Source organism: Pseudopodoces humilis, chromosome 5, assembly GCF_049639895.1.
Source record: "Pseudopodoces humilis isolate 2021_Gansu_Grassland_sample_001 chromosome 5, ASM4963989v1, whole genome shotgun sequence".
NCBI classification, from domain to species: Eukaryota; Metazoa; Chordata; class Aves; order Passeriformes; family Paridae; genus Pseudopodoces; species Pseudopodoces humilis.
Genome location: NC_142204.1, coordinates 25,522,571 through 25,624,783, shown reverse-complemented (window position 1 = coordinate 25,624,783; position 102,213 = coordinate 25,522,571). Strand labels below are relative to the sequence as shown.

Genomic DNA, 102,213 nt, shown 5'->3' with positions numbered 1-102,213 from the left:
ATTTTGTTTCCCTACCCTCTTTAAACTTTCCTCAGAGATCCTGAAGTGCTGGGAAGCATTTTGGTGGAAAATCTTAAGCTTGCCAAGATGGCTTTATGCTGTTACACTATTTTTTTCCCTTTTGTAAAGAAAAAAACAAAACCAAGTGTGTAATGTGTGTAACTTCATAGCTGCTGTACTGTGGCATTGGTTCTGTGTGCTTGTGCATTCTCTCTGACACGCACACACGTGCACACACACACAAGCAATATTCCTGAAACCTGTTCATCCTTCTCCATTCTCCTGGCTCTGTTCAATGCTACTTCAAGGCTGAACGTTTGTGCAAAGATGGCAGTACAATAAAAGAGTGTGTGCATGAGTGTGCATAAAGGTGCATGAGAGAAAGGAAGTGGCTAATGGGAATGAAACTTCTTGCATTTTTCTCTGAAGGTTTTGAATTTGTTTCTTAATTAGGTCATGAGTAAAACATTATGGGCCCTGTTTGGCAACCTTATCAATTACTGGACTGCTTCACACAATCACCGAGTCTGAGGCAGAGATGTGTGGCTGACAGCCCAAGGAGCGAGCTGGGGCTTAAATAAAGTTAAAATAGCAGCTTGCAACGTATTTGAATTGAGATTGACCGCAAGAATCTTGTGTGCAGCTGGTCACATCTGCTTGATACCAGTTACTGCAAGGATTCTCATACTTACCAAAGCTGACACTTTCCACCATACATCCTATGTAAGAAGGAATTTAGTAAAACCTGCCAAGAGTGCAGCTGCTAATTGAGTTTAAAGCTAGCTATGCTTCACATGCTGCCTAAGTCACTCACCATGACATACTTTTCTAGTTGTACTTCTCAATTTGAGATTTCATTAGTGGTTTCTTCTCTTACTATAGTGAACAGTAAGTTCATGTGTTCTTAGCTGCAGATAAACCCTCATAATAGTATCTGTGCTTGTTTCCTTGTTCTCAGACAGAATTAGATATCTGCAATAGATGATCTAGTGATTTTAACAGCTTTGTGCCAGGATCTAACTTATGATTATTATAAACATGAATACCTGAAATTAGCAATTCACTTGTGCACCAAGTGCTAAACTTAAGGTAACATGCATATGCATCACCAGACTGTTCTAGTTCTGTGATCTGCTTCCCCAAGGGAAGATCTAATTTTGAGTTGCAATATGAAAAGGAAGCATTTATTTTACAGAGTTGGAATGGAACGAGGAGTGTTTCATGGGTGGAGAACCAGTGTGAAAAACAGAAAATACAGTACCAAATATGTTCCTGTGGCAGAGAATAACCTAACTCAGTTCTTGGCTTGTCATTGCATGTTTGGGTTAATCTGTTACGTGAATTAGGCCATAATAGGATTTCTCCTACCAATCTTATGGTGCCAGTCAAAGACAGGACTAGTGCTGGTAGCTCAGCCAGTTGGAGTGGTAGTTGAGGGGGCTTCTTAATCTGTCTTAAGTGCATCAATGAAGTTACTTCAGTGAAGTTTACCACATTCACCAATTACATTGTTTAATTCCTTTTGAACATACATGCTCTTCATCCTAGGCTGATCTGTGGGATGAGGAATCTACAGCTGGTGATGATGGCTGACTGTTGCAGTCTTTAACAAATGCAACTGGTGTAAACTCTGTCTACTGTTTAAGAAATCACTGCCAAAATAAGCAGCCAGAAGTATGCTTACCAGGCCACTGGAAAGATAACTGTTGTGTAGGGGAATGCTTTGTTTATAGAAATTTCTGGTGAGGCTTCATCATCCTTTTTCTACGATGCAGTGATCCCTTGCTGCTGTAATAGCCTTTTGGGGCTCTAGAAAGCCCTGGTGCTGCTTTGAGTTATGCTGAGAGATCAACCTGGCCTGGAACTGGCCCAAAACTGGGGAAGTACAAAGATTCCCTGCAACTGTACTTGCACACTGTTAAGTAAAACTGTGCTAATCTTGTCAGTAGTCAAGGATATAGGCCTGTATTTTGTAGCCATTTTTGACAGCTGTAGTTCTACCCCAACCACACAATCATGTTTTGTATCTAGAAGCGTATTTCGGTCTCTTCCATTGTTGTCTTCTCCTGCTTAAACAATAACCATTAGCTGCTAAGGTTTTCATTATGGTGAACTAATCCCAGCCAAGCAGTGTACATTACATTTGGCTCCTGTCATGCACAATGCTAAAAGGATTTTTTTTGTTACTTCCTAGCAATGTGCAGATGCATTTTATCAGTAGTTGTATTTGCTACTGTGTATTACCAAGAGAAAAAGAGTGGGAGAGAATCCACCAAAACCAGTCAGGAGATGCCACTATCATAGGCCAAACTGAGCAGTTGCTGAGGCAGTCAGAGCTTCAATGAGACCTAGCAGATTTCACCAGAGTGAGGGAAGAAACTTTCTTGTGTTCTCAGCTTTTTCCAGATAAGGCCTTAGTTTGATTAATAGTCACTAATATCAACTATGCAGATAAGTATTTATGTGTTTCAGTGTTACATGCATTCCTTTCCCCAGCTACCCCTAACACATTGAAATTTTACCCAAAGAAAATGGAGTATTTTTGAATGTCTGTAGTGCAGAACTTTTTGCTAAGATGAAAAAAAAAAATTGTATTTTAAAAAAGAAATCCTTTCACTGGTGCAACATGTAGTGTCAAGTGTCATGAAGTTGCTTGAGAGGGAAGTTAAAATCACTTCTTGTGACAGGTTTTAGTCTGAGAGTTTTTTAGAATATTCAGCTCTCACAATTGGATTAAGAAGCTGCAGAAATATTTTTTAATGTACAGATTGGATTTGGGAAGGAACTCCTGAGACATCCCAGGTTTCTTTCCAGCATCAGAAGTGAATTAAGTTAATTTCTCACTGAAATGAAGTTGCTTCTAGACAAGGGGAGTTACCAGCTAAATAAAAACTAAATCACAGTCCCCAGGTATTTCTCACTGGTCTTTTAGTCTTGTTGTATGTAACTACAAATAACAATTTAGCTCAGAGATGAGAACTGTAGTGTGTGTTTTATTGCCGGTGATTCCATCATGTAGCAATTAGTACCATGTTCTTGCATAGTTATCAAGATCTGTACTGGAAGTAGATGGAGAAATTTTATTTTTGGACTACTGTTAAAAAAAGAAAAAAGCAACAAAATTAACTACTGCTTTTTACCCCCTAAAAGTCTACTGAGGAGTGCTATATTTTAGCAGTTAAACTAGTATCCTTGTTAATGTGGTTTGTCTCTTGTAGTCTTTTACTGAGAGTTAGAAGCATTTAATGAGTAATCCTTAAAAAGTTCCCATTCTCTAGTTTAAGGTCAGGTGTTTGTAATAAAAGGGCATCTGTGATGATAACTTCTGATGATACAAAATCTCTATGTTCAGAATACTTCATTGGGGAAAAAAAAACCAAGTGTGGGTACAAGTCCCTTTAGGCCAGCCTGATAAAAGAGGGTCAGTGAAGAGTGCCCTGCACAGCTAAAGGCAGTGGGGATCATCCCCTCAACAGCACTTTGGCCTCCATGTCCTTTGTTTGGTGTCACTTTTAATATATATATATATTTTAGCAAGTTTGGATATAGCCAGTTTAATTCTACCTAACTTGTTGTGATTCCTCAGACGATGAAGGGCTGAGAAACTGCTTTGCTGCCTTTCAGTGGGGAGCTCAGAACAAAGTTGGAGGATTTTTTTTTGTTTCTAATTCGTAACTAATTCGTGTTAAATCACAGCTAGAATTCTTTGCATTCCTTGGCTTCAAACAGAGGAGAGCACAGTTACTATGAGATGGCTAACCTGTTCAAGTTGGTGATTCCTGTGATGCTTTACTCAGCCCAGCATGAATTTGTACAAGGTCACCTTCCTCCTTTTAACACTCGCGCGTTCCGGATCATAGGGGCTTAGTGATGGAGAGAGGATCCCAACAGCCTTGTGCTTACCTGATGAGCTCTCCAGGGAAACTGCCCCGAGAAATGCTCCCTTCTTGTGACTACAAGCCTGAACAACCAAATGCAGCTACATTTGGGTGGCAAGCACCACTTTCATTTGGATTTTTTAGGGAGGTGTGTTCCTGTAACTTCAAGGGATACTGTGTTTTAAATGTGTGGTTTCTTTCCTCTCTCCTTTTAAAACTGGACCTGAACACAAGTTTTGAGTTGTTGGGGTATGTTTTTGTTTTGTTTTGGGGTTTGTTTTTTTGTTTGTTTGTTTGTTGGTTTCTTTTTTTGTAATAATCTCAGGACCTGAAAGATTGTAGCATTTAGTGTGTCTTAAAAATGATGTACTGTACCAGCCATGGATTTTGTAAATACACCTGTCTCCCTTTTTTGTATTTTAATTTTTTAAAAGTGTGTAAGGCTCTTTGCCAGAGGAACTGGTGCCTGCTTTATCTCCATCCTGAACTGAAGCAGGAAAAGGAAGAAGCTGCTGCCTCAAAAGCCTGCGTCAGTTCCAAATGCATATATTGTCCTGGTCAGTTTAATGGCTGTTAGTCTTTTGTTAGGTGGGAAGCCGGTTAGTTCCCTCCCTGCACACTCCCAGTTGTGGCTAGCAGAGCCCGGTCAGGGAGGCTAATTTTAATTCTCTTCTGGGGGACTACTTTACATTTTCACTCCTTCCAGGTACTCAGGTTTCCTATCCCTGAGCAATCCAATGCTTTCAGAGGTCAGGACTATTGGCCCTCTGTGACAATAACTGGAGAGCATTTCATTTTATCAGTGCTCTGATCCACACACGGTTATGGGGTTCGTATCCTGTGAACCTTGCAGGTAACGCTGCCTTCACCTGTTCCTGAAGGGACTTGCCCTTTTCTGCTTTCCTGAAAGGAGCGCAAGCTTTTTTTGGCAGCAGACTTTGCTCTGGGATCCACCCTTGCCAGCAGACCCCTGTTCTGCAGTAGGAGCCTTACTCAATTTGGCGTAGCTGTTCCCTGTCCCTGACTGCGACAGGCTTTTTCATGAGTGTACTTTTCTGTTTTTTTATGTGTCGCGTGTCTGTGCTGTATTAAATAAAGAGGAATGTACATATTAGCCCTGTGTCTGTGATTTCTCACAAAAATAAAAATGGGAAAAGGTTTCACTTGAAGAGTTGGCCCTCTTGGGGTATTTTGTCGGATTTTTCTGCTTTGAGGGTGGGGGCCTCCAACCACCTGGGCAAGGGTAACACTGCGTGCAAGGACCAGCGTTTCGAAACCGCCAAAGGGTCGGTATAGAAGGGAGCGCTTCCCTCTGGGCAGACCGGGCTGTTGTGCCGAGGCGCAGTCTCGCAACGCCATGGAGGAACCGCACCCCCGCCCGGCCCCGGCTCCCAGGGGGCCGCGCGGCAGCCGCGCCGGGCGGTGCTGCCCAATCACCAGCCTCTGACACACGCCATAAAAGGAAAGGGGGCGGGGCAGGAGATAAGTAAGCACAGAGACACCTCCTTCTCGCGGCAGCCCCAGTGGCCTAATGGATAAGGCATTGGCCTCCTAAGCCAGGGATTGTGGGTTCGAGTCCCATCTGGGGTGGGCGACTTTTTTTGCACTCGAGCCGCACCGCCTCTCCAGGTGCCTGTGAGTCGCCAGTTGCTTCGGGTCTGTGGCTTCTAAGCTGCTTCTTGGGTGTCCCCTTCTGGCTCCCCGGGATCCGAAACCCGTTTTATACAAAGAGACCCCAGAAACTCGCGGGCACGCGCCCGCGGCCCAGCTCGGTTTCCCGCCGTATGATGCGCCTCTCGGAGGGCTCCCGGTGCTCCGCCTCCGTTACCACAGGCCGGCGACAAAGCATAGAGCCCAGCGCGAGGCGTAGGGCGGGCCCGGCGCCGATGGCAATGGCGGGGGAAGGCGGCAGAGAGTAGGACGAGGCGATCGTTCGCTCGGCGCTCGACTGCCCGCACTGCCGGGGCGCGAGGGCGAGGCCCGGCGGCGGCGCTCGATTGGCTGGCGGGCCCGCGCGCGGGTGGGAAGATGGCGGCGCTGGGAGCCCCGCTGCGCACCCTGCGCGCGCTCCTGCGCGAGCTGCGCCACGCCGCCGGCCGCTCCTATCGCGACAGTCCCGCCTATCGCCACGTGCTCGCGGCCTTCCGCGCGCACCGGGTACGCGCGGGCTCCCCCTACCCACCCCTGACCGGGCAGCCGCCGGGGCTTGGCGAGGCCTCGGGGCCGCCCTGACCGCCGCTCCCCGCAGGTGACCAGCGAGAAGCTGTGCCGGGCCCAGCAGGAGCTGCACTTCCAGGCCGCCACCTACCTGTGCCTGCTCCGCAGCGTCCGGGAGCACGAGGCCCTGCACCGCGAGTACCACGGCAGGGGCGAGCGCTCGCCCCAGGAGGTCGCCGGACTGGTGGGCTTCAGACTGCCTCAGCAGCCGGGAGGGAAGGGCTGAGACGGGACTGCCGTGTTCAGTGTTTATTCCTCAATAAATAAATATTCTAGAGCTACTGAAATTGGCTGGGCTCTTTAGCAGGTGCCGTTTGTCAGCTTTAGGTTATGGTGGGAAAGGCATAACTGGAAACAACCAACCCCCTCTCCCTTTATCAGGCCTCCCAGATGCCCATCTCGTCCTTGTGAATGTGTGTGACGGCGGGCACCCTTCCGCGGGTTGACGGACAGATTGCTTGTGGTGGAAAAACATGTCAGTCTTCACTGCTGAGCTGCTTGTCTAAGAGGTTGCAGGGGTTCGTGGTTCCCCCATGTGATTCTAAAGTGGTAGGTGAGAGAATTTGTCCCGTGTTTACTGAAGCATTTTCCAGCCATATTCCGTGTATGTGGAATTTCCTACTCTCCCAAGAACAAAGGTCTCTTCTGTGGAGCATCTGTAGATTCTGGCAAGCACTGCAGTAGCACAAACTTCTTCCATCTTAAAAGATATTTTTTATTTTTTCCCATGGCGGTGAGTGAGCAGTAACGATTCAGAGAGATGAATTCTTAATGAGTTACATATTTCTAAGTGTCCCTGAGAAGTCGACTGTGCCACTGCCGGCTTCCTGTGCTGCCCTCACTCACTGAATCTCAGAAAAGCTGAGGGGAACTGACTGTAGCCAGTCACACGAGGCACACAAACAGGACTTTTTTTCCTCGCTCATCTCACAAATCTGGAATGGCAAGTTTCTTTTTATAAAATAAGGTCTTGAGTTGTTCACAGAATGTTGAATTGTATGCAAGACACATAAGAAATCTATAAGAATGACTTTCAATGGCTAAAAATGTGAGGTTTCCCTGGGGAGAAGCTTGAAGCAACTCTAAGAAAAGAGTGTGTTTGTTGGGGTTTTTTTACTGCTGGGGGAAAAAAGTGTTCTGTCAGAAAAGTGTTGCAAATAGAATTAGTTTGTCTAAGTCTACTTCTTCCTTCCCCTGTATTTAAAACTTGGGGATGGTTTAATCCCCTGCTTAGGTAAGAGAATATGTGAACTACAAGTTTTAGGGTTCTGTTGACCAAAATTCCAATTTGCAAGTCTTACAGTGTCTCACTAATTAAACAGTGATTTATTTTTTTTTAAAAAAAAAGTGTTGCTATAGCAGGTGGGAAAGTATCAACCTATTTTCAGCTCAGTAGATCAGAGTTGTGGGATGTCACCACACACTGAAAATGGCTGTGACACACTGCTTGTTCTGGGTTATTTAATTAAAGATGCTGCATTCTATAGTATATTGCTTGAGAAGGTGAAAAAAATAAGAGAAGAAAAAAAGAAAAATATGATAATTTGGCCAGACAGATGCTCTTTAAAGAGTAGAAGGAACTAAAGTGTGTACAGTGTTGATGTAAATAGTCACTAAAATTCCTCAATTTCCCCTAAGCTTACCAAGTTACTGAACAGACAGTTCTAATAAATATAATATTGGTGTCTCTTCCATTTACTTCCCCTTCATTCCAAAGTGATGGCTAACAAAAGTAAATTTAAAGAAAAAGCAAAGCCAGGACATGACTGATTAGCTGAAGGTCACTGGGTAGAGAATCTTTCTCTGAGCGTGTTACAGAAGAGTATCTTCTCTGCAAGTCTTTCTTAAATACAGATAATTGGGGTGACAGGGTTATTGTTAGGGGAGGTTGTGTGTTGCCTTTTTTCACTCGTATGGAGCTAACCTTGAACACGACAACGCTTGTGGACGATTAGAACTGATCTTTGTGTGGGTTTTGGGCACTAGATGGCAACACAGCGGTTGACAAAGGGAGAGTCAGAAAATGCAGACATCAGAATGGGTAAAATTCGTGATTTTTTTTTTTTTTTTTAATGGATCTTGGTGCCCTGTAAGTTGAATTATCAGCCATACATGGCGGTAGCCTCAGTTGTAAGGGAGGTTCTCCAATAAGCGGGGTAATACAGTAACTTGTCTCACCACGGCTGCAGCGGGCCCTTGGAGAAGCAGGGCTGCTGCAGCGGTGCCGCACGTCACTCCCAGAGGAACTGTCCCCAGACGGGCGCTGCGCTCCCGGGGCCTGCTCGGCACCCCGGCCCCGCCCGCCGCCGCCGCCGGCCCGGAGACCGTGACGTCACGGCAGCCACGCGGGCCTTCCTGGCCAATCAGCGGACTCCAAGGGACCAGCCCGGCGGCCCAATCGGGAGCCTCGCAGCGCGGTGCATCGCTGGCCGAGCGGCGCAGGCCGTGGCCAATGGGCGAGCGCCGATGCCCGTCCGCGCTGACGTCGCGGAGCGGACGGAGAAGTGCAGGGCGCGTGCGCGCAGGTTTCCGTTCCCGCCGGCGCGCGCGCGTGGCGGGCGAGGGAGGGAGCGGGAGTAAGGGAGCGTGTGGGGGCGCGAGGCGGCGGCACCGGGTCCGGCGCGAGGCGAGTTTCTCGCTCCGCTTCCCACCGGGAAAGCCAGGCGGGGGCAGCGCCCGCTCCCTCCCTCCCCCCGCGGCGGCGGGGGAGCGGCCCCGCCCGTGACGCGAGGGGCAGGGCCGAGCGCCCGCCGCGCCTCGGGCCTTGTAGGCCGCTGTCTGCGTGACTCGGCCGGGCCGCGCCGGCCCTCACGCGCTCAAGATGTCGGCGCAGGCCCAGATGCGCGCCATGCTGGACCAGCTCATGGGCACGTCCGGGGGCGGTAAGTGCCCCCCGGCCGTGGCGGGGCGGGACGGAGGGGGCGGAGCCGCCGCAACCCCGGAGGTCACGGCGGTACCGGGCGGGCCGGGCGGTGTTTGCCGTGATTGGCAGGCCCGAGGCCCGTTTCCCGCACCCCCCGCGGGGCGGGGCTGCCGGGGCCGTCAGCGGCGGGGTGGAGGGAGCCGGGCACCTCCTCCCCCCGCGGAGCTGCCGACGCCGGCTACTGTCCGGGCGGCCGCGCTGGCCGCCCTGCGGCTATTGGAGATCCGCCCCTGGCGGTGTCCGCGGCGCGCAGCCTTCCCGCGCGGTCACCGTAGAGGGGCTCGCAAGCTTGTGAGATTCTCATCATCGAGGGGAGGACACAGCGAATAAAAAAATCTCCCCAAGCCAGCAGCCCCTTACAGTAGAGCAGGGTGGGGTTTTGTGTCTTTATAGATTTGTCTAAATTCTGGCCCCGACCATCGTGTCAGTCAGCACGCGGGTATGGCTGTTGTTTTCTAAAATGCAGTGTGGTATTAACCCAAAAGCCCTAAACAGCCAAGTGAATGCTTAACATCTGGAGGCGATCGTACCCATAGGGAGATACGAGGTGTACGGTCAGGTTTCAGATCGCTCTGCGATCACACAGTGAAGAATATTGCTGCGTAAAGCTTCCCAGTTTTTGTCGGGGTGCATGGCTCCTCATCTTGGAAGATCAGCTTGAAAGTCTGAACTGGCATTCGCCCATAAATCCAGATAGTTGGGGATGCTGCTAGAAAAGAGTAGTTCCAGTTACACTGTGCAGTTCTTGACTTACAAACAGGAGAATACTGCACCCGAGGGTAGGCAGCAATTAGAGATAATTTAGATGCTCTGCATATGGTACTCATGTTTGGTATGTACTCACTCTTGCTGACTTGTTACATTTGTTGAAGCTTCGTGTTAAATTAACGGTTACCTGTGTCCCCATGCACCGAGTAGGATGTGGGAAGTGGGACGTACCTTGTAGGTCCTGATCATCTCTTGGTACTGGGCTAGTGTGATGTGACAGCTTTTTTAGTATAATCTAGAAATTCGAATAGATGTAACTGGTTTATGCATACTCATTGTGTCGTAAATGCTTTCTGCAGAGTTCTAAATTACTGTTCTGCAAAGATTGTCTTCCAGAGTAAGGCTGTTTAGTGAGTTGTCGTCATGCAGGATCTAATTAGGGGTGGGTTTGTCTTGCTCCAGAAGATTTTCCAATACTTCCTGTTGTGGCTGCATATGTCTAAGTGCTTGGCAAAGTAACATTCTGCTTATGAAACTCAAGTCTTCCCAGTGTTGGCACCTAGATCGCTGTCTCAGTGCTACCCTAAGACTACACAGAAGATTTAAGGGGGGTGGAGGAGCTGTTTCAGTTTCTGAAGGTATTTTCTGTTGGATGGTGAGAGAAGAATGTGATTTGCTTGAGATAGCTGCCCAGAAATGTTAAGTGGCTAAAATCTAAACCAGGAAAAGCCATTTCAAGCTATATTTTCACAGGCTTTGTAAGAAGACAGTTACTGTATTGATAATTGTATTCCCCCCTCCCACTCACCCTGTAATTCCTAAACCACATGTGCTGAAATGTTCAGAAACTAACTGACTAGAAAGGAAGCATTTAAACAAAATGGGCAGGATGGGGAAGGATAAGGAGAAAAGACCATTTGTAAAACTGGCTTCCATGACTGGATTGAGGATCTCTGTGTAACACCATTCTAGTTTAAAGGAGAAAAAAAAAAAAAAAGGCTGCTGAAGCATTATTTAAATTGAATTGTACACAGAGATTGAAAATGAACCTTTTTTTTGCAAAGCTGGTACTTAATAAATCCAAGGCCAGGCTCAAGGTCATTAAAATATTGCTAGCCTTGAGAACAGTGGGCTTTGGGGTCATTAGGTTTTTAATATTCCTATTACCTGTGACAAATCATCTATTTCTGTTAACATGCAAATTGCAGCTTTTCATTAGAATGTGCCAATTTTTTAATTTCTTGGTAGATCAGAACTTTAATTTCACCACTTGTCCCCATTGCCTTTGATTGTGCTCTGCCTGGCAACACAGTAGAGCATTTAAAATGGCAACACATTTAAAATGCAATAGAGTTTTTGAAAAAGTAATCTTTCTTGGGCAATAATTTTGTTTTATATTTTTCAATATTACCAAAGTGCTTTTTAATTTTAATACTTTACAAAGGCTGGCAGTCTTTTTTGTCTTATTCGGGTTTTTTTTCTTTTGAGAAGCCTAGAATATGAAGGCTTAAAAAGCTTACCTATTTTAGAAAAGGTAGATCAAACATTTGATCTATTCAGTGGGAATAGAAAAACTCAGAGGTAAATTTAAAACCAGTGGCCATGCCTGAATACATGTAGGGTTTTTTGTTTTTTTTATCCTTTTAGGTTATAGTATCGTTTGTAGAAAATGTGAACATGCTCTGAAAATGGTTTTGAAAATTCCACAGTGAGATGCTCAAACACAGTTTTAGGAGGTGTGAGCTGTAGGCTGTAATTTGTGGGGCATTGTGCACTCTCATTATAACTGGTGTCCCTAGGGCCAGAATGGAAAAGCCTGGAAGGTGCAGTGATTAAGTGGTTTTATGGGTTTGCTGTTAAGCTCCGAGAACACCTAGAAAGCACAGTTCTGTATGGTCACAGTGATGAATACCCGCTAAGCTTTAAGAATATTAATGAAAAATAATCTGTGTTAGAGAGGAGTCTTCTCATGTCAAACAGGGCTGCCCAGCATGCGGCCGTCCAGAAGCGCGTGTGCTGCTCCAAGCCTGCCCCGGGCTGTACCCTTTCCCAGAGGGCCCTGTGCTTGCGGGCAGGGACAGCTGAGAGCTTCCTGACTTCTTTGGCAGCTTCCTTCCTTCCTTGGCTGAGTTTGGGCAGCAGGACAGATGCACTTGCAGTCACACGGCATCGCTGGCTGGCTGGTAGCTGCCGGGATGTGGGGCTCGTCAGCCTCTTGGCAGCCCCCTGCCCCGTGTCCCCCCTGCCCCGTGTCCCCCGTGCCCCCTGCCCTGTGCCCCCTGCCCTGTGCCTGCCTTTGCTCATGTGACAGACACCTGACAGAGAGTGGAACTGAGGGCACTTGGCAGCTCCTTCTCAGGACTTGTCAGTGAGTTGCAGTTCTTAGAATACATCTGGGTTACCTGAAAAGCAGTTGTGTTGGTGATGTCAATATAAATAAATGTCTCAATGGCAGGAGTAGTTCTACATGTCTGGGAAAAAACATTTCTTAATTATTATTTAAAAGCTAGTAGGTTTTTTAAAATATATTGCATATTACCTAGGTTAACCTTCTCTTGCACACTTCTCTGACAAGTGGAATGCTGAATTGGATGTGAACTGTGCCAAAATAAAAAAAAAATAAATAAAAGTGCCTTTGATGCTAGTAAAAAGCTGGTTGTTTTTAATATAGTCGTGACTGCAGGCTGAAAAAAAAAATCTCAGAAATGGCATTTCAAGTACTGATAACCTGCCATACCTAGAGAGTCTTTAAATATAAATTACTGAATATATAATATGGGTTTTCCAAATACTGAGAAATAAGTAGTGCTGAAAACCAGGTGCTAATCTTACGTACTTATATATGAATGTTTTGTTGGTTTTTTTTGTTTTTTTTTTTTACTGTTAACACTTAAACTAAAGGAGTTTTTATTCCATATGTCAATAGTTAAAAGGTTAGTTCAAGTTTAATTTTTTTGTTGTTGACCAGAGCTGCGTTCGTAGCACATAGAAAAGTATGTCTTTTGTATTTTTAAATACTGGTTTTCAGCTGTAAAATTGAGTAAACTTTTTTAATAGAATGCTTGGGTAAACCCTGTTTTTGCCGTCCCTGTTCTCCAGAAAACAGGAGTGAACCATACAGATAGGATCATAACTGTAAATTGAGTCATTTACAAATTGAGTGAAATGTTAACAATTGATACTAGTATCCCCAGGATTGTTTTGGTTTTTTCCCAGGATATAGTTTAAATGGGAAAAGATTGACAAGTTTTCTGTAAAAGGCCTGATGGGAAAGATCCCATTTTATCTTCAATCAGCTTATCTTGCCCATCTGTTTCATTTTCTGCCAGGTCAGTTAAATGCTCTGCCTTGCTGCAGGAGTGAGTGCTGGAGTCAGCCTAGGAGTTGGTTGGAAGTAGAGGGTGAAGCAGGGTCGTTAACTTGTGACAGTAGTGTAGACACAGCAGATCCCAGTGGCCCTGGTGCCACACAACATCTTGAAATGGCTAAGACTTGACTGTTGCAGAGAAATGTGGTGATTCGTGTTTTTAAAATAGTTGCCACCACTTCAAAATTAGACTACAGTCTAGAAATAAGAAAATCTAGCAGAGTTAATTAGATTCTCTTAAGAGACAGGTGAATTTGTACATGCTTCTGAGACTTATATGTGGTCATAAAAAGTTCTCTCAAGCATCCAAACAAATACTGTGCTATGTGACTAGCAGAAAAATCTCTGGAACCTTTAGACAGAAGCCATATTTATGAAGTGCCAGTCAGCACCTCCTTTTGTTTCACTTGCTAGCTTTTTGAGCTGAGCTGCTGTGTTTCAAGTCTTTAACTGAGTTCATCCGCTGCTACTAGCAAACACTTTCCTTGTTGTAGATCGTCTTCTTCTGCCTTTGAAGCTTATAATACCCTTTTTGCATTTGTTCACATTGTAACTGGTTTTCTGGCTTATGCTTAAGTTATCCTTAGTAGTGGTTAGTAATGTGTGTTTTCTGTTCTCATTGTTTGGAAGGAATTGAAGTGACACTCCTGTTCTTATTTTAATCATCCTTTGTCTGGTGGCACACTTCATATGGTAACAGAGGTGTAATCTAGAACTTGTAACCCATTTTTTAAGTTTCTTTGTTTTAGTATAGGATTATTGAAGAATTTCTGTGTACTTATCAGTGAGTGGAGGGTTGATGTTGGTATTTGCAGTGTTAGGTAGATTTTGGTCTAGGTGGTATGTATGTTTAAACTTTGATAGATTGTTGTTGAGGATTTTGTAGCCATTTGGTTAGCTCCAGCCTGAGAGCCAGGCCAGGGAGCCAAGAGCCTCTTCCCAGACCTCTGCTTTCAAATACAGAGCAGCAGCAAAAGCAGAGAAAAATAAGTCATATACAGGAATTTCTGCAAAACCTCCCTAAAATGTTGAACTGAAATCAGCTCAGAAATCTGAGAATAGTCACAACACACAAACTTCATGAAAAGGTGCTTTATTTGTCAGTCAGGAGTGATCAGGTTTTAAGAGCAATGTATTTAGTGAATTGTCTATATTTTCTGACTTGTTACAAAGTTCTGATAGTTCAGACCTTAAAAATGATGGGAACAGTGAGGAACTTGAGGAATGATTCTCCACTTGGGATGCTGTCTAAAATGGCGTTTATGAAGAAGTAAGTGGGCATACCTCAAGAAAAAACATTCCTGTATCTGTTCCACTTGTAATGCATTAGCTAAAGGATTGTTCCATTGTATTCTGTGTTCATAAGTGTTGCTTCAGTCATGGTGTAAAACAGAAGCAGTACTGGTTAGAAATATGTATTATTCTAAAAGTGATAGCATCAGGACATGTTCAGTGTTAGTGACAAGAGTATCAGAATTAGCTGCCCATTCACTGTGCAGCAAGAACAGGATCTGTGCCTGCATAAGCCTCAGTTAAATAATGGTGGTTGATACTGATTAGACAGGGCTTGCTTTGCGGGTGGAATTTGATAGACAGTTTTTAAACACGTACTCCACCCAGTTAGTAGCTCTTTTTGAATAAAAGCTTTCAGAGTTCCTTGCCAACATGTTGGGACTCATACTTCAAAAATTTGAGCGGAAAGTTAATAATTTTTTGTTGGTGTATCTTAATTCATGAAGTCAAGAGCATGAAAATGAAAATAATTCACTTTGTTTCCTTTGCATGGATTGCACCACTGGTTTACAATTAGAGGTTAGAGTTGGATTATAAAGGGTAAATTCTCATCAGTGCTTTGGAATTGTTGATAGTAGAGTATTAGGGTACATCAGAATAGTAAGAGATGCTGGATCAAAGAAGTCATTGTAATAAGCATGTTACTATGCTAAGCATTGTTGATGCGTAAGCGTTCTGCTGGTTTGTGATTAAAATATACTGAACAGGAATGACATTGTGGTGGCTTGTTAATAGTTTATAGACTTGGGAGTTCAAAGTGAATTGTGTAGTACAACTGCACATTGCAAGCTTAACCTCTGGATGTTCCTTAAGCAGCAGTATGCACTGGTCTTGAATATCGATGATAATTTTGTAGTCAGTATGTTTTATACAAAAGAGAAAACTTAGTTTAGAAAGTTTTCATTACTGCCATAATCTCTTGAATATTTTTGTATCTTGTACACAGTTTTCTTATGCCTGTAAAGGATATGAAATGTGCAAGTATAGAAGTTTCTTTGGTATTTTGTGCTTTTTTTATTTCCAGTTCTGTTTCAGAGTTCTCCATTTACTTGGAAAGTAATCACTTAGAGAAATGTGGTTTGGGATGGGTACTTTAAGTGAAATTAAAGATGATGCTTCTTGAGGAAAATTGAATTTATCTTTCCTCCATATAAATTTTATCAACCAATTTGATTCTTCTGTTAGTGGAAAAAATCTAATTGGAAACACAAGGATGGCTTACAGTAATAGATGTTGGCTCCTGTAATGCCCTGGTAAATTACTTTAATTTCTTTAATGAGCATGAGTCTTAAAGATCAAGTATTTGAATATTCTGCTATTCTTCAGAGACAGGGTTAAATAAACTGCTATTCTGAGCTAATTTAATTATTTACCTATTAAAATAGAATTTGTAGTAAGGTCTGAGATATCAGTGGTAGTGTCCTCTTTATAAATGTTCAAGAATACATCTAAAACTTAGATGGCTGCAGTTACTTGTTGCCCGTGTGTATTGCTTTCTTATTACAGAATATATAAAGCTTTTTTTTGACACTCATTATTTAGATTTAGCATTCACTTGTTTGTTTGACCTTATGAAGAGAGTTTCACAAGCAGGAGTAGCATCTTGGTTACCTGCTGTACTACAGAAGTCCTTGGCTTAAGAACACATCTGTTTGTATTTTAGTTCTTAGAAGGCATCTGCATAAATCTCATTACCTGTAGGCAGAATGTCAGGTGCATAGAGGATCCACAGATTTTATTCTTCCCTCACCTCTGGCAACCCACCTAGATCCCAGGCCATCACCCACTCAGGATGATTCATCTGTAGGTCAGCAGCACTATAAATCTGTCTTTGCAGAAGAAGTATGCACTGTTTAGGAATATTTGAGCTCACAAAATTAATGAAAAAATAAAAAAAAGCATTTTCTTCTGAGGCTATCAGACTTGCAAATGAGCTGCCAGAGAGACCAAAAAGTCAATCACTGTTAGAATGTGGTATATGACACCTTTTCTTTTTGATGAACTGTTTCCTTCTGAAACAGCATACATTTTTTTTAAAAATGCAAATGTATAAAATTGCTTTTTGTAGAAAAGAAAATGTAAATACCCCAGTCGTATTTGTAAGGGAACCTTTCTAAAAGTTTTTAGAATGCTTGAATAAAGGCACAGTGCAGAAAGAATAGAGGTTTAAAATACAAATACAAATGTGTAAAGTATTCTTGAGGCTGTTGTTGATCAGTTTCTGCCACTTATTTTTGTTTTTCCTGTGCTGTCTTCCTCGGGTAATTGGGATTCTCATGCTACCCACTTGGATGAAAAAAGACTGTATTTCAACTGTAGTATCAGTACCTAGTTGTGGTAGAGGTGTGAAAAAACTTATTTGGAGGTAATGTCTGTGAAAATAAGATTTGCCAATTTTACCTAAGGAAACTGAGTCTTTCAGCAATTTTCTGGTCTTGGTAACTCCTCGACTCCTGATAGTTAGTGCTATTTGGCCATCAGCTGTGGGTTTTTTTAAAATACTTTTCTTTATTTTGTTGATGTGTTTTTATGTAGAAGAATCTTTACAGTCAACATGTATTTCTAGATGCTGTGTTAAAATTGCTGGCAGAGTCTATTATTCTATACAAACTGAACAATCTGGCCCCTTGTTTTATTTATAAAGGTTCAATGTATCTTTGCCTGCCTACATCAATCTGCAAGGGAGTGTCAGAAAGGCCCCGCATTCGCCGAGCCGTGAGTTATCAATAACTTTTCAGATGTGTTAATGAATGTGGAACAAACGCAGTTATGTGTTTAAAAAAATAAAAGATCCACCTCCTAAAAAGGAAAAAAAAAACCAAAAAAACAACAACAAAAAGAAGAGCAAAACTCTTTACTGCAGTAGCAGGCATGATTATATAGGGATTACTCTAAATTTTTAGTAGTGTAAGTATAACCAAGCAGTAAGGTTGCCCTCTAGAAAACCTATTGTTGAACTGCTTTGAAGCTCTTTGGTGTGTGGGCTACAGGTTTTTCCTGTTGTGTCCCGCAGGCAAATTAAGCATGTGTTGTTTATGAAAGCTTTTGTTTACTTAATAATCTGAAACATGGCCCATCTGAAAATGTTATATATTAGCATCCTGTACATAGAACAGATATTTAAAAATCTGATTACATAATAGTAAGAAAGGTTTGAATAAAAAGATACGGGGTTTTTATTCCTTTCTATTGTAGTTAACCTCATTAATGAATATGGCTTCTTGAAGTTTTGAGTTTCAAATCATGAAGCCATAAACAAACCTTTAATAATTGCAAAATGTATCTATACTCTTCAAAATATTTGATGAAATGGAGGAGGCTGCTATCTGAGCTCATTGTATGTCACTTTTTCTCCCAGCAGCCCTTCTTGCTTCAGTAATTCACCAGTAGGTTTTCAAAGATAAGAGATCATATCAAATTATGTTAAAAAAAAAAAAAAAGGCTGCATCCTTCGAGAGATTAAGGTGTTTTATCATGCCTGTGTCTTAACAAGAAGAGAACCATTGCAGTGATCTCTCTTCTGAATTTCAAACAGTGGCAATTATGTTATGACTCAAAGGAAAACATGTTCTGCCCTCATCCCCAGAATATCAGCTGGTTACTTTGTTCTGAAGACTTCAGGTCTTACTCCGAGAAGGGGTTATTTAACCTTGCAATTGGACCTCAGTGTCTGGCCAGGTTGATGCTTCTGTTGATGCAGGAGCTGCAACCTGCCACAATGAAGATATAATTAAGATGTTCCAGCCCAACAAACAGCATGTAGAAGGAAAAAAGAAAAAAGGTTTATCATATGGAGATATGCAAACACCTCTAAAATATTTTGCATATAGGCTATGCCCGTATGTTTGACTGATTTTTTTTTTCAGGTTTGTAAGCATTTAAATCATTCTTCTGCCAACTCTTTATGCTACTCCCATCAGATGTTAAAGGGTGCATTGCATCCAAGAGCAAAATCATAAAATGAGTATCAGGTGGGATTTGGTGAAGACTCAATGTGTATCATTTTGTGTTTACGAGGCTGCTTTGATATGCTAATTCTTGCATAGAAATACGTCACTATTTCATGCAAAGTCTGAACAGAGCATTATATAGCTCATTTAACAAATGCTATTTTATCAAAGTGTTTTTAAGCTAATACTGTCTTTGTGGTTTCAAGCACTTTTCCTGCTGCATTTTTGAAGGGGAAATGTGAGAGGATTTTTAAATAGCATTATAGAGCATTAAAACCCACATTTGTGGTTCTGGTGTTATTTGACAAAAAAGCATAGAGTGTTTTGAGTTCTAGTTTCCATAGACCTTCAGTATTTGACAGGGCACTGTTAACGCTTTGCATGTAACCTGCAGAACACGTCTGACCACCGCGGATTTCTGACCTGGAATGTGCTGATTTCTATATTGCAGGTGACACGACCCGTCAGCGAATCAAATTCAGTGATGACCGAGTGTGCAAGAGCCACCTTCTCAACTGCTGCCCTCATGATGTGCTCTCTGGAACTGTACGTAGCTAAATCTTGTGTTTTATTTACATAAGTGGAGAAATCTAATTATATTTGTTTCTTGTGGTATTCCTTAAATTTCATGGTTTTCAGCGACTATCTAGCACTCTGGTAGTTCAGAGGAACTTTCATAAACAGCTAATTTATGGGTTCTGAAGTTAGTTTTTACAATTCTTCTGTTTTATATGCTAATTATTAGCTAAATTTCATTGTTTACTATAACATGAAAAGCCACAAAACATTACATACCTGAATTGCACTATAGCAAAGTGGCCTTATAGTGGTAGAGTTGCAAGTAGTAGAAAGAAATAAAATACATTGTATGCATAAGTTACGAAGTTACTTTCTTAAAAAAGTGTGTTGTAGTGAGGAAGTATTCCAGGGATGTATTTGTATAGAGAAGTACAGAGATTTTTCTTTTTCTCTCTTCAGAAGCATTTTAATGAAAATAATTGAAAGTTCAAATAATTAAATTTCTAAAAGTTGAGATACCTTCAATATGATATTGACACTTACTATACAATATCCAGTTACTGTGCCATTGTCATAAATTCTAAAGCAATTTTAAAATATCCATTTATGGCATATTAGTTACTTGTTTGACTTGGACTTTTGAGCACTCTGTAGTAGAAGTTCCACTACCTGAGCATGGGAAACAAGGAGCTTTGACACATGCCAGTAGCTTTGTCAGTGTGCCTGTGCTTTACCTAGTGATCCATGTTTAAGGTATCTTATTTTTTGTGAAAGGCAGGTGAGTAATGTTTCATTGATTATTTAATCTAATTTTTGATGATAATAATTAATAATAGAGAGATACAGTAGATGATACACAGAGTCCCACATGCCTACTATTCTTGATGTTGCTAGGGTAGCTTTTTTCACTGATGTGAAACATCAGTGAAATAACATAACATGTGATAACATTTTGTTACCTTTTGGCACTGGGGAAAATAAATACTGCAGAATCTGTCTGAAGCATTATTTGAAATAGTATTGTGTATCAATGTATATATAGTTTTATTTTGAACTGTTTTGTGCATCACTGTCCAAACAAAATGGGGGAAAAGGGAGAAAAATGTGTTTCTTTTCACCCATCTGTTATGTTGGATAGTACTTTGATTGTGTGGTGAGCAAAAGAACTCCTCCTTGGGGGAGATTTGGGACATGCTGGCATGCTATCAAAACATACAAAGGCATTGGTCATAATCTACAAGAAGAAACTAGTCAAAGATTCGTTTGACAGCTTTTCATTGTGGTCCAGTTTCTGTAAACAAAGATTTCTATAACAGCTGTAAGTAAAGAAATGTTTATCTTTAGAGCTATAAAAATCCTAGGTGTTGTGCAGTAGTGCCTCTCACGCTGCAGGTCAGCCATGTAGGCTGGGGCAGCTGGCACAGTTTAAGTCCTCACTGGAAGTTTGCTTCAGCCTCATACCAGATTCTGCTGTGGCTCTTGTAATACAAAATGAGACTGCTTCTTTAGAGAATATAAGTATTTTCTTTCCTTATGCAATTAGTCACTATACCAGAAAATGTATTCCATGGTGTAAATCTAGGAGCATAAAAGCAGTGACTAGTTTAATCCTTTTAGTGGGATTAGTAGAAAGGGGACTCAAAAGAGACAGGCTTTACCTGGGCTGTGTGATGTTCTGTGCTGTTCACTGATCTGCAGGAATGGACCTTCTCTCTTAACAGCAGTTTTTGAAAGGGCAGGAGGCATGGAGTCTAACTGAACAGTTTGTCACTGATTTAGAAAATGATTCTGAAGTTTTCTCCATAGTTTTGATAGGAAGATCTTGATGCATCTTTGCATTCAAGACCTATAGTAACAAAAGTTGAGTGACTTTTTTTTTTTTTTAATTCAAATCCCTGGATGCTCCTGAAAGAGTAAGTTCTCTGGGGACATTTTATGAGGTTAAGTCTCTACAGTGACTAGATTATCAGTAAAATTCTGGGTATGAATTGTCTTTTTTTGTGTCACAAGATGATCTACAGTTCCTAGGCACTGTTTATTACTGTTCCTGTCTGCAAAATGCAGACTTCTATACATCTGTAGTCCACCCACTCTTTCAAAAGCACTCACGGAGGACATTCACAGATAACACAAGACAAAATTACTCATATGAGTAGGCCCTCTTATTTTAGTGTGTTCTTTCCCTTAATGACCAAATTCCCAAAACTGCAAAGGCTTTGATTTCCCTCAGCAATAAAAAACCATGTTACTCAGGTTGCAGTATGTATAGGCAAAGGTAGTGTGTGCATTCTTTTTGTTCAGGGATTTTATTTATGGATATGTTTTTGTGCTACTAAGTTTCTGGGTTTGTGCACCTGGAAATTTCAAGTCAAGTAGCCTGAAGTGTCTCTGTCTAGTGGAGGTGATTTTGTGTTAATGATCTCTTGGACTCCAGTTCACATATGTAAGTCAGTGGTTTAAGAGTTTGCTCATTCATTTTGAGCTGAAAATTTTACAACAAGAAATTAGTGAGACTTTGTAAACCCTGGCAGATGAGACACTGAATAATTTTCTTACAGCTAATGATTTTTGCTTTACAGGGTTGACACTGTTACTTTGACCTCTAATGATTGCCTATGATAAGGCTTGTGGAGTTTCTGGTTGTTTTGGTTTGGGGTGGCTTTTTGGTTGTGGGTGTTTGGGTTTTTTTCTTTACAAAAATGTTTGTCTATCCGCATTATGAGATTGGGGACTGAAGCTGCCTATGTAGGAGTCAGATTACTTCCCCCATAATGGTACAAACCTGTTTAAGCACTGTTCTCTGGATGTAAGTACCGTCTGCAGGTTTTATAAGATGTGCGTGTTTTCTCTATCGTTGTATGTTTCTGAATGAATAGCCAAGTACGAATGAAAATGACAAGGTGGGAAGATCTAAAACTAATACCTTTAATAAGGCTATTATTAAGTAGCAATGCTCTGAATAGTTGTAACCCAATAGCTGTCTTGGAAAATCCCAGCACTTCTGCATTAATGTGGCTTTCTTACCAACCTGATGGTGCTTCCCTGATGAAAAGTTTCACAAATACTGTACTTGGTTTTGCAAGCAATGGTTCAGAAACTCCTATCTGCTCAGTGAATTAACTTTGTAGTCATGTGTATTTGTTGAGAAAAATTACTTCTTGCATTTTATTTGTTACAGATCTGAAAATAGGCTCTATTGGCTCCCGCTGCAGTTAAGCATATCTTTAGATGCTCCTAAATTTATTGCATGCAGCTCTTCAGGACTCTTACTAAAAACACATATTAATCAAGACCTCAGTTTAGCAATATACTTGAATACGTTATTTATTTTAATCTTATGAGGAGTGGAATTCAGCTCCAGATTAAGAAATCTAAATTTAGATTTCAGCTGAGGAGCTGGGTGTTGAAGCTTACACTGAAGTCAGAAGGTATCTAAGCAGTGGAGCCTAGAAAAATATGGAGTTCACGTGCTCATGGGTATCCCTCTCAGAGTGGGCTGAATCCATTTAGGCTCACTGAATATACAATCTGTATTTAAGATTGTATGTAAGAGAAGTTTAGATAGTTCACACACGTGCAGATAGGTGTTAGTAAGGAGTTTTAATCTGTAGTTGGTTTATTTGTCAGTAGTCCCACTGGCTCTGGAGCTATTTATATGCTTAAAGCTTGTGGTTTGGGGTGCGACTGTGATTTTATGTTGTACTTCTAGAAAAAGCATTAGTAGCTGTTAAAAGGCATTGTGTCTGAGGGTATTAGCTTTTCAGTTCAGGACTGATTTAATCATGTGAACTGCTTCAGCTTAGGAAATCAAATTGAATTAGGCTTGCATAAGCTACCTCAATTTGAAGCCTTCAACCCAGAGGTGATGAATTGTAAAGTGCACTGTTGTCCTTGAGTGATCATGTCAGTCTCCTGAAATGTATTCTTCATTTCTTCGGCCAGCACCAGGAAGGTGAACTGGTTGTACCACATTCCATTTTAATGGATTTAATTTATTGAGGTGAAAGGGGGGACGGAGGAGGGGTTGTTAGTTTCTGCATGGTTATTAGCCTCAGTTTTAATATATTTTATAGCCAGGCTATAACAACTACTATGTAAACACTGAAATGTCTCATTTAATAATAAGAAAGACTGCTGCTAGTTTTCCTAGTGAAGATTTATTCTAAGAAGTTGAAGTCTTTAGAAGTGAGAGTGTGGTTACATGGAGAAAAGTATTTTAAAAAGTATTATACTTTCAGAAGATACCTAGAATTCAGTGGTTACTACAGCTTTAATTTCTGCATCTTTTTTGCTCAGCATTTCTTTCCTACTAGTGAAGTCCTACAAAACTTAACTGTTAGTGGAGTCAGAGAACTTAAATCCCCTTCTAAATATGTGTTGCTTACAAGAAAGGATGGGCTTTATCACAAGCCTAGAAATCTGTTCAAAATATAATTGGTAGTGCAGATGAAGAATGAGTTCCATAAGGAAGATTTCAGCAAAGAGTCTGTCTCCATCTTCTTTTTATCAGTAGGAAGTGTTCTCATACAGACCCTAGTAGTGCCTTGACAATTTGGTAAAGGAAGAGGTCTGGTTCCTCCAATATCAATTCTTCAGTGATGTCAGATTTTTCTGAGCAAACAAACAAAAAAATTCTTCTGTTGCTGGATGTGAGCTGCTTTGTTATCTTTATTTTTGAAAAGGAATATCTACATAAGCACTGCCCAGAGTATCTTCTTTCAAAAACCTGTCAAAGATACCCACTGTTTTTAGAAGTATTTAATAATTTGTGCTACTGTGTCACACTTGGCTCAATGGCAGCCCTTTTTGTTTTAAGGTCCTTTAGATTTTCTGTATTCTTTCTGTAGTCTGTATAGAGTATATTCAGTAATCAAATTTCTGATGTTAGAGGAACTTGTAGCAGTTGTAAAAGTGCCAAAATGAGAATTTTGTAGGTAGGTAGCTCAAGAACTTTAAAAAAAAAGGGGGATAAACCCCACCTTAATTTCATGTTCCAGAAATAGCATTACATCGGAGTTTAGTTTCCTATTCAATTATTTGACGGCTATTCAGAGTGCACATTTATTTTGCATATAAACTCTACGGATTCTCTATTCCCAGATCCTCGGCTACTTCTTCCTTGTCAACTCATACTTAATTCATGTGATTTTTATTTTTTTTTTAACCTGGTTTGATTGAAGCATCACTATGCAAACAAAATGCATGTAATCCATATTTCTTTATTATACCAAAGGCATTCTATCTATTTTTTGGATGGGATGACAAAAATTGTTACTAAATCATTTCAATACAAAGTTTTTTGGGATGAAAGACCAATTTTCTAAACCGCAGCTCTGAGAAATCAAGTAGCTTTAATTGCTTATCTAACACTGAGAATTGAAAAAGTATTGCAGAAAATGGTCAGCAAATACTAGAAGGCACTAGTTTCTTAAGCAGAACTCAACTCCTGATACCCTGCTTTGTTACCTAGACTAATCTTCACCAAATACTTATATTTGCAATAAAGAGTCTCCAAGGTTTTAATCTCGGTAAAAGTGCAGAAAGTAAAAGTGCAAAAAGACCCAAAGCATGGCTTAGCTTACTCAATGAACTTTAGTTCTGTTCAGCTTGGGAACTTGGACATTTTCACCTTTCTTTATTTGTGTTGTTAATCTGCACTGTAAATCACTTTTAAGTAGTGTGAGTCTGTCTGAATGTCAGTGTACTGACAGTAAAAAACAGTGTAAGTTTGTTCCTTTTCAGCCTTCCATTAACTTGGTGTCTGAGCACGAGTCTCTCTCTTAGCCATCTTCTGTTTCACATGGGATGGATCTTTAAATGGCAGACTACCAATACTTGTTCTTTGCGTTTGGGGGGAGGGCATGTCTTGGCACCAAATTGCAAGGTGGACTTGTGGAAAAGGAAAACAATGTGTCTTCATGTATCTTCTGTCTACTTTCATCTGCTGTCCATCTACTTTGCAGCTACCCATACAAGCCAAATTATACTACAAGCTGCTCTGTGCACATTTAGGTTCTTGGCCATCAAGATCCAGCACAGACTTTTGACAGGAATGAATCATGCCCAAGATGAGTTGTCTTTGCCTGATGTTGCATAACTTACACCAGCAGAAGTGCTTTTTAGCCTGTTTTTGCGTTTAATATGCAAACTTATTTAAGAGTTTTAAATGTGGTGTTTTTTTTATATCTATCTACATTAGGGTTTGCTAATGGAACTTTTATCAAAGACATTTCATGGTAATATTTCTGTGAAGGCTTTCGAAGGATTACCCAGGACTAGTATAGGCTGTGTTAAGGGGTGGTTCCAGCAATGGAATTAATGGAATTAATTTCTTCAACAGTCAAAACTAATGATAAAGAATCCTATTCTTTTGTACCTGCTTGTTCTTGCTCCTGTTATGCCACGTGAGTATTTATCGGGCTGCCCTCTTAGGTCAAAGGGGGAAATGGGAGGCAAAATTCTTTCTGTTGTGATTGAGGCATCTAGCAGAAAGGAGTCCTCTACAACATACTCCTTGTCCCCCAAAATTTCCACTGACATTACTGAAGGTTTTCAACAGCTTTTGAATTTGCCATCTTGATATTGGAAGAGACCACAGCTTCTTAAGTCCACTACTCTGTTGTCCCCTATTTTATATTGTCAGCACATTGTTTGTATGGCTGCCCATCAGATTGATCAAAAGTACGCTGCTGGAAAATTTGCCTCTGTGTGTGATTTCCTAAGATACTTTTTAGCCAGTCACTACCCAGACTTTGTTCAACAGCACAGGCAGATGTGCCAGCATGGAGTGGCACAGCACAGGGATAAGGGAAGGACTGAATGTTTCTCAGTAGTAATGCAGGCTCGGACTAATTACCATCCTTTTGGGCTTTGGATTTACAATTCCCAGTAAGAGGCAAAGAAATCAGAAAATGTACTGTTTTCTGGAGGTTAAATCCAACCAAATAGAGAGGAAAAACATAAAACCCATATAAAGTGAATAGCATGTCATGGTAGTGTTACGTGAATTCTAGGGGTTTTTAGTGTGTGATGGAATTTCATTTCATGCATTTATTCAAACTGTATGCAGATTGCATCTTAAAATAGTGGGGGGGTCTTGTGCTGTGGTGGATGTGTTCAGGATTTTTGTCACTGTATTCAGACCTATTGAAGTGTGTCACTGTCCTTATCTATGCATTTATAATGTAAGTGCCTCACTTGAAACAGAATTGGCCTTGAATTCTACAGTTTTAGCCTTAAAGACCTTATTCAATACAAGAGCTGAATCAGCATAAAGTCAATCTTTTCACAGCTTTAGGATAATTTTCAAGTGTCTAAATTTCAGATAATTTTTAAAAGTTCTTTCACAGTGCACTCCCTGTATTGAAGTACTTTCCTGAAAAAATGCTTCAGTTTAACTAATGTCAGCATGGCCTGGAAAGAGACATCTATAAAACATTGCTCAGTTTCAAGGTCCTTGTTGATTTACAAGAGTTAACAAAATTGCCGAGGTCCTGTATAGTTGCAAAAGGAAAAGCTAATCTTTTCCTTTATCATTGCAGTCACATGTTCCCTTTTGCAATCAAATGTTTTCCGGAAAACAGATTTATGGTGGCTGAAGGGTCTTTAAAGAATTGCAGTTTATATAAGACCTTTTCGAGTTCAGAATCCTTTATTTTACTCTTATGGGTTTTTTTCTCTACCTGCAACTTTTGTATAAAATAAACCAAAAGCTTCCATAAAAATTACTTTAATGGTTTCACTGGGAGTCTAAGTAAAAATTTGAAAAGACTAAAATAATTGGGGTTTGTTTATTTTACAATACTTATGAGGCTTGGATTGTTTACTTAAATGCAAGTATTTTATTTGTTAAAAACAAGCAAACAAAAACCCAACAAAACCCTCACTCATTTAGCTTGCAGCCCATTTTGAGTTGACATTCACCTTCTATTTACAAAACTCACAATGCAAGTTATTAAGTATTTTAGGTTTAGGTTTAAAATTGTTATTTAACTACAGCAGTAACAACTTTTTCCATCAGAGTTCAATTTTCATCATGTGCTTTCAGTGTTAAGAAGGGATTAATTCTCCTTAATATTAAGTGAGCAGTGCCAAGAGCAGACTTAACTGAAACTGTGCTGGTTTTACGTGCTGTAAATAACAATCATTTCCAATGATTGTACATCAGCCTGTGCTTTTGCAGAGAGGCTGCTTTGGGTTTATTCAATTTTGTTTCCATGAAAGATTGGTTGGGGGGCGTGGTCTAGGTTTTTTGTTTGGGGGTTTTTGGTGGGATTTATGAGAGGAGTTTTTTAATTTGTTTTTTGTCTAGTGCATGTTGCTCTTGGTCACCAGACTTAACATGAATAAAGTGAATTAGAATTTCTTATGCTGTCTCCTATGCAAAATTCAATTTAAAAAAGGTAATTGTTACCCAAAAAGATTCTGGGCAGTTTCCTCAGTGGCATTGTATGCAAGATAAGTGATGCAGCCTACTTACATTTTATGTTCATTTTTCCTTCCTGACAGTTCTAGAATGGTTTTAGATTACAAGTGAAATATCTGTACTTTTTATTCCCTGGTTCTTGAACATAGTCTAACATTCAGCTCATCTTCCCTCATTTACAAATGTTTCGCAGGGATTTGGTTTTTGATTATCTTACTTTAAATGCTTCAAGAATGTGTTTTAAGCAGCACTTTCTTACAATGGTGCTGTGGTTGTAGCTCTTTCAGGTGATGAATATAACAGAAACACTTTATCATGGAGTGTGCAGACAGGTTCAGGTCAAGAATGTGACCATTTAATTGCTGGTTATTTTCATGGAACTTGGCTCTACTAAACCATTTAAGTTCAATGCATGATGTTCCACTTCAGTCACATTTTTGAACTTCTAGTAAAACAGCATTTTTGCAGGGCATTAATGATACTTTGTTACACAAACTATCATGATATGATAAGCTGTTCATTCTCTCTGCTGTTAGTACATCTTGATTCAGGCATGTCTATCAAAGACCTGGTATCATCTTACAGCTTCGTTAAACTCTAATTATCACAGAGGAGATGACTTGCTTCAGAATATTTGACTGTTAAAGAAAATCATGCTAACCTTATTCCTTGTAGCCCTTCTGAAAATTTAAACCACATTGCTTTTGTCTTTTCAGAGAATGGACCTTGGAGAATGCCTGAAAGTGCATGACCTGGCATTAAGGGCAGACTATGAAATAGCATCCAAAGATCAAGATTTCTTCTTTGAGCTTGATGTATGTATTTTGTCTTAATGGTGGAAAGAAAACATTAGTTTGTGTACTTAGGTGAAGAAATTGAGCAACAGATGTTAAGTTTTGGTACAGACTAAAAGGAAGACTTTTGAAAAGCAATTTTATGAAGAGGCAGAGAAACTCTTGGCACAATTACATGAAAGATAACTTGCCTCTTCATGATTATATGCTAATTTGTGTTGGTAGTCCTCTCTTGGGTAGAACTGTTGACAGCCTCTCAGAGTATGATAAAACCTGAGTGCTGTCTTAGTGTTGTCAAATAGCAAGCTAATGTTAAAGCTGTGTGTGCTTTCAAGAAAGTTTTAAATTCTACACTTAACAAAGGAAGTAATTTGGTATTGGAGAATTGGTAACAAATCATATACTGTACCTCCATACACTGTAGTTTGTTTTGAACTCCCAGTTAGGGAGTTAGTCTTTGCTAGGACAAAAGGGTTTGGGTTTTTTAATTGTTACTTGGAGGGATGGTTCATATAACTACTTAAACCCTGGTGAAAAAAGTTTTACCATTGCATGGACTAGCTGGATGAAGTGATCCTGAATAGCTTTCCAAGAATTTTAATGCTGCTAGAAGTACTCTGCTACTTCTTCATGACTTAAGACAGAACTTTACCTCCAAATTTCTGCAAATACTTGAAGCTAGGACATGTAGACAATAATTCTTTAAATGGTTTGAATGTGTGTGATTAGTCAGCATAAACCAGTAGATTATTGTTTCACTAATGACTAATAAAAACTTGTGAAAGTGAAGCCTTAATAAACTGAGGAAGCCTTACAGCTGATGAAATATTTATATTCTTGACAGCATTCATCCTTGTTCTTACTGTTGTTTTAGGCAATGGACCACCTGCAGTCATTTATTGCAGACTGTGACCGGCGAACAGAAGTGGCTAAGAAAAGACTAGCAGAAACCCAAGAGGAGATCAGTGCTGAAGTTGCAGCTAAAGTAAGCATGTCAGACGAGTTACTGCTGTCTTTTTGGAGGCTGGTTTTTCCAAGGAGCCAGTTTCAAGTTTTGAAAATATATAAAATCTGAGAAGTCATATTGAAGATGGGGGGAAAAGTAATACATGTTCTCTATCCTTCCTAAAAACCTTTAGGGCATAGAAGAGAACAGAGGGAAGAGACCTCCCTGATATTTTTTACCTCAGGAAATTTGACTCTGAATCCGTGCTATAGAAATGTTAGTAGTTCTTACACTTTTTGATCCAAACTTCATCTATAAAGCAAACAAAATAAATGTCCTTTTCTCTGTATGTTTTTTGAATAAAAAAGAAACAAACCTATAATTTTTCTGCCCATATATGCAAATTCTAGGAGGAATGGCTGTACAAATCATTATTTTTCAAGACTGGTGTAGATAACAGTGTGAATTACTTGAAGTTTTCTGAAAAAAATCCTTTTCTGGAATTCTACATTGACTTGGTAACTCAGCGTTTTTCTGTGATTTTTGCAGAGAGGCATTTTCTGTTTCACTTCTAACAGGAGAAGTTCTTGCTGTGTGTTTCTTTTAATTCTGTCCTTCCAATTTTGCATGTCGGAACTCACTCAGTACTACTGATGATGTACTGACTGATGTGCTACTTCAGATGATTCTCCATAATTAAAAGTATTTCCTGTGTTAAGCCTTTCCTTGTCTTTCAAGGCTGAAAGAGTTCACGAATTGAATGAAGAAATTGGGAAACTGTTGGCCAAAGTAGAACAGCTCGGAGCTGATGGGAATGTGGAAGAATCTCAGAAAGTAATGGATGAAGTGGAGAAGGCTCGGGTAAAGAAGAGAGAAGCAGAAGTAAGTTGAGATTGTGTAAGGAGGTGGGCATGGAGAGGTCAGGGTCAAATACTAAATTGTTTGGCCTGTAAGGGAAGACATCTTACCTCTGTGAATTCCTTAGCTAACTGCTACATATAAAACTGAAAAAATTGCTTTGTGGCATCCTGTACAGGTTGAAGTTCCTACCCTAAATAAACTCCTATACCATTAAAATTATACTTCCACAAATGATACATTTATCTTAGTTTGGCTGTATTGGCCAGCTGTATCTGTGGACACTACCTTTGTCGCTGTGATGGTTGCACTGACTTACCTGGTTTGGTCTCACAGCTCTTGCTGTGGCAGCTCTGTTATAACCTCATGCTGTAAAGCTCTGCCATGTTGGATCCATTGTCTTCACTAAAAGAGACTTCATGTCTTGTGTATCAGGAGAGTCAAAATGATCCTTGTAATGTTCAGGTGACAGAACTCACCAAGAACTTTTCCATATGGGATTACATAAAGATACTGAAATTTCTAGAAATCGGTATCTGCAGTTCTTTCAATAGTACCAGAAGGATTGCTGGCAGTCTTGCTGGTCTGTCATCTGAATGTCTTTAGGTAAATTTTGCTCAGATAATGTGTTTAATTAGTATCTAAAATACAGATAGATTTCTCAGAAAACTAACACTGTTTTAAATGGGGTTCAGAATTAAAACTGTTGTCATATTTTCATAATACATCAACACAGTAATTGTAGTGTTAATGTGGATTCATTGTCATACATGAAAAAGTTGATCATCCTTCTGTGTAATATGATTTTAAGGTAGTAATTACCCAAATTATTTTTTTTTCCTAATTTGTAAAACCAGTTATTGAGTTCTTGCTTTTTAAATATGTCCAGTTTTCAAAATAAGGAAACATGCCTTGTATCTTAGTGAGACAGTTGATGTATGAAGAAGGTGAATTAACAAAAGGGTGTTCTGGTGTACATGGCATTTAGTTATTTGTAGTGTATCTTTGGTAAATTGTCATCTTTGTGCTTATGTGCACTTTGAAATAACAGCAAATGTTTTTCTTTTCTAGGAAGTATACAGGAATTCTATGCCTGCATCTAGCTTTCAGCAGCAGAAGTTAAGGGTTTGTGAAGTGTGCTCGGCTTATCTTGGTCTTCATGACAATGACCGACGACTTGCTGATCACTTTGGAGGAAAACTACATTTGGGATTTATTGAAATAAGAGAGAAACTTGAGGAACTCAGGGTAAATCATTCTTATATCTTTTGAGTGTGCTGCTACTTAATTATTTGCCAGGCAGCCTTAATGGAATAATTCTTTCTCTGTGTGTAAATTTTTTTCATATCACTTTAAACTTTTGGATTTAATTAGCCTAAAAACTCTACAAACATTCTAATTTAGCATCAATTACCTCAACAGATTTGTAAGATGACCTCTTTTGCACTGAGGTAGATTAAAACACGCATTCAAAGTAATGCATCTTGGGAACAAAGAACTTGAATTTCCTTGTAAAATGGAGACCTGTATTTTGAATGAACAGCAGCAATATTGAAACACACTTAGCAGTCATAGGAGATAGCCAAATGAACTTTGCTTTTAGCCATATGATTGACTAAAAGTAATAAAGAGACCCTTGAAAATAAAAGAGCAATACGATATATATGTAGTAAGGAGGATGATAACACTTGGAAAAGTTTCCCAAAAAATGTAAAGAAATGCTTGGAACTCAGAACAACCTGCTGTGTGGTGAATGACTAAAATTCAGTTTGTTTATTTTACCTGAGCAAAGATTAGGAAATTACTTTGAATAGAATCCAACAACTCAAGGCTCTAGTTATCCAAAGTGGGAATACCAAATTATGTATATCTTGAAGTCAGAAATAATGGTTATGGGGAGGTTGCATGTTCTCTATAGCTTGAACATTTGAATACAGTTGGAATATTATAACCTATCTTGACCAGAAAATCATATGCTGGAAGAAAGATTTACTGGAATTATATTCTGGGCTTCTAGTTTTCAAGAGGATGGATTTTGAACAGTGATACCATTTATGACATTAATGTACAAATTAGGGAGTTCACAGCTCAATTAAACATTTTAATTGTAGAAATCACTAAAGGTAGTAACTAAATTGGTTGAAGTCCTAAGAGCGGAAATTGCTGCTGCTGGATTTGAATAAATGGACTTGGTTTGTTCTTTAATATTCCAGCTGTCTTGCATGCATACTGTGACTTGCCCTTTGGAGAGCCCAGTTCTTCCTGTTGATGTTGGCAATTTAGGCTCCTAACTATAGCTGGTGTAACTTAAATCTTAGATGCGTAGAACAGATCATGTGTGCTTCCTCTCATCCCTCCATGAAATTATGCAGAGTCACTTGAACAAGAAACCTTGCTTGTAGTTAGATTGCTGATGTTGTACGAGGAAATACAGATATAATTTGACGTAAAGGGTTGAAATAACTAATTATTTACACCATTTGGAACAAAATATGCATGGATAACTATTTCACATTCCCAAAGCATCTATAAATTAATCTTTCAAAGTGCTTTGCTAATAAAGAAAGAAAACAATAACTATCCCCTCCTTCCTCAGAGCTCTCCTCAGAGATCTAATCAAGATGCTGCTGGGGCAATTCCACCTCTCAGAAGAAGGTCTTTACAAAGAGTTGAATTTCTTGCATCATGTCCAGAAGGTGGCAAGACTTGGGTTTGGCCAGATCTCCAGTTGTGAGTTCCACATCTGAGGGCCCTCTACTGAGCGTGCCTTGTCCCCAGTAGTAGTGAGTTCACCGTGGGGGCTATCAGCTGAAGCATCTGCTCTAACTTTGTCCCACAGTCATAATACAGAAACAAGTAGCCTCAAAACTTACGTGTTGGCCCAACCAAGTCCTTTAAGAAACAATTAACTCTCCCAATTCTGATTCCTTTCTGTCTTTTCCCAGGCCAAAATATGATAGGATTGGCATGGAAACTCTCACATTAAAGGCATGACTTACTGTTCTGAAGTCCCCTTTATTAAAAACTTAAATATTTAATTCTGCATATTTCAGGTCTTCGTGTAACACCCACGTGCAGCTCTTCTGCAATAACTTCTGTTTCTTCAAGAAAAAAAATAAACTATATGTACATATACTGAGGAAGAGAGCGGGAATAATATACACAAGGGAAAGGGGATATGCCTGAGGGGAAGAACTGAATGTTAACTATCTAGATTATTTTTATAGCACCTTCATGTGAGATATTTTTTAATACAACTTAATATATTCTTTTGCTTTCAGAGGATTGTGGCTGATAAACAGGAGAAACGAAATCAGGAACGCCTGAAACGTAGAGAGGAGAGGGAAAGAGAAGAAAGGGAGAAACTAAGGAGGTAGGGATCTGTTTGAATTGCATGTACATTATGACCTATTTATGTTGAATAAGAAAACTGATGTAGTTCATACACGTTTCTAAATTTGCAGAATTACAGTAGTTTGCATTCCTTGGAAATCTAGAATGATTGGGATGGAATTTCATTCTAAATCTTAGAACATGGAATTGGTCTCATAGAAAGCCTTTTTAAAAACTACTGATAGTATTGTCTCTACATATTTGAACAAAGGGCCTTTAAGTGACATCATTTTCAGGTGTGTGCCTTGTTTGGAGACCTGACAGATGTGAGCTTAGACACATGTGAGCTCTGTACATCTCTTAGCAATTTTCTTCAGAGATGTTAGAAATTTTCTTTATTTGAAGTAGTTGAGTGTATGATTAAGGAAAGCAGTTCCCTGTTCTTCTGTGAAATAGTAGCTTCCTGGCCTGGTGGGGCTGGAGTGGAATGGAACCTGAGCTGCAGTTCTCTCAATAAATTAAGTTTCTGAGGTTAACAGTGTGAATTTCTGAAATCTGTTGCAGTTTGGTTCTATTTGCCTGTTGGGAAATAAGGCGATACTGACTTTTCAACTGTAAGCTTTTTTTGTGGGGAGGGATGTGAGTTAAAAAGGTGGTTAGATAATCTTCTGGGCTTCTAGTAGATTAGCCTCAAGAATAAATTTTAAAAAATGCAACCAACACGAAACAGTGATGTATTTCCTGATAAATCTGTTACAAAGATGTTGACATCAAATAAAAGGCCTTTAAGTACTTGCTACTAAAAAAAAGAAATGCAAGAACAGGTCAACTAGTCTGGTTTATTATTACTAAATTGCGCTTTATTTGATAGTGAGGTTCTCTTAAGAAAAATTATTATTTTCCATTTATTTCAGGTCCAGATCCCACAGCAAGCATGCCAAAAGGTATATAAATCTGCAGACAAGGAATACCAGCGGTGAAGTTAGCCTTTCACGAGCTGGAACTTTTTAAGTCTGTGTAGCGCTGTTAGTTTAAGATGTCCATCTTTACAAACAAAGCTTTCTGTTACATAGTCATCTCTCTGTGTGTTTGTACACTTATTTATCACCATCCTGCTGAGTTTATACATCTGCATCTATTTTGTGTGGCTGTTACCATGCAGCTTCATGTCCCAAGTAGCACTTAAAACACAGAGAATTGCTTCTTCTTTACAAAAGCTTCTGGCTAATACCTTTCGGTGATAGCCCATGTGTTCTAAATCTCTAAGCACCAGGTTAGCTCATCAGATCACCCATTAATACAATGAGTGTTCTTTCAAATCTGCACAGTTGAAGGTCACCACTGAGGTATGATTGCAAAATGATTTGGGGGGAAAAAATAAAAAAAAAAAACAAATCAGAAAATACCAAATTTGTGTAGTGTTTAGAACCTTCCAGATAAGTTTTGTTGTAGCTATGGGGAACAATATAGTCCGGTTTTTAAAGAACATCATAACACATAGATTCTGGTAGATGATCCCTGTCACTGCATCATTAAGTTCTTCTTTACCTGATAAAGACACTAGTTTAAAATATAAAGTAGATATTTTTTCATATTTTTATTTGCTTTCAGGAGCCTCAGTTGGCTGTGCTGTAACCATACAGTCATGAATAACCTCTAAAATTGTCTGCATTGGTCAAAAAGGAATTTGTAGCCTTTCTAATGTTGCTTTCCCCTGTCTGTTGGCCTGTGAATCAGACACTGCAACGACTTGGAACACTGCAGGCCATTCTCTATACAGATCTGCTTACACATAGCGTGCATCATATTCACAGTATACTGGTGAGAGCAATGTGTGCTGTAAGCCCTCTCTGTTCCTAGATCTAGGTCCCGAGATCGCCGCAGACACCGCTCTCGCTCAGCCTCGCGGGAACGGAAGAGAAGGACTCGCTCCAAATCCCGTGAGAAACGTCACCGCCACAGGTCCCGTTCCACCAGCCGCAGCCGGAGCCGCAGCCATCATAGAAGCAGGCACAGCTCCAGGGAGAGGAGCCGAGAACGCAGCTCCAAAAAGAGGTGAACCCTGCCCTAGAAATAAATGACTTTTCCTAACACACAGTGAGAATTTTCACACTAAATTAAGTTTATGCTTACTTACTTATTTCTTGCTTAGTAATTACTTTGTAATGTCAACACATTTTGAGCCTGTCTCAGATTTCAGTTACAACTTCAGCATATTTATGATTTGACAGACCAGAGTGACTTATTCTCTGTTTTTTTTATTTAATAGTAACAGGGTTATATATGATTTCTGTTTTGGATGAGTGCTACAGAGCATTGTTGTCAAGTTCGTAATACCAGTTTCATGCAGCATAGAAAGTGAAACAGCTGATTTTCATTTGAACCCAGTTATCCTACTGTCAATACATGCAGGTTTTCCTTTGGGCTCTTGTTCACAACACCAGAGCCCATCTGTTGAGAACTGCACCAGATAAATGTAAGTTTAGGTATGCCTGAAAGTAAACTTTTTGCGCTGCATCTGAAGATTGTGCTTTGCAAGGGCCTCTCATGGAATGATTACTGCAGGGGGCAGGCTGGGACTGTTGCTTTTGAATGATTCAGTTGCTTTCTGCTCCTGAGGACTGGCTGGCTTGTTTTACATGAATGAGGTGAGCATAACTTAAAAGAGTTGGGATTGCACAACAAGGTATTTGGTAGGGAGGTCTGCTTCTGTTTCTTGTATAGGTTACTTACTGTGGCATACTTCGAGAGCAGTACAGTGAAAGAGTGCCCACTCTTAAAACATTGAGACTGTTGACCTGCAAGAAAATAAAATGTTTTGAAGTGTCCACACATGCAGGGCTTATAGTTCAAATTATTTCAGGACATAAATCATTGTTACTTCTGCAGGGGACTTGGGCATAAGATACTTGATAAACAGTTGTACTAGCTCCAGGATGAAGCCCTTATTTGGCATGTAGCTTCTCTTCTTCTGGGACATGTAGTTTGTGGAATAGGGTAATGCCTGTAGATCTCTGTTTTTGCAAGTACTAAGTCTTGCAAAACACTACATTTTAGGGAAAGTAATCTTTTCACATGAGCAGCTAACGTGAAAGATCACATCTTTGTGAGCTTACAAAAGGAAATTAGTAGAGGAGCATTTTGCAGACCATAGTTTAGAAGCATGGAGGTGAAGTGGCAGTAACTTTCTGTAAGTAGAGAGAGTACAGTCTCACTGTCCAGAGTACCAAATTTTTCAACTAGGAAATGATTGGCTAGCTGTTAAGATTTTTCTGTAAAAGTCTGTGTTAGAACATTTTGTGACTGCAGTACATGGTAAAATACAGGTGGAATGTTTTTCAAAAACAGACCCAAGTGCATCTGGAAGGGAATATAGAGGAGGATGTCTAATCCATTCTTCTCCCATACGGGTAGCTAATTTAGTTTAAAACTACATAGTTTATTTAGCAAAACAGGTCTTTTCTGTCTCCATCATAAAGGTTTTGAAAATGCCTATTTATCAGAGTAAAATATCTAAAAAGAACATTACCCCAACCTTTCCAAGTCACACAAGGGTTCATTCTTATAACAAAATATGGTTGTAGAACAGATTGCAGTTTTGGTTTGTATCTGTCATACAGAGCCTCCCTTCACGAATTACGCAAGTTAATTTCCCCCTACTTTGAAGCAAACTCATGTTTTAAATGTGTTTTTTTAAGTTTGTAATTTATAGTTGGAGAAAGGCTACACTGTTCTTAAACTAGAGACTACAGATGAGAAACTTCTGCTCAACTCCAATTACTCCAGACTTGGAGGTGGAGGCTGAAAGAGATGTAGTGAAGCACATTGTGCTTAATCTGGGCTCTCTAAGAAATGTAGATTAAATCCTACCTCATAGTACTTGTCTTTTGAAGTGGCAAGTAGGAAAGGGAGAAGAGTAGAATGATTTGATGTCTTCTCATATGCTTCTGTTTATATAAATCTAAAGCTGGGTTGGAAAAGGAAGAAAACTAAAATCTAAGTGCTGTTTGATAGCTACCAATTCATGTCTAACTTGAATTCTCAAATACACTGCACTTTTCAGATCCTCTAAAGAAAGATCTTCCAGAGACAAAGAGCGTTCAAGGGATCGCGATAGAACATCCCGTGATAAAGACAGAAGCTCGAGGGAGAGGTCGCCACGGGATTTCAAAGACAAGAAACGTTCGTACGAAAGCGCTAACGGCCGATCAGAAGAGCCGAGGAGCTCAGAGGAGCGTGAAGCAGGGGAGATATAACTGGCTGTATATTGACCTGATCTCTAGCTTCCTATGGAGTTGCATACTTTGGTTTAGTTTACAGTTGTTCAAAGGGACACCAGTGAGCAGTTCCAACACTGATCCTACTAGGGTAGATGTACAGTATATAAAAGTGGTTATGACAAAGTCAGAATTAAATCCCATGAAGTAATGATGCCTAAAGCTGGGTCCTGGACTTCCATCAAGTTGTAAAACTTTTCTGAAAAATTTCTCTTTATTCAGGACAACAGTTTTATGTACCAAGATGCAGATCTCAATGTTTTTAATCTCCTTTCCAATACAAGTTAGTGAACAAATTATATTGTACTACTTGCCTTGGGTGCTTTTGAACCTTTATAATTTCTCCAATTCTGCTCCAGTCAAAACAGCAGCATTGAAAGGTTGTATTTGGGGGGATTTTTTTTTTTTTTGTTTGCTTTTTTCTAAGAGGGTGGGTGGATGGATATTACCTTTTACTCTGTTCTCAGTGTTGGGTTTTATTTTTGTTTGGGATCCTAGGAGTTGATTACAGTGGGAGCATTTAGACAGGAACATGTGCTGGAGAAAGCGGAAATGTCTTTTTACAGTGCCTATTTAGACTTGGAAATTGAACAGCTGTTGCATTACATCTTTTTTATTTCTACTTAAATTTTGAAATCAAAGCCAGTCCCATATCTGTACCATTTGATTGGTATGTGTTCAATATATTTGTTTTTTTCCATAAGGACTCTTTCTGCTTTTTCTTGTGGAGTACATCTTTAATTGTATTAAAACAAACAAGCAAAAAAACCAGCAACAACAAACAAAAACTAAGAACAAAAGAAATAAAAAAAATTAAAATGAAACCATATTGTCCAATAACTTAACAAGGATATACTGGTCTCTTAAGGTGGTTAACTAGCAGTTCAGTCTTTTAAAAAATACCTGATTATTAGAATTTTAAACATACAGATATGTGTTAGGATAAGCAGTCATTCCGCTTACAATCCTGATTATTCTAAAATCTTCAAAAGCAGAAACATGTAGAGTCAATCATAGAACAGTTTGGGTTGGAAGGGACATTAAAGATCATCCAGCTCCAACTCCCTTACTGCAGTCAAGGACCCCTTTCTCTGGACCAGGTTGCTCACAGCCCCATCCAGCCTGGCTTTGAACATTTCCAAGGATAGGACATCCACAACTTCTGTGGACAACCCTCAGCACTCTCACTGCAAAGAATTGATTCCTGACATCCAATCAAAATCTACCCTCTTGCACTTTAAAGCCATTCCCCCTTGTCCTGTCACTACATACCCTTGTAAAAAGTCCCTCTCCAGTTGTAGGCTCCCTTTAGGTACTACAGCATGCTATAAGATCTCGCCAGAGCCTTTTCTTCAGGCTGAACAACCTGAACTCTGGCAGCCTTTCCTTATAGGAGAGGTGCTCAGTCCCTCTGGTCATTTTTGTAGCCTCTTGTAGGCCCACTCCAATAGGTCCATGTCCTTCCTCTGCTGAGGACCCCAGAGCTGGAAGCAGGTGGGGTCAGTGGGGTCCCACCAGAGCAAAGGAGAGGGGCAGAATCCCTTCTCTCACCCTGCTGCTCACAGTACTTTGGGTGCAGGTTTGGCTTTCTGGGCTGTGAGTGCACATTGCTGGGTCACGTCCAGCCCCTCATTCATCCCAAGTCCTTCTCACCAGGGCCGCTCTCCATCTGTTTGTCCTTCAGCCTGGGTTTGTGCTTGGGATTGCCCTGACCCCGGTGCAGCACCTTGCACTTGGCCTTGTTGAACTTCTTGAGCTTTGCACAGACCCATCCCTCAAACCTGTTGAGATCCCTATGGATGGTATCCCTTTCCTCCAGTGTGTTGACTGCACCAGCTCGCTGAGGGTGCCCTTGATCCAAGTCCATGTTGCTGACAAAACACAAAGGGGTTGCTGTCCAGTCTGTTGGATTGAACGTTCTTTGGGGCATTTAAACTACTCTGATATGCCCTACTCCCACATAGAATTTAGATACTGGTACATTTTCCTGCTTGTGATCACACCACCAAGTTATCTAATAATGATGCTTAAGAGCAGCCTTTGTAATGATTCATTGGCATTTCCAGCAGGACATTTACACTTCTGCAAGGACTTGGATCCAGCATTGCACATTCCACTTCGAATTCATATCATTTTAAGCTCACAAAGTGATGATGACTAACTACTTAACCCTTTCATTCATTCATTTATCCATTTGAATTCTGAGCATGAGTTTCCTTCCTGGGGCTGTTTCTTGATTTCGTGGATGGCTAAGGTTCTTGATGAATGGAAGTTAGGAGTGTTTTGTCCATCTGGTACAGCAGAGTGTAAGTCCTTGGTAACATTGATTGTCACATAGTTGTTAATGGGATTCTAGTGGTGTGACAAAAGGTGAGCAGTCAGTTCTAGATATATCTTACATAGCACCAGTGCCAGTGATTCCTTTGGAATTCTTTTCTGGAATAATGATATTCCAGAAATAATGAGGACCTGTCTCCCCCTGCAGCCAGCAGTGGGAAGTTTTGTATTGTAAAAAGGGGGAGGAAGGGAGGGTGGGTGACATTTGCATACTGTGACTAAAAAGTGCCTAGACTCCACACTAGCAAATTCTGGACAATATGCCATTCATTTTACAAATGGCTTTTAAATTTATTTACAAAAGGGCAATTTGGTTTGGGCCTTCCCTTACATAGAGGAAGTACCAGACTAAATGTTAAGCAAGAAGGTAAGGCTTATATCTGATTCCCTCATAAAATAATCTGAATTACTTGTGGAAATTCAGGACTGAAGTGCAGTTGGGAAGAAAAAATTAAGATGACTGATGAAACACATTTAGGATGCAAAAGATTTGGAGCATCGATATCGGAAGAGGAGAATTGTACCTAAATATGGATCTTCCACACATCAGAACCCAACAACCTTCATTTCCAGGAGTGTAAAACTGAGGTATTCATCACATGTAAATTTCCTGCTGCACAGCTGAAGAGTGGTATGGACTGACCTTAGTCTTCATGGTTAAACAGATAATGAAATGGAGCCCTTGAGGGAACCTAGTGATGTTGTAGCTCAGGATCAGCTTTTGAGATCTTGGAAATTTTGCTGATGCAGTTGTAGCTCCATAGCAATTCTATCAAACTGAAAATGTACAATATGAGCAGAAAAAGTAAATTACTTAACTGATGTAAAGTGTTTGAACTGCAGTGAACCTACAAGCATCATTCCCGTATCTCAGTCCAGATTACTCAGGGGAGTGCAAAGCAGAAAGGTTAAGATGAGAAGGACTTGGAGGGTGGCACATTAGCAGAAATGAGATCCTCTCCTGAACATGGAATCATCAAATTGGTTACCTTGAAAAAGCCCCTCAAGATCATCAAATCCATTCATTAACCCAGCACTGCCCGGCCCACCACAAAACCAGGTCCCTAAGTGCACATCTTCATACCTTATAAATACCCCCAAGGATGGCAACTTGGCCACTTCCCTGGGCAGTCTGGCCTAGTGATGCACAGCCTGTGTTGCTTTTCCCACTGCAGCAGGAGGAACGACACAGTAAAATGGTGACATTTCCAAGCAGAGGTGCTTGGCCTCGTGTCACTGTATCCCATCACCCAAGGTAAGACTTGGCAGTGCAGCTGGCAGAGGAGGCTGTTCCTCTGTCCCCTTGCCTTCCACCTGCTGTTGAATCTGGGAATTACCATCCTGTTGCTACAATGGATAGCCCTGCCCTGGAGCCCTTCTTTCAGTGCATGACCTATCCCCAGGAGCAATGGGAGAAAAGAGGTAAACCAGCTCTCTAAACCAGTGCAAAGGGATGACTGAGCAAGTGTTAAATATTGGAGCAGAGATTATCTATGTAGCTGAAGGGAGAATGGTAGCAAGATTACAGACCCCTGGGGCCAGTGCAAGGCAGCCAAAGGCATGGGTGGGTGTCGAGTTTTGCGTGAGTCTTAGGTCTTCAAAGAGACAAGAGCAGTTGTTGGTTGTTGTAAAGTTGTTTATTGCATGAATACATCAGTCTCAAAGGCAAAGGGTTCAGTGTATTAAAGTCCATGCTAAAAGCTTTCTGGCATAGAGTCCCGATGTTCTGAGCAGAAGCAGCAGCTTCTCCCCCACCTTTTTTTTTCTTTTTTTTTTCATCCCAATACAGGGGGATTTTATTCATAAATCACCCAGTCAGCTAAAAACACGATTCTAAAACATTCTTCTTACACCAAACTGAGCTTAATTCCAATGTGCAAAAGTAGTGTCAGTTCTTGCCCAAAATCTACGTATATAGTTCTCTGTTCTATCTAGAAATGCAAGCTATGTTCTGCTATGTGTTTGTTATGTCTGGAACTAAGTTAATTTTGTAAAAGGGAGCACTACTGAGCTTTAAACTAGGCTTTAGGGCTTTTTGCTAGCTAACACACTCTCTTAAGGCACTTAAGATACATTTCTACTTATTTAAAACTGAAACTTTCACTCCTGCTTCACTTCTGTGCAGCTTAATATGTTTCAGTTTCTCTAAAGGCTCCAACTTAATCCCTGCATTCCTTTCTTTCTCTGAGGGACGCTGAGAGGCTTCTGTTTCATGCATTTCAACAGGTGGATACATCCAAGCAGATGGGTTTACCTGTGGGGACACAGCAGATGGGGGTGGCAGTCAGCATTAAGCTAAGTATAAATGCAGACTGAACCACGCTTCAGAGGTTATGGCAGTGTGCAGTGTTGCGTAGGGGCCTGCAGCACCTGATAACCACTCCAGTTTAGTGTTCTCTGTCCCATATTTCACTGCCACCTTCCTCAACATCGTTGTCTTTTATTCCACAGACAGTAGAGAGTAGTTTCTTCTGATGCTTATAAAAAAAGAGGCTTATAAAAAAATCTTAATGCACTCTTTGTCCAGTCCTGCACGATGGTTCTTTTGTTCTTTGGGTTTTTTGCTTTGATCACTTTTTTCCACTTGCTTAATAAATTCTTGCACTGCTTCTCCTTATGTAATGATTTATTCTTTTCAGTAAGACCTGAAATCTCTCTTTCCCTGCAGTTTGCAAAACTGGGAAGCAGCAGACTGCTGGGCAGGAGTTGTATCAGCAGCTGGAAATAGAAGGAAAGAGGAAAAAATGTTTCCTTCTAGCCCTGGCTCTCCACTTTATCTCTGCTTCCCCCTCTGTGAGCATAGAATGGAGTCAGCAGGCGATTAGAAAGTTCTCTCATGACTTACCTCTCTTGGCTCTGGTTTGTCCCAAATCCCTTCCTCTAGGCTCAGTGATGTTGCCAGAGCACTGCAGGCAAGCAGAGTTCTAGGAGATGCACCATCAGAAAGGCAGCATTAACTAGCAACAAAGCAGGGCTGGACACCAGCAAGGTCACAAAGGGACTGAGAGCAGTAGGAGCTACCGTGGCTGTACAGCCCTTTCTTAGGATGAAATGATCTGACAGATGCTGGCTGTGGCAAAGCATTGATGGTGATGCTCAGTTAAGTGCACAAGGGTTAGGAATCGTTCCAGGTGCTGTCTCAGAGGGGCTGCAAAGAAGGCATTTTTACACCCCTCAGGCACCTTCAGTCGGCTGGAGCCTGTCTCCATCTCTAGAAGGTGGTACGTGGGTGGGGACTTTTCTTTGGAACCACTGTAGCTTTTTAACTGCTGCCTTCAAATATTCCTAAACTCAGCCTGGTTTGCAGCAGAGCAATGGGAGTAAAGAACTGCCAGCACCTCTTTTCAGAGCTTTAACTACTTGTACTCCCTCAGAGGGATTTGAGACTATAAACATTTTTTTACACATCTTGTTCTTTTTTTACAGTCCTTGCCAGTGCTGTGCAATACACTCCCCTTTCTCCCCGAGCTGAACAGAACAGTGAAGCAAATAAAGCAGCCTGCCCCATCTTCCTCTCTGGCTACAGTTCCTCTTCTGGACTTTGGGATTTAGCATCCTTTGCCAAATGCAGTGGGTGAGGAAAACTACATGTTTAATGAAGGAAAACTGCATTTTTACTTGTTTAGAAAACTGTTGCTTCATGGTTAAGTGAAAACCATGAGAAGCCTGACTGCCACAAGTGTGATGGGTGCCTGGGTGGGAGCTTGAGCTGGTTTTGGAAACCCCCCAGAACCACCAATAAAAGTGCACTGTAACCAGCTGCCACTGCTGCACATCACCTTTTCTGTGAAGCAAATGAGAGGGTATATCTGCTTTTTCTGTGTTTATTGCATTACTGAAGCAAACCAGCATGTGGTTATTTGCAGTTATTAGCTGATTATTTCACCAAGTCTAAGGAATACAAAGAAAAATAATTAAGTATTTCAGGACCCAGTTAGCTCTGAAGGGAGGCTCAGGCTGTTTGACTGGACAGGATGAGTTCCATGTCAGGTTAAGCCCCCCCCCCCGTGCTGCCCATGCAGCGAGACAGCAGTCTCCATCAGCTGGGTGCATTTTGAGTGCACAAGAGCCAGTGAACTCGACTCTTGCTTCATGTGGGAATGCAACCCAAGTAGTTTCCTGGGAGTAACACAGTGAAATCCACAGCCTGAAGATGTTCATCCCTGCCCAGAGGTGTCCAGTGGTGACCACACTCAATGTCGTCATCCCTTGTGCTGAAAGCTGCTCTGAGAAACCAAGGTTGGGTGACTCTCCTGGTTCATGCAAGATGGGACTTTGCTCATGTCTCTCAGATGGTCATTCCTGTACACCACTTCCCACTTGTTTAAGTTCAAACACAAAACAATACTCATGCCTTTTAAATAATGACCTCTACCAAGATTCTGGAGATGCTTCAATTTGGTCTCCTTCAGGTCATCCATGAGGATGGAGAGGTGGTAGGTGAGCCAAAGAGCTGCTGGTGCTGCTGGAAGGAGCAAGTCTTTCTTTTAGGAATAGAAATCTTAAAGTCACCATCTTAAAATGTAATCTTCAAGGATGGTGGCCAGAGGAACCCACCTGAAATGCTGAAACTGCAAAGCATATTGGGATTTGTTGGTTGACTTTGATGTATCTGTGGGTTTTGTTTAGCTGTAGAAACTCAGTTTGCTAAGAAAATTATTGACATTGATATCTATATTGTGTAAGCCTTTTTTCTTGCCTGTTTTTATTTTTAAATTTTAATTTTTCCAGCTGTGGCTGGGGGCCCAAAAGCAGCAAATCAGTGCTGGCAAGTTGTTTAAAGAGCCTGGAAGGTGCACATCCTCACCAACCCTCCTCTTTGTAGATATTGTTCAGGTGGGTGCAGATTTCATTGGTCACCTTCTCAAATGAAGCTTTGCTGTCTCCGCCAAATTTCTCCTCCATCAATTGTAAAATAATGTCACAGATAATCTAAACAAGGAGAAGAGAAGAAACAACCAGTGTGAACTTTTCTCCACATTAGAGGCATAAGAAATTACATCTCTTTAGTTGGGATTCTTGGAGGGCAAAAAGGGGTACGAGAACAATTCACAGCGCATGACCTGCAGAGCTTGTAACAGGGCATGGAAAATAAGATGCATTATAGAATTCACAAAAAGCTGCTGTTGGTGTTTTTAACTACCTAGTTGTATCTAGTTAATGTTGACTGCACCTGTCACTTAATGTTGGCTGTATAGGACTGATGTGCTTTGTACATCCACTGCAATCCTCCAGGCAGGAGACTGTCCCAAGTATTTAGAGGCCATGATCAGCCCCTTGTTGGACACCGATGGAATATATGGCTTGGGGGTAAGTTTTTCCCTCATCTTTCCTGCTCATTAGCTATCCAGAGTTCTTGCAGTCACTAGGTAGGTGACTAGGACAACTCCTTTCCTGTGCAGCATTTATTGTTCTGTGTGCATCTTTACTCTGAAAAAGTATTTTCAGCCAGGAATCATCACTTATTTTTCCACTCATTGAAAACTGAGCCCAAATTTAAAAACTGCTTTTGAAATCACCATTTTGAAATAATCTTTGCCAGAAGGTGCCTCTTTTTTGCTATGGAAGGCAGACAAAACAGTTATAGATGCAGTCTGCTGGTGACCTTAGGTAGATCTGGACAAGTAATTTGATCCTGTTTTTATTATTTGTTTCATTATGACAATGCTTGTTTGTTTAATGATGACACTGTTGCTCAATAACAGCTGGTTTAGTTGTTGTAGAAAAGCTCAGCTCCTGTTACAAGATAAAAATACATCAGGGACTGAAGTCCACGGCTGAAATGCTTTTCTGTATCTTGCTATTAAATGGCAGGTGTGGGGATCATATTGCACTAAGAAAACCCTCTACAGCTCATGGGCAGCTGTGCAGCTCCCACCTGAGCACCACATCACCTGCCTGCACCACATCTGCTGCACAGCTGTTTTCCCCACCAGTGCCAGATGTCTCCTGCCATCTTCCACCATCAACCATCTCACCTTCTACCACCTCCATTCTCTGAGGCATATATATGTATTCCTACATACAAAGCCTATGTTCCTCAGTTCTACCTCTCAAAGGGGAAACCATGTCCTCCTCACAATTACACTCTTTGGGAATAGGGCTGCTCACTCACCCTAAAGTTTTTGGGGTCAATCTTCAGCTGGGTGGCATGTTTCTTGCCGAGTGGGGTCACTATCCCAAGAAAAGCCTCAGAGTTGCCCAGGTGTTGCACCATGTCGTTGATGGCACTGAAAACCTTCTTGCCATGGCCCCTGACTTGATCTGACTGTTTCATCTCTTCAGCAGAGTCCATGCCTTTGAAATGTGTGAAGTAGGACTTGGTGTCTGGGTGCTCGGTAAACATCCTGTTGAGGAATGAGAGACATTCTGACTTGTGGACCAAGCTATCAATGAGACATGGCCACACATTCCAGCCTTGCCTTATGCATTTATGTCCCTTTTCCCCGTCTCTTTATTAGAACAGACACTTCTGCATTCCTTGTTTCTCTGTTGCCTTTTGCACTTGTGCATAACCCCCATGCACGTAGCAGCCAATCCTCTCTCCCTTGCCTCTGCCCAGGGTATTTCCTTTGCTCCTTTGATGTTAAAACCTATAATGAACTTATGCCACTGCTTCTAAAGTTAATATTTTGTCAGTGTTAACGCTGTGTTACTTTCACAGAGAAGTGGGAGCAGGTTCACATGGGGTGACTGTGACAGTTCAATATTCCCAAAGATGCTCTGGACAGCAGATATGACCACTGTGATACCGGTGGATGTCTTCATAGAGAAACCCTACTATTGGTTTTGTTAATTAACCCCTTCCTATTGTCCACTGCAAAGCTTTCTTCCTGACTATGATGGATTGTTGCTTGAGTATAGGGTACTGCTCATGTAATTTATTCAAAAGTAACACAATTCAGTGTGTTTGAAATTATCTTTGATCAATTACAGTAATCTTGGTCAAACTCTTAAAAAGAAGCAGTTTACTCTATTGGATAAACTGCTTATCTATCTGAAATATCCATAGCAAATTCTACATTGCATTTCAGAGTCACAAAATGGTTGGGTTTGAAGGAACCTCTGGAGGCCACCTGGGTCAACACCACTGGTCAAGCCAGTTGCCCAGGACCATGGCCAGATGGCTTTTGACTATCTACACGTGTGAAGACTCAACAACTTCTTTGGGCAACTTGTGCCAGTGCTCAGTTGCATTCAGAAGTAAAAGAAGTCTTTCCTGATGTTCAAGGGAACCTTGTTCTGTGTTTCAATTTGAAACACATTGACTCTGGTCCTGTCTTGTGGCACCACTGAGACGAGCATGGCTCTGCCTTCTTTGCACTCTCCCTTCAGGTTTTTATGTACACATTGCTAAGATTCCTCTGAGCTTTCTCTTCTCCAGGCTGAACAGTCATAGCTTTCTCTGCCTTTATTGGAGAGATGCTGCAGTCCCCTCATCATCTTCCTGGTCCTTTGTTGGACTCTTTCCAGTATGGCCATGTCTCTCCCATCCTGGGAAACCCTGAACTTCTCTACAGGCAGGTCTGGGGCTGTAGGACACTAAAGCAAAACCTTCTAGGGTAAATTACCCCGGGGAGACAAGCTACTGGATGCTAGCAACATTTTATGGCTGCACTTTGGACCCTAACTGTGCTCAGGTTGTGTAGCCTGTAGAAGGAAAGAGCAGCATGTAAGGTGAGGGGCTCATGAGGGTAATCCAGGCACAAGGTGTGATATACAAGAAAGCTGGAGAGAGGGCTAAAGGTCTGATAACCAGAAATAGTATTTGAACTGATCCATGCTTATGGAGTGATGGAAGTCCCAGATGAGAGTGGAATATGTGAAAAGTGAACAGAAGATAGGGAAACAGAATGAAAGCTAAGAGAGGAAAGGATATAATACAGTGAAACAGATGGACTGAGGCTGAAGGAGAATCAGAAGTGAAACACTGAGTTTAAAAAGAGCACTAAAAGAGTTTAGAGGTAGAGGTAGATGGAAATAAGGCCCATGTTTTGTTCCTGTTCTCTTTCATACCACACTTTCTTTCCTTTACCTTATGGATGAAGATATTGTTCTTGTCTCTTCTTCTTTTCCCACCCCCTTACCCCTTTCTTTTTCATTTTTCCTTGTGTGGATCGCTCCTCTTCCTAGCAAGGGCTGCATGAAAAACATCAAGACATGCTCCTAAGCAGTAACGCCATCCTTGCTGTTCCTCCTTCACCCCTGCGGGGCAGCAGCTGGATGGGCTCTTTCCTTACCTGACCAGCACAGCTGTCCCATTGTCCTCAGCATCCACATATATCTTCTCCCAGGCACCACGGGCACTTTGCACCTCTGCTTCAGAGAGCGACATGTGGAGGAGATGTTGGCAATGGAGGCTGCAGCAGGAAGGAGAAGGACAGGGAGGTCCTGGCAGGGTCTTTCTGCTCCAGTTCTCCTCAGGGCTCTCTAAATACTGCCCTGGGGATTTAAGAGATCTTGAAGGGTCTCTTTGTCTCTGTTCCCCTCTGTCACATTTCTGCAGGTTTTAGAGCTACCTAATCACTTTTAATCAGGAAAGAAACTAACCACATGAGAAGGAGGACTAGCCCTGTAGTCGTAGGTCAGGTGCCAAAGCAAAGGTCTCACCGTCTGAGGAGAGAAGGGAAAAAAGGCAGTTTTCAGTGGGGAAAAAAAAAGATCAATTCTCTTCACCCCTCACCTCTGCCAAAGCCAGTGCTTGGCTTCTCTTTCCTGAAGGTGATCCTTGCCCAAGCACTAATTTTCCTGGTTTTCTCCCAAGAGTGCTGCTGTGCTGAGGGCACTGTGGTGCCTTGCCATCCCCTCTCCCTGGCATTTTTTGGTCCTTCAGTCAAAGATCCTGTTTCTAGCTCCAGCAACTCTCTCCAGTCCTGCCTTCACACCAGGGTCACTGCTTTCCCCGCAGCCCTCTGGTTTAACAGGGGCTCACCCCACAGCTGCTTCCAGCCTTGGTCCCATGAGGGTGGGAGGCTGAAAATGACAGCATTGCAGGGATGGTGGTGGCAGCGCGGCACAGCATTCCTGGCCACGGTGCCCTGCAAAGCCACTTCATTTTAGCACCGGATATAAACGGTGCAGCACAGTCAGGCCAGGCCATTTCACTTTTCTAACCCTCTTGGCTTGCAGCTGCCATCTCTGTCCTATCTCTGAGCCCTGACTGCCTGGGAGAGAGATAAGGGGCCAAAGAAGGGCCAGGGTGGAGCTGCAGACAGCATCTCTGGACTTGTTATAGTCACAGTCACTTGGAACTGGAGGCAAAAAGTTTTTGTGGATTATCCATGCAATGCCTGGGCTTAACCTCTGGCAGGAATGTTCTGCTTAAGTCCAGGGCACACAGGCTAAATAAGGGCTAAGGGGCTTGAGAAACTGCTGCTGGATGCTGAGGGCAGACAAAACCTCATATTGTTTGGGGTGGTTTAGAGGAGGGAAGGAACAGGTGTGAGGGGAAAATATGCAGCATGTGGAGAAAAACCAGCCTGATACCCCAGGGCAGAAGGAAAGTGCTGGCTGCAAACTTAGAGATAGACTGGTCTTGGTGGGGTTGTGTCCCACTGCTGCTGAGGGAGGCCTCAAATGACTTCACTAAATCTCTGCCCACTTGCCTCTCTCTCCCTTTTTACCACACAGCAAAGAAAGAGCAGTCTGATAGAAACCTGCAAAGCAGATGTGGATATCCCATGCCTGGAAGAATTCAAGGCCAGGCTGGATGGGGCTTTGAGCTACTTGGTCTAGTGGAAGGTGTCCCTGCCCATGGCAGAGGGATTGGAACTAGATGATCTTTAAAGCCCCTTCCAATCCTAAACATTCTAGGATTCCCTAGGAGACTTCTCTGCTCTCCCCCACGCTCCTCTGGGGCATTGCACTATGAACAGGCTCTATCCCTTGATATACAGTCAGACATCCTGTCATTGGACAGAAAATACCTATTTTGAGTTGAGAAATTTCAATTGAATTAATTTATTGCCAAGGAACAAACCAACTAACCAACACTTCGATGCCTCACTTCTCCCTGTCCTATTTCCCCACCCCATGCTGCAGGTTACAGCCAGACCCTTTGGTGAGACCATGGGGGGTGCACAAGCTGGGGTTGGTGTGTGGGTGTCCCTTGCTCTTGCTCCGCCTTGTGCTCAACTGCTCTTGCTGCAGTCCTCATCCTTGTGGATACTGTACCTGCCCGGACTTGTCTCCCCCCTTTTCAGTGTTCCCTGCCCTTTTTTAAACACATTTCCATGCAGGCACCCTAATATTACTTGGTTGGTCCAGTTCTGGGGTGCAATTGGGTCAGTTTTGTCTAGGACCAAGCCAAGTGTCAGCAGCACAGTGCAATCCCTGACCAGACAAAGCAATGATGTCTTCCCTCAAGCATGTCGCTATGCTCTCTCTGTGACATGCTTTTCTATTCGTCCATCCTCTGGTGTTACTTTTACTGTTTTGGAAAGTTATCTTCTATTTTCCCCTTGCATGATTTGTCAAGTCCTTTTATGATGAACACAATAATCCCACATAAAGTTTTGACATCTCTAATATGTATCATATTAGAGACAGATTAGATAGATAGATAGATAGATAGATAGATAGATAGATAGATAGATAGATAGATAGATAGATAGAGTGAGCTCATATCTAATATACCCCTCAGGGCTATACACATCTATGCTACATCTCAGCAATCTCTAGAAACTGAAAACAAAAAGCTCCAGAAACCTGTTTATTTTGGCCTGGAAATGGAAGAGCTATGAAAAATGAGCTGTTTAATGATGAAGTCATTACATCCCCACACGTGGGCAAGAGGATGAGTGCTTGGTTCATTTATTTTTCCTCTCCCATGGTTTGTTTTATTATGCCAAAGGAAGTGAATCCTCTCAATCATAATTTCTATTGTATGAAGAGACCTATTTTCTAATATGGGGAAAAGCTCCTCAGGATGTTAGGTTGTTATCCCTAAAGAAAGGAATCCTGGTGTGCAAAAGCCAATCAATTGAGTTGAGACATTATTTTATTACAAATCCGAAGAACAGGCTGCCAGGCTAGGCCAAGCCTTTTCCAACCTTTTGGAAAACAAGCAGAATCCTTTTTACAAAAAAGTAACCAAAAAAGAATCAGGAGATTGGCCACTCACACTTGTGTAACAAAAATTTTTAATGTGCATGTGCTGATCTCAGTCCAGTTCATTATCCTCTCATTTCCACATACAAATTCCCCTGGGAATGTGTTCTTTAACATTATAATCATCTCAGGTAACTTGAAATTGTCTTTACATCCTGTCACCTGTTGCTAAGTTATTGTTAAACTTTATTTTGTTAAACCTCTGTTGCCATTTCTACTTGAATCTATTTGAATCATTACTTGTCAAGGGCATAAGGATTTACAGCATTCTGTTCCTGGGGTTTCTTCATGGTTCCATTACTCCAGCATCCCACTGTCATGGTTTCAAGGCTTAGAGTTACTGTGAACTTTTTGTGAATCTTTATTTTCCTCCGACATCAAGCAGGCAGGGTGAGGCCAGGGAGCCAGATGGCGCTGGGAAATCTGAAGCAGAAAGGACAGCCACGGTGTTTGGGCTGTGGCCAAGCTGTTCCCATCTCCATCCCAGCCAGGGGAGAGAGGATGTGCCTCCCACTTCGCTGCCAGGAAATGGTGTCTCTACTACTTTCTCTCAGTTTCCGAGAAATCACATGCTTTAGGCAGAAGGCAGTTGGCAAGATCCAGCCACAGAAGTGGGTGGTACCTTCTACTCACCCAGCCATTTAGGATCCAGCAGCCATCACAGCCCTAGAGCTTATCGATGTCCTGGTTACAGCCACTGCAAATCTCACTGCCTTCTCTTATCCTTGAAACTTGGGGATCTGTGATTTTTACCATAAACAACCCACACTATTTATTGTTCAGTGGGGTTAATCCCCAGCTCAGCAGATGCACCTGTTTCAGAGGATGGCTGCCAGGGGCTCAGCAGCTGTAGCTTATTTTCCCACACCCCTGGTAGTGTCAGGCTGAGGGTAGAGCTCCCCATATTGACAGGTTTCAGGGGTGCTTAGCCCGAGACCCTGACACTCAGTGCTGCTTTCACAGAAAGGACAAACACCTGCATCTGCCCATGCTCAGTGTCTGAGGTTATCAACAAAACCAGCTCATCAAAACCAGCAGAACAAGGAGCTGCACTCACGACTGCCATTGGCAATGTTTGAATCCTAAAGCCCACCTACCACATGGGTGGGAAGGGCTTTCCCCGCTGCCACTTTCCCAGACCCTACTTCTCTCTCCCATTCCAGAGCATTGGTGGACTTGGGTGGAGCTGTATTGGGCTTTCCACTGGTGAAAATACCAAATGCAAAGGGTAAGAAAAAAGCAGGACTACGCAGCTTCTTCGGACCTAACCCCCAGAATGGCCCTTACAAAGCATACCACCTGACATGGTAGAAATGCACACAGGTGTCTGCTGTGAATATTTTTATTGCATACATAACATTTTAAATGTGAAAGCAAAGGTAGTAACTTCAAAATCCCACTTTTACATATCATAGGACATAGCATATATGCAGATTAGTCCTCTGAATGCTGCTCTAGTGATTAACAACATTCAGTACCTGGCCAGCAGTAACTCTAACGCAATCATTCAACTAATAAGGATGACAGTGCTGAGCTTTCTTGCATGGTATCCAGCTAACCAAGAATTTGCATTGGTGGAGGCTGGTGTTCAGCAGAGAAACTTTACATCCTTAGTGGAGGGGAAGAAAGCCAACTCCACAAACCCCAGCCCACCACTCACAACCCCTGAACAATCAGTGTGTTATCAGCATCATTCTGGACCCAAACCACACACCAAGATAAGGGTCACTATGAAGAAAGTTAACTCCACCTCAGCCAGAGCCAGCACACTGTAGGACTGCACCCTTTTCTTGGACAAATTTAGGCCCAGGAAGCCTACACTGTGCTGGACTTCTGCACAGATGATGCAAGCAGGAGGAGGTGATGTAGAAAATAATCATGCCCAAATCAGAGATGCAGAGAGCATCAGACAGCAGCAGATGTCTGTCTGAGCTGGACAGAGTCATCAGGCAGCAGCATATGCACTATTCATATCTGTAAAGTTACAATCTAGCATTCATATCTGCCCAATTAATGAGATCAAACCACCCAATCATTTAATGGAAACAACACTCCCACAGGTTTTGGACACAAGTCCCTAGACTGGTTCATTCAGCTCTCTTGTCTGGGACCCTGGAACTTTAATTACACAGAGTTTATAAAAATGATATTCTGAAGAAAAGAGAAATCCACTGAATGTCACCCCCAGCAGAATTAAACCTGGACTTCAGATAAAGTGACCTGATGTCAGAAGATGTAGCTGCAAGAAGACACCAGGCTAAAATAAACAGCTATGGGCTGCTTTATGTGGAAGTTAGAACCCAGTCCAGAGGCTTTGCATCAAACACAGGTAGGTCACAGATGATTGTATTGGTGGTATGAAGTGCTGTGTACAGAGATGCAAGCTAAAAGGACATGAGATAAAGCAGCAAACACGTTATCAGATACAAGAGAAAATGAGGTGTTGGACTGAAAGGGTGGTGGGTGAGGAATGGAAGGAACCAGAGAATCAGACTTGTAGTTATCCTGTGTAAATAGAAAGTTGCATGATGGACTTATTGGTCCAATTGTCTCCTCTATTGTAGAAGTCATAGAATTGTTAGAATCATAATGGCTGGAAAGACATCTAAGATCTGTTCAATATGAGGAGTAATTATAAGATAAAAAATCTATTATAACTGTCTGACTTTGTTGGGAAGTAACATCAGTACATGTGGCTTCAAATTCAGTGAGCCCAAATTTAATCGCCACCTTCAGCTTGCGATCTTTCCCCAGCCTCGTGTCTGGCGATGGCACTACACAGAAGCCAAGCTGTTCCATCCCTTCCTCATCTACATACCGAGCATTCTGTTTTTTTGTACAATAGAAAGCAAAGGCTACCTTTGTTTGATCTGGTTCTGTCGGATAGAAATCATAGTGGGCAACTTCCTGTATGTTCACTGATTCCCCAATTTCCACCAGTTTGCAGAAGAGACCTGTGCAATAAATATAGTCACCAGTTTTTGAGACCCTCCGTTTACGGGCATCATGGATAGCATCATCAAATTTCTGACATATTTCTAAGCCATATGTCCTACAGCTGATTCTTGAGGTAATGATACGGGGATTAATTCCAAATAAAACAGCCCCTTTTGCAATGGCCACCTGGGCCTCCATGGGACAAAGGATGTGATACTTGCTGCTAAAGGCCTGCCTGACTGCATCTCGCAGGATGATGCTGGATGCAAAGCCTCCCACAAGTAAAATGTACTGGACTTTGTCCATCTCAGGTTTGCAAAGAATTTCCCTCAAAGTACAAATTATATTGTTGATACTATACTCAAAAAAGCTTTTCATTTTCTCATATGTAATCTTGATTGTCCCATCACACCACACAGCTCCTGCTGCTTTTTCAAAGAACTGGGAGATGTCCTTCTTGGACTCTGCCACTTTGGTCAAGTTGTAGTAGCAATGCATGTAGACTGCCTCCCTTCTATCAGAGCATTTCTGTAGGCTGAAGTTGTACATCATACTTTGTAATTCAGTAGGGTGCTTCTTTACATATTCATCCCATATGCCATCATTGAATATTTCCTTGAGGAAATTGATGAAGTTTTCATCCACTCTGTTGCCTCCCCATCCACCTCCAGCTGCCTTGTGTAGCTCCTTTAGGTAATGGTTTTCTTGGATCTCATGTACTGTGATGTCTACTGTGCCACCTACACACACACATTCACACAAAGAGACTCAGTTTAATTGCACTGGTTGCTTTAAAGTACATGAGTTTCCACAGAATTCAATCATCTTCTGAACTCCCGATTCACAGATGTGCTTTTCTGCTGCTTTTTTTCCTCATCCTCACTCTTCTGCTATTGTCTGTACTTCTCTAGATTTCTTCAATTTAAAAATTTAAACTTCAATTTAAAATTTAAACTTTTGTTTAAAAGCCTGGTCTCACAAGGCTCCTACAGTTATTTCTGATAAAAGCTGGAAGCTCTGACTTGCTCACTGATGCCAATCTCCTGTCTGATTACATAGGTGGTTGGCTCCTGAGCAGTGGTGAGAAGACTCCCAAGAACTTATGGTCCTCTTGATGCCTTTTTGCTATTTGTTCACAACCACCAGACTGCTCTTGGCAGAAAATTCACATCACACCAAAAAATCTCAGGAAACTAGAGAAATTATTGAGAAGTGCTTCATCAAATATTCTTAATAATTTACTCTCCAGTGCCTGCTAGCTCATCTCTTTGGTCACTTCACTGGGCACTAACTACAGTTGCTTTTGGAGACAAGGCTGTGAGCTCAGGCTACACAGGAGCACGTGGTGCGTGCTGGTGGCTGATGCTGGGACATCGTGCCAGCTGATCTGGTGCGAGGGCAGGACCTCGTGTTGTGACCATCTGGCTGAAGAGCACTGCAGTGTCAGACACACTCCCACTTTCCTCCTATTTTTCTGCCTGCTTACAGGATCTCATTAGGTGAGAAATAAACATAAAAACCCATGATGGGCACACCAGTGGAGTCCAAGCTCTGGGAGCTTTGGCCATATTTTGAAATAGCCATGCACCACGGCCAGCAAAGATGGTACCTGTTAAACGGGGAAAATTTTACCTCCACAGTCAACGACAATGTACTGGATTCCAGGGGAGTCTTCAAACTTCCTCTTGTCACTGCTGTCTGCCATAAACCCTTCCTGTGGAAGCTGCTTGCACCACAGTGATGCAGCTTCTGGCTCTAAGGCAATGATCAGGTTCCTAGAGAGCATGTCAGAGATAATTCCTGCCTAAAATCACAAGAGAGAGGAGTTAGTTCAAGGCAAGGGTGTGAGATTTCCGCTGCATGAACACCACCTGCTAAGGAGACTGTTCTCACCCCAGCAGCTCATAGCTCATGCAGGAGTGCTGGTTCTAGCACTGCTGATCTCTGTGGGTCTCATTTCTACATGGCGGTGGTGGGAGAGGGCAGAGCTGTTGTTACTGCCATTTGGGGACATCCTCTCCCTCATCACCCTCAATAGGGAAGATTTCTCTGCCCAATGGACTGAAATTTGAAATACAGGTTGTTTACATATTGAGGAGTTCCCTTGCCTCAATGGGCAAAGAAACCTCCAAAGGTTATTTGTGGAAATGGAGTAACCCCTGCTTTTACCTCTTTTGCTGCCAGACGCATGAACTGCTTGGCAGCAGCGCTCCATATGGCTGGGACAGTAAGGACCCAGGTGATCTCCTCTGGATCATAGACAGTTTGGAAAGAGGCCTCCTTAATGGTATTCAAAGCATGTTTCTTCAGGTAGCACAGGCTTTCAGAAAAGACTGTCAGAGCAGGAAGTGTCTTTCCATTGGTGGCTTTCAGCTGCATGCCAGCTGTGACACTCTACAAAAGAAAAGGCCCAGGGTCACATGAGACCCGTCCCCTTCACACCAAGCACTGCACAACATAAGGCACCCAGACACCCTTGTCTCCAAACCTGAGTAAACTCCCAGCACTGGCTTTACTACTGTGGCTAAATGAGTCCAAGTGGGACAGGTCAGCTACCAAACTGCTTACCCACCTTGCCTGTGATGCAGCAGGCAAAATGTCAATATGGTTGACAATTCCCCTGTTTCACCTAGGCCAAATTTTGTAAAGACTGTAGATCCTGTGGATTCCTGAAGATACAGTGGGGAGTGATTCTGTAATGAAATTTTTCTTCACCATTTGCTCCTCAGATGCAGAGAAATAGTTCTGATCTAAAACCTCTCTCCAGCCCCTGCTGAAAGCAAATGAGAACCAACTGCTCCAGAGGTGACATTGTGACAGACCACATCATTCCCAGCTGTCCTGGGGAGGAAAATCTTCAAAGAAGCCTCCCATCGACCAAAGAGAGGACCTGGTGCTTTTCCTGGGACTGGCCTTGTGCTCTGGTTTATTCTACACTTGAGAGGCCCTGGGGGACCCTGGAGCACAGAAAGGAAGGCCCTAAGGCAGCCTGGTGTTTGGCTGAGCAAGCAAACACAGATAAAGCTGTGAACTGTTCTGATCCAGCACAGAACCTTCAGAGAGAAATCTGATAAAAGCCACTGCAGGCTTCAAAGACACCCTTACATTAGCTGCAGAGTAACATTTCAAGGGAGGGAGAGCTAGGGGGAGCTGTGTAACACGGGACGGGATTTGAGATAATCCCAAAACTGCCCATCTCCTCTGAATTACAGGAAATTTCACTTGATCCCTGTTTCTTGTTGAGGACTAAGGTAAGGAGTCCCAAAGGGAGACCAGTTTCTCTGTCAAACTCGGGAACAGCGCAGCTTTTTGTTAGGAACAGATAGTTGCCTTCACCCAGGGTATGCAGTCAGGTTGTTATTGTCTTTAGACAAATAAAAAACATCATAAAGGAAGGACCTGTGAAGCTTTCAGCAATTAAAAAAATAAATAATTTTTCGTTTGTTCATCAAAATTCATCCTCATCAACCAGATTTACTCAGCCCTCTTCATGGATTCTCTAAGCCCCACCCCTCATGTAAATGAAGAGCCCCAACCCCCACTAGTGGTAACTCGCCCACCTACCGTGTTGTACAGCTGCATCTTGAAGTTCTCGAAGAAGTACCAGCTGTCAGCTTGGCTGGAGGGCAGGCTCTTGTACCTCATCACAGCATCATAGCCAAAATATTTGAACTCCTGCTTCTGGTTGAACAAAATGCACGTAGGCGTCTTTGGGGTCTTGAGCCCATGCTCTATTCCCCAGTTAACCTGCCGGATTTGGTCTGTACCTGAAGCAAGAGAAAAACAGTAGCCACTGTAGGATGTGCCAAAATCTATAGCAACAACAAAGACTGACTGGCTGGCCATGGCCACTGCAGTGCAGAGGAGCGCAGCTCTGGGAGCAGAGAAAGGGTGAACCGGGATGGGACGGGACTGAAACTGAAAGCACTGATATTGCACAGGGAGGGGCAACCTCCCCTGCTTTTATTGGCCAGAGAGAAATGTGACTCTAGACATACTGTAAACGGTAACTTTTCCTGTAAAGAGGCAGGGCTTCCTTCTGGTTTTTATTTAACAGCAAAGTGCCTTTGTTAGGGAACTTTCTTATCAGTAGCTTTCTGCACTCCCAGCAGCATCGACAGTCCTCAGGGCTGCCCACTCATTTCAACAAACATTTTCGGCTTCTGCTGCTGCTGCTGTAAAGGCATGAATACATCAAATGTTTCTGACTCCAGCAACGGAAACATGTGGAATACAGGCAACGATTTTGGCTCCAAAAGAACAGAAATGTCTGATACACCTGATATTTCTGGCTTCACTCAAGGAGCAATGTGGAGTACATACGACATTTCTGGCTGCAGAGGAATAGAATCACAGCACACACACAATGTTTCTGGCAACAGAAGAACAGAAGTATTGGAAGGTCAGCATGAGGACACTGATCCCAGCAAGATGACTGCACAAAGCAGCAGGTAGGTTACACAGGGGGTGTCTCTGGGTAAACTTTAATTTCCCTAGGTCTGAAAATTTCTAGGAAGCTTCCTGAAGGGTTGCATGAGTGCTGAATTGCAAACATTTTCTGACTGTGAAATCTTCAGTAAGAGCTCTGTTTTCTACTTCCTAACCTTTCCAGCCATCACAGAGATGGCTACTGTCCCCAAATTCAGCTCAAGAACAACTCCAAAGTGTGAGGCAGATCTTAAAGTGGTGCAAGAGGAAGAGACACTAGAAAGAACAGTATAAAGAGTGTGACAAGATCTGAGATTTCATGTCTCTGACTCTGAGCTCATCAATTTTGCAGGGAAAGGCAGACTAAAATGTAAATTTTTTACTGGATTGTTGAGTTTAAAGAAAAAGATGGTGTGTTCAGTGAAAGACTGAAACTGAAATTGTTTAACTGGAAAGGAACCAATCCAAGTAAACAAAACCAAAATGTACTTCAGTGGGAGGGAGTGATGCTGAGGTGGAGGGGCAGCACAGTCCCTTGCAGCAGCAGTGCAGCCTTCTATTGGCATAAAACAAAGGTAAAGCCTCATGCTGAGGCTTTCTCTGACATCTGGTTGCAGGGACAAGCTTGGTCTCTGTTCCACCTGGATCCAAGCTGCAGGAGCACCTTAATCTGGGACTGTCTCTGTACAGTTAATAGTTGACATTTGGGATCCTCGTGAGGAAACAGGACACAGAGCAGTTGTACAAATAAAAAATTTCCTTGAGAACACAGAGTTTTGTACTCCTCTATTAAAATAACCCACACTTGTAAATTGCAAAGTTGGTTTTAGCAGAACAGTTAAAGAACAGTTACCTGCATTTGCTGTTCCCCACTCTCTGCAGGTCTGGGTTGAGTTTGTTTCTCAGAAGCTGTCCTTGTATCTTGCCCACTTTATCCAGAACTAATGATTAGTCAAACTCTCCTGGTTTTGGCATGCCCTGGCCTGTGGAGTCCTCTGAGCTGTATCAGGCATTATCTGGGAGAGTGCTAACTCACTTGTGCCAAGCCTGTGCCCCTGCGCACCCTTTGTCCTGTCTCTGATCTGCTTGCGGGCACGGATGTAGCCACGAAGCCTCTGCACACAGGACTGGCTATTATAAAGTACTTCTTTTGAGGATGTGTTCTTACCACCCTTCATTATAAGAGTTCCCTTTTCTTTTTTCCCTCAGACATACATCTGACACCTCACAGAAGCCATCAGCCTATGGAGACCAGACTTCCAACATGAAGGAAATGCCTGAAATAATGGACGAGATCATCAATAAATACAAAAAGGAAATGTTGCAACTGATGGAAGAGGTGAACAATAAACAAAAAGCGGAAATATTTGAAATGATGAAAGAAATGGACAATAAGAACACAAAGGAAAGAGATGAATTTCTGAAAGCAATGGACAACAAAATAATGTGAGAGTCCAGTGACCAGAAATGACACTGTTTAGTGTGGCCTTTGACAGTGAACTGTAGCTGGTGCACACTAGGGTGGCTGGGACAGAAAATTACAAATCAGCCAGACACAGGGAGGGCTCTGCATTAGCAACAAATTTTGCCCAGGCTGTACTGGGAACCCAGGGCCACTTTACAGAAGCTGTTGGATTTGCACCATGTAACATGCAGATCTTATACTTTGGGAGTATTTTATTTGTACTGTTGGTATTGACTCACAGAATCACAAACCACCCCTCTGGCAAAGAACAGCCTTGACAAGTTTTGGTCTCTATATTTCTTTTCCCCATGGGCTGATCAGAAATTGGAGGGAGGAAGTTTAGCTTGTGCATTTTTTAAAGACTTTATTGCATACTTGCCCACTGATTGCATTGTGGTTTATTATTTCTTTCTTTCTTCCCCTTATAGATGGATACACAATGAGAACAGAAGTTTCTTTGACACTATTTGTACTCACCTTCTGGATAGTCACAACAGGTGGTGTGATTCTTTATATTAATAATCATTGTGAGAGGGGGAAATCATGACAATCCTCACAACCATACCTCTGTTTCTTCTGTTGTAGATAACTTCCCACTTGATTTGAGCATAAATTCTGGGTGGGAGCTTTTAGGGGAGGTGTTCAGCTCCCATGGAGTTTTTCCTGGATGCTCTTGCATTTTCCCACCTCAGAGCTTTTTTCCTTGAATTCAGATTATTCAATGGAGGCATGTCCACTGTTGTGCCAGTGTCCAAGTACAAATAAAGAGATCTCACAAATCTGTTTCAGAGCACTTCCTGGAAGGGCAATCCAAATACAGCATGAGGAGAAAGAGGAAAATAAGATGCTGAAAGAGAAGATCAAAAAGCTAGAGGCAAGGTAAAGTATTTATTCATATTTCAGACGTTGTGTGTGTTTCTACACTGAAAAGCCACATACTTCTTGCTTCCTCCAGTCTTTGGGGACTCTGTTTCTGACCAGACAGCCTAGACACCTTCTCTCCAGACTTTCAACCTGCCAGCATCTCTTTGTAACTGAATTCTGGAAGATGGCATGGGTTGTTCTGCAAAGGGAAGAAGACATTCTCAGGGTAACCAGTTAAATAAAGACTAAAATAAACCAGTCTACAATGACATCATCAACATGCCACTCTGGTCAGATTCTACTGTGATCATGAAAAACTGAGCTGAGCAAGCACTATTTTCCACAGAAAAGCTGCTTGCCAGATTTATAATATAAATGAGAAGTGCATCGTAGAAAACATGGGATTCCTGAAACAGTTTCATAAGTAAAATATTTACATTCACTCATTATTTCATCTTGACTTGGATACATTTTTTAATGTCCTTCTTGACCTAGAATCCAAGAGCTCTTGGCTAAAGCAATAGTCATGCACCAACACTCTGAGGACATCAATGACCCTTCACGTTTGTCTGCTGTGCTGGACAGATATGAGCTGCTCCGGCTACGGGAATGGGAAAAAGTCAGGAGCTCCATGCCCCACCGTTGGACATATAAAGAAGGCAGCCGTGCCATTAAGGTTTGTTCACATCCATTTTCTCCATCTCATTCTTATTAGATCAATATGATGTAGCCATATAGCAGCCTTTGAGCATTTGTATTTTTGTATCAGACAGGGTTGGGGCCTAAGCTTAGGTCTCTGATTTTCCAGCCCATCTAGGCCTGTGGAATGCTGTAGGGATCAAAGTGACAGTGACCTTCTTCCTCCTGCCTTTCAGAAGGGCACACACACTCAAGTACCAGTCCCATCTCTTGCACCTGTTAAGCACAAGTGGGAAAACAATATGCTTTGCTTATGTTAGTGCTTGAACTGATAGTTGGGAGTCCTCATTTTGATGTCTTACTCACTGCTGTGATACTGGAGAGATCTGAAAGAAAATACCAAAGTGGTATTACCTTAAAGGAGATGAGGCCATTATTAGCATTGATTGTGATGATAAGGCCCCACAGATGCTGAAGGATGGGCTCCAAAATGCAAGCAGCTGGATGAAACAGTTTGTTTCCCAGCTATTGAAGACATATTTCAATCAGCAGCCCTACAATTTACTCTAAAGCAGATGTTTTCTCAGCACATGCTTTGCACACTGCACTTCTGTTTTCACTGTGATTGATGCTGTAATCAGTTGTTGTTTTTGCACTGCAGAAGCTGTTTGATGCCTGTGAGAAAGATATACAACAGAGAACAGATGCCATAATTAAAGGTTTTGACATTCCACTTGGGAATAATACTTTGACCAAGGTATTTTATGTTTCTGTGTAAAAGAGCCATCAGCATCTACCATTCATTTAGAGGTTTGTTTCTACTAAGGGCACTGCTCAAAATCTGTCAGCAATGACACTGGATAACTTCTGAGCTGAGAGGGCTGGGGGTGTAGAAAGCCAAGCTCTAGCAACCCTAGGTATGAGAGCAGCACTGGATAAAAAACAGGTCTTTCTAAGAGTTAAGCTATTCCACAAAGAAGCAGGGAGCTGGACTTGAGGATCCTTGTGGGAGCCTTCCAAAATTAAATGGTTCTGTATCCCATGATACACAGCCACACACTGCTTATCTGAATTGTCCAGCTGGATGAGGAACACACGAGTGCAGAAAGCATTTTCAAGCCCTGTGTTGCTTTTATGGGACCTTCCTCCAAAGCCTGAAATGAGTGACTTCTCTGTTACTGATTGACCCAATATGAGAAATAAAACTTCCCAGTGCTTGCCTTACCACATGATAACAGTCTGCTTTGTGCTCTGATTGTTCTGTAGGTGATGATGCAAGACATAATGAAGCTGCTCAGGCAACGCTATCGCGAAAATTCAGCACTTTACAAGATTGTTCAAGTGAGTAAAGACACAGCCCAGGAAACGGGGCAATGGTTCAATTGTCTGTGCAGCTTGTTGTTTAAAAAATGAGAGGTCTCCCTTCTGCATGAGGCTGTTTTCCACTTGTGGCCAGGTCCTTCCAGCCCATATACTCCCAAAATATTCTCAAGTACATGTAACCTTGTAAGGGAAGTACAACAGGACAGGCAGGGTTGTGGCCCTACAAACAAAGGCACAGCCCTACTGGACCCAAGCAAGGAGCAAAGAGCAAAGGGCCAGTGGTGGTGGTCAGGGTCAGCCACAAACCAGTGACCACTGGGCAAGCTCACAGTGACCAGCCAGGTCAAGACCAAGCTGAAGCTGGTCTGTGGGTCAGGACCAGCAAGGCTGGGCACAGGCATCCCAGCACCACAGCTCAGTCAAGCACCTAGCCACCACTCAGCTGCTGGGTCAATTGGTGGGTGAAGATGAGGCTTCTCATAACTCCTTCTCACACCACCCTTTCTGCCAGCGTGGCTGCTGTTGCAGGAGTTGAATACAAGGTCATATGCTCGTGCTTAATCTGAGCTGACCTTGAACACAAGCAGCCAAACCCCTGGGAAGGCAGAGGAAAGCATGCAGAGGCTGTTGATGTGCACAGAGCCCTGACACCTGCTATCCACATGGACTAGTCTCTAGTGGGCTTTTTTTGTGAAGATATGACATATCTATAGCACAGATATATGAAACTTCCAAAGAGGAGCTTCCTCCTTTTGCAGCTTGCTGGGCTTTTCCAAGAGCTTCATCTTACCAAACTCCTTGCAGATCTCTCTAGGAGGAAATAGAGAAAGGTGCTGGACACTTGGCACAATCCAGAAGTCAGGACTTAATAAATAAAAGAACCTTTAAAGTGACACTGGGACCCCTGCATGTCCCATTCAAACAGTACCGGCAGCTTTGACAAGTGAAATTCTTAAGTGCTTAGTTCCTGTGGAGCAGCTGCACAGAATGAGAGCAGGGAGGTAGCGTAACAACACATCAACATAACATTACAAAGCTTTGAAAGCTGTTCTCATTTGATTTTCAGGAAGCTGCCATTCACACAGGAAGTGGAAATGAAACACAGTTCTTGCTGCAGTGCTGCCAAATTTATTGTTTGCTGTTTCTTCAGGACCCACCAGTTATAGCTGACTGGAAGATGGACATACAATATTCAGAGCACGTGGACAAGAAAGATGCTGTGTATTGGAAAAAACCATCACTTCTGTGGCCCATAATGAAATGCGGGGAACAAATTATTGTGAAAGGTGTAGTCTGGGATTAAGGGAGAATGACTTGACAGTCAGGCTAATTACTTGCTTAGACATAAGAAGATGAAACTTTTGCTGTGCAATACTCTGCTTTTCTTTCTCTCATGAATTGCCTACTTTTCAGAGCTAGTAAGTTAGACATCCCCCATACGGGACATTTAGGATAAATCATCATTAACAAACCTGTATTAAAAATTGAAGCTATTCCAATTGTCTCCTCACCACTCCTCACCAGTGCCACCTGCCTGTTACCACTCAGCTGCTTTCCCACATCTGTACAATTTACCTCTCCCACAGTCCTTCAGCTACACATGTGCCACAGCTCTGGGCCAAAGAGCTCTAAAAGTTGTATTCCATGGCATAAGACGGATGCAGTGAGGCAAGTGCATGTTTATGTGATTTTGTGTGACACGGTATTCTGTAAGCAACTTGAGAATGACCAAATAAAAAGAGACTTTAAATTCTACTGTGTGCCTGCCAAGTCCTTTTCTCCAGTTTTTCTTTCTAGTCCTTCAGTTTCCTTGGCTGCCCAAACTCCCTGTGATTTTCTCAATGGGCCTCCAGAAAGAAAAGCAGACTTCTGTGCAGCTCTCTGCAAGCAAGTTGCTTTACTTCTCTCAAGAATTTAGTATTCCCTAAGCATATTGCAGGTCACAGACAACATGAGCTGGGATCCAGGTGCGTGCAAGAAAATTGGCTTTTAGAAAACCAGACTATTCTGAGAAACTGACTGTAAAAGACCTTTATTAGAAATATACATTATGGAATAGAACAGGTGAAGTAAAAGTTACATATGTACCGTATTTCCTACAACTTTCACAGAAAGAAAGAACTAGTTTCTCTTTTTTCATACCTTTTTTAATGTTGCAGATTCAGATGAGCATTGCATTAATATTTCATTTTTCCAGGCTGTAGAAGATAAATGACAGAGGTGTTGTCCAGTACATGTAAGCAGAAGTTTCAGCATGACCCTAAGCCAAATGCCATGTGATTATGCAGGTATAATACTACACATATGGCAAACTGCCATGCTCTATTTGTTACCTGCTTAGAAAAATTTTAGTCTAAGTTTATTTTGTAGATCCCTGGGTCTGCTGGTCCTATGCTGTGCATCAGTTTTATCTCTGAAGCTCATCACTTCTGCATCTCCTCATGTGTGTCCTTTCCTTTATTTTTTCTCCCCTTAGCATCATTTTTGCTAGGCTAAAATACTCATGTTGCAAGACCTTATATTTCAAACACTGATTTTAAAGTCTTCAGAAGACTAAAAGACCTAGGGTGCAGTAGTCCTGAAACAGTGAACAAACTGCTATAATCAGAGGATTTTTAACCTCTTACTACAAACCAGATACTTTCTCCATTAGCAACAAAGATCCACTGACTGCCACTGTGCAGTGTCTCTGTGCATCAAATTCCCCTACTGCCAGACTCTCGCATCTCCTGGTGCAAAGGACAACATCTTGCCCATGGTCCAACACAATTTCTTTTCCCAGTTCTTGATGTTTGAGGTTGAGGCAATATTTTAAAGCAGATACTGTACCACATACCATCCCAAGGCTAATATGATGTCCAGATGCCCTTTGCCTAATTTCCTAAGAAATATTTTAACAGGAAATTGGTGTGAGACGGGGAAATGGTCTCCTCTCCTCCAGCTCCTTCAGACTTCCCTGTCGTGGGGTCTCAGCAGATGGAGGAGACACACTCAAGGAATCTGCCTCTGGAAAAGCAAGAGCAGGCCTGAAAGTTTTGCAGCACACTGGGACAAGGAGCCCTTTGTAGAGACCCCTACACAGGGAGATCTCTGCTGCTGCTTACACCCTTCCCCCTCTCCCAGCCACAAAGAGGGAAGCAGAGGCCCAGGCCCTTCCTGGAAGAAATATTTGTCTTCTCATCCACAGCTCAGAGAAGGTACCATGAAGAACCTGTGAAAATTGAGCTACAGATTGTGTCTAAGAGGAAGAGCAAAACAATCAGAAACACAGAAAGAGGATGATCGTGAGGTTTAAACCCCTCCTTTCCCACAACAGCATGACTCATGCCCCCTAATCAGCCTCCCACAAGGACTTAACATGGGAAGGTGGGAGCCTGTAGAGGGAAGGGAGCTTCACTGAAGGAATGTCTGAGTAGGCCTGGAATTCTTTGCCTGGACTGAAGAGGAATTCAGGGATCACAGGTGGAAGAGAGGATGGATGGCAGCTACACATGCACTCTCCAGCTTCAGTTGCAAGAACTAGGCTGATGGAAGCAAAATGAACAGCAGGATGTGGCTCACCACGAAGCAGAGAGTGGAGGTACTGCCTGAAGATACCATGGCTGCACAACGAGCACTAAGGTTGGTGGGGTGTCTGTAAGTGACCTCCACAGGGGTCCTTGCAGGTTGGAAACAGAATACTGGCTAGGTGGCCCTCTAGTCAGGAACCACTTGGGCTGCTCTTAAAAATCAAATTAATTTGCTCAAATGTTGCCTATTGGTTTTGCAACAGCAAAACAGATGTCACACATTACCCACCCTATCGCCTCAGTTTGATCAAGCTCAGCAGCTGCAGAAAGGCCGCACAAAAAGGGCTGTATTTTGTGTACCTTCATTTATACACCTCAGACATGTGCCACCCTGGAGCTGGAGCAAGCACCAGTGCACAACCAAGCAGGAACCTGGCATCACCGCTGGTATGACTTCAGGCTCACAAAGGCTTCTTGAGAGGAAATCAGCGCTGTGGGAGACTGAGCCTGTGTGGCTGCGAGCAGCCACCTCAGCTGCACAAGTCTCCTCTGCATTCCTCACCCTCCCTGGCAGCTACCAAACTGTTGAAGTCCACCAGGAGCTTTCCCTTGCATTTCACATGGAATGTGCTTGGGCCGCCAGCTCCACAGCAGCACGATGGGTGCTGCAGCTCGCACGGCAATGCCTCAGGGTTACTGCAGGTCAGGATGCCGTGCTGGGGACACGGCAGAAGGGGAACAGCGGGGGTGCAAAGGGGTCACAAACGGACCTTGTCACAGAGCTGCGTGAGGAAGCAGAACTGCATTTTGGAGAGACTGTGGCTGTGATATGCTGCAAAAAGGTTTTTTGACGGAGGCCCAACAGCACCGCAGCCCGCAGTGAGGCCCAGAGCCACAGCCGTGCAGGTCATGCTGCTGCTCGAGCTGCACAAGGCACCATTTCCCTTTCATTCTTAGCTTGATTATAAACGGTGTAATTGCTCCCTCAGAAGAACAGAAAAGGAATTGCTTCCTGCAGACACATGAAGCATTTCTTAGGCAGGTTTGGCGATTTATTTCTAAGCGTCATGAAGACCCTTACGGCCACTCAGCGAACAGAGCCAAAGAGAACACGTCGAAATATTCCTGACCTTTGGAACGGCCGGAATTCCGGTACGCGGCGCTGTCCCGCCCCCACGCGGCTCAGCGGAGCAGCGCGCCGCCTCCCGGCGCCGGCACTTCTGTCCTTGGCACGGGCGGCACGGAGGGACGGGCAGATCACGGCACCCGGGCATCCCGCGAAGTAAGCGGGGCACCCAGGGGCGACCTGTACCCGCGCAAAAATTCCTCTCACATTCGGAGTGAGGACCCGGGCGTCACCCCGGGTCGTTATTTTCCTTACTCATAAGTTTAAGGCATGACGTACAGCTCAGCGCGCCGCAGGGAGATTGCTCTGCACTAACTCTAAAGGTCAGGGCGAGCAACGCCTCACGCCGCCTGACATCGCTTCCAGCTGGCCTGCAGTGTCCCCACCATTGCCCACCGCTTCTGTCCCCTTCCGCGCCGCGGAACCGCTGCCGCGGGCCGAACCGGGCCGCGACGTGCCGCGCAGTATGCAAATGAAAGGTCCGGGGGCCGCGGGGAGTTGTGGGGCGTCCCGTCGCAGCGGGCGGAGCCGGAGGCGGGGCCCGCCGCTCCTCTGGGGCGGGGCGAGGAGCGGAAGTCGTACGGTGTCACCTCCGGGGCTCGCTCGCTGCGTCTCATCGTTGGGACCGCGACAAGATGGCGGACCTGTCTCTGGACGAGCTCATACGGAAGCGCGGTGTGACGGTGAAGGGAAGGTGAGCGGTTGGGACGGCGAAGCAGCGCCTCGAGCCCGGCGGGCCCCGGCCGCTCTTCGTGTGTCCCCTCGGGTGGCTCCGCTCCACGGGCTGCGGGCCGCGGCTGCCTTGGCGCGGCCCGGCCCTGCTCCCGCCCTCGCGTTCCCATTGGCTGAGCCGCGGGGCTGCGGGGCCGCGCTGCGATGCGATTGGCGGCGGCGGCCGTCACTCAGGGCCGGGGCGGGGGTCGGGCCCCCATCTCGGCCCCAGTGCCTGGCGGTGCCCCGGTGGGGCAGGAACGCTCGCCGGCCCATCCCATCTCGGTCTTTACGGGATTCCTGGCGCCGTCTCTTGTCTCACTGAATCCTCCCAGTTGCCCTGTCCCCGCTGCCTCGTGCTTGTCCCCGCCGATTAACCCAGCCCTGCTCCCTGTAATGGGGTCGGCGGCCCTGAACCCCGTGGGTAACCGGGCTGCAGCTGGTCTCCCGGCAGTGCCCCGGGGTGCCCGGTGCCGCCGCGCTCCCGGGAGCGGCTCGGTGCATTGTGGGAGAGCCGCGGGAGCGCTGGTGCTGCTCGGGGAGCCGTAACCGACCGGGGCCGCCGGGCACCCGCGCGGGTGCGGCTGTCGGGGCTTCGGCTGCACCGCTGCCCGGGCTTCGGAAGGTGTCGACCCTCTAGCGTAGTTAGTGGTGCTCTGACAGATTGTTTGAAGTAGTTGAGAAGAAGCGGAGCATGTTGCAGATAAGAGCTGTGAGGTCAGATTATTTCTTTGCATGGCAGATGTTTCCAGTGTAGGCTGGGCCATTTACTGCCACAGTTGGCAGTTCTTACCTGGATTCTCCTTCGGTAGCTTTTCGTTTTCCCTTTTGCCATAGTCTCTTAATGTTTCTGAAGATCTATCTTGTCCCCCATCTCTGTTAGCTCAGTGTGCTCTTGCTTTGTTGGGGATTTGTTGTTGTTGTTGTTATTGCCGGTTTTTTATTAATTTATTGGTTTTTGTTTTTAACTCTGAATGTGTATACACTTACACGTCTAGAGTAATATTCTGAAAGTTATCTGCTAATACATACTACCAAACATTCAAACATATTTAAATCCTAGTCTAGACAAGGCCTTGGCTTTGTGCTTTCATTCATGTTATCCTGCATATTTGGAAGAGTCTTAGGCTGCTTACTATGCCCTAAGTACCTCCTTTATCCCTTTTCAAATCTCTCCTTAACTCTCATTTCTTTCAGAAATTCTTTCTGCTTTTTATTTTGCTGAGCAAAATGAACTGAATCCCTCTGTAGCACTGTAAGAATTGTTGTGCCCTGCACTCCTCTTGTATGTCATGTTTACTTCACTTTATAAATTCCTGAGGTAGCAAACTTGGCTTTGTGAAGGCTGGATAAACTGGATAAACTTAAATCATTATATTGATGCAGTTCAGTAGTCTAGATGAAATAACAGGAAAATTTTCACCTATGTACTAATGTACTAAAATGTACTGATGCATAACATATTCAAGCCAGAGCTTGGAATCCTGGAAAGTGAATTAGATGTTTGAGCTTTTATTTCAGGTGCTGTGGCACAAATACCTAAGCAGTTAATGCTCTTGTAGGGTAAGCAATTGTCTGTGAAAGAGAGTTGCTTATTAGAATAAAGACAAATCTTCACAAATGATGTAATCTTCAGTACAGTTTCTTAACCTATTACATTGGAATTTGTCATCAGCAGCCTTAACTAATCGTAGTTTAAATGCTGGTATGTACATTGCTGGTTTTACTTTGACCTCTCTCAGGAGCCTCTCATCCAGCCCTTTACAGTGCTTCAGCTAAATGCTTTCAACATGGCTAAATAATTTTTTTTTAAAATTGCAAGGAAGGTCTTGCTCTGTGTCTGTTGCTTTATAGGTACTGTTAGTCTTCTGTATTCTGGGTATATTTTCATAGATGGTCATAATAATCCTCCTGTTTCTTCTAGCTGGCTTGCTTTTGCTGTATGAGAGAGCAGCCATAGGACTCTTAGATAGGTAATAAAATGGGACTCAAGTCCCAGCTTTCCTGACATCTGGACACAAGAATGAAAGCGACAGAAGCAGAGGCTAAGTCTTTCATCTCTTGGTTGGGGTTTTTTTTAAAGATCTCTCCACTGAAAACACATGACTGTAAATAATGTGGAGGTTGTGCAGTTAGATCAGGAGATATTGATGTAAAGGTGTATGAAGAATTGAAATTACATCCTCATTTGATACTGTGATACTAACCTTTTGAGTATTACAACAAATTCTAGATATCTACTCTTAGACTTTATAAAACTGGGCAACACATTTCTGAAAGCAGATGAACACTGTAGCCCTCTATTCTGACTTTTAAAAAGTCAACAGCAAGAATTTTTTTTCTTGCTCTTTCTACTTTTTTTCTTTTTTTTTTTTTTTTTTTAATGCAAAGAAACCCAATGAAAAAAAAAACTTTAAAAATACTTATCAAAGGAACTCCATTAAAAAATAGATAAACTGGTTTTCTTCTTAGGGCAGTTTTTGAAAAAGTGTATCAGACCTGTAATAAGAAGGTAGTTCTAGCTTTCACCCTATATTATGCTGCTTTTTAGGAATACTTGTCTACAAGTACAAATACTGTAGTTTTAGAGGGCTGTTGTCTTTCTGTGCTCAGTATTGTGATAATGATGGGCTTAGAAAATAAAGGCCATCAAGTGCAGTAGTTCTTGTAGTAGATTAAAGAAGAGGCAGTTATGTTAAAAAGTAATTTGACCAATGACTGTTCTTGAATCTAATCAACCTTGAAACTGGTGGCTTTGAACTTAGATTGTTACTGGTGCTTGTACATCCTAAAATTCAAGCTGCTGTGCTCCCACAAATCTGAACTTGCTGCCCAAAATTCTTGAAATCATGTGTAGTTCCATGTTTCCTTCGTATCAGGATGTATCACTGTATTACAGATGATGCTTTAGCAGACCTGTTCAGTTGTAAAGCTAGAAAGTCTGTTCTTGTTCCTCTTTGTCTTCAAAGGTTTCCCCAGATTTTGTTTAAATGTACTTAGTACAGCTGAAATCAGACCCTTTAGTTTGTAAATGTGAGCTTAAGGATGGAGTTTGTAAAGTTCCTTAGCTGTTTATACAGAAAGTAAAATCCAGCATAAAACAGCTTAGGAGCTCTACTGTTGTATTTCGACATCCAACCAGAGTGGATTTCTGCACAGTAATAATGAACTTTTGTTTGCAGAAACACAAATACTTCTATTGACACTGTATCACATCTTATAATTCCTGAAACTTTTTTCTTTTTTTTTTTTTTTTTTTTTTTTCCTCCCAGACTTAACACAAGGCCGGTGTTTGGGGGTGTAAGATCTCGCATTGGGATCCAGCAAAACCTTCTGAATAGATCATCACCAGCTGTGAGCTTCCAGCGGACATTTGATGCCCGGCAGAAGATAGGACTCACTGACGCCCGGCACAAACTGGGGGTTAAAGATGCTCGAGAAAAACTGGTTCAAAAGGACGCTCGGTTCAAAATCAAAGGGAAGGTTCAGGATGCTCGAGAGATGTTGAATTCCCGTAAGCAGCAAAGTGTTGCTGCTGAAAAGGTGACCAAAGTGGTGGATGCCAGAGAGAAGATCAGCTTAAAAAGGAGCACTCCAGCTGTTATCAGCCCAGCTATGGGGACAGTAAATCCAGCCATGAAAATCACCAAAACTATCCAAGTAGGTGAAGTGAGTCACCTCTGAGCTTCTCAGTTACTCTACAGCAGTTCAGTAGACATGATAAGACAGTTCATAATATGTTCATATGGTTACAATAGAAGCAACAATGATACAGTTCATTCCAGCCTGTGGGGTAGGATTCTGATTCTTTTGTGTGTCCTTGCAGCTCTTTGGGACTTTCTGTAGAATCACACCTTGCATTTAAATTTTCATTTCAATTTTGGGCCCAAAAAGACTGAGGCAGAGCTCCTGTCAGCATTAAAGGAGACATCTTGAATGGTTAAGTAGTCTCTTTCCTACCTGAATGCAAACAAAATGATGCAGATTTTTTTTTGTTGTACTGCCCCTCTTTGCAAGTCTGATGCAGTGGATTGTCCTGTATAGATAACTGGTTTATCCTAGTGGTGGGATAACAGTTTAGAATATGCAGCTGTGTTTGTATCTAAGAAAATTTAAAATTCAATGAGCCATTCTACAGTTTTCTCTTTTTATACTTGTCTGGTTTTCAGGAAAGCCCTGACTTCCAGGGAGTTGCCTGATCACATGAAGCATTCCCGCTGAGGCTCAAGATTTATTTCAATTGTGTTATAATCACCCTGACCTGCTGGTTTCCTGGGCCAGTTTTCTGCTTTCACTTTGCAGCACAGCAACTTGATTCTTAGCTTCTCTGAGAAACAACTCCTGTTGAACTGTGTCTGTTAAGTACAATGGCTAGAATCAGAAGAGAAGATTGTTGTTCGAGTGGTTTTGCTCCTTACGTCTACAACCACATAACTGAGGTTCCTAACCTACCTCTTCCATTTTCATCCTCCCAAAAATGAGCATTGTGCTTACACATAGCAGTGTTCTATTGTCATCAGATTGAGAGCTTAAATGAGTCTGCTTTCTGTTCAGCTGTGGGTTTTGCTGAAGAACATCAAACATGTTTCTTCTGCAGATTAGCCTAGGAAGTTTCCCACTACTCTGCAGGTTTACTGCCAGGCTGATGTAAGAAAGAGAAAGGACTCCTGCGGCAGTAAGAGGGGCTAATCACAGAGCAGTAGAGCAGTCTGTTCAGCAGCCATTAATTAGGAGGGTGATTAGTACTCTTTGCTGTCCTTCTAAGCCAAATCACCAGCATCAGCCATGAGGAACAGACCATTTTCTACAAAGTTTCTAGGAATAAAAGTAGTTTCCAGAGACTTGGTGCAGTAGCTGTTTGTTCTAACCTGGTGTTTTGGGGGTTTTTTGTTACTTGGTTTGACCACTAGTATTTTCTATTTGTTAGACAACAAAGTGCAAGTGTCTTGGTTTAGGGCAAATTTGGGAGAAAACTTCAGAATGGGATTTTTTTAGAAAGTAAATTTAAACAGCTCTTTTTGCAACTGGTTTGGGAAAATATTTTAGTGGAGAAAAGTGGAAAAACTTTATTTAACAAGCAAAGTATCTACAAGCATAAAAAAAATGTACAGTATTAAACAATGAAACAGCTTGCTGTTTGAAGAGATGGCAAATTTAGAAAAGTCTTTTTTGTGGGGTGTAGCTTGGCTCACTCAGTCTCTTATCAGTCTTTCTAGTGCTGGAAAGTGCCGACACCCAGTTTTTGGTGGGCCACAGGTATGAGCTCTGGGTTTTCAGTCGAGAGTAGGTTTGAACAGATTTAAGAAAAAAGAAACAAAACACAGTCCAGGGAATTTTTCTGCCTCAGCTAGCTAAAAACTAACTAGAAACAAAGGAAAGCTCTGTCTTGCAGTCTGACTGCTGCAGGCAGCACAGTCCGGAGAAGCACGCAGGGGAGTGGGTGCTGTTTCTGAAAACAAACTGTGTGCTTCTTCTTTCCTCCCCTTTGCTCTCAAAACTAGTTTTAAAGGTGCAGAACTTAATATGTAGCGTAAACAGAACAGATGATTTGGGATACAAGCATCATAAAGTCCCCCCAGCACATTCCACCCCTTATCCCCATATCGTCAACTTATTACCAAAACTAATATATATTCTAACTCTACAAACACATGCATTATACATACATATATATGTACATATACACACACGAGGACAGTGACATTTAGCAAACAGTGATATTTATGCATGGAAACATATATATTTATATATAGGATATTATGGCAATTCAGACTGTAGACAGAGCCTTGCACATGAGCAATTATCTAAAAATGTTTTAAAATACTTGTACTGAAATTACAGATTGTCCCTGACCCTCCTATCTTCCCAAATGTGGAAGTAGAATCAAACTAGTATATCTTGATCCAAGGTTCAGCACACGGCTCTAAATGTGCTGTCCTGAAGTCTTGTTTCTTATAGAGAAGGAAATATCTTTGGAGCCAAAAAATGACTGTAGGTCTGCTGCTGTTCCTGTAAGATAGGTATCCTTTTTTCTGAATTGATTAGCAAATTGAAACGTGAGGTGCTATGGTCTAAGTAGCAGTCTAGAGAACATGCAAATCTGAAGATTTTACTACCTGTGTAGACTATTTTTGTAAGAATATCTATTCTTTAGTGGACAGCTTCCAGCTTTTTCAGAAAGCAGAAGGACAACATTTTTAAGGGTGTTGTTGCATGATTTCAGTTATCAATTAGTACAGCTGCATTCCCTAGCTACTTCTGTGGTGGTTTCCCTGTTTCGTGGTATAATGGACTGCAGAAGAGGCAGATACACTACCCTGTGCATTATTTTATTCCAGCTCTAGTGCTAACACTTCTCCTTTTGTTTGATGGAGATATGTATGTTTAGTTACCTGTAGCATGAAGGAAGAGATACTTACCCCATTTCTGACTTAGTCCATTCATGGTTTTGTATTGGCAGAAATGTAGAGCTAGTCGGTCCTGACAGGACTGAATTTATCTTCCCTTCCCAATAATCTTGGACTGAACCCTAAGTAATTTGATTCCTTTTCTTCCTGTGGCCTTAGATTTTAATTTAAGCGAAGCTGTCTCATGCTGACCATATCACAGGAAATACAGGTGTTACCTAAGAGCATATTGTGGTAATATATTTCAAAGCAGGAAGGTGAGTTTCATTTAAGTGATCTCAGGGTATTCAACTAAAGCTTTGATTTTCTGAAATGAGGACCTGATGGACTGTAGCACTTAATGCTTTGGTTCTTTATCTCTAACTGTAGCAGAAGGCCATTCCTGGACACTCTCATCCAGCAGTTCCTGGACACTCTCATCCAGCAGGAATGAGGATTAATGTGGTGAACAATCATACACATAAACAGGTGTGTACCTGCTCTGTACTTTGTTTGTTACCTTTGTCAAGGAAGAAAATCTGTCCATAAACATTGGCAGGTGCAAAGAAAACTCTTAAGTAGATTAGGAGAGTGGATGTGATTGTACATAGTCAAATGTGCTGCAGTGAGGTGGGAGAGGGTGATTTCCTGTGAAATCCCAGCTGTGGGCCACTGCTGGAATCCTGATAGGGAATGATGTTAATTAGCATTCTGATGTACTTCCAAAGTTCCCTTGGGCCTTATCAAGCAGATTTTGAGAAAGACCCTAGAGTACGGTCTTTCTGGAATCAGTTTTAAAGACCTTTGTCGTTGCCCGCATCCATTCAGCCACCTTACTACTTCGGGTGCTTTCAGAGAAAAATTGTAAGTTTTTATTACTTAAATTATTTTGTGCGTATACATGTAAAGTAATGCATGAAATACTGGAAAACTGGCATTCACAATATCATGTCAGGTGACTTTTTTGCCATGATTATAGTAACTTCAGCTATTTGTGTATCTTATCTTTATGCTGGCCTGCTACTCTGCTACCCTTACTTATCCCAGATGCTGTTGTTTAAGGAAGTGTCTTCGTTATTCTGACCTCATCACTGTAAAAGTGGAATCCATTTCATTTTGTCTCAAACTCAAGTCCATTGTCCTGATGCCTAGTGTTTTTCCCAGCTCTTTTATTTTCTCCACAATTCTCCTCTGTTCTCTGTCCATTTTTGGTTTGTTTTTTTTTTTTTTTCCCCTTTATAGCATTTCTGTAACTGGAACAACTTCCCTGTTTGTAAACCAGAATCTTGCTGACTATGACAACCCACTGATTTTGCAAGCTCTTACTGCTAATCCCTCCATTTTTCTTTACCTTTTTACTGAATCAATGGGAAGCTGTTTGCAGTTGTGATTTCTTATGTTCTGGGCACTGCTATATATGTCTAGACATTTTCTTCACGTTATTTAGAGTCAATGAAAAAACTGCTTGTGTAGTTGAGCAATACATGCTCAGTATTTTAAGGCAAGGCTGTGAGTGTTAAGTTGAACAGGAAAATTAATTATTCATTCAGTAATGCTCTTAGTGCAGTGTTTTCTAGGGCCAGATGGATATGTTCTGTATTAAGGAAAACAGGCTATTCAAAAGGAATGTTCAGTTTAGGTGTACTCAGGAGGAATTTGTTTAATTAAAAAAAAAAACAAACCAAACCCCAAACAAACAAAAAAGAATCCACCACACACTCCCAAACTAATTAAAAAATCACATGCACAGGCTTCAGCTGCAAAGGTAGGAGGGTGTTAGAAGACATTGAGGCTTTATTCCATTAATGTAGCTTCAGCAGTCCTAATGAGGTCCAGGAGCAGAAGAATCTGTATGTAATTTCAGTATATCTAGGGAAACAGTTCTAGTGTGGTGTTTTTGGAATGATAGTTTTCATAGTGATGTTTTGACATGGACTTGTATATCTAGAACTAAAATCCAGTGTAATCATGTTCATTAGCTGAAGATGGTTGAAGGCAGGAGAAAACTACCTATTTTTGAAATGTCTCAATGAAATCTACCTGCATGTAAACTATTACCTTCTTCACTTCAGGGTCTGTATGACGCAGAAGATGATGATGAAAGCGTCTCTCCCCTTCCTAGCAAACAGATGAAAATCACCACCACAAACAGTTTCCTGCACAACTCAGTAAGAGATCATCTGAACAGTCCCCACCATGCCATGCTCACATTGCATGGACACAGAGGCTGTGTCTTTACAGGGCTTATGTTCTTTTAAAATCTGTAAATGATGCTTTCTCCTCAAATATTTGCTCTTCACCCCACCCTTCCTTTGTGCCAATGCTTCTACTGGTTTTTTTGGAACAGAGTTCTTTTAGGGTAACAGCCAGAATGTGTGCTTTCTGCCCTGCTGGCAGATTCCTGCATCCTGGCTCTTGACTTTCGTCTTGTTGAGGAAGGGCACTGAACCTGTCTTGTTACTGTTTGAATAAACCAGCAAGAGAAGCTTTCTGCTGCTTCTGGAGACTGGAAATCAAAGCAGGAAATCTCTTGCTGTGCAAAAATCTTAGTAGGCATCTTGTTGGGTAGGACTGTTGCTCTGGAGTAGATGGAATTTCAGTACAGACAAATGTAAGATCCTGCTTTTGGCACGTGATGACCCTCTGCAGCTTAAACTGAGAACTGACTGGCTAGAAAGCAGCGTTCTGGGAAGGAGCCTGGGGGTCCTCCTGTGTGATCTGCTAAGAATGAATGAGTCGTGCATCCTTCCAGCAACAAAGGCCAGCTGTACATGTAGTGAAACCGTAGCCAGCAAATCATGGAAGATAATTATTCCTCTTTGACATTTTGAGAATGCATCTGGAATTCTTTGCCTATCTCGAGGCTCTGCAATACAAGAAAGACATGGCTGGAACCAGTAAGCAGGGTGGTCAGAGGGCTGCACCATGTTATGCATGAGGAGTGGCTGTGAAGTCTGTAGTGAGATCCATCCACACTCACTGCTTGGAAAGGGCAAAGAGAGTGGACAGGACTGCCTGGAAAAGGCAAAGCCCAGATCCTTTTCAGGATAGACCATGGAGAAGACTAATAAAAGTGCTGCAGCAAAATAAATTCTCGTTGGTGAAATTATCACAGTATTGATCAGCATCTGGCACAGCGACCCAAAGAGGTTGTGCAGTCATCATTCTTGAATATTCAGTGCTTAGCTGGATAAGACCCTTGCCAACCTAATGTGTCTTTGAAGTTAGCCCTGGCATAGGTTTAGGCTAAGTTATTCTCTGGTTTCAGAAAAGCAAATTCATGTGGTTTTACCATCACGCAGGCACTGTAGTGCAGTGATTACCCCAGGAATTTATTTCCTCATGTAGGTATTCAGAATAGAGCTTCAGGCTATTTGTGATTCTCAGATAATCTTATGAGGGTTTTTTGAGGAGTAAATTTGTTCTTTGCAGTGTTCACAGCAGCTTCCAAGCACAAGTTTTAGTCTGGCTTTAAACTCACATATTTCAGCCTAAGTTCCATGTCTTTGTGTGCCCTAACTTGGTGATTGTGAGGAATTACTGCTTTTTGTTCTGGGGCTTCTCCATCTTACTGTTAATGAGCAATCTTTGTGAACACTTTGTAAAGTACTTGAAAATCTTCAGATGAAAGGAGCTTTTCAAATTCAGATTACATTGTTAAAGTTTATTTAAGAAAAGTATGAAACTAAAAAGTGCCTATGAGAGAAGCACTCTTTCTGGATAAACATACCTTTTTATGTTAAACTTTTCACTTATTTTTTTCTCAGAGACTTTTGAAAGTCTCCAGCACTGTAGTGGTTTTGACACTGGGAAGGGCATGCTTTTCTTAGTGCATACTAGTAATACTCTGGTGGTGGTGCTTGAAGAAATGTGATGGCTTTTGTAGGCTGCAGCTCTGAGATACTTCCTTTTTTCTTCCTGTAGACTGGTCTGAGCAGCAATAAATTCTCTCTGTCCAAGACTGTTCCCCTGACTAAAGTGGTCCAGAACGATACATACACAGCTCCACCTGCACCTCCCCCTCCTATGCGGACAAAGGCCTTGACAAACATGTCCCGGACCTTAGTGACAAAGGAAGAGCCTCCGAAAGAGCCAGCACCTGTTGAGGTGAGCTCAGGGAAGGGGAAAATGCAGTTTATAGAAGTCTCTGAAACATCTGAAACTTGCTGTTCATTGGACATTTGAGCAGCCTATTTCTGCCTGCCTTGCACCATTTTTTCTGGGACATCATCAAGGTTATTCTGATAACTGCAGTCCATGTCCCAAGAATTTGAAACTAGTCTAAACATCCTTTCCCTGCACATGGTCCTGGAGGAATCTATATTATGGGGAGATGGCAGTTGTTGTTTGGACACTTCTTGGTGCCCTTCATGTCCCCAGGAGTAGTGTTTTAACACTATTTGATAGGTTGTATGTTGACTGCAGGTAGCAAGGAGAAAAATGAGTTCTTCCAAAGGTACACATTCTCATGTACACATGAGACCTCCCAGGCAATTTGTAGACAGCCTACCTGGAATTGCTTTGCCAAACTGCCTGATGTTGGGTACAAGTAGCCCACTATGTGTTCCTAGGTGTGTTGAGTTTAGCATGCTCCTGAGAGGCTGGAGCTGTATTTTGGGGTTTTCTTGCTGGTGTAGAGTACAACAGAGACAGGCTGTTAAAAGTGTGGGCATGACCAGAGAGTACTGGGTATGCAGATTAAGTTAGTGTTGTTCTTGGGAATAAGAGTGGAAAAGTTCCTTCAGAGAGAAACTAGCATGGAAAAGGAGCTCTTTTTTGCCATCAGAAGAGCTGGGCTTCAGTAAACATTGATATTTCCCATTACTAGCTGTAGCTCTCTCCTTTGTGTGTTTGTACAGAAATTTCCAGACATACCCTTAGTGACTTTTTATTGCTTTCTCTGCTGTGCTATATTGTGTGCTGTATTTCTGACCTTTTCCATGTGATGCATTTGTTTGTGTTGGCAGCTGGCATTCAGTCCTTTGGAAGGCACAAAGATGACCGTAAATAATCTGCATCCTCGAGTTACAGAAGAAGATATTGTTGTGAGTATTGCTCGCTGCCAGACTGTGCATGAGTGACACTTCCTTTCCTTATTCTTCCTCTTTTGATAAATCACTTGATCTATGCAGTGAAGAGGGGTGTGATGTGGGTCTACTGTCTGTGCAAAAACTTCCAGGGTTCCTGATTGATTGGGGTTTGTTTACACTTTTTTTTAAAAAAAACACGTACTTAAGAACATGGGACAAAATACCACAGAGTATATTGAGATACCTGACATCACTTAGAAGAAGAGTTCATGCCAAGTGATTCTTCTACCCAAACTTATGCCCCCGTCCAAATTATCTAGGGGCTTCCATTCTCACCGGGCTGAGCATGAATCTGGTCTTCCCGTGTGAAAAACATTATTGGGTACTGGCCCTAAACTTCCTTGCTTGTGTAGTCTCTGCTAATGGTGCCAAGTACTTACACCATAACAAACGCGGTAAGAAAAGTGTCCAGATCCTATCAGGTATTTAATAAGCAGGATGGGTGTTGTGATGAAGTGAATAAACCCTTCTCATGGCCTTTGGTGTGACCATGGACTGACTCTCTGCCCTCAGGAGTTATTCTGTGTGTGTGGCGCTCTGAAGCGAGCCAGGCTGGTGCACCCTGGAGTGGCTGAGGTAGTATTTGTGAAGAAAGAAGATGCTATCACAGCATATAAGAAATACAACAACAGGTGCTTAGATGGTAAGTTTGATGCCAGAGTTGCATGTATGATAAATAAATCAAGAATGACTTGATCACCTGACTGGAAGGTTTAAAAGCATCTTAGATGCTAATATGCTGGCAAGTGAGAAATACCAGAAAATCATTTCAAGAGCTAGATTAAGATACTAATTGCTGTGTAACTAGCTGAATATATGCACAGATTATTTAAATGAAATAAAAAGCCCACCCGCATTTTCCTAGAAAATGAAGGTTCAGAGCTGGAGGCAGGGTCCTGATCGGTCTGAGTCTGGTCTAACTTTCAAATGAAATTTCTTGTGTTTGTAATTTGGTATTAAGAGCTGGGTAGTCCTTAGGAAGGCTTTACCTGCTTACAGAGCTGCTTGCAAAGTACAAGTAAAACTAGTATTTGCAATAGTTCCAGGGTGTACTCAGAGACCTTTTGAACTGGATTTGTAAAACAGTATCAGATTCTCCATAAACTTTCAGTAATGCAATTTTATTTTTTTTAACCATGTTAAACTGAAATTATTGTTGAACTGTTAATTTTTAGCTGGAAATAGGTGTTTTTTCTTTCTTTAGATGAGTGACATGTTATGGAAGTCAGATGAGGAGCAGACAGCTAAGACTGGGAGATCCTCTTGTGTCTCTGCTAAGGGCTTTATACTTCAGTGCAACTTGTTAATTAGTATGATTCTTCATACAGTACTGACTGTTTCAGTGGGTCTTCTGTTGCTCTGATTCTGCAACAAGAGATTTATCAGCTGTTTTTTCTCATGTTTCCCCAGCTTGTAGAACGCTATTGCTTGCACTGTTGTGTGATGTTTCAAGGATCTTGCCTTACACCAATTCTGATAGAATGTTTTGTATTTTGGTTTTATTTAGGTCAACCAATGAAATGCAATCTTCATATGAATGGGAATGTCATCACCTCAGACCAGCCTATATTGCTGTAAGTGTCCTTCAGTGGGGAAAAGGTCCAAACGCTTTTGCAGGTTCTATTTTGAGAATTGTTGTCCCATGAATTTTCTTTCTCTCCCCTTCTGTGGTACAATATGATGAGTGGAGTGCAACATAGCTTGACTACCTAGTGTTCTCAGCCCTGAGGCACAAAAATAGTCTGAAATGAGGACGTTTTCTTGTGAGAAAAGCATATTTAGAACCTTTATCTCTGATATTGGTAAGGGGCAAATACTGGTAATAGTAAATACAGACACAATGTTAAAAGTTATTTATCATAAGGAGAGGTTAAATACTGCCTTTTGTAGTAATTTTTTTTTTAATTCTCCAGCCGACTGAGTGATACCCCTTCAGTGAAGAAGGAAGGGGAACCACGCCGGTCAAGTGCAAGCGCCTCCTCAAATCCCCCAGCTGAAGTGGACCCTGAAACTATCTTGAAGGCACTCTTTAAATCCTCAGGGGTCTCTGCCTCTGTGCAGCCCACAGAATTCAAAATTAAACTCTGAGAGGGGGGAGCAAGCAGTGGACTGGAAAACTCATATAAGTTGGGGGATGAGGAAAGTGCAGGAGTGCAGATGTTATTTGCATTTGCCTATCCTGAAATTTTTTGTTTTCTATGATCGCTACCTTACTGTACAATAGTGTTTTCTCTTGTGTGTGTACTTTCTGTTTTCATAGTTGGAGTTTTCTTCCATGATTTTTTTTCCCAAGAAAATAACCTCCCCCTTCTGCCAGTAATGTATTACCAAGCATATACCATGTAACTCCATCCTTTACTCCAAAGCCCCCGGTGGCCATTAAAAGTGCACATAGACTTCGAGGGAAGGAGTGGTGATCTCCTTCTCTTTTCTTCTGACTGACCTTTAACTAAAAGGTGCATCTCCTTGATTGTCCACAGGCAAGAGCACCACGTTGTTTCTGAAGTTGCTGCGCTGGGTGCACAGGCAGGTTGGGCTCCATCCAGAAAGGACTTGTATGCATTTGGTGGCATAACTCTTCCTTCTGGCTGTTGGACACTTTCCTGCTCAGCAGTTGGGACACTGAGACGAAGCAGGAAAAGCTGAGCTGCCAGCAGTGTGTGCCAACAGAGGCATCAGGCAGAAAGGACATATGCACAAGTGCACCAGACATTGTGCTATGGGCAGGGGTGTTTCAACTCTGGTAGTGCTGGAGGGTTGTTCTGGCACTTGTATAAGGAATATTTGTACTCTGGAGGGTCAGGCTCAGTTGCTCTCCTCTTTCTGGACTGAAAAATTAAGAACCAGTCATGCTCAGAGGTAGAAGAAACCCAGCTGTTTGACTCCCATTAGACTAAATTGCCTCCTGCTGCTGATGCATGGACATGAGTTTCTTTCTTGCCTTCTAACTCAGCCAGTCTCCTATAAAATGGAAGGACCTGGGAGCCTTTTCAGATCCTAATATACACAAAGTTTTGTGTCTGAGAACTCGTTTCTTTGAGAGATGCTATTTGGGCATTGTTTGGCTGCTGTGCAGTTATGCTGCTGGCATGCCTGGATTTGGAGGATGATTCCTGCAGTGTGTGGCTTCAGGGAGAGGTTTAGGAGCAGAGGGCAGTTAGTGCTGTGTAAGGAGCACAGGAGAAGAGCGTCAAGTCCGGTGCAGGGCGGCGAGGATGTGGCGTGGGCCAGCGAGTGTGTGTGACAGGCCACTAGGTGGCACTTCCAGTACTTCTCATTGTTTGTCCTGCATTGGCGCCTTGGATGTTCAAAGTCCCAGTGGGTCCACTCGTTTGTGTTTGTTCAAATCGTATTGGAAGAGACGAAAGCTGAGAGCAACTTCCAGAATCTGGTTGGGGTTTGAACTTGATCCTACTAGGTGGGAGACTAACCTAATCCATTTTGTTCAGCTCGCTGAGTAGCTTCTGTAAGTTCAGACTCCGTTTCTTGGACAACCCCATGTTTCTTTTGCTTTCTTGTTCTGTAAGAACTCTTTCTTCTATCTAGCTTGTGCAGACCATTCCTCTATCTCACTGTATCCCTTTTAGCCATGGAAATAATAAGGACTTGGCAGGACTTGTTTTTCTGGAGTACTCTTTGGTTTGAAGGCCAGTGACGCCATGATTGGTAGGGTGCTTCATGTGAACAGCAGATGTTTGTAGGGGAGAGGACCTAAGACAGCTATTGTTCTCCTTTTTTAGATTGCCCACCAAATACCTGTGTTTTAATAAAAAAAAAAGGGGGGGGGAGGAGGAGGAAACATTAGGGGTTGGAGAAGATAATGTATTACCTGTTTCTGAATAAACGTTTGTTATACAGAGTGGATTCTAAGCCTTTTTAGATGATGTGAAGCAACTAAAATTAAGTGGTAATATTCCAATATTGAGTCAATCGTGCTTTCTAGGTGAACATAGAAATTTCAAAACTGATAATGTGATGAAGAGCAAGAGGAGCTTATGGGTGAGAGAACTGTTACTCCTCCACCTTTTAATCTGGATCATAGAAATTAGCAGCTGACTCTTGCTACTAAATTGAAGCCATTTGTGTCCATGTAATTCAAATTCTCTTTTTACAGGAAAAAAAAAAGCGGCCTTTGTTACTGACAACGTAGTAATTTAAACAGTAATTTTATAGCAAAAACGGCTCTGAAATCAGGGTACCTGTTCTAAGTGAGGTGGGATACTTTCATTACCAGGTAGACAGAAAGCTGTGTAAATGTGAAGACACGTATTGCGAGTGCATCTCTCGCCTCTTCTGAAAGAATGGGGAGACTCAAGGATCTTGTAAATTAATAGATTCATGTCCTTTGGAGAAGCCAAATAGCAAGATGCATTTTAACTTACTGTTAAATTCTGCATTATGTTTAGGTTATCTCAGAGTTTTGATGGCATTGATGTACTTCCTTGGAAGAACTACTTTTTGCTCTGTTCCATAGCTCTGTTGTCTATGGCAGCATATTCTTACTTTTTACAAATTGGTGAATGAAGTGGTTGTCCAAACACCACTCCATGGCTTGTCTTAGAGCAGTGTCTTGGTGTACACTGGTATTCTGGTCTTGGTCAGCTCTTTAATGCACCATTGCATGGCTTCTTAATCAAAAGTGTTTATTGCCAGTCCTTTTCAGGTAGTTCACCTTGGCTCTCCAGTTTCTTATGGACATCCTGCAATTGTCATGCTAATCATGATTTCGAACCTACCACCTTCTGTCTACATTAATCCTCATGCAACATGGTTATATCTTTGTGTTTGGGTTTTGGTTTTTTTTTCCTTCTGGTCTGATAGAATTTACGAACTTCCATATGAAATACTAATGGTCTGCACTCTGAATTAATGTGCATTAATTTAGACATTAAATTGCCTGGCCGGGACAGGTGGTAGGTTATTTGTAACGGTGTTTATTTTGTTTGTTTTGGGTTTCTTTTATTTCAAAAATGTGAGGACTTTTGAAATGCTGCCACAATGTGCAAGTTTGGTGTGTTTTCATGGCTCTTGCATGTACCTTCCAATAATGTTCATTAACTTGATATTTGGTTGGATCAACCCTCCATATCATGTCATATTTTGTCACCTCCTACATTAATCTCGCTTCAGTATTTTTGAAATGGTCCTGTCTTCCATTACGAATTTGTCTGTAAAGGTTTTTTTGTTTTTGTTTTTTTTTTAATTAACAACAGTCTTTAAAAGCAATTGCCTTTGAATGTTTCTACATCTCTTTAAGATCTACTTGCCTCTCTCAGATTAAGGACAGTGCCTGAGTTTTACACTGTTTTTACAAAAACATGAACTCAACCCCGGGGCTGCGGCGAATCCCCTGCTGCCGCCATTATCAGGGCCGCGCGGCGCCCGGGGAACTACAATTCCCGGCAGCCCCCGCGCCGCCGCGCACAGAGAAGATGGCGGCCGCCACGGGGCGTGCGGCGGGCGCAGTGCCGGCGGGATACACGGGTGAGGGGCAGCGCGGGGTACCGGGAGCGGCGCCGGCGGGATACACGGGTGAGGGGCAGCGCGGGGAACGGGGCCGGGGCGGCAGCGGCGTCTCAGAGCGGTGCGTCCCTCGCAGCTCTGGCGGTGAAGTTCGCGGAGCGGCAGCGCTCGCCGCACTGCCTGTTGGTGAAGGAGCACCAGGTGCGGGAAGGGGCCGACACTGCGCACCCGCCTCGCCGGACGCTCTTCGTCCTCAACGTGCCCCCGTACTGCGGCCCGGTGAGTGGGGGCGGCTGGAGGCCGAGGACAGGGCCTTGCGGGCCCGGGAGCCGGCGTGCCTCGGGGCTGATACGGGCGGAGGGCCGGGCTAGGGCCCGGGGAGCTGCCCGGAGAGCTCTGCAGGCTGTTTGAGGGAGGCATCGCTCCTGCTTTACTGTGTGTTTTCGTGTTAAGGACGCTCTGTCTAGGCTGTTCTCTCGCTGCGGGCATGTGCAGTCTGTGGACATGTGTGACAAGCCAGGTCCAGGAGAGAAAAAAGATAAACTGACGTCCAAATTCTTCGATCACAAAACTCCGAAGGTAAAGCTTGGACAGGGGAGTGGAATACTGATGCTTTAGTGGGAAAAGATGGCAAATACTGAATGGTTCTCTTCAGAACATGAGGCATGGGAAACCGTATGGGACATTGGGTGACATGATTACTTACTTAAATTGACACTGTCTTTTTTTTGCTATCCTACTGCCCCTTGTGGTTTGACTTTTATTTTATTTTTTAAGTTATTTGTACTGCAGTTGCTTGCTCTATCACCAGTGTCTCTAACATATCTGACTCACCTGGGTGTTTCTTTTCTTCTAGGGATTTCAAGTAGCATACGTGGTGTTCAGGAAAGCAGCAGCTGTCCAGGCAGCCAAGGCTCTATCAAAGGAAGGTCCCTTGCTAATATCAACAAAGAGCCACCCTGTGAAAACCGGCATTAGCAGTATGTCAGCTCTAGCTATCTTTCCATGGGCCAATGCTAGGGAAGAACTATACTTGTTGTTTGCTGAATTCTACCGTGCATGTCCCATTTTGTCCTAAGCTGAGGAATGTTCAGTGTTTTGTGTGCTTTTATTATTTACATGGTAGCAATTTTATTGAACCAGGTATTGAAGTCTGGACCGGTGACCCTATGGGGTCACCCACCTGAGAGTGGGGACACTTGGAAGGGTCCTTTTTCCTGACATCTTTTCAGTATTGCATAGATTCAGAGATACTGTCTGCATCTTGTCCTCAAAATGGAGACCAGACTCATGCAGCAGGCACCGGATGTCTGTCAAGTTGACAGCACTTCACATATAACCCCTTGACAGAAGCACAGCCCTGAATGTTGTGCCCCTGGCCTTATAAGGCTAGCCCACTTCTGCTTGGGCAAGTTGCAAACTCTTCCCATCGCGTATTGGTTGTTCTCGCAGCCAAGTTGGTTTGAGCTGTGGTGGAGGGAAGCTGAACATAAATGGGAACAACATGTCCTTCCCCCACTCTAGAGTTCACTCTAGAGCTGCCCAAAAGTACCACACTAGCCTGCTTCTAACAGCAGCTACTGCTGACTTGTGCCCTCTCTCTCCCAGAGTGGATCGCCAGCTATGAGGCCTCCATCGTGAATCCGAAGGAGCTGAAGGCTGAGGTGGATGCCTACATGCAAGACTATGATAAAAAGATGGCAGAGGTGAGGCCAGGCTAGGGAGGGAACCAAGCTAAGCAGTTTTCTTGGGGCGGAGGGAAAGAAGAGAGATTTCTCAGGGCTCTGGCCATATTGGGAAGGGCTGAGGATCCCTCTCTTTGGCAGAGGTTTTTTACTCCCAGTTGCTGGTGGTTTGGTCTGCAACACCTGACCCTTCCCCTAGGGCTTACAATGGATATCCCCAAATAAATTGGTTTGTGGCTGACATGCAATGTGACTGAGAGTTATGGAGGACTGAGAATGCCTGTAGTCCTGATCCCATGGCTTCCTTTAAATCTCGTGTGGAAGCAGGAGCTGTAACTTTGCCTTTGTTTAAAGGAGGGCTGCGGGGGAGTTGTGCATTAGGCTGTACATCTGCGCTGGGCTGCCTCACTGTCCTGACATTACAGGAAGAAGCCAAAGCAGCCAAGGAGGAGGGTGTTCCAGATGAGGAGGGCTGGGTGAAAGTGACCCGGAAGGGCCGGAAGCCTGGCCTGCCCCGGACAGAGGCTGCCAACCTGCGCGTGCTGGAGAAGGAGAAACAGAAAAGGGCCCGCAAAGAGCTGCTCAATTTCTATGCCTGGCAGCACCGCGAGACCAAGAGAGAGCGTGAGTGTGCAAGTCTCTTCCTACCCCTGCCCGTGTCTCTTGTGTCACGCTGTGGCCCGAAGAGCATCCTTCTGCCTTCAGGGGAGGCTACGTCCAGCTGCCAGTAAGCAATTGGCTGGCTGGATCTGAACGGCCTCTTGCCACCACCTGTCCTAGCAAGGGCTGATGGAATATTTTGTGGGAGGGTGTGTAGGTTGTGATTTTCCAAGAGGTGCTTATTCAGTCTGCACAAAGGCTGTGATTGAAGGGGGAAACTAGCCAATTCCTCCCCAAGAGGGAGCTGCAGCACCGCCAGAGATGAACGGCTGGAGCCCCAGCTTGGCACTCAGCCGAGGTGTAAAAGGACTCCCTCTGGAAAGTGTGTGTTTGTGGCTGTTGGGACTGAGCCCCTCTGGTATGTGGAAGTGAAGCTCCCAGTAGAGGGAGGTCTGCTGCTCTCATGTGACCTGTTCTTTCTTTGTGTTTTAGACATTGCCCAGTTAAGGAAGAAATTTGAGGAGGACAAGCAGAGGATTGCACTGATGCGAGCCCAGCGCAAGTTTCGGCCATACTAGGTTGTGCTGAGCTGTTCTTCAGGTGCCTGCGCTGGGTAGGAGAGATCCCTACTGACTCCATTTGCCAAAGGATTTTGGGGAATTGAGGCAGCTTTGGATTGCCTTTGCCTTTACCTTTGGATCTGAAATGGGAGATCCCAGCAACTGCTGCTGGAGGAGAGTTCCCTTTATTTGCACCGGTATCCTGCTCTTCTGTCATTCAGCTCCATGGCAGCACTTCTCAGGATGCTCAGGTCAAGGGGCTGAGGCACATCCTGTGACAACCTGTATCTCCCTGCCACCCAAAAACACACCTCCTAAAGCTTGGTGAGAACTGGGATTGACCTAGTGCAGCCTCTGCAGGGGCAGGGAATGGCTGAAGAACTGTAAATAAACTGCTGCTGCTGTTTTCAGAACATGGGAATGCTTCTCTCTTCCCCCCGCTCTCCTGTGGGAAACGGCTTCTTGTGTGCTGGGGTGGTGGTAAAAATTATGGCTTGTAACCTAATGCTCCTTTGCACATTTTATCGAAGGAACGAGGAGGAAAGCAACTTTAGGAAAAAACTAACTTTGACCTGTTGTCACAAGGAAAGATCAGTGGTTTGGTACAGAGCTCTACCCCTTATCTTGGTGATTCCCTCCCTGGCCAAGTATTGTGGTGCCCAGTCATCCAGCTGTGTGCATGGAGTCTGCAGCTATGTCTAGGCCATGGGAAATTCCTGATACCCAGAACTGTTGCAAGAACAAATGCCACTTTGAGCAGCCTGGTTTGGAAAGAAACTTAGACTCTCCACGCCCTGTTTCCACTTAACCTGTCCCCAGCCCACAGAAGGCAGGTAAGGATGGCAGCAGGCATGTTTAGGTGTGGGGCAGTGCTTTTGTACTGCTCCTATAGCATTTGTGCACCTCTGGAAGTAACTGGTAGCTCTGTGATCAAAGTAACCCACCCAGCCCCAGGCTTTTAAACTTTTATTTTACTACCTATAACTTCATTAGAGATGCGACCATCAATGTAAGGTAGAAGTGGTGGTAAATTCCAGAGAGCTGAGATAAAATGGATTTACCCTCTCCTAAAAAACCAACTGCACATACAGTTTGCATCAATGTAACTGGGAGACAGATCCTTGGTAGGGTTTACCTAAGGCACACAGTGTGTAAAAATTGCTGCCTCCCAAGATGCACTTCAGCTGCTTGGGTGAATGGCCTGAACGGAGGTTTGTTCTTCTGTAGTGTCAAGAAGACATACTTAAAATTAGAACATTAATCTTTATTTAGAACAGAAATCATCTCTGCCAACTTTTCCATAATTTGTAGTTCTCACAGCTGCTTCAGCTAGAGGATAGGGACATTCTCTAGCATTGATTAAAATGGCCTTCTCTGCACAGGTGAGCTCTTATTTAAGCTGATTCTTAAAAAAACCAGTAGCTCTCACAGTGGAACAGAGACACTGAGGCCCTCTGAGCTCATGCATCTATGGAAGTAAGAAGAGAAGCAGAACACTTTCCTTGTTTTTCAGCAGGTTAAATCCTAGGAGCAGCCTGTCTGCACCATCCACAGGGAGGAGGCAAGATGAGTCACCTCTCTTGCAGTGCCAAAGCTGCTGCTGCTGTCACAGAGGATGCCTCTGCCTGCGTTTGCTCCATTTCAGGGTGCAAGTTTGGAGTAAGCCAAGGGGAAGGCCACTCCGGGCCTCTATCCCTGTACTCACAGAGCTGGAAGTAGAGCAAGGATTCCTTCTCCCTTTGGCATATGAGGTACTTTGCTCAGCTCTCCTTCAGAGAACCCCTGGCAGACCTGCTTCCACCCTGCAGTGAGCTAAGCATAGGAAAGATTATCACAATCTGATGTTGGATGCGAGGTAGGAATGGTGATAAATCTGGAGCTTGCTTGTTCGCTCCCAATTCTCCTGGACTGCTGCAGTTGTGAGGGCTTCCTAAAGTCTGGCCCTGGTGTTCTGTGATGTCAGGAAGTTGCTGATGATCCCAGATACCATCTTGGGCTCGTTCAGGTGCACAAAATGACTTCCAGGCACTTCTGCTAACTGGATGTGCTGGAGGGAAAGGACACAACATGTGGACCAGGAAAGTGTTCCCTCAGGTACACACTGCTTGCTTTACAACACTCGTGGGAAGGGACAGGGCAAGTGAGGCAGGACAGAGATGGGAGAACCAGGGAAGAGCTGGGTCCAGAGGGCAGTACTTACTTGGGACTTAGGCAGCAAGGACAAAGTTGTTTTCCTCCCCCCATTTCATCCCTCTCCACCCCATGTGAGGGCTGTGATGTTCAAGACAAATCACCCAGTGGATGGTGCCCACCAAGGTCAGCTGCTTCCCAGCTGCTGTTCTCAGGCTGGTGGCAAATCAAGATGCAAGGATGAAGTTTGCTCTCACCTCTTTGAGGGTAGATTCAAATGCCTCCTGCAGAGCTTTCACAAAGTGATTTCTGCTGGGTAGGTTGTGTGGTACCAAGAGTCCGTCTTGTGATCTGAAAAACAACAGTGAGGCTCAGTACAGCACCCAGTGTGCCTCCATTTGTCTTTGTGGCTGTCCTGGGCAGAAGCGGTGTCCACAAGACAGTAGGGTGACAGACCCAACTGCTCTTTCCAGGCTGCTGCTAAAAGGTGGGTGGCAGGGTCATACGTGGTAGTCAGAATGCACCACACAGCTTGGCTAAGCAGCTATTTTCTATCAGACTCTGTAAAACCTTGGGCGAGTGCCTAGTGGTATCAGAGTGGAGACTGGCTAAATATTGTCCTCCCTGGGCTGGCTCTGTAACTGGTCTGAGAACATCATTCCCTGTCCTGTTCTGCTTAGTGCTCTTTACTTTTTCCTTCCTTAGAGTTTCCATATCTCCCTTCAGTCCCTTCTGCCTCTCTTTGCTGCTTATTTAACCAGGTTATGTCCTGCTCGGAGAGGGAGCTACCAGAGCAGTTGCCCTGAAGTCAGCATTAGATCTCCCGCAGAGCTGATGATGCTGTCTCCTACTGTGCTGGTGATGGGACAAGGGGACATCCCAGGCTCAAAGGCATTTCTATGGCCCAGAGGACTTGACCTCATCACAATGTTACATTTCTGGACAAGCAGGAATAACCTGAACCTCTTATGATACTAAAACAGGTCAGAGAAGCCAAAACTGCACCTCATTTCTCAACTCCTAGCACTTCCTCCTGTTTTCTAGACAATCTTTTAACAGCACCCCACCAGCCAAGGCAGCCAAGAGCCCTGCACACCTTGCCCTCCAAGGAGATGGGAAAAGGCAGAGGACAACTCACAGAACAAGCTGTGCACCCAGATAGCTTAACAGCTTGTCGGACTCTGTGCAAGCTACTGGCCATGTCCCCAAAGCTGCTTGCTCCAGGTGCCACACAAAAGAGCTTGCAGGAGCTCAGTCAGACCAGGGGCTTCAAGAGCAGTTGGAGGAGATGGAGACTGCTGTAGTTTCACCTGTTTGCTCAGGCAAGAGATTTTTGGGCCTGGAGAAGGGGGCAGGCTGTGTTGCTGACTTGAGTAGTCAGGTCAGGAGGATAGCAAGTATGGGTGGTGCTGTGGAGGGTCATGTAGTTGCCAGGATGGTCCCTTGCTGTAGTGCCAAGGAATGGGAAGTTGTGAGGTGGAATTGTGAAGCATAGGGAAGATGGGGCAGGACTGTATCCTCAGTCAGCCTTCCACCAGGGAGTCCCAGACTGAAAGCAGAGCGCCAGGCTGGGTGGATGTTCCAGTTGCTCTCTGCCTTCTCCAGGAGTCTGCCCAACTCGGGGCAGTGGTGAGGAACTGGCAAATACTTCTCACATTTGAAGTTGTACTGTTACCCTAGCTGGCCAAAAGTCTGGATGACTGGTGCAGAGGAAGGGGTAGTGGAGGACTCCTTCCTAGCCTTCATTCCTTCCAGTGAGAGACATCAAGGGTTGGTGTGGTTTGTGCCTCACTCACACAATGATGAGAACACGGTCCTGGATCTTCTGCAGGAGCTTCACACACTGCTCCACTGTGAAGAACTCTCGACTCTGCTGCAGGTGCAAAGAGAGGGAAAGTTTCAAAGGTCAGGGACAGCAGTTGGGGGCAGGGGCCTCTCCAAGCCCTCCTGCAAAAGTGGTTCTGAAGGTAGAAGTAGCTGAAGCTTCCATGCTGGGACATGACAAGCATCCAGGCTGCACAAAGAAGTAGCTGGCTCTGCAAAGGCTCCTTCTGTCCAGCTGTGTTTCAGGCTGCCAACAACATTGCCTGCTGAGCTGCAGCACATATGGGAATGATCTCATGGAGAAAAGCTTTAAAAATCCTTTTACTAAAAAGGAGTGAGTACATTACCCTGGCTTCCATATCCTGGCAGTAGCACAGGTAGAGGAAGACCTATTTGCTCAAAAGTGGCACAAAACTATCAAAATACCAAACCTAAGGACTTTGCTCCACTCCCCTTCTTATTCAGGTCACCTGACAAAGAAGCTGACAGAAAGCACCCATCCATCTGCTGCCTGAAGAGTTATAACAGCAGGAAAATGTGTCCAGGAGGCCCTGGGGCAGAGGAACTTCTAAAAAAAACAAATGGTAACATTTTCCAGTGACTCTGTAAGCTGAATCCATGATCAAGTGCAGACTCTTTTAAAAGCATCGTTTAAAGGACACATGGGAATTAAGAAAGCAAAAAGTAAGTGGCTGGGTGGAGGCAGGGCCTAGCTCAGTGAGCAGGCATCCTCTATTTAGATGTTCTGTAAGCTCAGGGCTCCAAAGTAGCAAGGGGGCACATCAGAAAGAGCAGTGCTCACCGTACGGGCTCTCATGTCTCTGTTATACACCAGCCCTGGAAAGAAAAAACAAAATGTTTTCATGTTTCATAGGAGCAGGAGTTGTTCTGTTTTAATTTGCTTCTGGGGTCTGCCCAAGACTTTGAGATGCGAGGAATAGGACTGATACAGATTTCTCCTTTTTTAAATTTCTTTTGTTTAGCTGTTCTAGGATTTGAACACCAAACCCACTTGCTGGGAATGGAGAACTCTGCCTCCAGACTTAATTGATCCCATTCAGGCTGTGTAAATCTGTAGCTAGGGCACCCTGTACCCTGCAGAAGACAATGGCTGTTGGCACCAGTCCCTTCCCACACCCAGCAGTGGCCCAGCATCACACAGCCCCTTACCAGCGGGTGTCTCAGTTGCTCCTCGCTGCAGCAGGATTGCCCCACCCTCTGCTGTCAGATGGCTGTTTGCTTCTAAAAGCCTGAGGGAGACATGGCAGAGAGATTGTGATGCTGGGAAAAGGGAGGACGTGAAGCAAAAATGGCATGACAAGGCGCCAGTGAGCTCTCAAGCTGCTTCAGAAAGAAGCAGGAAGAAGCATCAGCTTCTGGCAGCAGAAGCAAAAGGTCTTGCTGGGATTCCAGAAGAGGACTTGAAAGGTGAAATGCAGGGACAGTTTTCCTTACTCATTTGTGCAGCTGTAACTCTGTTGAGGTGAGGGCAGGCAGTAAATAAAGAGGATGGATGGAAACCCACCTCTGCAGTGCTGCTTCGGGGCTCCGTGCTTGGGGAGTTTGCTGCTTTGCTTCCAGACTCAGTAGTGTGTCAATCACCTTCCGTTTTGATTTCAGCCATTCCTCAGTGTCCTGAAACACAGAGAGGTAGGGAAGAGGAGTAACCCTCTCTTCTGAATGCTTTTCCCCCTTATTGGAGAGTACAAGAGGGAATTTCACCCTTCAACATCCCTCAGAAGTGGTACCAGTTATGGGTATCTTATTAAAAATGTCCATTTCTGGGAGAAAGGGAACATCAATACTGCTGTAATGAACTTAATAATTTTTTATCCTTGCTATCTCTTCTAACCCTTCCTACCTCACTTCCGAGTTGAGGACAACTCTCCTCTGGTATTTTTTGTCTCTAACCTATGGCTTCTGTCCCACTACTGCCAACAAAAGCTCCAGTACCTGGTAGCAATGATGGCGAGTTGGAAATGTAGCTTTACGAGCTGCCAGGAACAGAAAAAGAAATCCACCAATCTTGTACCCAGGTCATCCAACAAGCTGTTGGCAAAAAGATAACCTCAGCTGGCAGTTGCCTGGACAGAGGTTCCAGTTTCCTTTGTACAAGGGCTTGGCACAGACAAGCAAATTTCAGTGCTAAGGGACTACAAGATGTGGATCTCTACCAAGTGTGCCCCAAGGGCCACCCTAAGGACAGACTTCAGTCTGTGCAACAAGGGACTTGTGTGACCTGCCAGGAAGTGGTCACATCAGTGCTTTCTCTGAACAAGTGAGGGAAAGAAAAAAAGCATATATTTTTGTATTTTTAAAAAGTGAAGGGAAGGACACATGAGATCTAACCTCTGGAGCTAGAAGAAAGCCAAGACTTTCCAGCAGGATCAGCTTGTCCACCATCTCAGGATAAAGGAAACAGAACTGAGGAGAGATGAAACAATAACAGAACGAAAAGCTGAGCACCGAGTGATGTCTTTATCCTACTGTATAGGAGAGGGGTCAGGGAAGAGCCTCTCCTCCCCTGAGATCCAGGTCTGTCCCTTCATTCCTATCCCATTTGTTGTTGCAGCTGCAGAAATCACAACCCCATGAAGAAATTATGCTTTACTCACCATTCCTGCCACAGCCCCACCTGCAAAGGAGAAAAGGGTGCTCAGTAATGCACAGAACAGCCCCTGGTAACAGAAATTCACCTTCCCCACAGCAGGAGGTGCCTCAGAAATAAAAACGTGCATTGTATCATGGGATAAAACCCCAGCATAGAGGAGAGCTCTCCCAGCCCGCAACAGGCAGGGAGAGACCAGGGCTGCTGACCTGCTGTATTCCCCAATTTGAGCCATTCCCACATCCCACAAGCAGCAAAGGCCAAGGAGGAGTTCTGTTTAAAATGCCTTGGTGTGCAGGTCCTGTTAGCTGGTGACCAGAGCAGCCCTGGGGAGCAAACTCCAAATTGTGGCAAAATCAAATCATACTCCAGACTCAAAGGGATGGATCCTGGAGTCCAGTTCCCCTCAGCCAGCTTTATAGCCCACCAAATGGGCTGTCTGTTTCCAGGCTTTGTGGGGACCAGGGAGGAAGGCCTACTGTGAATTCTCCCGTGACCACGCCTTTTTGCCAATCTTTGTTCCCTCCCGTGACTGGGGGAAATGCTCACAGCAAGAGTTACCACTGTCCATACTACAGGATCTTGAAAACAGGCATTTCAAACACGGGCACAGATTTTTGAATTGCTCATGCAGGAACCTCGTACTTGGCATAATATAATAAATATTCCAACCCATCTCCTAGCAGCATGCCTTAGAAGTTAATTATCTACTGATTTCTGTTAGTCTCACCACTTGCAAGGACTGGAGACACTTACCCATACTGTGACCCATGAGGGTGAACCGTCTCCACTGCAAGGCTAAATGGCAACAGAGAAAAGCAGATAGTGCTACATTAGAAACCAGAGCAGCAACATCTTACTGCTACTCCACTGACAGGGGCCCTTTCTCCCAGGAGGGCTTTTGCACTGCTACATTCTCTTCTTAATCCAGAAACTAAGCAGCTAAGTAGGCCGGTTTTGAAGAAAAAGAGCATTCACCACCTCATTTCCGTGGTAGTTAAGTCATTCAGCTCTCAAGCTCTCTCTGTATGTCAAACAAACTCCAGCAAAGTTCCATTCACTGCCAGACCTGAGACTGGCAAGAAGCAGAAGAGGCTGACTGGGTAGCATCTGGTGGAAGAGAGAAACCTTGACAGAGCATCCTGCTGCAGGGCATTCTGCAAGACGTGTGAGGACACAGAGCCAGGTCTGCTGCACTGAGGGAAGTATGATTCCAAGTGAAAGCTTTCTGCACCATTTAGCACATCAGGCTCTTCAGTCCATTTTTAGGGCACTCTGGGAGGCTTACAGGAAAATACAGCTTTATCAGTGCTGCCCATCTGAAATATACCTCACTGAAAGATGGGAACATCTGAGAGCTTCTAGATGCTCTTTTGTGTACTGAAGGGGAGATGTAAAACCTCACATGCCAAGTATACAAATGGACAGTTACATCAGGAGTTATTACAAGACACTTTGACTTTCAGATTTCTCAGTATGATACTAAAGCAAGTAGCAAACTGCCATCAGGGAGAACCAGAAGTTTCCAACTTCGTCCTAACACTGGTTAGGGGGTCACTGACTACTTACAAAAAGCCAGTCTGGCAAAACTATTTAGTTACATCTCCCACTTTACCACTACTACTTTTTTTTAGTATAGAAACACTACAGAAACACCCAGGGCTTACAGCTTCTTCCTTTCCCAAAACAGTGAGAAAGGGGGATGCTTATTCAGTCACAAAGCACTGGCTTACATCAAACTGAGAAGCAGGGGGAACCAATTCCTTTCCTGGCAGTAAGTGCTGCTTGCTTGTTGGAAGGAGCAGGACCAATACAGCACCCCCTCGAGGGTTCCTTCAACTACCCACCTGCTGCCACCCGGCGCACATCCGTCACATAATCTAGGAAATGGTAGGGGCAGCCTGCAGGTCGGTGGGATGACAAACCATGGCCAGAAAAATCCATTGCAACATAATAACAACCTGAAAGGGAAAGAGTATCAGATGTGCAGCCTGGTCGCACAACACAAGCCATCTTGATGAGCCAGACCTACCTCTGGGGAGCAATGGAATGAGCTTGTCAAAGGTGTTGGCATTGTCCAACCAGCCATGCAGACACAGCACAGGGTGCCCCTCCGAGGGTCCCCAGGCCTTGGCTGCCACATGTCCCCAGGGCACAGGGAACTTCAGCTCTGAGAACATGCCCAAAACAGGGTGATGTCCTTGGAGAGTCACGTAGTTGGAGCAGGTCCCAGGGGTCTTGTTAATGGTCTAGAGCTCTGAAAAGAGTAATACAGGTCTTTAGTAACTCACCAGTCTCCTGTGGTCTTAATTAGCAGCTTGCTGATTTATAGCTCCCCATTCAACATCCCAAGCTGCCTGTTTGGGGAATCCTCCTCCCAGCACGTACTAGCTATGCTCCTAGGAAGAAATAAGGTTTCCCTATGCAGGAGGAGAAAGCCTTCTCTGTCTCTGCAGCAGCTGCAACTCAACCAGAAGGCGCAGGAGATCTGGCAAGAGGGAACCATGTAAAATTCCCCTAGCTAGCTGCAGTCAGCCATGCACCTGTCCTGTACCAAAAAGACAGTTTGGGGAATAAAGATGCTGCTTCCAGCATTAGACTGTTACCACCTTGTCCCCTTTTACCTTGGTGCTTCTCTTTTGCACAATTGGTTGGCACATTTGTGAGAGCAGCTGGCTCTGTGCTGCACAGCAGGTCACGGCTGCCACCCGCCTGTGCACCCCCCAGGGCCAGGGGTCTTGGCATGGGATACGGAGCCACACCTACCAGGCACTTGCTCGACCTCAAACCATTTCATCCACCTGGCAATCACAGACCCTTGCTCGAGCGCCAGCTCCTGAATGAACCCAGCCTCTGGCAACCCTCCAATGGTGGTTTAAACATTTCCCTTTTATCCCCAAGCCACGGGAAACCCGACTATCCCTATCTCCGTCTCTCATGTCATATCCCCTTCCAAGTGACTTATCCTGTGTATCTGCTCCCTTAAATAGCCCTCTAAGACCACACAGCAATTAAATCACAATACAGCAAGTCCCTCCTGAGCCCATACCTCTCTAGGGAGTGAGGACAGAGGGGGTAGGCTGCTGTCAGGGCCCTGATGGTCCCAATCAGCCAAGCCTGGGGCTCCCCCGAGTGTGTTTAAGCTCGGCCCAGGACCAGCCGCAGCAGGGCTGCCGGAGTGCCGGTCTCCATCAGCAACGCCGTCGCCCCAGGAACCGTGGCCCTGCCTGCTGATCACGGGGCTGTGTCTGATCCCAGCTGCCCTCGCTGGGCCAGATCTTGACAAACAACCGTGGGCTGACTTTCCATGGTGTGACCATGGACCTGCCCTATCCTGAGGGCCTGGGCTCCTGACATAGCCTGATAGGCCTCCCCAGTCAGTCCTTCCTGGGCCCAGCGGGGCTCCGGCCCTGGGGTCCCCCGGGCCTGGGGTGAGGCCTCCCCGGGCGGGCAGGAAGCGCCGCTACACCCGCCCTGAAGCGCCTGCTCCCGGTCCTGCTCCCGGCTCCGGGGAAGGGCTGCCCGGGGACCGACCCCCGCCCGACGCCGAGAGCAGCCCCCGGAGCGCCACGGCCGACCCGGCCCCGTCTCCCCTCACCTCCCTCCCGTAGCGCCCCGGCCCCCTCCTACCGCTCCGTGCGGCCGGGCCGGCTGAGCAGAGGCGGTGGCAGGGCGGGCCGGGCCGGCTGCACCGCCCCGCTGCCCGCCTCCCTGGGGCGCCCGGCCTCCGCCCCCGCCTCTGTCTGCTTCGGGCTCAGTAAGAAGAACGGGAGCTTAACGATGGCTGTGGGGTCTGGAGCTGCGAACAACCTCCTGGGCATGATGGGAATCTCTGAGGGGTCGAAATCAAGGAAGTATGGCTGCATCCTTGACTACCTCCACAAGACACATTACTGATGATGGAAACTGCCTGTACTGTGGTGACACAGTGTGACATGTTTTAACTGTGACCCAGGAGCTTCATATTGACATCAAACAGGCCCAGTGCTTGACACTAACACTGCACTTCTGTCACTCTTTGATAGAGAGACTCTTCTGAACTCCTAACACTTGCTGAAATCATGTTGCTTCAGGGACAAGAGTCACCCTCCCATACTGTGACCCATCACAGTGAACTGACTCTATTACAGGGCCATGCTGCCACAGATACACAGCAGACAGCACTCCCTTAGCCGCTCCACTCCTCTTCTGCGAAAACAAACCCCTCTCATACGGAGAGGTTTCTATACAGTTTGCCTCATTAACTGCCTAAAAAGGTGATGTCCGCACAGACCAAGTTTCAAGGAAGCAAATACCCGAGTATGGGTGCTTGCTGGCGCCTCTCATTCCGTCCAGCAGTCAGTCTGCTAGGCCTAATGCAGACCACAACCATTCCTCTTCAGTCAAGGACTCTGCGCTCAAAGGAGGCAAAGTCAAATCACACTGTGAGCAGGGGGACCCCTTGCTGGAACAGTTGAAGGAAGAAGAATGAATGTATGTTCTTAGGGAATAATTTTTATATTGGTAACTGAAAGCCCTATGCTCAGTTCAGTACATCAGTCTCCTAAATTACACAATATATTTTCAGAACAGCCTAAAAAGCTTGAAAGAAACCAGTGTAGAAGCTTAGGGGTCTATTTCTCTTGCCTAGCTCTGACTCATCCTGGCAAAATGGGCTCTGCACCACGGCAGTTGAAACGTAACCTTGGGGACCCATCACTGAGAGGAAACAGGAGAGCTGTGTAGCTTGCAGCCTCCTCTCCATGTGAGCCATTAGGAAGGAAATCAGAACATGAATTTTTACAAGGTTGCAAAGTGTCCAGAGCCTTGCTTTTTCTTAGGCCTCCATACTGGAGGAGCAGGAAGACAGACTACAAGGACTGAGGAGCCTTGCAGAAGGAGAGAGGCCACAGTAACTTCTACAGCTTCTCTCTTAAACTGTCAGAGGTGGGTGGCTGATTACAAAAGTCAAAAAGCAAGAGACAGCTTGGCAGAACAGATTTGTAAAATGCACTCCATAATAATGATCAGTAATCAAATAGCTGCTGCTTCTAACTGAAGGAAGGGCCCTCTTGTGAATTCCTGGAATTCTTCCTCAACAAGCCACCAGACGGCAGTGTAATTGTTAGGCAGCCTGGCTGCTGCTAGGCTTGTGGTTCTTCAGTCTATGGCATGACTTTTGAGGAAGAGGACCCTGTGCCATGAGAAGTTATGTGGCCTGTTGGCACACACTCCAGTGGTTGGTGGGACAACAGGTCATGGCCAGGAAAATCCATTGCCACTCATGAGCCAGACCCACTTCTATGGAGCAGTGAAATGAGCCCACTGAAGGTGGTGGCATAGTCCAGCCAGCCATGAAAGCCCGCCACAGATTATCCCCAGGCCTTGGCTACCACCTGTGCTTGGGGCACGGGGGACTTCACCTCCAGGAATTTGTACCCACCAGCAACATTCTCTGAGAGCTACATGCTGCAGCTGGTTCCACAGAGCTTGTTGCAAGGCAGAAGCTCTGGACAGACCTTGGAGGTAAGTGGTAGTTACCCAAGTTGTTTACCTGTCAGCCCTGACTTCTACCTAATACCAGTTATTGGGCACAAACCTTGTTTGGGATAATTCTGGGATCTGTAATTAAGCTGTAAATGTTTGCCCTGGTGGTATATGCATCACCACCCCGAGGTCTTGGACCACCATACTGGGCTCTCTCCCCCATTCCAGCAGCCAGTAGGATCTGGGCTCTCGTTGCTTTGGGTCACAGAGATTATTCTGGGACTCAGATGGGAATAATGCATTCTCTAATGATGTTGGACTCCTATGACCTGCATCCTAAATCTCTTCTGGTAAGAGGCTCCATCAGCAGCTGCCTGAAGAGAACAGAAAAATTCCTCACAGAAATGATTTGGAATAGGTGATTTCAGATAGTCCAAGTGGAGAAGATTGCACTGGGCTGTGCTCTGTACCCTCCCCTCAGCAGCAGGACTGTCACCCTGTTAGCCAAAGCCAGATTGTTGAGCTCCTCCAGGTCCCTCATACCTTCTCTAGCAATGCTACTCACCCCTCTAAAAGAGCAGCACAACACTTTATAAGACTGCATATCTCCTCCAGCACAGCTTGGAAAACCCCCCAAGGGGAGGGCCCTATGCAGGATGCACAGCAGAATTCAGATGGCTCACAGAATTTATTTGGCTGCATCTGCTTCTAGTAAGTGCCACAGGCCACTGCAGTGGGATTGCTGCTCATGGAGGACCAAACTAGACTCTGCCTGGAAAGGTGCTGAGGCGTTGGCTGGGCTACACTGGAACTGGTGGTAAGAAAGGCTGGTTTTGAATAAAGAACTGTGAGTTACTGTGATATATCCCATGTGCTTAGTAAAAGGTTAATTTAATCACTGTGTCCTTGCAAAGTAGCAGGAGACCTGCAGGGGTGAACACTGGGACATGCAAACTTGTCATGCTCCGCTGACTTGGAACAGCATTGATCAGTTTGTGCTAGCTGCAGATCTGGTGAGGAAACTTTAAGTACAGCAGATTGATTGCTACCAGGGGACAAATTCCCCATAGCTGGTTGGATTCAAGCACTGAAGTACTGACATATTGATCTATTTATGTTGATTTATTAGTAATAATCCTGTACCCCAATTTCTTTTCTGCAGTTATACAAATAAAAATAATTAAAAAAAGCATGCTATTTCTAGCTTAACTGATTTCTTTCAGAGGATATATAGAGGACACACCTCTATATAAAGCCCCATATTGTGAGCATATGCTGCAATCTATAGTAGACAGGAAAAGTGATCACAGGCAAGCATGTTATCATGCAAGCAGCTCCAACATGCTGGCTCACAGCATGTTGTAGTTGATAGCCTGAAATGTATCTTTTCCCATCTTTTAGTTGTAATTCCCCCCCAGCTTCTCTTTCTCCTGTTTACCTGGCGTCAAGTTACCATGGTTACTGAAGTTTCTCTCCTCAGCCCCACGGCGAGAGGCCGGATAGAGTAAAGAGAGGACCCCGCTGGCATTTCCAGCTGCTTGAAGTTTCTTTAGCCCAGGAAAGCACGGGGTTGGGAGAAGAGAACTCTTCTTTCCTACACGGAAGTTTGTAACTTTTTCCTGTCCCAGAATGCCTGTGAGCTATGGAAGCTGAGAGGGCATGCTTACCTTGCCTTCCCTTTCTTTCCCCCCTGTGTTGCCAGGAAACCAAGCCCCCCCTCTCTCCCCCTCTGCCCCTCTGTATAGAATACTCCCACACCTTTGTGGGCATTTGAAGAAGTTGGTGGCTGGTATTTTTTATCTTGGCGGTTGTAACCTTGATTTGTAGAAAGTTTGTAAAATGTACTAACTGAGAAAATAATTGGTTCCCTCTCTGATGTTCCCTCCCTCCGAGAAACCCTGTTAAAAGAGACCCCCCCAGACCCCAAATCCTTTGTCTCTCATCCTTTGGATTCCCCTTCACAGAAATAAACTGTGGAATGCAAACCAGAGAGAGAGTCCCCCCCTGATTTCTTTACTCGCTCTATAGACTTGGATTCTTGAAGAAAATCAGTGAACCCCACAAACATATGCTGGCTCGAAACTCGAGTGAAGAGAAACCTCATCACTGAGCTAGCCGGGCCACACTCGAGAAGATCGGGTCAGATGACGCCCAGAACGTGAGGCTGGCCTGTCCCTCAACAAAGGGGACAGAAGAACCACGGGAAGGTGAGATTCTGACCACCGCTAGGACGACATCTACCCCAGAAGCGTCTCTTCGCTGTTCTAAGTGGAAGACGTTGTTGGGGAGAAAAGCAAGAACCCCTGTGCACCGAGGGGCTGCTTTTGAGAGCGAGACAACGGCAGGAGCATTAGAAGACTGAATTCCCCAAAGGGGGGAAGTGGTGAAGAGGGAGTGGGTGAGAGAAGTAGTCCCATCCCAGGTGAAACTTCTGGATGCAGAGCAGTTTGGAGCCGTTGGTGAAA

The 102,213-nt window shown here is 43.6% G+C and overlaps 7 protein-coding genes and 2 non-coding genes across 20 annotated transcripts; 5 read left to right on the top strand and 4 right to left on the bottom strand.

The window, feature by feature from the left end:
• The first annotated feature begins 5,395 nt into the window (after window positions 1-5,395).
• Window positions 5,396-5,468, top strand: TRNAR-CCU (transfer RNA arginine (anticodon CCU)). The gene has a single exon. It is a non-coding gene; the product is annotated as a tRNA-Arg (tRNA).
• A 405-nt stretch (window positions 5,469-5,873) lies between these two features.
• Window positions 5,874-38,191, top strand: LOC102110278 (putative RNA-binding protein Luc7-like 2). Of its 4 annotated transcripts, XM_088055182.1 has the most exons (11): window positions 5,874-6,035; window positions 6,127-6,247; window positions 18,788-18,882; window positions 27,997-28,095; window positions 28,949-29,059; window positions 29,759-29,902; window positions 30,950-31,126; window positions 33,160-33,251; window positions 34,126-34,155; window positions 35,072-35,266; window positions 37,275-38,191. In XM_088055182.1, the coding sequence occupies exons 1-11, from the start codon at window positions 5,907-5,909 to the stop codon at window positions 37,465-37,467; spliced, it is 1,386 nt and encodes a 461-aa protein (XP_087911308.1). In that variant the 5' UTR covers window positions 5,874-5,906; the 3' UTR covers window positions 37,468-38,191. The 4 variants fall into 4 exon arrangements, with proteins under 4 accessions (XP_087911308.1, XP_005527749.2, XP_005527750.2 ...); XM_005527692.3 differs by lacking the exons at window positions 5,874-6,035; window positions 6,127-6,247 and adding an exon at window positions 8,767-8,977; XM_088055181.1 differs by lacking the exons at window positions 5,874-6,035; window positions 6,127-6,247 and adding an exon at window positions 17,019-17,101.
• A 5,442-nt stretch (window positions 38,192-43,633) lies between these two features.
• On the bottom strand, window positions 43,634-48,286 carry LOC102110092 (cytoglobin-like). The gene is made up of 3 exons (XM_014256596.2): window positions 48,066-48,286; window positions 45,941-46,172; window positions 43,634-44,757 (listed from the first exon to the last, which is right to left on the bottom strand). Exons 1-3 carry the CDS (start codon window positions 48,158-48,160, stop codon window positions 44,629-44,631), a joined length of 456 nt encoding a protein of 151 aa, XP_014112071.2. The 5' UTR covers window positions 48,161-48,286; the 3' UTR covers window positions 43,634-44,628.
• A 2,662-nt stretch (window positions 48,287-50,948) lies between these two features.
• LOC102109909 (heat shock 70 kDa protein 12B-like) lies at window positions 50,949-57,773 on the bottom strand. Of its 2 annotated transcripts, XR_015772554.1 has the most exons (5): window positions 57,436-57,773; window positions 56,041-56,265; window positions 55,504-55,675; window positions 51,568-54,611; window positions 50,949-51,357 (listed from the first exon to the last, which is right to left on the bottom strand). XR_015772554.1 is itself a non-coding variant. In XM_005527690.3 (4 exons), the coding sequence occupies exons 1-4, from the start codon at window positions 57,715-57,717 to the stop codon at window positions 53,551-53,553; spliced, it is 1,740 nt and encodes a 579-aa protein (XP_005527747.1). In that variant the 5' UTR covers window positions 57,718-57,773; the 3' UTR covers window positions 50,949-53,550. The 2 variants fall into 2 exon arrangements, 1 of the variants encoding a protein (XP_005527747.1); XM_005527690.3 differs by having other exon boundaries at window positions 50,949-54,611.
• A 127-nt stretch (window positions 57,774-57,900) lies between these two features.
• On the top strand, window positions 57,901-64,345 carry LOC106628405 (uncharacterized). Of its 2 annotated transcripts, none has more exons than XM_014256686.2 (8): window positions 57,901-58,322; window positions 59,509-59,745; window positions 60,193-60,261; window positions 60,554-60,643; window positions 61,124-61,304; window positions 61,929-62,024; window positions 62,534-62,608; window positions 63,741-64,345. In XM_014256686.2, the coding sequence occupies exons 1-8, from the start codon at window positions 58,057-58,059 to the stop codon at window positions 63,891-63,893; spliced, it is 1,167 nt and encodes a 388-aa protein (XP_014112161.2). In that variant the 5' UTR covers window positions 57,901-58,056; the 3' UTR covers window positions 63,894-64,345. The 2 variants fall into 2 exon arrangements, with proteins under 2 accessions (XP_014112161.2, XP_014112160.2); XM_014256685.2 differs by having other exon boundaries at window positions 57,904-58,322; window positions 63,657-64,345.
• A 3,003-nt stretch (window positions 64,346-67,348) lies between these two features.
• LOC148184304 (U12 minor spliceosomal RNA) lies at window positions 67,349-67,497 on the bottom strand. Its single transcript, XR_015772617.1, has one exon. It is a non-coding gene; the product is annotated as a U12 minor spliceosomal RNA (small nuclear RNA).
• Window positions 67,498-67,794: 297 nt separating this feature from the next.
• On the top strand, window positions 67,795-84,638 carry POLDIP3 (DNA polymerase delta interacting protein 3). Of its 6 annotated transcripts, none has more exons than XM_014256681.2 (9): window positions 67,795-67,919; window positions 71,209-71,596; window positions 74,716-74,811; window positions 76,395-76,490; window positions 78,247-78,429; window positions 79,290-79,367; window positions 79,926-80,055; window positions 80,920-80,986; window positions 81,326-84,638. In XM_014256681.2, the coding sequence occupies exons 1-9, from the start codon at window positions 67,861-67,863 to the stop codon at window positions 81,498-81,500; spliced, it is 1,272 nt and encodes a 423-aa protein (XP_014112156.1). In that variant the 5' UTR covers window positions 67,795-67,860; the 3' UTR covers window positions 81,501-84,638. The 6 variants fall into 6 exon arrangements, with proteins under 6 accessions (XP_014112156.1, XP_014112155.1, XP_005527745.1 ...); XM_014256680.2 differs by having other exon boundaries at window positions 71,209-71,605; XM_005527688.3 differs by having other exon boundaries at window positions 71,209-71,605; window positions 74,713-74,811.
• Window positions 84,639-84,801: 163 nt separating this feature from the next.
• RRP7A (ribosomal RNA processing 7 homolog A) lies at window positions 84,802-88,133 on the top strand. The gene is made up of 7 exons (XM_005527686.3): window positions 84,802-84,896; window positions 85,012-85,154; window positions 85,329-85,454; window positions 85,732-85,855; window positions 86,484-86,581; window positions 86,986-87,184; window positions 87,653-88,133. The coding sequence occupies exons 1-7, from the start codon at window positions 84,845-84,847 to the stop codon at window positions 87,736-87,738; spliced, it is 828 nt and encodes a 275-aa protein (XP_005527743.2). The 5' UTR covers window positions 84,802-84,844; the 3' UTR covers window positions 87,739-88,133.
• Window positions 88,134-88,969: 836 nt separating this feature from the next.
• On the bottom strand, window positions 88,970-97,972 carry SERHL2 (serine hydrolase like 2). Of its 2 annotated transcripts, none has more exons than XM_088054748.1 (12): window positions 97,913-97,972; window positions 96,315-96,539; window positions 96,130-96,243; window positions 95,039-95,080; window positions 94,290-94,309; window positions 94,024-94,098; window positions 93,200-93,309; window positions 92,845-92,924; window positions 92,477-92,511; window positions 92,145-92,242; window positions 90,108-90,201; window positions 88,970-89,767 (listed from the first exon to the last, which is right to left on the bottom strand). In XM_088054748.1, exons 2-12 carry the CDS (start codon window positions 96,460-96,462, stop codon window positions 89,651-89,653), a joined length of 933 nt encoding a protein of 310 aa, XP_087910874.1. In that variant the 5' UTR covers window positions 96,463-96,539; window positions 97,913-97,972; the 3' UTR covers window positions 88,970-89,650. The 2 variants fall into 2 exon arrangements, with proteins under 2 accessions (XP_087910874.1, XP_005527742.2); XM_005527685.3 differs by lacking the exon at window positions 92,145-92,242 and adding an exon at window positions 91,647-91,723.
• Between the last annotated feature and the right edge of the window lie 4,241 nt (window positions 97,973-102,213).

Excerpts from the sequence above, each read along its gene's own strand:
- LOC102110092 (XM_014256596.2), bottom strand. The coding sequence starts at position 48,160 with ATGTCGCTCTCTGAAGCAGAGGTGCAAAGTGCCCGTGGTGCCTGGGAG. Across the intron at positions 46,173-48,065 it reads GGGACAGCTGTGCTGGTCAG|GATGTTTACCGAGCACCCAG; the intron begins GTAAGGAAAGAG and ends ATTCCTCAACAG. Across the intron at positions 44,758-45,940 it reads TTGACCCCAAAAACTTTAGG|ATTATCTGTGACATTATTTT; the intron begins GTGAGTGAGCAG and ends CTCCTTGTTTAG.
- LOC102109909 (XM_005527690.3), bottom strand. The coding sequence starts at position 57,717 with ATGGCCAGCCAGTCAGTCTTTGTTGTTGCTATAGATTTTGGCACATCC. Across the intron at positions 56,266-57,435 it reads AGATGCAGCTGTACAACACG|AGTGTCACAGCTGGCATGCA; the intron begins GTAGGTGGGCGA and ends TTTCTTTTGTAG. Across the intron at positions 55,676-56,040 it reads TGCGTCTGGCAGCAAAAGAG|GCAGGAATTATCTCTGACAT; the intron begins GTAAAAGCAGGG and ends TTGTGATTTTAG.
- LOC106628405 (XM_014256685.2), top strand. The coding sequence starts at position 58,057 with ATGAATACATCAAATGTTTCTGACTCCAGCAACGGAAACATGTGGAAT. Across the intron at positions 60,262-60,553 it reads CTTCTGGATAGTCACAACAG|AGCACTTCCTGGAAGGGCAA; the intron begins GTGGTGTGATTC and ends AATCTGTTTCAG. Across the intron at positions 60,644-61,123 it reads ATCAAAAAGCTAGAGGCAAG|AATCCAAGAGCTCTTGGCTA; the intron begins GTAAAGTATTTA and ends TTCTTGACCTAG.
- RRP7A (XM_005527686.3), top strand. The coding sequence starts at position 84,845 with ATGGCGGCCGCCACGGGGCGTGCGGCGGGCGCAGTGCCGGCGGGATAC. Across the intron at positions 84,897-85,011 it reads AGTGCCGGCGGGATACACGG|CTCTGGCGGTGAAGTTCGCG; the intron begins GTGAGGGGCAGC and ends CGTCCCTCGCAG. Across the intron at positions 86,582-86,985 it reads ATGATAAAAAGATGGCAGAG|GAAGAAGCCAAAGCAGCCAA; the intron begins GTGAGGCCAGGC and ends CTGACATTACAG.
- LOC102110278 (XM_088055182.1), top strand. The coding sequence starts at position 5,907 with ATGGCGGCGCTGGGAGCCCCGCTGCGCACCCTGCGCGCGCTCCTGCGC. Across the intron at positions 31,127-33,159 it reads AGAAACTTGAGGAACTCAGG|AGGATTGTGGCTGATAAACA; the intron begins GTAAATCATTCT and ends TTTTGCTTTCAG. Across the intron at positions 33,252-34,125 it reads GAAAGGGAGAAACTAAGGAG|GTCCAGATCCCACAGCAAGC; the intron begins GTAGGGATCTGT and ends CATTTATTTCAG.
- POLDIP3 (XM_005527688.3), top strand. The coding sequence starts at position 67,861 with ATGGCGGACCTGTCTCTGGACGAGCTCATACGGAAGCGCGGTGTGACG. Across the intron at positions 67,920-71,208 it reads GGTGTGACGGTGAAGGGAAG|ACTTAACACAAGGCCGGTGT; the intron begins GTGAGCGGTTGG and ends TTTTCCTCCCAG. Across the intron at positions 80,056-80,919 it reads CAACAACAGGTGCTTAGATG|GTCAACCAATGAAATGCAAT; the intron begins GTAAGTTTGATG and ends GGTTTTATTTAG.
- SERHL2 (XM_088054748.1), bottom strand. The coding sequence starts at position 96,462 with ATGTTCTCAGAGCTGAAGTTCCCTGTGCCCTGGGGACATGTGGCAGCC. Across the intron at positions 94,099-94,289 it reads GTGGGGCTGTGGCAGGAATG|TTCTGTTTCCTTTATCCTGA; the intron begins GTGAGTAAAGCA and ends ATCTCTCCTCAG. Across the intron at positions 92,925-93,199 it reads CCCGAAGCAGCACTGCAGAG|GCTTTTAGAAGCAAACAGCC; the intron begins GTGGGTTTCCAT and ends TGTCTCCCTCAG.